At 43.3% G+C, this 143,406-nt stretch overlaps 6 protein-coding genes and 1 long non-coding RNA gene across 13 annotated transcripts; 2 read left to right on the forward strand and 5 right to left on the reverse strand.

Moving 5' to 3' along the window:
• Window positions 1-6,459: 6,459 nt before the first annotated feature.
• On the reverse strand, window positions 6,460-8,912 carry LORICRIN (loricrin cornified envelope precursor protein). Its single transcript, XM_070607537.1, has 2 exons — window positions 8,794-8,912; window positions 6,460-7,561 (listed from the first exon to the last, which is right to left on the reverse strand). Exon 2 carries the CDS (start codon window positions 7,536-7,538, stop codon window positions 6,699-6,701), a length of 840 nt encoding a protein of 279 aa, XP_070463638.1. The 5' UTR covers window positions 7,539-7,561; window positions 8,794-8,912; the 3' UTR covers window positions 6,460-6,698.
• Window positions 8,913-9,611: 699 nt separating this feature from the next.
• LOC103563996 (small proline-rich protein 2E) lies at window positions 9,612-104,637 on the forward strand. 6 transcript variants are annotated; one of them, XR_011536637.1, is made up of 4 exons: window positions 20,341-20,590; window positions 22,714-22,816; window positions 26,065-26,171; window positions 27,469-27,575. XR_011536637.1 is itself a non-coding variant. In XM_070607541.1 (2 exons), the coding sequence occupies exon 2, from the start codon at window positions 104,271-104,273 to the stop codon at window positions 104,484-104,486; it is 216 nt and encodes a 71-aa protein (XP_070463642.1). In that variant the 5' UTR covers window positions 9,636-9,750; window positions 104,252-104,270; the 3' UTR covers window positions 104,487-104,637. The 6 variants fall into 6 exon arrangements, 2 of the variants coding, with proteins under 2 accessions (XP_070463642.1, XP_008537721.2); XR_011536638.1 differs by lacking the exons at window positions 20,341-20,590; window positions 22,714-22,816 and adding an exon at window positions 9,637-9,750; XR_011536639.1 differs by lacking the exons at window positions 22,714-22,816; window positions 26,065-26,171; window positions 27,469-27,575 and adding an exon at window positions 9,612-9,750 and having other exon boundaries at window positions 20,341-20,478.
• Window positions 43,287-45,032, reverse strand: PRR9 (proline rich 9). The gene is made up of 2 exons (XM_008539502.2): window positions 44,906-45,032; window positions 43,287-44,444 (listed from the first exon to the last, which is right to left on the reverse strand). The coding sequence occupies exon 2, from the start codon at window positions 44,422-44,424 to the stop codon at window positions 44,074-44,076; it is 351 nt and encodes a 116-aa protein (XP_008537724.2). The 5' UTR covers window positions 44,425-44,444; window positions 44,906-45,032; the 3' UTR covers window positions 43,287-44,073.
• LELP1 (late cornified envelope like proline rich 1) lies at window positions 49,669-57,541 on the reverse strand. 2 transcript variants are annotated; one of them, XR_011536635.1, is made up of 3 exons: window positions 57,195-57,541; window positions 55,345-55,987; window positions 49,669-52,788 (listed from the first exon to the last, which is right to left on the reverse strand). XR_011536635.1 is itself a non-coding variant. In XM_008539501.2 (2 exons), exon 2 carries the CDS (start codon window positions 55,964-55,966, stop codon window positions 55,646-55,648), a length of 321 nt encoding a protein of 106 aa, XP_008537723.1. In that variant the 5' UTR covers window positions 55,967-55,987; window positions 57,195-57,332; the 3' UTR covers window positions 55,533-55,645. The 2 variants fall into 2 exon arrangements, 1 of the variants encoding a protein (XP_008537723.1); XM_008539501.2 differs by lacking the exon at window positions 49,669-52,788 and having other exon boundaries at window positions 55,533-55,987; window positions 57,195-57,332.
• LOC139081474 (small proline-rich protein 2E-like) lies at window positions 67,436-67,633 on the reverse strand. Its single transcript, XM_070607340.1, has one exon. It carries the CDS (start codon window positions 67,631-67,633, stop codon window positions 67,436-67,438), a length of 198 nt encoding a protein of 65 aa, XP_070463441.1.
• On the reverse strand, window positions 83,961-86,340 carry LOC103563998 (small proline-rich protein 2A-like). The gene is made up of 2 exons (XM_008539500.2): window positions 86,254-86,340; window positions 83,961-84,848 (listed from the first exon to the last, which is right to left on the reverse strand). Exon 2 carries the CDS (start codon window positions 84,825-84,827, stop codon window positions 84,636-84,638), a length of 192 nt encoding a protein of 63 aa, XP_008537722.1. The 5' UTR covers window positions 84,828-84,848; window positions 86,254-86,340; the 3' UTR covers window positions 83,961-84,635.
• Window positions 104,638-130,168: 25,531 nt separating the features above from the next.
• Window positions 130,169-132,204, forward strand: LOC139081493 (uncharacterized). Its single transcript, XR_011536640.1, has 2 exons — window positions 130,169-130,799; window positions 131,503-132,204. It is a non-coding gene; the product is annotated as an uncharacterized lncRNA (long non-coding RNA).
• Window positions 132,205-143,406: the final 11,202 nt, after the last annotated feature.

A 143,406-nucleotide genomic window follows, 5' to 3' on the forward strand; every position in this document is an offset into this window, starting at 1 on the left:
AGTCAGTTAAAGAAAGGGGACACATTACCTTCAGGGGAACAATCATAAGCAGAGATTCTCAGACTGGATTAAAAAACATGACCCTCCTATATGATATTTATAAGGGATGCATTTTAAATATAAAGATGCAGAGAGGATGAAAGTAATAATATGAAGAAAGATATACTTTGCAAAGAGAAAGCATAAGAAAACTGGAGTTTTCTTATCAAATAAAGTAGACTTCAAGACAAGAAATTATGATAGAGAAAGGGAAATATTTCATGATGTTTCATCTGGAAGCTATAACAATTTTAAATGAATGTGTAGTTAAAATCATGGTAGGTGATTGCAACATCCTTCTCTCAGTAATTGATAGAACCAGCAGCAAAAATCAGTAGATTCAGAAAAATTAAACAACACTATTAACCATAATCAACTTGACTTAAACACCCAACAACTATAAGTTCTTTTAAAAGAATTTTTAAATGCACATGAAACATTCTTCAAGATAGATCATAGTCTGGGCCACAAAACATCTCCGTGTATAAATTTTTTTTTTAAAGATTTTATTATTTTTTTCCTTTTTCTCCCCAAAGCCCCCCGGTACATAGTTGTATATTCTTCGTTGTGGGTCCTTCTAGTTGTGGCATGTGGGACGCTGCCTCAGTGTGGTTTGATGAGCAGTGCCATGTCCGCGCCCAGGATTCGAACCAACGAAACACTGGGCCACCTGTAGCGGAGTGCGCAAACTTAACCACTTGGCCACGGGGCCAGCCCCTCCGTGTATAAATTTTTAAGAATTGAAATCATACAGAATGTGTTCTCTGACCACAATGAAATTAAATTGGAAATTAATAATATTAGCATATCTACAAAATCCCCAAATATTTAGAGATTAGGTAATACATGCCTAATAATTCATGGGTTAAGGAAAAAAATCACAAAAAATATTAAAATATTTTGTAATGAATGATAATGAGAACATAACATTTTAAGATTTGATTTGGGGAAAGCTAACTATAGATCACTGACTCTGAGAGTCTCAAGGCTGTAACAAAAGGAGACAAAACCAAGTGTTGGTGAGATGCAAACCATCACCATCGGGAATTCTGATGCAGCACTTTGGAAAACTGACAATATCCATAAAGCTGAACATGTACAAATATTGTGATAGCAGAAAACTGGAAACAATCCAAATGTCAATCAACAGCAGAAAAGACAAAGTATGATATATTCATACACTGGTAAACTATATGACTACGAAAAATAAAAAGCTCAAAGCAAACACATGAGTGAATTTCACAAACATAATACTGAGCAAAAGAAGCCAGACACACACCAAAATATATACCACATGATTACATTTATGTAGACTTCAAAAATCAGTAAAATTAATCCATGATAACAGAAGTCAGAATAATGTTACCTTCCAGGAGCTAGTGACTGAGAGGGGTGTAAGGAAGGTTTCTGAGGTTTAGTGATTGGGATGAGCTTACTTGGTAAAAATTAACTGGGCTTTTGCTTGTATTTTGTGCACTTGTATGCTGTACTACGATAAAAATTTACTTTCTCTTTTTTTAGAATTTTCTTTTATCTATAGTGTTTTTAAGTATATCTCTTGTATAGTTTTTTTTTAGTGGTTGCTGTAGATATGGTATAATATATACACACCTTACCACAGTGTATTGGTATTGAAATTTTATCTCTGAGTGAAATGTAGATCTTACCTCCATTTAGGTCCTTTACTCTCCCCATTTAGAATATAATAGTCTTAAACATTTCCTTTACCTACACTGAGAACTACATCAATGTTATGGTTGTTGCTTTAACTGTCAAACATAATTTTAAAAAACTTGAGAGAAGAAAGATACTGTCTTATATAGACCCGTAATTTTATACTTTATATTGTTCCTTATTCCTCATGTTTTACAATGTCTTCTTTCATCATTTCCTTTTGTTCGAAGAACTTCCATTAGCCATTCTTTTAGGATAGATCTGCTGGCAACAGATTTTCTTAGTTGTCTTTCATCTGAGACTGTCTTTATTTCATCTGCATTCCTGAAGAATATTTTCGCTGGATATAGAATTCTGCGTTGACAGTTCTTTTCTTTCAGCACTTGAAAGATTCTGTGCCACTTCTTTCTGAACTTCACGGTTTCTGATGAGAAATCTGCTGTCATTCAGGTTGCAGTTTCCCTATAGATGACGTGCCATTTCTCACCACTTGCTTTCATGATCTTTTTCTTTGTATTTAGTTTTCAGAAGTTTGATTACGATGTTTCTTGGTGTGGATTTCTTTTCTTTTCTTATGATGTGCAACTCTCCTTAACATCTTTATTATATGTTTTTTCCCCGGCTTTATTGAGATATAATTGACACATAATGGTAAGGTGTACAATGTGTTGATTTGATACATTTATAAATTGCAAAATGATTACCACCATGATATTAACTACTACCTCCATCCTGTCAAATAGTTACCATTTCTTTTTTGTGATGAGAACATTTAAGATTTACTCTCTTAGCAACATTCAAGTATATGATACAGTATTATTAGCTATCATCACCATGCTGTACATTAGATTCCCCAAACTTGTTAATCTTATAACTGCAAGTTGTACCCTTTGACCAATATCTTCCCATTTCCCCCACCCTCCAACCCCTGGTAACCACCACTCTACTCTCTGTGTCTGTGAGTTTGTCTTTTTTAGATTTTACATATAAGTAATAGCATACAGTATTTGTCTTTCTCTGTCTGACTTATTTCACTTAGCATAACGCCCTCGAGGTCCATGCAAGTTGTCGCAAGTAGCAGGATTTCCTTCTTTCTCACTGCTGAATAGTATTCCATTGTGTGTGTGTGTGTGTGTGTGTGTGTGTTATGTGTGTGTGTGTATATATATATATATACCTCATCTTCTTTATACATTCATCTGTTGATGAACACTTAGGTTACTTTCATATCTTGGCTATTATTAGTAATGCTGCAATCAACATGGGAGTTCAGATATCTCTGGCAGATCCTGATGCCAATTCCTTTGGATGTATACTCAGAAGTGGGATTTGCAGATCAGATAGTAGTTATTTATTTATTTATTTTTCATTGAGGTATAATTGGCATACTATACTATATTAGTTTCAGGTGTACAATATAGTGATTAGATATTTGTATATATTGCAGAATGATCACCACAATAAGACTAGTTAACATCTGTCACCATATATAGTAACAAATTTTTTTTCTTGTGCGGCATCTTTGAAGATTTACTCTTTTAGCAACTTTCAAATACGCAACACAGTGTTGTTAATTATAATCGCCATGTTGTACATTATATCCCCATAACTTATTTATTCTATAATTGGAAGTTTGTACCTTTCGACTCCCTTCACTCATTTCATCTCCTCCCTGCCACAACCACCAATCTCTTCTCTGTATTTATGAGCTTGTTTTGTTCTTTTTCAGATTTCATGTATAAGTGAGATCATCTGCTATTTGTCTTTCTCTGTCTGACTTATTTCACTTAGGATAATGCCCTCAAGGTCCATCCATGTTGTCATAAATCAAAGGATTTTATTCTTTTTTAGTGCTGAATAATATTCCATCATATATATATATATGATATGCACTACATTTTATTTATCATTAATCCATCCATGGACATTTCAGTTATTTCTATATCTTTGCTATTGCAAATTATGCTGCAAAGAACATGGGAGTGCATGTATCTTTTCAAGTTAGTGTTTTCATTTTCTTCAGATAAATACCCAGAAGTGGAATTGCTGGATCATATGCAGTTCTATTTTTAATTTTTTGAGGAATCTCCATATGGTTTTCCAAAATGTCTGTACCAACTGACACTGCCAGGAACAGTGCACAAAGGTTTCCTTTTCTCCACACCCTCCCCAGCACATGTTATCTCTTGTCTTTCAGATGAAAATGATTCTAACAGGTGTGAGGTGATATCTCATTGTGGTTTTGATTTACACTTCCCTGATGATGAGCAATGTTGAGCACCTTTTCATGTACTTGTTGGTTATGTATATCTTCTTTGGAAAACTGTCTATTCAGTTCCTCTGCCCCTTTTAAAATCAGATTATCAGTTTTTTTGCTATTGAGTTGAATGAGTTTTTTATAGGTTTTGGATATTAACCCCTTACCAGTTAGATAGTTTGCAAATATTTTTTCCCATGCTGTAGGTTGCTTTTTCATTTTGTTGATTGTTTCCTATGTTGTGCAGAGGCTTTTCAGTTTGATGTAGTCCCACTTGTCTATTTTTGGTTTAGCTGCTTGTGCTTTTGCTGTTATATCCAGGAAACTGCTTCTGAAACCAATGTCAAAGGGCTTTTACCCCATGTTTTCTTCTTCTCCTAGTTTCAGGTCTTAAGTTTTAAGCATTTTTAATCTATTTAGAGTTCATTTTTGTGAGTGATATATTGGAGTGGATTTCTCTGGGTTTATCCTGTTTGAGATTAATATATCTTGAATCTGTAGGTTTATGCCTTTCACCAAATTTGGGTAATTTTGAGTGATTATTTCTTCTAATATTTTTCAGTCCCACACTCTCCTCTCCTTCTGGGACTCCAATTATATGAGCACTAGTTCTTTTGTTGTCCCACCGATTCTTGAGGCTCTGTTCTTTTTTTTTCACCCTATTTTCTCTCTTTTGTTGAGATTGGATAATTTTTATTAATCTATTTTTGAGTTCACTGATTCTTTACTCCGTGATCTCCATTCTGCTGTTGAGCCCACTCAGCTAGTTTTATATTTTTCAATTCTAAAATTCAGTTCTACAATTGGTTATTATATTTTTTAGTTCTAAACTTTCCACTTGATTCTTATCTCTTCTATTTCTTTGCCAAGACTTTCTGTTTTTTCATTTGTTTCAAGTGTGTTTATAATTTCTTGTGGAAGCATATTTATAATGTTTTCTTTAAAATCCCTATCAGATAATCCCAAAATCTGTATCATTTCAGCGTTAGTATATAGAGTGTGTTTTTTCTCATTCAGGTCGAGATTTTCCTGGTTCTTAGTCTGATGAGTGACTTTTAATTGTGTTGGACACTTTTAGTGTTATGTTACGACACCCCGGATCTTACTTAAATTTTTTACTATAGCAAGCCTCTGCTAATACTGCACCAGTGAAGTGTGTGTGGGGGCTATTACCTCTTCCCGGGTGACAGCTGGAAGTCCAATATTCCCAATCATTTCTCCCCCAAGATGTCTGGCTAAAGTAGGGTGGATAGTGTCAGAAAAGATTTCTGCCTTGCTTGGTCACCTTTTTCCCTAAGATTTTCTTGGGGCTATTTTTTGTCTGCACTTTTTGGCATTTCTTGGTTGCAGACTTTCTAGTGCCCAATCTGGGCTATTTAGGAGGCAAAAAGAAAACCCAGGGAACTCACCACTGTGTCAGTCCTCACGTTCTGAAGACTCCAACTACTCCGCCTTCTTCTCTCCACTTTTCAGACTCTTCCATGTTTGTTTTATATATGATGTCCAAATATTTTACTTATACTTAGCAGGAGCAACAGGGAAAAATGCATCTACTCTCTGGTACAGAATTAAAAATTCTACTTTCATTTAAACAAAACATATAAAAATAATGCAGTAGTTGGACATTGGATCTTTAAGGCTGCTACCTGTTTTGATCTCCATAAGCTACCATTGAAAAATTATGAAGGCGGTGCTGACCCTGTAAATGGAAGAGTTGAGGGGGGGGGGGTGAATAACTTGTCTTTTTGTCTCCAGCAGTGACTGGGTAGGGAGAATTCCTTGACTTTTTGATGTAGCAGGTGTTTTATTTTGAGTAAATCAATAAATTGGCATTCAGTTAGGGCTGGTAGAATCAGGATATGAAACGGAGCCTGGAGAATTCCTGTTCAGACTGATGTTCTACATCCCTTTTGACGTTCTATGTCATGCAATTAACAGAGCAACTGAGCTTCCTCCTTGTTAACTGGAAAGCTTCCTGTGTTTCCCCTGATCGCTGTGGTACTGGTATTGAACATTTCATACACTTCTGCTGTATTTTCCTAAGTTGGGTGAAACTCCTTCAAGAGAGCAGGAAATAGCTCCTCTACTTCCTCTTGTCCCTATAGCTGCCTAGTAAAGGGTCTTACACACTGTAGAGGCTCATAAATATCGGATATAGGTATCCTTTCTCCTGAGAGTCTGGGTAGCACAAGCTGGTGCTCCTAATGTGCAGCCACCCTGCTTTCAGACCTTGCAGAGCAGGCTCTGGACTATGAAAGACAGCATCTTCCCAGGGTAGCCCTGTCTTAAGAAAGCATTGAGCTCAATGAGGAGACCCACGGTGGCTACTCAACCCCTAAGCCCGTGACTCCTATCTGCCGATCCAACCTCTCCCCAACAGAATAAATATATTCGTTGAATGAATGTACCTGTGGATGAGGAAATGGAGGAAAGGACAGGAATGGAATGAATGAACTTGGAAGCTACAAAGACTCCTGGAAACCCAAATATTCTCATGAATTGCAAATTTATTGACTGAGGAGGCACTGGGATTGGGAGGCAGTTGTACAGAAACCAAGGAGAAAAACTGCAGAACAAGATGCAGCCTGAGAGCTCAATGGCTTCTTCCAGGTGAGTTAAGACATAAAGAAAACGGAAACTTCAGGGCAATATCATGAGAGCGCTAAGCCCATCGGCGCCCACGGAGAACACCTCCATCTCCTTCGCCTCCTTGGCGTCCAAGGGGGCCTTATTTGCTTGGCCAGGTGGGTGCCTGCTTCTGCTGGGTCTGGTGGTAGACCGGGACGCCCTTGCCACTCCCGGAGCCACCCCCGGAGGAGCCGCTGGCCCCGGAGGAGCCCCCACCGCTGGAGAAGCAGCCGCCGCCGCCCCCGGAGGAGCCCCCACCGCTGGAGAAGCAGCCGCTGCCACCTCCGGAGGAGCCGCCGCCGCAGCCGGAGCCCCCGCCGCCCCCGCCGCTGGAAAAGCAGCCGCTGCCGCCCCCGGAGGAGCCGCTGCAGCCAGACGACCCTCCTCCGTAGCTCGGCTGGGGCGCGCAGGAGGTCTGGGTGGATTGCTGCGACGAGAAATAGCCGGGGCCGCCGCCAGAGGAGCCCCCGCCGCAGCTGGAGCCGCCGCCGCCGGAGTAACCGCCCCCGCAGCTGGAGCCGCCACCGGAGGAGCCGCCGCCGCAGCTGGAGTCGCCCCCGGAGGAACCGCCGCTAGAAATGCCTCCGTAGCTCTGGCACTGCACCTGCTGGCCCGAGCTGCCGCCGCCGCCGCCGCCGGAGTAGAAGCCACTGCTGCCCCCGGAGGAGCCGCCGCCGCAGCTGGAGTCGCCGCCGCTGGAGGAGCCGCCGCCGCAGCTGGAGGAGCCGCCGCCGGAGTACTTGATGTTCCCTCCGGAACTGCCGCCACTGCCGCCGCCGCAGCCGCCAGAGCCACCGCCTCCGCCGCCGCCGCCGCTATAGAAACCGCAGCCGCCAGAGCCGCCTCCGCTGCCGCCGCCGCCGCCACCGCCGCCACCGCCGGAGATCTTCCCGCAGCCCACTGGGGGCTGGGGAGTGGGTTGCTTTTTCTGGTGAGACATCTTGTCTAAGGAGGGAGGGAAGCCTGGAAAGAAAGCAGAGAGCATCACTGGACCAGCGGCAGGAGGATGCGGGGAGGAGGCAGTTGCACCAGGTAACACCCATCATCTGGAGCAGCACTGCCTGGGCCAGGCTTGAAGTTCTCTCTGCTCAGATCCGGGAGAGCTCTCCGCTGGGACTCCTAGGATTGTACTTTTAGAAAAGAGTTGCACTCCCTCGCCGAAAGTCTTTACCAAGCTTTACATCGCCAGCTTAGTGGTGCCCATTTCTCTCGCCTAGCTCTGCGTCTGGCCTCTGCTGTGTGATTTTGGGGGCAGATATCCCATCCTGCGGCCTGTTTCCTCACTTCTGTAAAATGCGAGGGTTCGTGCGCTTCATCTCTCAGATCTCCAACGCTGATTCTCTGAGCGCAAACAGAAAATTACACAAACCTCCACCTAGGGTGGGAGATTTGACTCATCCCTGACACAACAGAGGGAGGTTTGTCGGAATGTTGGAGGGTTGGGTTGCACCCCTTTCTCTGCAAAAGTCCTTAGTTCAGACTCTTGGTCTATCCCACTGAGCTCAGCCTGATCCCAGTCCAGTTATCAGAAAAGGCAGGCTCTCCCATGGTCCTGTCTGGACTCTAACGACCCTTTGGACCAGCATCTCTGGCCAGAAGACATCAGCCATCGCCCTTTCTATTTGCTAAAGTCCAAGCTTGGTTAAGGGGACTATAAATAGTAGGAACCCGTGTCTCAGCATCTCACAAGTCATTTTCCTCTCAGAACATCTCTCTGTAAAACAGGCATTGGGTTCCCTTGGATCCTAAAATTTCTCCCACCTGCAGCAATCTCTGAATCATTCTCCTTCTCCCCACTCTCTAGAGTAGGCTCAACCTCTCCTCCCCACAGGACCTCCTGAGGTCCTTTTAGCCCCTTCACAGGCTGCATGGGACAGTCTCTGCAGAGTGCCCCTCTGCCCAGCACTGGGGGCCTGCCACTCCAGGGGTGCTGGAGAGACAGGAGATAGTCTTCTCTTTGTGGAGTTTACATTCTAGCCAGAAGACCAGAAACACCATCTGCACAGCAGCAGCTCAGCCCTTGTCTCTTTCCTGCCTGAATTCCCTCTCAACATGAATGCAGTTGGGAAGCAGAGGTCCAGTAGCTCCTGAAGGGGTAAGGGCCTTGCCTGTCCATTGTCCCCTGGTCTGCCTAGTCTCTGCAGGCCTGGGCAAGATCACCTGGGAAGATGAGAGCCAGGAGAACCCACACTTACCCAAAGCACCAGGAAGGGTGAGTGAAGAGAGAAGATGCTGGCTATGTGAGGAGCACTGGAGCTCCCGAGGTTTTATACATTGAGCCCTGACTCATCTATTGATTCCGGCCAGCCTCTCACATTTGGCCTCAGTTACGTGACCCATGGCTGTTGCCCCACCTGCCTGTGATTGCAGGCACAGGGTGGCCCATTCATGAAGATTTTGGCATTCTTGAGATGGGCAGCCTCATGTGTGACTGGCCCCTTCTCTGATGCAACTGTGTGACAGTCTGGCCAGCAGGGACAGCCAGCCAGAGTGGATGGCAGACATTGTTTCCAAAGCCTCTGGCATGGGATGCGTGCCATAACCAGAGGGCTGGGCTTGAGGAATAGGTTCCATATTCTGAAGGTGGCCTAGAGGGTCATGCTGGACATCTCAGTCCTTGGCCCAAGGAGTAGGACCTTTCAAATCTCACTGTTTGGCTTCTGATCCCATTGCTTGGAAACCCTCGGAACTTTAGAGAGAGCCTGTCTCTCTTTTGGCAAAAGTTTCTCCCCCAAGATTTCATGTGTGCTTTGCTGGGGTATTTCTGTCTTGCCCTTGCATTTGAGAGAGTGCGAGAGCCCCCGGCACCCAGTTCTGGGCCGCATACCATGGATGCTGCTATAACTAATGGAACTCCGTAGCTCCTTTGATTTGTTCTTGGAGACAGCAAGTGTCTGAGAAAATTGTACATTGGTCCTGACTTTCCCTGCAGAGGAGCAACCTAAAGAGATTGACCATGTGGTCTTTCCTTTGGCTCTGGGGTCTGTGGTCTTCTGCATCAAGACTGACCCCAGCCTAAGAGGCAGCTGTGGAATGGAATAGACTTGAGGTTAGGTGACTGGTTTTGGGTGCTCCCTTTTCTACTTGCCAACAGTGTCACCTTGGGCAGAGTCACAGCACCTTACTCAGTGGCCGCATATAGAAGCCCCTCGGTAAGTGTTTATTGACTGTTGAATGAACAAACTTTCTGATGCTCAGTTACTTGTCTATCAAATAGCAATAGTAATGTTTCATAGGCCTGTAAAGAGAGAACTGTTATGTAAAGTGTAGAAAGTGATGCTGTCCTTTTTATTGTTTTCTCCCATAACAGCATATTCTTATCTCCAGTTTGGCCTGCCCTTGGACACCCAAGGCCAGAAGGGAGTCCATGAATGGCTTGAGGCAAGCTCTTATCTAGAAAATTAACTCAAAAATACCCTGTTGACCCTAGGCCTGTAGCATCACCTCTGTGTATGAAGAACAGCATGCTCCCTCCTTCTCTCATCACTGGAACTCAACTGTGGTTGTTTAAGACACTACGTTTGAACTTTGTTCCACCCAGCTGTGTGTTGAAATGACAATTCCAATATTAAATTGACTGTTAATTATGGTGAAGTTTTAATGATCCAGATGATCCCCATTAGACTGTGTCCTTCAGAAACTGGTGGCACTAGTTTTAGTTTAGATGGCATGAACCCAGGAGCTCCCCCCTCAGAGAATAGCCAGGAGGCAGGCTCCAGGATCTGTTGGAATAGGAGGGGTTCTCAGCTTGAAGCTGAGGCCCCATGGAGGTTTTGGAGGGAAGCAGGCTCCAACTAGGTGATTGCCACAGGTATAACAAAGAACAGTGTTATTTAGCTGGGCCGCACTGGGGAAGGGGAGAAGGTGTGCACCATGGTTCCAGCACTGCTCTGTGGGCCCAAGTTGGCTCATTACTGTTTTCTCTAGTTCTTAGGAAAACGTAAGTGAAAGGACATCAGCAGTGCATTCTTGAGAAGGAAAGTCTTTAATTCTGAAATCATGGCCTATGTTTTTTAAGGTGATGGTGACAGAGGTTGTAGTTGTTTCTTTCATGTTCTTACTTGTAAAAATGAAAATTTGGCAATCATATAATAGTTATCACTTTTCTTTGACGGACATCTTACTTCTCTGTGAAATTCCCAAGTTTGGGAAGCTCAAGTGCGGGTGACCCCAAAGAGCTAATAATCTTCAGATTGTCCATGTTGGTTTGGAGGGTCATGTTTTTGTAAGAAAAGTATGACATTTTCTTTCTTTCTATCAGGTTGAAGATTCTAATGCCTTATTCATTGATCCAGCCAACACTCGGGTACTGGCACAAGGTGAAGCATCAGGGAAGAGCCAGGAACCTTTCTGAAGCTGTGCACAGCTCTCCTTGGTAGATTTGGGGGAGGGGTACTCCATGCCTGCCTCTGCCACCTGCTAGAGCATTTAGTAAGGAAAACCTCCTAACTAGTACATCTACTTTATTAACATATGGAAGAGGCTGGTGCAACATAGTATTGACAGCAGTGCTAGATCTCGTGGCTCTAAGTGAACCTTGCTTGAGGTGCGAATATCTGAACTTCGTTCTTTATTTTATCCCTCTAGACAAGAAGTAGTGGGGTATCTGTACAAATAGCTATTGATGACCACATTTTATCATACCAATGAGGAAATGATGGGAGTTTGTAGAATTATTAAACTATTTGGAGTTGTGTAAGACTTGGTATATCAGATTTTTTAAGATTTATATCTTTTAGACACTTAACCCTGAATGTGTCCCTGCTAGTATGTCTGAATTCTGCAGCCTCACATATTACATCGTGGTTCCTGCCTATCCTGTACCCTTAGAGGGGATGGGCCATAAAGCAAATGTTTCATAGTGTCCAGGATGGTGCTAGGCATCATGAGGTGCTCAGTAAATCCTGGTGGAATTGGAGGGAGTTCTTGAGACTCATTGACTAACATTGACTAGCAACAGTGTGGACAGACACATTGGTTCATGGACCACTGTTGCATACATGTCTTGTTCATTTCTTACAATGGTACTGTGTGCTCAGTGATGTCTTATTCTCATTTCCCACATGAGGAAGCAACTTACAAAAACTAATGTAATTGCTTAAATTCCCGCAGCCTCTAAGTGGCACACCCAGGATTCAGACTCAGTTCTTTTGATTCTAAATCTTACATTTTTTCCAAGCACTACATACCTCTTCTTTTTGGATCAATATAGGCAGGATGAAGGGCGGCCCCTAGTCAGGCTCTGGTCCTAGCCTGTGGATGTTCCCAATTCCTCAGGGACAATTCTATGCACTGATAGAGGTAAATGAAGAACCCAAGGCCCAGAGGGGCTAAACCACTTCCCTAGGCCACACAGCAGGGCCAAGACTAGAATCTGGATCTCTGGCCTCAATACTCCTGCTACTGTAGATTCAGATTGTGGTTTTCTGCTTTCTCCTGATAAGAGTATCTCCAGGTGATGGCATTGAGACCAGAAAGTAGTTAAAATGATAGTAAAAGAGTTTTATAGCTGAGCAGACATGCTCAAGGAAGCTGCTAGGCCTGGGCATCTAGCCCTTGGTCCTGGAAGAAATGTGCTAATATCACAAGGCCCTTTCATAGAGGGGCTGCTGCTACGTAGATTGTGGGCTCGGGGCCTGCCTCCTGAGCTTGTATGCAAACTTTATGAGCAGGGAGGAGCAGTGAGCAGCATTTGTGGGCCCCAGTCCTGCTCTGAGATAGTCAATGTTGCATCAGGACTTTTGTGCATGGTGGTGGGTGGTGGTCCAAGAACGTAGGCTCCTTGACTAGCCCGACCACTGATATCCAAGGGTGGATAATCTATGTTGTTTTAACTGAAGCCCAATCAAATGGAATCTGGAAATCAATATGACCCAAAGAAAAACTACAAGCATTTTAAACATATGGCCTTTTAGGTTTTTTGGTCCAAAACTTTAACCCAAGCTTTTCAGGCCATGTGCTGCTTTAGATGATTGGCAATGTGCTTCTCCTTTATGGAGGACATTGAAAAGGAAGGCAAAGTAAGTGTTATTTCCATTTTGGTTTCAAATCCACTTTTGATAGTAAGTGCTACTTTCAGAAATTCCCTGGGGCTGGCTACACTAGGCTTTGGGTGTGACTTGTCTCTCACCCACCCAATAGTGATAAGATTTCCCACTGAAGACCAGAATCTGGATCCAGTCTCCTTCTTGACCAGTAAACTTTGTTCCTCAGACTTGCTGGTTATCCTTAATTGTTGCTCATTTTTCAGACTATACTCTGTATTTCAATAGCTGAAGCTGTTAAAATTATTGGATAACTTGGGACAAGCCTTCCCATTACTTAAAAAAGTGGAAATGATCACACTTTTGTTGGTGGGTTTCTAGTGACTTCTTCATTTGGCTCCAACCACGTCTTCAGAGAATCCCAAGGTGAGGGACTATGGAACCATTGTCCACATCTGGTATAGGTTCCTAGGGCCTTCCCTCCTGGGCTGGGAGCACCAGCCAGGCAAGATCGGATCCCCCTAAATCTCCATATCCCCATATAACTCAGGGCTGGGCCTCAGAGTGAAGATCTGATAACTATTTGTTGATTAGCCAAAGAGATGATGAGAATTAGTCTCATATCCCAAGGCAAACACAATCTGATTTAGTTTTCCGTGGAAAGTAGCTTAAATATATTGGCCACAGCAAACTGCTCTCCCCTGCCATTGTCCACCTTCATCCAAGGTGCCTGATTCCCCCATTGCCTCCTGCTGTTTGTTTTTCAGAATATCCTTTGGATCATGCCTCCCTGAGACCCTGACCACCTATGGTGTGCAGTGGTCAGCTTTCTGGTCAGGCCTGAAACAGCACCAGGGGAACTTCTAGTCTCTGGTCTGTTCTGAAAGGTAGAGATCAGAATCTTTCCTCTTCTGAGGTCTTTGGGTCTTGGGGGGGCTTATACTCTAAATCTGGTTCAAGCACAATGACCCGTGAGCTTGGGCAAGGCACTCTTCCCTAGACCTCAGTTCTTCTACCTATAGAGTCATTCTGACTTCCTCCTATCTTGATTTCCTTTTGGCCCCTCCTTCCCATGGCCCCTTTCTGGACAGAGAGGAGGGAGAGACGAGCAGGGTCAGAGGCATTGACAGGGAAGAAACCAGATGGAATGGCCTTTGGGAAAAAAGCATGGAAACTCTCATACCTCCCTGAGTGTCGTCCTTGGGCTCAAATCAGAGACGGTTGGGAAACTTTTCCCCCCCGACAGTGTTTCCTCACCTGAGCTGACTATGGAGGAGGAGGAGGAGCGGGGCACAGCAGGAGGGCCTGGGGAGGAAAGTCGGCCTGTGTTATGAGTAACTTTTGCAGAGTATCATTACCCAGGGTGGATATAATTGCACAGGATTAAGAAAGGCATGTGGGCAGGTTGCCTTGCCTTAGATCCTCCTGCAAATTAGCATATGTCACTTGGGGTGCCAGAGAAGGATTAATTTGGCTCCTGAATGCTTCTTGGCAGTGAATCCCCTGATGGTGGAACCGGCCCCCTTACCCTCTGGTAAGTCATTCTGCTGTAAAAATGCAAAGAAAAAAAAGTAGCCTCACTACAAATAGTTTGAAAAGCAAAGCAAAAAAGGCACCTGTAACTCCAGTATCCAAATACAACTGATGTTAAAGCTTTGATATTTGTGTATTGCTCTTTTTCCTTTTCATTTATACTTCCTGTTTATATAAACTCTTAGTTTTGGGCTCTGATTTTCCATGTGACATTGTTATCACACACATATCCCCAGGTCCTTCTGAGGCTTCTGTAACCGTTCGTTCTGATGGCTGTGCTCCATTGTCCACTCCTGCTGTTACTGCTTAGACTTCCCCACTGTCTTGTAACCACTGTACCCTCAAGAACTCAGCGCTGAATTTCGTTGGGTCTCGCTTGTCTTCCAGACGGACTGCTGGCAGGAACTGTATCTCCCCTTACCTGCAGTGTGGCCGCATAGTAGGTGAGGAGCAAGGTTTGTTGTGTGAGGACCCCCTGCCTCAACCCTTTGCTTCTTGTCTCCCCTGACTCTCCTTCTGCGGAATCTAGTGATGCACTTCCCCTAGACGCTAACTCCACAGAATCCTTGTTGTCCCCCGATGTCGTTTCCCTCCTGTCTCCTTAAATGTGGTCTTCTCTTCACAGGCTTCTGGGCCTGGATTCCTTTGGGAATGTGTGGCCTGAAGCAGCCCCGTTTAGTGTGTGAGAGAGTATGGGGAGAGGGCAGAGAATGAGTCCACAGTTCAGTGGGGCATTTGGTAAAGGAGTCACTTAGGATGCTTGAGTGCAATGCTAACTGAGTGCCCAAGGGACACGGGGAAGCAGAGAAAAGAAGCAACTGGAAAAACCGTCCTGGAAGAGGTGAGTTTTGAGTTAGGATTGGAAAACAGTAAAAATTGCGAATAAGTTTCTCCAGATCTGGGTTTTGGCTATCATATTACCTTCATGTGTAGGTATATATGTGTGCACACGTGATGTGTGTGTGTGTGTGTGTGTGTGTGAGTTGTGTCTCCTCTCCTCAGAAGCTCTGCCTTCCACAGACTTCAATAACCTCATGTCCGACTCTTTCTCACAGAACCTGTTCCCTCTCTCCTGGGAGGGGTTACAGTTGCTCCTCTTGGGCCCCAGGATTGCTCTCTCACCCTCACTCGGGTGAGACACCCCTTGGTGTCCACAGCAACTGCATCGTGTGTGGGACTGACCCATGTCATTCTCCATGACCTGTGTCTCTAGCCATGGCAGTGGATTTGTCTTGATTGCCATTCTTCTGCTGAAACTCTCAGTGTCCCCACATCAGGACGAAGCCCAGATTTCTCAGTCCAAAGGGCCTTTTGTGGTTCATCTTTGACTGTTTCCCTATAGAAGCATTTTGCTCCAGACAAACTCAACAAACTACCACCCCCAATGAGCCAGGCTGTATTTGTTGCTTTCATATTTTTACCTCTGCTTTTCCCTGCATCTGTGAATGCCTCCTTTCCTTAATTTGTCTAACTTCTCTTTTCCTTTCAATACTGTATCAGACATCACTCCTCCCAGGAAACCTTCCCCAACACCCTAGTCTGATGGGGAGAGCACTTTATCTTGCAGTGCAGCGATCCTGTCTTCCACCAGACCGAGGTCTCCTTGGAGAGGGAGCTGAGTCTTGTCCCTTGTCCTATATCTCAAGCATCCAGCACAATGCCTGGCGTAGCCCACGGTGAATGCTGGAAGAAAGGATGGATGAGTGAATGAACTGCTCCACATCTGCCCATTTCTGGGATTGTCAGTGGCCTGAGAGGGGAGGATATTAATTCTCTGTCCTATTTTCACCTCCCAACAAGATTGCTTGCTCCTGGAGGGCAGGGACGGCATTGCAGCTCTAGGTAAATCTGGAGCCCATGGACACACTAGGTACTAAGTCAGTGTTTGTTGAAGGAAAGGAAAAAAAGAAAGAATGGAGGAAAGAGTGGAGGGAGGGGGAGAGAAAAGGAAGGTAGGAAGGACAGAAGAATTGTTTCAGGGTTTGTAAAAATGATGGTTTAAGTCTAGTCAGAATAATGACTTTGCTTCCCCAACTCTGGGTTCTCTGATCTAATTCTGGTAACTCCAAGAAATTACGAAGCCTGTTTGGCCCCCAAAGGGGTAGATAATCGAGATTACATCATTTTAGAAGTTTTTAAGCAGATGTCAGGACAGGTTTCTGAATTATTGCCTATGATTTAATTATCAATATGATTGTGACAACTATATCTGATTAAATTATTCATGGTATTTAATTACTCTCCAGGATTAATTAGGACATTTTACTCCTCATAATCCCTGCTGGATCCTGTGTGGATTACAGAAGAGTTACATAAAGTGAGGCGTGCTTGCCACTGGTGAATCACAAACCTTCCTTATTTTAAAGCTATGCATGCTTTTTTCCCCCTTAGGAAAATATTGAAGTTTGTGCTAGCCTGTGTATTTGGAGCCTGAGTTCTTTCCTTACTAGTCTTGGAATTTGAGTCAAGTCATTTGACCATACCTTAAAACAGGGTATAAAAGAATTTCAATCTCATAATTCTTGGGTTAGTATATGAGAGAATCAAGTTCCAACCCTGGACCATGGAGTGAACATTTCTAATTAGAGGAAAAGACTAGGAAATGGAATCTGGGAATATAAACCACTCATCTGAGCATCTGAGAATGAAGAGAAAAAGCAAAGAGGTTCCCCCCACCCCCCGCAACCTTTTCTCTCCTTTTGAAGGAGAGAATGACTTGTTCATGTTTGAGGACTGTGGCTAGAGGTAGAAAACATTTACTATACACATGTAAATGTAGGACTGGATGATAATTTGCAATGGGAATGAATAAAATGCTATTACAATGTTACTTTTGACCTTCGAAAAACTTAATGGGTTTAATATTTTCATTCATTTGCCAATTTGAATAGATTGTCAAAATTAAATTTTATTTTAATCATCTCTTCATGCCATGAATAGAATACAAAGGCAATATTTTTATAAAATTTGATATATTTTCTGGAATTGTTTATCTATAGTTATGTTCTATTTTTAATGTGTTTTAGAACAAGCACTTCAGATTTAAGATTTTTATGGATATTATTGCTTAGGATGAGGTGAAAGAAAGTAATACTGTGGTAATACACCTTTTAGAATAAATTTGGCTAAGTAAAAATAGTGAACTGATCTAGGGAAATGTATTAAATAAATAATAATACAGGTGGTGCATGGATTAGGGCAGAACTATGAAGGAGGTATGTGAATTATTGAGTTTTCAGAAACCCTACATTACAACATAGGCCCTGCTGTTTCCCTTTGGAGGGTTCCGAACTTCCTCCTGGGAAATACAGATGGTGGCGTAGGGGTCCTGCCTGCATGCTCAGATAAGGGTAGGGGAGGGTTCAGAAGAGTCAGCACAGATCCATCTCTCTCCATGCTGAAGCAGATCACTGGACCTGAGGGCGCTGACCCAGAGCATCTGTGTTTGGAGGCAGGCCAGAGGCACGCTGTGAAGTAGGTAATGTGTCCTCTGAGCCCCTAGTCCTATGGTTAGCCCTCCAGCCTCTTGCATTCTGCCTCCAACTCATTATCGAAAATGATCCCTAGGTTGTGGTGAGCCTTTGGTGACTGAATTGGTCTCAGGAGACCTGAGTTGGAATCCTGGTTATCTCACTTGCCAGCTGTGGGACCACACAGATGTTACTTAACCTTTTTGAACCTGTGTCTTTATGTGTAAAATGGTTGGATTTGCGGAATTTCTGAGGATGTTGTGAGGATTAAACAAGATCTGAGATTTGAGAAAGCTGTTGGAAAATAGTAGGTGTTTGATTAAGTGTTCACGGAACTCAAGGAAAGATCGTACAGTTCATTTACATTAGAGTGTGGACATCTGATCGTAGTTCAAAGTCAGTCTTCATCCAGGAGGCACACAGTTGTAAGGGTTGGAATTATAGTCAAAAGGGTGTACCTCTTATGGCAAAATGTCAGGTGTTAATGAAGGGAGTGGAGACGTGATCAGGGGAAATCTTTCAGAGGCAGATTTCTCCAGTGGGTTTGCCTTCTCTGTGGTTGATGTTGGATTAGGGGTCTGGCTAGTCTTGTCCCTTTTGTCCAGTTTGTCCCCATGTTCTTCTCTGAGTTACTCATTGCCTGCTTAATACTGTTATTCCTGATGATGACAGATGCCACTTGCTGAGCACATACTTATGTGACAAGCACTGTGTTTAATGCTCTGGTGTTACTGCGTTTAAACCTCACCACACCCTGTGAGACTATGATCTACATATTATAGATGACAAAATTGAGGTCTGAGGAGCATGAAGAATTTGTGCAAGGTCACACACTCAAAAGAAACTGAGCCAGGATTACAGGCAGGTCTGTTTGATTCCAAAGCCCATGCTTTTTAAACTCTGCTATCCTGTGTGATTCAATTCTGTATCAATGTTGGCATCAGTGAATATTTTCTGAGAGCTGTCCTGTTGTCACACATTGCCCTAGACAGGGACAAAACACATACTCAAAAATCCCTTGCCCTGTGGAACACACATTCTAGCACAACAGGACAAGGACTGGGCTTGATGCAGTGCTGGGCAGCTCGTTCCCTGCTATCTGACCAGAGTTCCCTCATCTATATGATGAGTAGACTGGGATGGCTGATCTCCAAAGTTCCTTGATAAGACTATAAACTTCACGAGGGAAGGGCTAGATGCTTCTCATCTCTCGTAGTTCCTTGCACAAAAATGCTGGCAACCTCATTTGCCCCTTTGCTGATGGATGTTCTCCCATCAAGGGCACTGGCACTGGGTTGAGGGAGCATGTGGAGAATTCAACCAAAGAAACTTCAGGCCTGAAGATCACTTTGTTGGTGTGGTCCTACATCACTGGGGATCTTCCTGGCTGAGATCTCTGAGGAACCCAGAAAAGTAAGGACCTTTAGAAGCTGGAATTACAGCTGATTTATTAAGCTTCCATGATAGAATGAGGGACACTGTTGTGGCTCCCTTCAGCAAGGGATGACAGGCTTTGAGACCCCAAGTCAACTTTGCGTTGGGATGAATGGTAAGAAGGTTCTCAGCCAAGCTAGATCTACCCATTCCAAGAGGTTATGTGCCCCCTTTTGGAGCCCCTACAATCCTTCTCGACTTCTTCTTCTTGTTATTTTTAAAAAGTCACTTGCCACATTGTGTTTACCTTATGTGTTAGTGTTTGTCTCACTTGCTGGACTAAGAACTCCTTGAGGGTAGGACTAAAACTAACTGAACCTTGAACCTCCAGTAGTTAGCCCAGTGTCTGTCTTGTAGTGGTGCCCTATAAATGTGGTTAACCAAACTAAGGGGAAACATCATAATCAAGGTGACTGTACTCAGTAGGGAGCAGGTAACCAGACTTTTGAGAGAATAAGAGGAAGAAGAAGAGAAAAGAGTAATAATTTTAGGAGATGCTTGGCATTTGTGGACCTAGGAGGATATTATTTCTTTGGAAGATGAGCTTGCCCTGGTAAGTAGGTCATCCAGTCCTGCTTGGGAGCCTTAGTGGCACCACTACCATCACCATCATTATCGTCAACACTTAAGACTTGGCTGCAGACAGGACATATGGAAGCCCCACTTAACCCTGAGACCTGCTTAGTGTAGTGTCAGATCTGGGAAACCCAATAAAATCCAGAGGAAGGCACCAGGAAGAGTTGAGAACGGGGTGACATTAATTGCTACTCATTGTGCCTAATCCCCTAGTGAATCAAATGTGAGACAATGGAGGTGCTTTGGCCAAACTTTTGGCTGATGGGGATGGAATTGGCCTGGTTGAAGTCCAAAGTACTTGTTATCTTTGCTGGAATGAGTTTCGGAAATGCCACTGAGTTCCAGAGATGCCATGCTGTTATGGTTACTCTGTTTGAACAGGCTGTTGTAGGCACTGCAGTATTTTTTTTTTTTTTTAAATAAATTGTTTTCTGATTCCTGAACCTAATTGCTCACCTTGCTATCTGTGGCAGAACAGGCCAAGTGTCCCTCAGCAGGACTCAGTGTCTGTGGGAGTGTTGGGTCAGGTGTGGCTGATGGGGCCTTGCCACCACTGTTGGAATGTGGCCTCATACTCCTACTTCTTGACCTCTCTACATGGGCAATGGCAACTAGTAGGGCTGGACTCTGACAGGTCTGGCCAAGGCTTGCCTGGGGTGGGCTAAAAGAGACTAAGAGCTTACTTTTGTGGACTTACTTTACTCTCTACTTTCTTCCCATTTTTCCTTCTCTCAAATGCACATAGGAAATTGCCATCATGGACAAATCCAAAATGAAGTAGACGTGGAAGGCTGAGATTTGGAACAAACTGCTATGGCTGGGAAGTAGCAAGTAGAGTCCTATAGACCACCCAGCCTGGGAAGTATCATCCTATTTGCTGCTGTCATTCCAGGCCACGTATCCTTCCAAGTACCCTTCCACGTGACCTTCCCTCTGCTTGTCTTGCCAAATGGCAGTAGCAAAAATGGAGGAGGGGCTTTGGTCTCAGCAGCCAGGTAATCAGCCCTAGATCTAGAATTGCTTTTTGCTGTGTGCTTAGCTTGAATTCAACACCTCTGTTTTCATCATCTCCAACACTATTGCCACCATGGCTATATTGCTGTTACTTTCAGTACTCATCAAATGCCAAATACTGTGTTATCATCTGCTACAACAGCATCATCATTACCACTGTCCCCACTACTACCACTACAACCTCTGCTCAATCTCACCATTGCTATTACCACCTCCACCAGCTCCATCACCTTCACCACTACCACCAGCACCACCACAATTACAAGTACTACCACTACTACCTCCACTAATTCTCACCATCACTGCTACCACTGTCAATTCCACAACCACCACCTTTAACATCCTTATTGTCACCACCACTGCTACCAGCACCATCGTATCCTCTGCCTTTGGCACTACTACAACTGTCATCACCACCATCACCTCCACCATCTCTACCACTACCACTATCACCACCATCATAACCATAACTACTGTACTTAACTACTGTACTGCCTCTTCTACTCATTCTCACCATCACTAATACCACCACCACTGCCACCACCACCACTATCATTATCACCACTACTGTTACCATGATTCATTCTCACTATTACCACCAGTGCCATCACCACCATCATCACTATTGCTACTCATTCTCACCACCACAACTAGTGTGGAGAGAAGACTTAGGAGTTGATGAATAGCCATCTTCAAATGACTAAAAGGCTGTAGAAGAATAATTGAAGTTACTTAGCATGGATAAAGAAGTTAGAGTTAGAAAAATGGACAGAAATTTTAAGGGATTATAATTATATTTGGGTAAATGTAAGCAATGCTTTTCATGGACCTACAAGAGACAAGAGGGGTAAGAAGTTTGACTATAAAAGATGATGAGTAATTTGGAAGATGTTGAGTTTATTTGTCTAAGGTGACAACCAGATAGGGTGCTCCAGTAGATGGTTTTCCAGTCCAGTCACTCGCTGACGCTTGGATCTACTCTCCAGAATCCCTGAAGAGTGACAATCTAAGCTACATATTTCTTTTAGTATTGGAAAACACATCTAATCCTGAAGTAGTTGGTTCCTTCTGGTTATTTTCATTTTATAAGTTTCAAATCATTCTGCAATACAGAAATACATTCTCTTTTAAAAATTTAAAACATTTTAGGTCAGGGTGAAGTTCTTCCTGGTCACCCAATCCATCTTCCTAAATCCCTGTTGCCTTCACACGGGCAACTAGTGTTATAATTTGGTGTGATTTTTTTTTGTAGATCATTTTCTTGCCTTTATGTACATATTTAGAAACAATATAGTTTTGTATTGCGTGTATATTTTACACAAATAGCATACTTTGTGTCTTTTTGCCCTTTGCTTTTTTTTTTTCAGTCAACAATAAATTAGCAGAATGATTAAGAGAATGGTCTCTGGAGCCAGACCGTCTGTATTCAAATCACAGCTTTGTCACTTGTTAGTTGCATGATCTAAATTATTAAACCTCCCTCAGTTTCCTTCCTTGAGAATTGTAATTATAGTATCCCTATTCTATAAGGTTCTTGTGAGAATCAAATGAGTTAATTTGTGTAAGCACTTGGAACAATGCCTCGCAAGCCTGCTGACAGGTGTAAAGTCACATTCGTGCTTGCAACTATTCCTTAGTAATTTATAGGTTGGATCTGCTACAGTCTATGTAGCCATTTCTAAATGTCTTATGGACATATAGATTTCTCTGATTTTCACTATTCCAAACAAGTCTTCCACGTAGCATTTTATATATGCCTCCTTATGTTTGATGTCATGATATCATAATATCATAGTCCTTATGTTTATGTTATGATAGTTTCTCCAAGGTAGAGAAGAAGTAGAATTGCTGCATTTATCACTTTAAAGGCTTTATTAGAAAAACATGATGATAATGACTAGCTATCTGCCTTCTTTCCTCCCACCTGCTGGCTTTGGTTCTACTCCCTTGGGCAGCCTGGGCCACATAGCAGCTCTGAGGTATTAGACCCCAATGATTAGGACCAATAACCTCAGGTTCAGATTAACTTTGGGGATGGGGCCAGATTCTGGGGAGGCTTACTAAGCATTTGTATATAATAACTCATTTAATCACTATGTTGTAGGTACCATGACGAGTCCCATTTTACTCCTGAAGAAATGGAGGCAAAAAGAAGTAACATACTTACTCAGGGTCGCACAACTCTAAGTGGCAGATCCTTTATAAAGGTATGGATGTTAAGTCAGTCAGTCCCTGTAAACTTCTCAGTATTCTGCTCAACACATAGAAAACATTCAATAAACGTTAGCATTATTCTAGTGGTGACAGGTGATTATTAGGCCCATGGAATTACTGTTGTCCCTATTACCCTCACTACCCTCAGATTGTGAGGGAGCTCATCTCTGGGGTCACTTCATTTATCTTAACAAAACGATAATGAAACTGTGGTTTCAAGCCTCAGTTGACCCATCTACCTTTTCTCTTCTATAGCCACAGACCACATTCTTAATCTTTGAGGGGACCTGCTGAGAAAGTTGCCATAATTAGCATCCCTGTGTTTGCCCACAGATAAGATAAATGTAAATATAGTTGAATGCAAATGTGGATGCATATCATTTCTCACTTGTGCTGGAGCAGGAACTGGTGAATGAGGAGTTGAGTTATGTTGGATGCCCAGGAAAGAGATTAATGTGGGAACCCTGTACCTGGGACTTGAGGAGAACAGATCAGCTGGTTTGAGATGTTGGGGTGTTGGAGGCAGACTGGAAAAGGAATTTCCTTCTGACTCAGAAAATGTGCTGGAGTAAAAAGAAAATGGCATTCACTCACTCACTGAACATTCACTCTGCGATAGAAGCTGGAGATATAAAGTTGAAGAAGACGCAACCGCTCTAGGAGGTGATGTTGTGGTCCGGAGGACAGACGTGGACAAATGATTGCACTGTGGGGTGATGCACAGGGACACACTCTAGAGGTGCATACGGTGTGGTGGAGCTTTCCTGGAGTTAGAATCCTTCAGAACAAGTCAGAGGGACAAAAAGGACGGGGGAAGAATTTGAGGTGGAGGGAAAAGCATGTGCAAAGGTGTGGGTGTAACACAGCAGGGCACGGGCAGCCATTGCAGGGGTTTAGAAGGATGGCGTGCATGGTTTATGTGAGGAGTGGAGGGGTGCGGTGTCACGGGGTCGCATCATGGAGGGGGCTGAAAGCCCTGTTAAGGAGTTTCGACTTTTACCTTAAGGGATATTGAGAGCCACCACAGGTTTTTTTTAGAAAGGAAAGAGGCATGATTATATCTTAGCTTTACAAGCCAAGTTTTTTCTTCAAATATTGGCCAAGGAAAAGCTGAGCTCCCTTGAGGTGGGAGTGGGTTTGTGGGAGAGCGAGCACAGTGGGAATGGGTTCCAGGCAGCAGCTGCCAGTGGCCCTGGAAAATGCTAGGGGGTGGATCTTGTGATGATGACCGGGTTTGACTGGCTCCATTGGCTTGTCTGACGATGTCGTGTGGAACAAACAAATCATTGAATACCTTTGCCCTGACCAGTAATCACAGAATTGTTTCATTTAATCTTTACAATAACTTGCAGTTTTGGCATTGGTGTGACTCCCTTCATGCAGCTGAGTAAATGAAGGCTCAGGGAGGTTGAGGAAGTTGTTTCAAACCACGTAGTATGTGAGTGCTGGAGTACGCAACCCAGGGCTCCTTTGCTGGAGAGCCATCCTCAGTGGCCAGGAGAAGTGAGTTGACTGTGCTGAGTTCCCAAATGGAGCATCACTTTGTGCAGCTGCAGAAAGCAGCTGTGCCCTGAGACGACTCATTCTGTGCAAAGCAGCCCCATGGGGCCTCATCTGGTGTCTGAGGCGATGACCAGATGTCCTGCTGAGGAAGAGGGATGTGGGGAGACCCAGAGAGCTGGCGTGTTCTCTGGGGGTTTCTCTGTCCCCCAGGATGGAGGCAGCAGGTGAGGCAGCAGGGTTCCGGGGGAATGAGGGGGCTGTGGCTTTCATCACAAAGGAAAGGCTAGATCAGCACAAATCGATCATCCTTCCTGAAAGAACTGCTTGCAGGACACTCCTGACTCTGCCAACAAAGCTCAGCAGGGCCTGTTGACCACCTGGCCCCTCAGGTGCTGCCTTTCTTCTGCAAAGCTTTGGTGACCAAAAAAAAAGGGATTTCTTAACTGCTCAGTGGTAAGAATAAATCAGTGGAGGGGGCTGTGGTGAAATGGAGTGCAATTGCGCCGCACCCTGCAAGGCTTCCTGCCACATCAGGAGCTGGGTCTCTCCCAGAAACTCTGTAGGAGCCATGCCACTGAATTCAGGAAAGTGGGATGCCTTCTGCACTTCAATTCTTTGTTTTTTCAGTTACTTTCATTTACCCCATACAACAGGCTGGCCACCTTGACAAGGGTTTTACAATCAGGACCTGATTTTATCTCTACAATAACCCTGAGAAGTAGGTACTGATCTCTCCATTTAACAGGTGAGAATATAGGATGCACACTACCATTAACATCCATCTGATGCCGTGTCCATTGCCATTCATTGCACACAGACAGGTGCTGTTCTGGATGCTGGGGAGACAGCAGAGAACTTGGCAACAAGGACCTGGTTACAGCAGTGCTGAGCAGGTTGCTCCCAGGATGGTTGAGATAATGGGCATGAATGTGTTTGATAGACTATAAAGTACCACATGCCTCTAGGGACATCCTTTCAGGAATACAGGCTCAGTGCAGTGTGAAAGTTGGATAACACTGCCCCATGTGGACCGGAAAGCTTAGGAGCTCTGTCACTTGTAACTGCCCCACCACAGCACCTCAACCGAGAGGCTGGTGGTCCTGGCCTTCAAGGTTTGTAGGCCTTATAGGTTGGATCTGCCACAGTCTATTAGCCATTTCTCAATGTCTTATGGACATACAGATTTCTCTGATTTTCACTATTCCAAACAAGGCTTCCATGTAGCTTTTTATATATGACTCCTTATGCTTGATATCATGACATCATAATATCATAATCCTTATGTTTATGTTATGATAGTTTCTCCAAGGTAGAGAAAAAGCATTTAACTTTCTGTTATAAAAGCAATGCATGCTTGCTTAGAACATGTGTAAAATATAGAAAACATTAATAATGAAATAAAAATAATCTATAGGCCTAAATTACGTTGGGATTAGAGTATATAATTCCATATTTATTATTTTAAAGCCTATGTGTTTTACTTAATAATATGTCATTTTTCTACAGGATGTTTTAAAGACTGAGTAATAAGTATCCCAATGTATGGATTTACCTCAATTTATTTAATTAGTTCTCTCCTGCTGATAATTCACATTATTGCCTCTGCTGCATTTATAAAATTGTTGCAATAAACATCCTTATACATCTAAGTTTACAAACATTGGGATTGTTTTCTTAGGGTAAGTTTCTAGAAGCAGGATCCCTGGATCAGAGCACATCCATCATGTTTTCTGTACAGGCACGACACAGGCTCTGGAGTCAGACCACATAGGATTGATTCCCCGCTCTGCCACCTGCCAGTTGAAGGGCCCTGGAGGATCTTGCAGGACTGCAGTTTCCTCCCTGGTGAGTGTGGTTAGTAACAGTACTTCCTTTACTGAGTTGCTATGAGACACATGTGGCTTTAATACAGGGCAATCCCTTAGATCGTGGCCTGGCCCAGCAAGCACGGCACTCTCGGCTGTTCTCGTTAATATTATTGTTGTTAGCGTGGCCAACTTGTCCTGAAGAGAGTCCAAATTTTAACTCCCACAAGCATTGTATGAGAGTGTTCATTTCCACACACCCTCATCAACACTGGGTATTGTCATTCCTCTTATTATCTCATTGCTTGCCAACCTCATAGGCAAACCTGTTGCTTTAATTTTACTTTGATTACGAGTGATGAGCATTCTTTGACGTCTTATTAGTATTTATTAATTCATTAGTGAATTTCTTGTTCATGATTTTTTTCCTGTGTTGGGTAGATCGCTCATCTTTTTCTTACAGATTTCTGTTAACATATTAAGGATATTAATCTTTTGCTGGTCATGGATATTGTAAATATATTTTATCCAGTTTTTCCTGTGCTGTTTAGTTTTGTTTCTGTTTGTGGACACAGAAAGTATTGTATTTTACCTTGTTGTTCTTGCCTACACTTATACACTGAAAAGTCCACCATAAGTTATCTTTTTCCAGTTTTTAATTTTTTAATAATTTTTTACTCTTACCTTTTGAATTCAAATGAATTTGGAAATTTAATAGTTAATTTCCCCACTTTTTGTTTAATTATTTATTGATGAATTATTATAGACTAAATTACATATACTTGGTTTGTTTCTTGGCTGTCTCTTCTGTTCCATTAATCTCTACGTCTTTTCCTATGCTTGTATTTTAATTTTTTTGTAGCTTTCCAAAATACTTTAGTATCTATTGATACAAGCCCTCTTTTGGTAATTTTTTTGAAAATACTTTCTTGGCTATTATCATCTGATTATTTCTATAAATAAACTCTGGAATAATTTTGTCACTTCTGAGAATACTGATTTTGGTTAGGATTGCATTCATTTTACAAATTACTTTGGGGAGAATTGATATTTTTACTGCTTTCCTACCTGGAAACATGAAAGTTATTTCTTATTTAATCAAGATATTTTAAAATAAACTTTTAATTTTAGAATAGTTTTAGATTTATAGAAAAATTGTTCTTGTATTCCCTACTCCCAGTTTTTCCTGCTGTTAACGTCTTACATTATCATAGCACATTTGTCACAACTAATGAACCCATATTGATATAGCTTATTATTAACTAACCTCTGTACTTTATTTGAATTTCATGAGTTTTCTCCTAATGTGCTTTTTTCTGTCCCACCATCCCACTCAGGATACCATGAGTCTCCATGTCTCCTTAGGCTACACTACACTGTGACAGTTTCTCAGACTTTCCTTCTTTTTGATGATCTCGACTGTTTTGAGGAGTGCTGGTCAGGTATTTTGTGGAACCTTCCTCAATTTGGGTTTGTTTGGTGATTCGACATTGTTTTTTAGGTCATGGTAGCTAGGGCAAAAAGGAGATCAGAGTAAGTTACCGAGCTCTCGTCTTCCTCAGGGGAAACCCTTCTTTTTAAAGAAATGTCTACCTGTGGGACCTTACAGAAGAGGCATTGGGTGACATGGAGCACCCAGTCCCCATCAAGAGTGTGGTAACATATACAGAAATAGTTTCTTGTGGCCTTCTTTTATTTAGACCTGCATAAAATCCCAGGTCAGCACATTAAGTTTCAGACCAAGGAGGGTTATTTTTTGAGCAGCTAGGTTAATGCATTTGACAATTTAGTCCTGTGCTTGCCTCACTTGTCTCCCAGATGGGGCTTAGAGGAGAGGAGTGCTTAGATAGCAACCTCCTAGACTACCTTTCCAGGGTTTAGGAGTAAAGGTTTAAAGGCAAACTGCCTGGCTTCCAGTGCTGGCTCCACCAGGTCTCTGACTTGGACGTCTCTAAATGGTAGAGTCCTATCTCAGATGGAGGAAGTGATAGCCCCTGCTGTAGAGAGGTGTGGTGTGGATCAGATGAGACGGCACGTGGCAAATGAATGACATTGTTAGTTATGGTCACCATTATTATTTTCTCAGTTGAGCCTTCTGATGGGTTCTAGACCCCTGAGATTAGAAAGTACACTCTCAGACGCACATCTCAAGTCCTGGTGACTGTATTTGCACAGAATTTGGAAATCAGATGAGTAGGGAGCAGGCTTGATAATCTATGACAACAATTGGGAAGTCAAACCAGTGCTCGAACCTACATGGAAGGCTGCTTGCCTCTGTATGGAGCCAGGCTTTGGGGCCACCTGCAGATAAGGCTGGGTTTTCCCCAGGAAACCACTTAGGCTCAGCTCTAACTCTTACAGAGGTCCTTGGCTGAGTCCCCAGTCTTCTGTCCCAGAGCACAAGCAGAATTAATTTGTCTTGAAAACAAAAAGTTTGATTACAGAAATATCTTAGCAATGCTCCCCTGGTGCTGAGTGGCCTGGCTTCTCTCAGGACCCCTTGGTTTTGAATTAGCATCAAAATTGTCTCCCATCACCATCCCCTCCCTATTGCTCCTCTTTCTAGGAGAATGTACAAGTTTGCCTCGTGGAATTATTGAGTCAACTGAATTCTGGAAAAAATTTGCCAAAAATGAGCATTTTCAGTAATGATCAGTTAATATTGATCATGCTCTCTGGCAGTAATTAGATTCTAGAATCTAGTCCCTTGAGGCCTTACTTGAATCAGGTTGTTATAATACATCATTCCTCTTTCAATGTATGGCCTGAAGGCATAAATTCATTATGGTGCATCCACAAGTGTTATTACATTAATAGTATAATTATGAAGGGGATGCTAAAACATTGCATAGGTACGAACACTTGGAAATGTCCTGCACCTAAAATGTTGTGGTTATATTGAGATTTGAATGTTGCCAAATGTTAAGGATTGAACACACCTTAAACTTCTTTGGTGCCTGAGCTCATGGCTGATTTTGACCCGTAGACTGAATCATATTTGTGTTTTCGGCTCTGTGCCTGGGCTCGGAGTCAATGCATTGATTCACTGATGTTCGGAACTTTATGACCTGGACAAAAGCTTTGTGGGCATATCCTTTAGCACATGCCTTCCTCTCATAAACCAGGACACTGAGAGTGTAAGTAACTTCCACATAGTCACAAGTACCAGGAATTCGAGGTCAAGTGCAAGCTAGGGTCCCAGGTCCAATTGTTTTTTAAGTCACAGCTCAACTATCCCTACTTTTGTGAATTCATTTCCTCACCCATCTGGGCAGAGTTGCTCACTCCTTCCCGTGGCCACCTTTTAAGCTAGACATTTTTCTTCCATCATATTTCTTTCATCATGGTGCAATTTTTTTCTGTTTCTGTGTTTGCCTCTCCTAGTAGACTTTGAATCCCTAGAAGGCAGCAACTTTGTCTTATTTTTTCTGAATTCCTAGGGCCAGGCACAGAAGGCTCTCCCATTAGCTGCGTATTGAATGAATGAACAGATGAATGGGTGTGCCATGTGGGTTTCATGTGTAATCTTTGCCTTCCTATTTAACTGCCAAGCATTCTTTATGCCAGGCATTTGCCACTAGTCTGCAGTGTGGAACTGGAGAGTGGGCCTTCCTCTCTCAGGACCTTGTACCTGGGTGCTTTGACTGGGTTTCCCTATTGTTTCATATATGTATGGGTGATTTCCCACTCCAGGGTCCTTCCTGCCTCCTACTTATAGCCTCTGACGTCAAAAGTAGAAGGGACCTTGTAGGGCTTCTTGTGCAATCCCCTCTTTTCTCAGTTAAGGGGCTGAATTGGCTTTATGTCCCAGCTTTCATACCTACCTACCTTGAGCTGGAACCCGAGGGCAGGCAGGTGGGATTGCTGATTTGGTTTCAGATAAAGCTGAAGCGCAGTGATCCTTATACTCTTTGAGGCCGTGGGTGGAATAGCCAATGAGACCCACCTACTTTTGGCTTTAGCAACATCTGGGGCTCTGGGCACCAAGGTAAGTTTGTCACCTGGAGATTCTAGCAGAAGCAATGATAATTATCAGCTGGTCCTCCTTCTTGCTCACGTCTGGCCCCTCTTCACAGTCTGTCAAAATACACCTTGCACAACTGTCCTCTTCTTTCAGATGCACTTGGGCCAACTCATTCTATGAGTCAGCTTCACTGAGCAGTGTCAACACTCAAGTGGATGTGGCCTTAGCAGTGTCACCGGGGTCTGGAGAGCTGGGGGTGGGGGCAGGGAACTGGAGTATGGTGGTCCTGGTGAGGGCTTTATCAGGGGTGTGTGAGCTCAGGACAGGCCCACATTCTGGGCCCCATCCCCAATTCTTGACTCCCCCTCTACCTCTGACACAAAAATTCTTGCGTTTAAAATTGGGTCAAAGTAAACATGAGATGGTGTTGGTGGTAGTTAGATTGCACTGCAACGATATAAGGTCGGGGAGTGTCAGAACCAGTGTTTCAATCCCAGCCTGGGTTAGACCTCAGCTGACTATTTAATATATGGGTGGAAAAACACCTACCGTATTTTGGACAGGGCTCTTGAATAAGAAGTTAGTCAGGGTTTTTGTTTTGTTTTGTCTCGAATTTCGTTTTTTATACCATGTCTTCATAAAGACCAAAGTTTGGACAGGGTGAGGACGAGGATGAGGGTGTGTGAGATGGGTACTCTCAAACTTTATAGAGACATTAGCATGCCAGTGTCTTCTGAGGCCAAGCACTTTTCCTTGCCCCTGGCTGTGGCCTTAAGGCAGGGACCATGTCACTCCACTCACTCTGGAGGCTCTGTAGGGCGGGGATGGGGTCTCCCTGAGGTTAGCTGTGTCCCTTCTTCAAACTGAGGTTCCTGATGGGAAGGGCTGGACCATCAGATGGAATGATTCCTCCAACACCAGATGAAATCTGTGGACACTCAGCCTTAGACTAAGGACCCTGTGATGGACAAAACGGTAGAGGTTCATTGCCAAAAGGCAGAACGGTCCCTTTCCTTCTGCCTCTGTGGCCAACATGGCCTGTGCTTAGGCTCAGGCAGTAGGCAAAGGACAAGGGAGCAGGCATGGTCCCAGCACCCAGAGTCATCTGCACTGGCTCTGGGGGAGGGCCAGTTGTGTGTATGTGCGTGTGTGTGTTTTGTATACGTATGGATGTGTGTGTGCTTTGTACATATGTGTGTGTGTGTGTGTACCCATGGAGGGTGTGTGTCTGTGTGTGTTTGTGTGTGTGGCATACGGTGTGAGGGGATGCAGTGTGTAGACCTCATGTCTATGTGAGGCTCTTCCAGGAGGACATAGTGGGGGTGGAGAGGTGGGTTTGGGCCAGGTGAACTCTGTGGTGCAGCCCCATGTGGAATCTGACTACGGCCTGAAGCACAGTTGCTATTTAGGCCTGATTCAGCCTCTCAGTTTAGAAGGCTCAGGCAGGGCTGCATTTGTAACCGGGGCACAGCGGTCATGCAAGTTCCAGGTCCACCCATGGAAGCCCTATAAATGAGAGCCCAGGCTTTAGTGTTGGCCTCTTCCCTAGCTTTGAGGAGCGGCTGCTCAGCCATGCTTTTCTGCTCAGTAGCCTGCCTACGCCTGACCCCGGCAGCCAGACATCTTTCATTAAGGCCTCTTATGTCCCAGGATAGCTCTGGTCTGGGGTTTTCTTTGAATGGCAAACTAATCCAATCCAATCTGGAGACCCTGTATTTAACACCGCTATGTGCCAGGCCCGTGCAGACCTTTGGGATGGAGGGGAGAAAATGACAGGCTCTGCTCTCCAGGGGCTCACAGCCCAGTTGGGAGACTGCCATGCCAACAAAAACACATTGCATCCAGTGGGGTGACCTCCAAGAAATGGAGTGTGTTTGAACAGGTGCAATGGGGACACAGAGAGGATGAGCAGAGCTCAGGCTGTCAGGAGAAGTGGTCCTGTTGGGAGATCCCCACAGAGGATGTGACATTCTTGCCAAGACTCAAATGTATTTGCCTGGCGGACAAGTAGGGAAAAGACCATTCCTAGCAGAGGGAAGAATATATGCAAAGTGTAATATATTCTAAAAACTTCCAGTAGTTTAGAATAGTTAGGGCCATTGGTCACTGCTTATTGGATGAGTCTTTCATACCTTCTCTCTCCTCAACTCCTGCACTCCCTGCCCCTACTCTCAGCCCATGACTTTGGACCCCAATGGTGCTTCATTAAGAACATAGAAGCTTTGGGGCTGGCCTGGTGGTGCAGTGGTTAAGTTCACACATTCCACTTTGGTGGCCTGTGGTTCGTGGGTTCAGATCCTGGGTGTGGACCTACACACCGCTCATCAAGCCATGTGGTGGCAGCATCCCACATGCAAAAAATAGAGGAAGATTGGCAGAGATGTTAACTCAGGGACAATCTTCCTCACCAAAAAGAAAAAAAAAGAAAACAGAAGTTTTTAGCTGAGAATTCCCTTGTCTCCCCACCGCCAAATCAACCAGCCCATCTACCTTTTCGCTTGTCTTCCTCATCCTCCCTCCAGTTACGACCCAGCAGGTGCCCCTTCTCCTCCTCCAGGCCTGTCCCTCCACATGGGCACTTCCATTCACGCACAGCCACTCCTCTGATGGTGGGGATATAGTCATGAGCAAGGTCAAGAAATTCATGCCCTCTTGGAGATCATATTCTAGTGGGAAAAGTCAGACAATAAACACGCAAACAAAAAATATTGTTTCAGATAAGTGCTAAGAAGAAAATAAATTCAATACATAGAAGACAGAATCACAATGATAAGGGTGATGATGATGATGGGGGTGGGGTGTGTGCGTGTGTGTGAGTGTGTGTATGTGTAGTTGGGAGGCCATGGAAGACATTTCTGAAGAATTATCATGTGAACTGAGACCTAAACAGTGAGGCTTCCAGGTCTCTTTTCTCAGTACACCACTCCGCAGTTTCCCCCTCCCTCTCTATCCTTAATCTTCCCCTCTCTACTGGATCATTTCTTAGTGTCACTTATCCTAAGAAAAAACAAGCAATGAAAGTTTCCTTGACTACTGTTTTCCCTCTGGCTATCACTCCATTTCTCTGCTCCTGTTCACAGTCAAGCATCTTGAAAGAACAGCCCACATGGACCATCCTTGCCTCAGCACCTCCCTTTTGTTTCTCAGACCCCTACCCACATTCTGTTCTGGCTTTTGTGCCATCACTCAGACTACTCTTGCCAAGGGTGCCAGCCACTTCTGTGTTTCTTGACCTACTAGTGTTGTTTGACCCAAATGACTCTCCTTCTTTCTTGCACTCCTCTCTTCTCCTGTCTCTTCAAACCCCTACAACCCCTTCACTGGATGCTCCTTATCAGCTGGCCCTATGGGCTCTTCCTTCGCTGTCCAACCTTGAGATCTTGCAGTGTCCCCTGTTCATTGGGGCCCGCTTCTCTTCTCCTTGGCTGATCTCAGCCACTCCCACATCTATAAACACCTTTTATGTGATGACGATTCTCAAATTTATGTTTCTGGTCCACACGTCTCTGAACTCCAGGCATATATCCAAATACCTTCTAGTCTTCACCTTTCGGTGAATGCTTCACCATCCACCCAAGCCAGAAACCTGAGAGTATTTCTGTATTTTTTCTTCTCCTTTGCTCCACACATCAAATCCACCTGTTAATCCTGTTAATTTTCCTATAAAACGCTTCTCAGACTCATCCTCTTCTCTCTGTCTCCATGGCTGCCATCTGTCATCTTTATCCATAACTACAGCAGCACATCCTTTCATGCTTGCTCTATCATTCATCCTTTATCCACTTTGCAGATGGAGTCATCTTTTAAAGCCTTGAATCAAATCACATGTTTCTTCTCTGCTTAAAACCCTCATGGTCTTTCCATTGTACTTTGAATAAAACCCTAACATCATTGGGTTGAGGTCTTGTTGTTTGAGGTCTGGTGGGATATGTGGTCAGGTAGGTGCATATTTATTCATATAAACAAGCATATACATATGCGTGCACATACTCTCCCTAGCCATGATGTCCCCATGCCAAGATAACCTTATTGTTAGGGGTTTGGGACCCATTGTGTCTGGCATACCCAGTACCCAGTATAGTGCCTGGCACGTAATTGGTATTCAGAAGTATTTGTTGAAGAGTAGATTAGTGAAGGAAGTTTATTTGATATCAGACTGAGCTTTACTGAATGGGAAGAGATTATGAATGTTAGCATCAGTGTTGGAAGGTAATATGGAGAACATCTATTTTAAGTATAATACAGACTCTCCAGCCACAGTCTGGATTTGAAGCTCAGCTTTCTCAATTATTATCTGTGAGATCCTGAGTCAGTTACTTAACTTCTCTGAGCCTCACTTCCCTGTCAATAAAGTAGTGATAATAAATGACTTTCTTCTTTTGGTTGTTATAAGGATTATAATAGTAAATATACATTAAATTTTTAGAAAGTATCTGCCAAATGGTATTTGTCATTATTGTTATTAATCGTTACTACCTCTACTCTCTATGTGGTGCAAGAATGACTCTGCAATGATTCCTTGCAGGTAGTTCTGCAATTCTACTGATGGGAAATGCTCCCTCTGAAATCTTGAGCTGCTTCTAACAGAATTCAAAGCTATTTGTTTTAGGATTGGCCCCCTTCATTATGTTAATAGTGACTCTACGCTAATAGCAATTAAAGAGTGATTCTGGGACCCAGTTCCAATGGGGGGTGGTGGTTCTCCCACATTAACAAGCAATTCTCAGACACCAGCTGGGTGTCCTAACAATTCAACTCAGTTCTGACACTATCTATCTGGAGATAGCATCAGGTTCCACAGTTTAAGGGCTCAGTCTTACAAGACTGCCTCCCACTTCCACTTCAGATGCCAGTCACGAGTCCAGGTTGTTACCTGTACTTCTGACCAACTGACTATAAGACAGAGGTTCTGAGGAGCCCCTCCTAGGGTTTGATCAATTTGCTAGAGCAGCTTGTAGAATTCAGAGAAACATTTCACTTACTAGATTACCAGTTTATTATGAAAGGATGTGATGCCGACCCTGATATCATTTCCCCTACATTAAACCCAGCATATATGGGGTTAAAACCAAAGCACTCTTTCCCTGCTTACTCCCTGGCTCCCTGGCTCCGGAATCCACTATCTGCCATAGAGACAGACAGCCAAGGACAGCCACCTGGATTTCTTATCATGCTCCCTGTGAGCATCCTCTCAAGGTCATGCACAGGCTGGTAGGAAAAGCCCCAGGTCACAGGCTCCCCCAATCCCTACAAACAGAAACATTCCTGGCAACCGTTCAAACTCCTCACCTCTCATCTTTTGGGGAGACAAGGTGAAACAAGACAAATTTGAGGGCACACTCTCGTCTCCCGGCTATCACCCAAAATAAAAACACTTTCCTTGCCGTAAGCCTGCCATTCCAGTCTTTATTTGGCCCCACTTGTGTGGTGGATAGGGAACCTATGTAGGGTCTGTAGGTGCTAACAGATATACTGAGGAACAGGCAGATGGAAGAGAAGCACAGGGCAAGTTATGGGGAAAGGGCATGGAGCTTCCATGCTGTCTCACATCAAGTCACTCTCTCCTTATCTCCATGTGTTCACCAACTTGGAAGCTCTCTGAATTCTGTTCTTTTTGATTTTTATGGAGACCTCATTACATGGGCGTGATTGATCAAATCATTGACCACTGATTCAACCTTTAGCCTCTCTTCTCTCCTCAGGGAGTCAGGTGGATACCACTAAAAGTTCCAACCCTTTAATCACAAAGTTGGTTTCCTTGGGAACCAGCCTCCACCCTCAGGTGTGGTCTAAAAGTCACCTCATTGACATAACAAAAAAGCCTTTAATGCTTTCATTACTTAGGAAATTCCAAGGGTTTTAAGAGCTTTGTGCCAGAAATGAGGATGAAGACCAAATATATATTTATTATAAATCACAATATCACAGTAGTAATCTTAATAATCCCTCATAGTTTACCAGTTACAACTAGCTTTCACAAGTATCTCATTTGATCCTGAGGATAGCCACCAGAGGTATGGGTGGGTGATCATTTCAATTTTACAGATGAGGAAACTGAGGCTGGGAGATTTGCCCAAGGTCATGCAGCCACCCAGTAACCCAGGACTCCATTATAAAAAATTTCCAGGGGTAACCACTTGTCCACTGAGGGTGCTTAAAACCATCCACCTAGACCAGGAAAAAAATATTTGAATTTTTTTCTGTATTTATTTTTATCTCATCCTTTAACATTGTCTACATTTTGTATTTGTTTTCTCACTGACAAGAGATTTTCACATATTGAGGTATATGGGGTAACTATTTGGGTTCAAAACTGATTTGGCTGGAACTAAAGAAGCCTGATTTATGGCTTGTCAAACATACATTGTACATCTGCTTTAACCATTAAAGTAAAGAATGCGCTCTCTTAAGGTAATGTTGGCGAAAATAATCCATAACCAATCTATAAATGAAAATTTGGGACAGTTTATTCTGAGCTGAAATCTGAGGACCATGGCCCGGGGCCTTTCTTCCCGAAGGAAGAAAGGGCACCAAGTAGGTGAGGTATACAGAGTGGTTATATACCCCCAAACAGGACGATTCACATATGATTGAAATGTCCCTCCCACAATAGTCACAAGATTGCCCTGTCGGCACAGCGCTTGATGGACACAGCAGGTAGTGGGTCTGCTATCTCGGTGGGCGTAGCAGGAGGCAATTCTATTGTCTCGACCTGGGCGGTCGCAGGTGAGCGCAGCAATCAGTTCCCAGCCTAAGGAAAGATGCTTAATCCTTAAGGAAATGCCAACATTGGGAGGGGGAGGGAAGTTGCACCTTTATCTCAAGGGCCTTTGTTCTTACCATAGGGAATATCTAAAGCAGATATACAATGCATGCTCAATGGCTGAGGTCAGGCCCTTTTGGAAAGACAAGGTCAGGCCGAATTAGGTTTACACCAAATGGCTTCCTCATATTCTCCAATATATCCTATTGCTTGCCATTTTTATTTGTCAGTAAGAATCCTTACTTCCCCTCCTATGCCCGTTGGTAAGGTCCATATTAGTCCCTTTCGAAAATCAGGGTCATGTTGACGTGCTAATTTGCAACTAAACACCTCTTCGAAACTTTGAAGTATCCTGGGTTTGTTTAATGTATGTTCTTTGTTCTGAAAAGGTGACTGTCCTGAAAACCATGCTTCTCTGGAACGCTTTCTAAGGCCTTCCCGGGTTATAATCCTCACTCTGGCTCAAGTAAAACTCACCTTATTTCTCTCACCTATAGAATGGTTATTGGTTATGAAGCCAGGCACCTGAAGGGTACTATAGATATTAAGTCAATTTGCTGTTTTTCCTGTTTAACTGGAGGGTGACTCAGGGGTCTTGAGGATTTGTGAGCTTGTTTTGCAGGTGAAAGAGAATGCCTTTGGGGAGATTGTGATCACTGGATGGAGATGGCTGTCCCTCAGCAGCTGTTGAAGCCCAGAAGTCAGATTGCCCTGAGGCTTACTGGGAGTGACCCCTTTGTTTCCCTGAAGCCCCTCCTGACAACCTCTATAAAACTCCCCTGCTTTCTGTTCTTGGGGAGGTGGATTTGAGCGAACCCAGGCTCCCACCTACTCTTTTTGGACAATTGGAATAAATCTTTCTCCATCTCCCAGCACGGAGGTCTCAGTGTTTGGCTTGCTGCACATCCGGCACACGAACTTGAGATTAAGGGGTTCAGTATCAGTTATTTTGTGTCAATATCACTTACATGATGTTGCATAATAATATATAATGAATTGTATGATGAGCGCAAACAAAACTTTAAACTTTTCATTAAAGTATACATTCAGAAAAGTGTAAATATCATAAGTGCACACTTCAATAAATTTTCACAAACTGAGCACATCATGGCAAGCAGCCCCTAGATCAAGAAACAGAATATTACCAGGGACACAAGACTCCCTCCTGCTCACTTCCAGTTACTACCATCCTGCCCCCAACTCAAGTGTAACAGCTATCCTCACCTCCACAACAGAGACTTGCTTTGTCAGTTTTTGGATGTTATATAAAGGATATAAATAGAACCATGCAGTATGTTTTATGTTGAACCATATGCAATTGTCAATATTCAACTTTTTGACTTCCATAAAGGCAACTTCATATAATTCATCCTAATACTTTTTGTGTATGTCTGTGTCCCCTCCCCCCAACTTAATTTATATTTGTGAGATTCATCCGAACCGTTGTATGTATCATTCATACACATTGCTGTGTGGTAGTCCATTGCATGAATATACCACAATTTATATGTTGATGGTCACTTTCTGATATTTGGCTATCATGAATAATTCTGAAGTGAGCATTCTAATATCTGACTTTTTGCAGGGTATATGCCTAGGAGATGACCTGCTCAGTCATTGGCTCACATATTCATATATTTGGCTTCAAATTGCTGCCAAAGAGTTTTCCAAAGTGGTTGTACCAATTTGTACTCCCACAAGCTCACCAACACTGTGTATTCTGTCTTTTCAGTTTTTATCACTTCAGTGGGTCTGTTGTGGTGTCCCATTGAGGTTTTAATTTGTATTTCTCTGATGAATAATGAGACTGAACATCTTTTTTATATGTTTATTGGTCATGCCAAAATATTTTTTACTATCAGGAAGTGCAACATAAAGAGTTCCAACACTTGGGAAGAGTAGGATATTTTCTCTAACAGCTTAGACTACTTTTTTCTCAGGAAAACCACTCTAGAGGAGGAGGTTCCTGCCTTCTGCGCTGTGACAGGGGAAAGGGAGTGGGGAGAAGACCGAGAGGGGAGATGAGGACTTCCCTTCTTTGCCTGGGTCTGCCCTGGGTTTGAGAAGTGTGGTCTGTATCCAATGCCCAGTTTTCTGCCCCAGTGTGGTGTCTTCCTGGTCCTGGGGCCCTGGGACAGTTGACCTTTCAGTGGCTGGCTGGCAAAGGCTGTTTTCACTACACTCAGAGCAACCTGTAAGTAATTCAAGTGCAAAAGTAGGAGGGACTTAAAAGATTAAAAGAAAAGAAATCTAGCCCAAACTTCCTATAACCTTTTTTTTTAAATTTTTTTTTTGAGGAAGATTATCCCTCAGCTAACATCTGCCACCAATCCTCCTCTTGTTGCTGAGGAAGAGTGGCCCTGAGCTAACATCCGTGCCCATCTTCCTCTACTTTCTATGTGGGATGCCTATCACAGCATGGCTTGACAAGCGGTGCCATGTCCATACACCAGATCCAAACCGGTGCACCCCGGGCCGCTGAAGGGGGACATGCGAACTTAACCACTGTGCTACGGGGCCGGCCCCTCCTATAACCTTCTTGTTTAGTCATTTGGCCTCTGCTTGCATACTTTCAATCATGGTGAACTCATTATTGCACGAGCAACCTATTCCCTTGCTGGGCCATTTTATTCCTGATGTGAGCAGCAATCTGCCTTCCTGTACCTGGACCTCAGTGATCCATGCTCTTCCCTCTGGGATCACCTTTGAAAGGCCTGAAGACAGCCGTCGTGTGCCCCCACAGTCTTCTCATCTCCGATGAAATGCCCCATCTTTCAGTCACAGCTCACATGACAAGGTGCCCAGGGAACTCTCTTTTCTGCTCCTATTCATTTGGATGGACTAAGCATCGGTCAGTGTCCACCTTCAAAAGCTGTGTCTGGAATCAGACCCCAGGGGCCATTGGCCTGCAGAGCTCCTTGCAGTTGCTGACCCAGCTGTGCTAACTCTCGGCCGCTTCCTCCACAGGGCTAGCTCCTTCAGATCCTTCATGTTTCCACTGAGACTCACCTGCTCAGACTGGCTTTTCCAGCCCACCCGACTAGAGAGCACCTCTTGTCAGCCTGTTTCAGTTTCTACATTTTCTTACTTAGGCATTTGCTTTGTTATTTTTTGTCTGTCTTCCCCTTCCTGTAAGCTCTGGGAGGCAGGAACTCTATGTGTCTAGTTCACCACTGTATCTCCAGTGCTTGGAACAGTGCTTGAAACATACAGAGCTCTCAGTAATGTTTTTAAAGGAAAGAATAGAAGCGATAGAGTCTAGATTTGAATCCTGGCAGCTTGATTCCTGAGCCTACGTCCTGAACTCCTATGCACGTTGTCCCTATCCCGTTATTTACGTTATTTAACTTTGTGTTGCGTATTTAGCCTACCTCCCATTCTGTTAGAAGCTACACCATTGCTTTTGCCTCCACCAGCACCTAGCATTGGCCGGGCCTCAGTGTCTGATTCAGGCCCGCCTGGGTATGGCCCACTGAAGGCCCAGTGCCTCTATGGCCAGTAGATGGTGCTGTTGAGTTCACACTGGTTATCACCCCCACTTGCCTACCTCCAGTTCACGGGAATGTGACATGTCCAAAGGCAGCTCCTGTCACCAGCAAACAGATCTCATCATAAGGAAGTTCTTAAACTGAACCCAAGTCCTTAACTTCTGTCCGTTGGTTCCAACTTTGTCCTTTGGAACCTCATGGAAATCTAATCCGTCCTTCACAAAAGCACTTAAAATACTTGGGAACAGCTATTCTGCTCCCTCGGGTATTTCCTTCTCTAGACCAAACGTATTTCAATAGTTTCTAATCTGGAAGTCTTCAAGCTCCTGCTCTACCGCACGTCCCCTGCCACCAGGTCTCTGGAGCCTGGCGCGCTGTCTTGCTCACAGCAAGTTTTCCATAAACAACGACGGAATGAGCAGGTGACCCCACACCATCGTCCTTTCAACTCCCGTCAGTTTGCATCTTTTCTTCTTGGTGCATGGAGCCCATAGGTCCACTCTTGTCGCACAGTGACTTAGCTGTGTCGAAAATTAAAATTAAATCCAGATAGAGAAAATTTGAAAGTTTGTTGTGCATATAAAGGAACAGTTTGTGAAACTGGAAGACATCAAGCTAAAGTGGCAAGAAGCTCAGAAAAGGAAGGTTATAGCTCCTTTTATATAAATAAGGAGGTCGGTTGATCTTGATTATAAGTGGCTGCTAGAAGCCTACATTCCTTTTTGGGTAACAGTGCTGCATAGCTTACTTGTTTGTAGCTGATTGACTGGGAAGCTATGAGATCGTGCTGATGTGAGGGAAGCTTAAGTTCCGTTGTGGTCAGAGACAACATTTTGGGGAAATCAGGATCGTTTTAAGTTTTGGTAATGTGGCTATGGGTGTTTGGTCTAGGAGTATATTAAAACCATGGCCTCTATTTTTGTTTTTTCTTTAACACTTCTCAACCCAAACTTCTACCAGCTGGGACTTTCCTTGGTAAAGCCCCTCCCCCTCTTTCCGAAAGCCTGCAGCACAGGTATAAACAGTTGGGGGAGTCTGGTTGCCATGTGCTTGGTCCTTGCTGTTCCCAGGTCTGTGTCAGTAGGGCCCTGGGCACGGCAGCAGCGGTGCAGCCAGGGCCTACGTCGGAGCTCTGATCACGAGAAAGGTGTGCGGTTCCCATGACAGAGCTTGATGGAGGCCTGTGGCTCCTTGACGTCTGTTCCCCTATCTATGATCTGCATGTTTGTCTCCTTTCCATCTGCTGAGGGCTCCTCTGTAATCAGCGGGTTGTCCTTTCTCTGATGTGGCTGGACTCTCCTTGCTCGTCAGCCCTGTGCTTCCTCTCTGTCTCCGAGCGTCTGATCTTGGATACCAATCTACGCACACCTTTACTGCTGAGAATAAAGACATTTCTTGGACTTGAGCCAGGCTGGAGAAGTGTGCTTGAGTCTCCCTCAGCCCAGGCAGAAGCTTCACTGTGAGGAAGGCTCTGTGGGGCCTCTGTGCAGGCTGGGGCACTAGGGAGCAGCTACTTATTCCAAATCTGGAAAATGGAAGAGAAAACTTACTCTACTCAGGTAGGGAGGCAGGAGAACTGTGCTTCAGGCACCTGGAGATGTTCAGGGAATCCAGAGCTTTTGGAAAGGCTCCCTTGGCATGCATGGCCTGTGGAAAGAAGCTCTCTAGCTCTGCGCAGGGACACTGCCTGCCTGGGTCACTGCTGTCTCTCCAGCACCTGGCATAGTGCCTGGCACTTGGTAGGTGATCAGTGAGCACTTGTTAGTGGGTGAACGAATGAATGAGAAGAAGACAGCTTCCGGAAATCTGGAAATCTGTTCTGTGTACCCCGGGCACTTCCTCATGCAAGTGAGAGCTCTGCTCTGGAGTCAAGAGGGACTCTGCTTAGAATCCTGACTTCACCACTTACTCGCTTTGTGAGGCCAGATCAGTTCCTTAACAAAGGGGCAACATATGAACTGTGTGAGGCTACTGTCAGGATTCTCTTAGAGAATGTGTGTAGAGCTCAGGGCCTGGTGCTTGTCATCTACAGACTCAGTGAGTGCCTGAGGGCTCCCTGTTGAAATCTTCCCAAGTCATCCCCTAGTTCTCTCTGCCTTAGAAAAGCTCTAAGATTGAGAGACTAGGGGGATCCGAGTGGCAGGAGGCCCTGAGTTCAGCCAAACAACCCTCTAATGGGGCACACACATATGACTGAGTAGGAAGGGGTCCCAGGGGAATGAATGAGGACCCCCTCTACCCCTCAGGAGGCTGGGCCTTTGGGCCCAGGTCAGAGCTCAGGGCATGGCTGAGGAAGCCACTATTGGTCCTCTTGTGTGAAGCTTGCTCCTCCTTGGCCCTTTCACACAACCCCAGAGTCCACAGCCTTGTGTTTCCTCCACAGATGGAGGGGCAACAGAGTGCAGGGAGGGAAAGCATGCTGCCAGGCTGTCCTGAAATCTGACCAGATGGCAAGGCAGACAATTACGGTCCTTGAGTCTGTGTTCATCTCAGAAGCACGCTTAGTTCTTCCTTCTAACAGGGATGCTATGCTCACAGGTGTCACGGATTGATTGAGGACCCCTTCTTTCACACAACTCTCCTGCTCCTCATTTTAGCCCCTTTCTCTGGAAAGCAAGGATCAGAGAGGAAAGATGCTATAGTGGAAGGAATCCTGGACCTGAAGCTTTGCATGTAGGCAGGTCCCAGGTACTGCTGGATTTTCTCAGGTGTAAAGTGTGTGCATAGGTGAGCCTATGCTACATTGGGGTTGGGGGTGGGGTGGTCCAGGTGACGCTTAAGGAGACTTCTTCCAGGATTGCTGTTTTATGCATCTGTGAAGTATATTTTTTATTCCTACTCTGGATTCTCCAAAAAAAAAAAAAAAAGGAAAACATAATCGTGACAAGGATAGCAGATAATTGGGTACCGGAGAGGAAAGAGCACACGTCAAGTCAGACATCAGCTTTAGGATCAGCTTTATTCTGTATTTTACCTTCACCAGGGAGAAGAAGGCAAGGAAGCTGGAGAGCAGACCAGCCTGCACCACACATACACAAATCGCATCTCTAAAGAATGTACACGGCAGAAATGAAGGGTCCAAAGCAAACCAGCTGTGAAGCACAAAGACCAACCAGGACCCCAAACATTCCATCTCATCCTTCCTGATTGACTGTTGGGATTCAATCATTTACATAATTTGTTTCATTTTTTTTTTTTAAAGCACAACCCATCCAATCATTTGCTGTTCTTTTTTAGGAAGCAGAGACAAAATTACCCAATTTTTGATTTTTGCAACACCACCCACCTCTTCCCCACACCCATGGTGGGAGTCAGTGATCAGTGCAAAGTCCATTGAAATTCAGTTTGTTTTGAGGCTCGATTGAGAGGCTGACTCTCTGAAAGATGAATGGAGGCATCCTTGGCTGTTACACACCCAGGGATGGGTGAATTTTTGTCCCAAGGGAGCTGAACTAGGCTTCTGTGGTCTCCTCTGACAACCATAATCTTCCTACAGTTGAGACTTTCTACTAGACTGCTGAGAACAATACTTATTCACAGAGGTCCATGAAATACAGAAAGAACTGTCTTCAGAGACACAGAGCAAGTCCTGAAACACTGAGGAAGTCTGGAGGCAAGAACAGGGTGCACACAGAGGTACCCACAGGAGAAGGTCACCATTGCATGGGCTGGGGATGGGTTTTCATCTCTTGGCCATCTTCTTGACCCCAGATGGCATTATAAGCAGCTACTTTCCCTTGCCAGGGGGTAAGCACTTCTCCTGGACTTTCTGTGGGCAAACCTCCACACATTTTGTCTGAGATAGCTCCTGGCATGGCTCCACACACTGAGGTGGGCATTGGTCTTGGCATGGAGGTAGGCATGGATCTTGGCCTTGCTGTGGGCAGTTTTCTTGGTTTAACTCCTGGCACTGAGGAAGACACGCCTGCTGAGATTGCACTGGGCACTTTTCTTGGCAGGGGTCTTGGCGTGGGGGGAGGCACACCTCCTCAGTCTTTGCCTGGCACTGCTCTTGGATCTTCTGAAGACACGGAGGAGGCGTGCATGGCTGCTTGCACTGCTGCTCATTAAAAGACATCCTAGGGTGATTTGCAGAACCTGAAACAAACACAGATTTGAATGATCTGCATTAAACAGTATCAGGCTGGGAACTGGGGAATGAAGTGTTGATAGAGGGGAATGGGGAGTGAATGATTAGCAACTCTAAGAACTTAGTTCTCTGCTGCAGTTTACCCTTCTTCTTTTCTATCCCTACTTCAGCTTCCTCTGACACTCATCTCTTACGTGGAGATGCTCTCAGAGCTTTTGTCTGGATATCCATAGCCTCAAACCCCAGTCCTACCACAGGTCTTTTCCTTCTCTTCTATTTGTCTAATCTCTTTGAAAATCAGGTGCAAGAGACTAGATAGAATACACAAGATGGTTTGAGAGGCCCAAGAAATGGCAAATGACTTCAAAAATCAGTAGAAACTACAGTCCAGTGGAGGAAGAGAACAACAGTAAACTCTCCTGGAGACATAGCAGCCAGGGAGAGAGAGGGTGCAGGCATCCCCACTTACCTGATCTTCAGTAAGACTCAACAATGATGTGGACTGTGGAGCCCAGCCAGGTAGGGACTTTTATATAGTGCTTGGTTCAGCCTCCCACAGGACTGACTGACCACGTGGGCTGAGGTCCTAATTGTGGGGTCACTATAATGAGCTTCCTCTGAAATTGCCCATAGTTTGAGTCACTGCTTGGGATGCCTATTAATCAGGCTCCATTTTGGCCTCTGGGTCCTCACCAGACCTCAGCAGGGAGGGGCTCCTCTCAGATCTCTCTCATTAGAGGCAGCAGCAAAGGAATGTTCATAGAACGTTATCTCAGTCTGTTAAACTAGGATTGGGTTCCTTGTGTGCCCAAACTGGTTCAGGATATGGTGAGAGATAAGATCCGCCTTGCTCATCTCATCTTCACCCATGGGAAGACTTTGTGCCTAAGGCCTGGGGTCTGTCTGGGTCAAGGGCACACATGGCCTCTTTTAGACATTTCCACTGGATGCTTCTTCATTGAACCTGGAAAGTCGCACTTCCAGACCCAAGGAAGAGGGATTGTCCTGTGGTCTCAAGCAAACAAAGGACCCATAGGCTCCTGGAGAAAGTGATTTTCTTGCACAGGGGTCTTGAGTGAAATTAGAGTCGTTTGTTACTCTTGGGTTATGAAGTAGGATGGAGAAGAAGAGAGAGGAGGGAGAAGGCAGGTAATCGTCATCTTCTCAACATTGACTTATGACACTTCTAAAAGCGGAGTTACTCACAGAGTTTTCATAGTAACCAAGAAAACATGATGGAACAAGTTTGGTCTGTCTCTTTGCCTTCTGGAAAACTTTTTCTTAACACTCAGGTCAATAAAAGCCAAGGAGATGAAAGGAAAAGTTTCAAAGCAAACACACCCAGTTTTCTCTACTTCTAAGTCTCTGCTTGGGCTGTCACTTCTATCTTGTGTGCCTTCCCTCTCTGTGCTTGCTGTAGTCCTAAGCATTTGTCAAAGCTCCACTCAAGTCTGTCACCTTCTAAGAGCTTTTTCTTTTTCTTTTTTTAAGGAAGATTAGCCCTGAGCTAACTGCTGCCAATCCTCCTCTTTTTTTTGCTGAGGAAGACTGGCCCTGAGCTAACATCCACTCCCATCTTCCTCTACTTTATATGTGGGACGCCTACCACAGCATGACCTGCCAGCTGGTGCCCCGTCCGCACCCGGGATCCGAACTGGTGAACCCCCGGCCGCCAAAGCGGAATGTGAGAACTTAACCGCTGTGCCACCGGGCCAGCCCCTAAGAGCCTTTTCTGATTACTCTAAACCAGAAATGAATTCACCTCTTTCTGGACTTTCATAGCATCTATTGCTTGGGTTATTTCTATGACATTTACTATTGTTATTAGTAATTCTAGTTATTTATGTTCAAGATCTTATTACTATTCTGGGTTGTAGGTTCCTAGAGGGTTAGGACTGTGCCATAGATGGAGCAAGTGGAAGATAAAAGATTATTGATGGAGTAAATGCATTAATTAAGGAATGAAGAAGGTTAATGTGGGAGACAACTGGGAGTAGAGGAGGATCTCGTGTAATGGAAAATGGGAAAAGATTCGTTAATGAAAAGAGCCCCCAGACAGTAAAGTGGTGGCCTTGTGCTTGTTTGCTAAAGTTGACTAAATTCCAGGGACTTTAAAGATGATGATGGCCCTTTTAACTTGAAGAGGTACATTTAGGTCATTTTCTAAGAGAGATATTTGGCTAAAATCAGAAATTCCTTCAAAGGTTTACACAGCTTTTGGATGCTTGATTCCTAAAAAGTTTAAAAAGTGAGCTGGGGGAGACTAGGTGACATTTTGGCCTTTAGGACAGGTGCATGGATGATTGATGTGGCACCTTGTACATGGCCCCTTCAGTGTCCTAGTAAGAGACAGATGCCTGGGCGGGGAGGGGTCAGAGGCTGGCCCAGGGGAGTTGTGCTGATGTTCCTGTGAGGCACATGATCTTCTGGAGGCTGGGGTGGGAGTGGGGCTGTGTGGGATGATGGAGAGGAATGGAAGACACATGGGTGTATCTGAAGAGAAAAAGTCATTTGGGAAATCTGGGAACTGGGGGATCAGGTATAGGATGGGAGACTCTCCTCCTCCTTTTCCTTTTCCTTCTTTTTCATCTCCTCCTTCCGTTTCTCCTCTCCCCCTTCATCTCCTCCATCTTTTCTGTGGAATGTTGCCTAAGAGACAGAGCAACTCTCTGGAGTCCTGGGAAGCAAGGAATCCTCCTTCACTGTGTTTATTCATTCATTCTTTGGCTTGCTTTCAAGGGGTTACCAGACGCATTGAGAAGATGGGCAGAGGTAAGCCCTCGCTTTCCAGAAGGAGGCCCCTTCATTAGTTTTGAGTGGAAGATCCTGGAAGGTTCCTGGGGGAGGAGATTTCTGTGTTCCACTGGACACAAGGAATTACATAGGCAAGGAGGGTGGACAAGGGCATTCCAGGCAGCCTGGAAGAAAGAATCCTTCTTAAGAGCCTGTTGAGAAGAGAGGAGAGCCTGAGGCTGACTCAGGAAAGCGACGGGTGAGAGACTGGGGAAAGAGTCCCGCTTGGTTGAGATTTCCAGAGGTTTTCTACAACAGGGTGCATGAGATGACCTTGTTCATGCCGCATGCATTTCTGTGTCTTTGGCTGAGCCTAAGGAGAAAGAGACCAAACAGGGATGTGCAGAACAATGGAGAAGCCAGGTCGTGTTCTCATAGAGGTGGGTGAATGCGGTTAGGAAGATCCCAGAATTCAACACCTCTCAAAGGACTCTCTGATTAACATTGAGTTGATTACATTGAAGGGGCTCAAAGTGATTACAAGGGTCCTTCAGTATGGAAGAGGGGGCAGGAGAATCAGTGTCAGAGTGATGTGACGTGAGAAAGACCTGACTGGCTATTGGTGGTTTTGAAGATGGGAGGAGACCCTGAGCCAGGAATGCGGACAATGTCTAGAAGCTGGAAAAGGCAAGGAAACAGATTCTCCCCTAGAGCCTCCAGAAAGAAATGTAACTCTGTCGGCATCTTGATTGTAGGCCAGAGAGACTTGTGTCTGACTTCCAAAGCTGTAAGATAATTCGTTTCTGTTGTTTTGAGCCACTAAAGTTATGGCAACTTGTGACAGCAGCAATAGAAGATTAACACATCTTCCCAATATCTGAAACTCTTGGCAACTCTGGAGGAGAGAAGGCTCAAATGAAGAAGTAAAATCCCAGCTTAGCACTCTCTCATTTAAGGATATACCTACTCGTCATTTCAGCCCCTCAATCAAAGACTAGGTTTTGGTAGCGTATGGAAAAAGAACTGGACGCAGGATCCCACTGAGCTAGGGCTGACTCCACTACATAGAGTATGTGTAATATTGGATAAGCTGCTTAGTGTTTCAGAGCCTCAATTTCCTCTTGTTGAGATACTGTGATACTTTTTCACAGATTTCTTATGAAGAATAAATTAGAGAACATATGCACCAACACTTAGGGCCATCAAGCTCCTTAGAAAACGTTGGTGCAATCTGAATCTGTTCAGGACACAGCTCCTTCACCAAGCCTTCCTGATACACCCCATTCTCCTTGTTCCAGCTCCTCTACCCTGTCCTCCAGCATGCAGTCTTTGACTTATACTTTTTTACGCACTGTGCCCGGAAGACCTGGCTCTGTCCCTAATAAGATATGTGCCCTCAGGCAAGTCCCTGACTCTGACCTCAGTTTCATCATCTTTAAAATAGGAAAGTTAGACTGGGAATCAATCAGGTCCATGCCAGCTTTGTGATATATGAATGTGATCATGAATGATTACCCTGGGTGTCTATATGACCTTGTCAGTATGTGGGTGCATGTGTGTGTGGGAGCTCTTCCTCCTTGATTAGGTAATCCACCCACAAGTAGATTCAGTCTTCTGTCTTCTGCACATGGCAGTGTCCCAGCTGGGTGGGTGAACGAATGACCTTAGGTGACCTATTATTTCCTAGGTGCAAAGAGGGAGTATTTGGGATCTGAGCCCTCAAAAATCAACCTTAGTGGCCCAGTATCTGGGACTGTGGCTTGAATGGCTTTGGGGAGATTGTCCCACCTCACATCTTAAGATAAAGTGACTAAATAGTTTCTCTAACCATCCCCAGCCCTCAAGCAAGATTGGGGCTAATCTGATTTAATGCTATCTGAAATTTCAGATTTTAGATTTCTGCAGCTGTCATTATTGGGAGCCAGGGTGTAATTACACAGGGTCAGCAGAAGAGAGTCAGGTGTGTGCAGGACATCGCTTTTTTTTTTTTTTTTCCCCGTTCCCATTAAATAACTATCTCCTTTGTTCAGATCATGAAAGTTTCCAGACTTCTTTGATTCACTCTGCTGGCTCCATCTGCATATTACAGGGCAATGACTATGATAAAGCTGAATGGTGCAGAATGTGGCCCATCCTGTTTCCTGGGGAACAGGTGCCTCTGGAGAGCTTACTGAGCTTGTGGGTTCCTGGGCGAGAGTCCACCACTCCTTTCACTTCTCTTCCTCCTGTGTCACCAGCACAGGGAGTCTGAATTAGAGTTTGTGGGAGGGGTTGTGGATCACAGGCCACTGAGCCCAGAGAGGACATGAGAGGCCACCTGATTCCACCTCTTTGTTTTAACCCAGCATGTGCTTTAAACAGGAGGCATGACATTTATATACTGCATTTTTTTAGATGAGGAAACTGAAGTGCAAAAATGTTGTCGGCCTTGTTCGAGGTCACGTGGTGAGCTTGTGTCTGGACTTGGCACTGGTCCATGTAAAAACATTTAGGAGACCACTGTGTTAGGGATTCTTTATAAACTTCAAGGACGCAACAAAGATGCAGACCAGTTGGTAGTTCTTAACAGTTTTGGAGTGAGGAGGAAATATACATATGTACATGCCTTCACCTTCAGGGGGTTCATGGCCCCCAGGTTAAAGACCACTGACACAGAAAATAGAGACAAAGGATGTTCCCAAATTGTTTAGTTTTGATGTTGGTCTTCAATCTTCTTCCCCTTTGAATCTGAGTCCTGGCTCATCTTTGCCCAAATTGAGGTTAGAAATCCTAGACTTTTCCAACAAGCAACTCACTGTGACTTTGGTTAAGATTCTTCCCTCTCCGGAGCTTAGTTTCCTTCCTAGACACTGAGGGTCTATTAAATGCCCTATAGGCTCTCATATTCAGTGATGCAAAGGCCCCTGCTGGCTCCTAATGTAATTCATGGTCTCCAGGGTCTCAGCTTAGGAATGGGATGGAAGGGATGGACCCCTAACTCTACCTGCTTTCAAAGATACTTGCTTTCCCTTCCTGGAACTCTCTCTTCCTCCCTCAAAGCCATTGCCTCACACAGCAGATGGCAAGAAGCTCTTGCTACAATGGGTGATGAGTGATGACTCCAAGTGTTGATCAAGGTTCTCGAGTGCTGCTTCATCTGGGCTTTCTAAGCTCAGTTTCCCATGCTGGGCCTTTGCATATATCCTCTTACCTAGTCACTTTTCTCCAAACCTTGGTGAGACTTTTCTTCCCATTCTTCAGGTGAAGAAGCTGAGACTCCTTCTCCCACTGAGGTGGAATAACTTGTCCCAGCTACACAGCTGGGAGTGTAGAGCTCACTTCAAATCCACATCTGTGTGGTGACAAGCCCTTTCACTTTACCATGCTGCTTTCCAAGGTGAGAAGCTCACTTGGAGGCAGGCAGTACCTCCCAGGTGAGGCCAGGGGGAGGGCTAGCAGGATCTGCAACTTGTGGTCTAAGGGGAATGAGACCAAGGCCAGGGATGCTTTTCTCTCAGCCCCAGGCCACCCATATTCTGCCCATTCTCCCTCTCCCCACATGTGAATTCTGGGATTGACACCATGTGGTGAGTGTAGGAAACGCAATGGAGAGGGGCTCAGCCCAGAATAATCCCCTCCTCTTTGAAAAAGTGCCTCTAATGGCACTGAGCCTTCACTCATGTATTATTATTGAATATCTGCTATGCATGCCAGGCAGTCTCTTTTCTCAAATAGCTTACAGTCCAGTATAAACAGATGACCAGAATATGGCATGGTAAACATTACAGGAGAGAAAGGCATGGATTCTCTGAGACTCCAGAAAGGGGCATCTAACCAGCCTGTGGGTGGAAGGTTGGGGAAGTTTCTTTGAGCAGGTGACCCTTGAGTTGGGTTCAGAGACGAGGACTCGCCCAAGTGGATCATTCAGAGGAGGATTCAGTGGAAGAAGGAAGAATGACAGAGGGAAGAAAGTGCAAAGTTGTGAAGGCCAGATGCTTTCTGCTGTGTGCCAAGAATTGCTAACAGTTACCTGTTGCTGGGCTGCAAAGTTCTAGAAGAAGATGGAGAAGTGGCGAGATAAAGCTAGAGAAGGAGGCAGGGCCAGATCCTGAAAGGTTTGTGTGACAGGTTAAGTCATTTGAGTTGTTCTCTAGGCAAAGAGAAGCCTTTTAAGGGTTTTAAACAAGAGATTGACATGTCCAGATTTGAGTTTTAACAAGACTGTCTTGGCTGCCTTCCATCGGTGGGAGGATTAGAGGGAGGTGAGCCTGGAGCTTCAGAACCAGTTAGGAGGTTCTGAGTGGTTTAGGTGAGAGATGAGGGCATTTCTGGTGGAAAAAGCCATGAGCCATCAGTCTGAACAGAATTTCTGCTGAGCCTAGGAGAGAGCGCAGAGCTCTGGAGGTGAGACATCTGAGGTTTCATGTACCTGGAAGACAGGTGCTGCTGAAAATACCCTGGTATGCATTTTACAATCTGTTTGTCTTAGAATCTTTATGTGTTTGGCAAATGACTTAATGTGTTCACTGGTCTCTTTATTTGCTGAGCATCAGCAGCTGTGGCATAGAATCAGTTATGGCTTGTCATCGTCAATACAGCCTCCAAGGATGTGCCTGTTCTCAAGTCCCTGGGTAGAATATTTGGTCATATGGAAGGAGGACAGGAAAAATAGGACAAGTTTGGTAACTGGTTACTTCCTGCCATCTCTTCCATTGCTGTTTCCATGTGGAGGTGGGAGATGCATGAAAATGATCTCTAAGTTTCCTTCCAGCTCCAGAGCTTCAAAGCAAGACACTCAAATGATTCTTTGCCAGCCCTTCCCTAGCACTGGTCCACCGCATGGCCGGTTGCCCTAGCTGGCCTGGGTTGGAAGGACTTAGAAGTCCTGTTTCAAGGCTGGCTGTATGCAGCCTGATTCTTGAGAAAGCTTGAAGCAAGGGGCCTGTGGAAGAGTCTTCTCTTGTTGTCATCCTAATGGACTCTCAGAACTGCCTTTCCATGAAAGGAGAGGGCCTAGTCCTGCCCCATCCCACTGTCTGTGGGCCGTCAAGCCTGGCACCCCACAGATTCTTGTAGTGGCAATCTTCAGTGTTGCTTATTTATTTATACAACCCTCTGCCATTTGGGGCAAGGCCCCTGTGACTGCCACTGGGGCTGGGAGTAATTATGGTATTCTGCAGGGAGGTGGCACACTCATCACATTCTAGCATCTTCCCTGGAATTGCCTTTGATCCAGGTTTCTGCTGGGAAAGTAGCCATTAAGAGATGTCTATCTTTGGTTTCATTTACATGGGAGAAAAGAGTACTAAATTGTCAAATAGATGGTTTCACGTTCTCCCAGTTGGCCTCCATCCAGTCTGTGTCCAGAGTCCTCAGAGCCACCTGGGAGAGCACCAGCTCCTGACCCACACTGCCATGGAGCCACTTGGAGACCTGGGACTGAGATGCCACATTTTGAAGGAAGGCACCAAAGGTGGAGGGCTTCTACACGGCGCGTGCTCATGGTGCGTGCTCATGGTGCGTGCTCATGGTGCGTGCTCAGGTGTAGGAAAATGTTCTTCCTGCTTTTCCTTTTTTGCTCATTAAGCAAATAAAAGAACTCTGGGATTCTCTGAAATATTCATGATTATATCTTTTTTTCTGTTACAAAAGAAATAAAAGCCTATTAATGAAAACCCAGAAACTAGTGAAAATAGAAATACTCTACTGGTTACCCATAATCCCCTTGTCCTAAAATAACTAGGATGTCAACAAATTTTCTTCTATTATTATTATCATCATCAATACTATTCATAGAAATTTTTGGTTAAACATAGTTGCTTTACGCCATATGTTCGATTGGGGCCTTACTTTTTTCCCTTTAATACATTTTAATGGTTGCGTAATGTTCCATCCAGTAATAGGTTCAAATTTATTTAATCAAATCCCTGTTAGACATTTAAACCGTTTCTAAGTCACACTGTGATAATCAGCTTTATACAGCCTTTTTTTCCGTTTTGGGATTATTTTTCTTTGCATAGATTCCAAGAGGTGGAACAATTGGATCAAAGGGTTCATCTGCTTTATGCTTTTGATACATGTTTCCATAGTCCTCAAGTTATTTCTAAAATGATTTTTGTCTATTTCCACTCTCACTAACAGTGGCACACTCTTTAGCACTGGGATTCTGAGATTTATTATTTAACAGTGATCATTAGATGAAAGAGGATGTCCCATTATTGGTCTATTTCCTCTCCGTCTCTCTCCCCTCCTCCATCTTTCCTCCCTCCCCCTCTCCCTCCCTTCATTCCTTTCTTCTTTCCTTCCTTCTTCCCTCTTCCCTTCCCTCCCTCTCTCCCTCCCTTCATTCCTTTCTTCTTTCCTTCCTTCCTTCCTCCTTATTCCTTTCCCTCCCCCTCTCACTCCCTTCATTCCTTTCTTCTTTCCTTTCTTCCTCCCTCTTCCCTTCCCTCCCTCTCTCCCTCCCTTCCTTCTTTTTGATTTCTAGTGACATGGAAGAGTTTTCCACTTGTTATCAATAGTTGACCACAGGTCCCCTAATGCCCTAACCTGGGATTCCAGAGGTTGCCAGCATCCAGGAGGCTGCTCTCTGCAGGGCTCTAGAATGTGGGAACCTTGGTGCCAGGCTCCCATTCCTGCCGGGAGACCCTGAGACCCCAAGGCCTCCTCATGTCAGAGAAGTAACTACTGGTTTTTACATCTGGAAAATGAGGGGGTTGTGCCCTAAAGGCCTTGTCTTAGCTCTTGTGTCCTAAAAATCTGCTTCTGTAACTACGTGATTGTGGACCTTGGTCTGGCGGGGATCCCAGGTGTCTTTGCTTGGGCACATTTTGGACTATCTGTACTTACTACACCCTTTGTTGTCCTGAACCATCTTCCAGACTCAGAAGGATGGGAAGCTGTTTATTTGCCATGATTCCATAGTGAGCACCCCTGATTTGGCCTCTTTTATGACCTTACTGTGATAGCAGAAAATCCTAAACCTACTTCCACCTGAATGTTCTGGGCTGGAATGACCTGGTTTTATCTGTGGGGCAAGGCTCTCTATCCACTTGGTCGCAGGGGTGGGCTTATGCCCTCCTAGGCAATCAAGTTCTTTTCCTGGAAATGAGGAGTGCCTCATTGCCAACCTGTCAAAAGCTGGATCTTCAGTGGCCAAGGACCTTACCACATGGAGGGGGCCTTAGAAGAGGAGGAGACCCACCCTGAAGAGGAGTGGAGTCTGGTGGAGATGAGAAAGATTGAAATGGTAGCACTGAGTCCAGGCTCCCAGGTCCTGAAGTCCTGCTTCCTATAGTTCTGTGCCCCTGTCCCAACCCTAATATTCCTCCCAGCAATATGAACTATAAGCTTCCTTTGTTGAATTAAGCCAGTTTGACGTGAACTCTCCCTAGCTGCCTGTAAATAATTCCGACTAACATATCAGCTGTGAATGCTTTTCCTATTCCCCATTCCTAATTGAAGTCCTTCCAGATTTATCCTTTTCTGTTCTTTTTTGTACTTAAGTTTTTCTTGGGAATTTTATAGCTTCATGGAAGGTTTCAAAAATAGAGATCCCATGTGCCGTTCCCTGGAATTCTCTCAATGGTTACGTTACATAACTATAGCTCAGTGTCAAAGCCAGCCAACTGACATGGGTGGAATCCACGACTCCTTTTTTATTTGTTAAAAGAATGCTTAGCTGTCCTTACAGGGAGGAGTTGGAACCCCATTATTGCACTCAGGAGTCTTAGAGCCCGAGGAGGAGGAGATGCACAGGGAAATTAAGTTGGGGTGTGATGTGTGACACCTGGGCAGGTGCAACATGTTCCCCTCACCGAACACTTGCTGTGTCCAAGCAAACCAGGCACTTGGTGTTATCTCCTTAAGCCACCAGTACTGTTAGCCTCATCTTTCCTTTTACAGAGAGAATGAAACTAAAGCAACTTAAGGTCACAAAGTCATTAGGGAACAGAGATAGAGTAAACCCGTGAAGCCTATTTTCAGAGTGTTCTTCCTAAGCATTATGCAATGAAATTAATAGCAAAGGGTAGAATTCTTTTCCTGAGCCTCCTTGGATCTTTCCTCAATGTCCCATTTCTCTTTCCCCCTCACGCTCTCTTCCTTTCTGACGCCCACTTGGGTTCCTGGGGTTAGCCACTCTAACAGCCCTATTTCTGGCTCTCTCAGCCTGGGCTCTAATAGGGGCATTGTTACCTGGGTGCACCCCTCAGAAGGTATCCAATCCCTCCACACAGCAGGCAGGGTCAGAGGGGAGGCTGTCTTCAAAGACATTGAAGGGCTGGGGTCCTAGCCTCACTCCCCAGGGATCGCTTCTTGGTGGTTTAGCACTTTGAAAAAACCAAATAAACCAAAAACTGCCAGGAAACTAAGAGAAGAAAGTCTTGCACAGCAGAGGAACACGTTTACTTGTCAGTTCATGGCTTCAGCTCTCAGCCCCAGGTGATGAACATGGTGGAGACGATGGAGGTAGTGGGCTGCTGATGCTCTTGGTGCCTCATTCTGGGGGCGGGCAGGGCGGTGGGCATTTAGGAGGACAGGGCTTGACACAGGGCTTGGGAGGGCAGGGAGCTGGGCATGGTGGAGGGCACGTTGGAGGGCACGGTGGAGGGCACGGTGGTGGGCATGGTGGGGGGCACAGTGAGCACTTCGGTGGTGCTGGGCACCTTTCCCGTGGGCACTTTTCAGAGCACCGTTGCAGCAGCTTCTTTAAACAGCTAGGCTGGCATTTGTTCTCACACTTTTGTTCACACCTCGGTTCACAGTTCTTGGGCTCATTCTTGGATTCGCTAGATTTATTTTTATCATCACTCGACATTCTTTCTTGATTTTCTGGGCCCTGCAAAGAAATATGGGACAGGTTGTATGTGGGAGACTATACTGCAAAGGGAGAGAGGACCAATACCTCCTCACTCACATCTGCTGCCCATCTTTGTTCTTAAGAAAGCCTGTCCCAGGATGTGTTCAGGCCCTAGACCAAATTCTCGTTTAAGGACTGTCCTCTTGTCCTTGTAGTGGATTGATGATGACATTTCTTGATCTTTCCTACCTTGCTCTGCCTTCTTTTCACTTACTCTTGTTTCCTTTCCATAGCATCTAGCAGGAGTTCTTAACCTAGGGTCCTGGCCCCGCCCGCCCCCCCCCCCGCCCCAACAATAAGAACTGTATTTAACGATGTATTTATCACTATATTTGGTATCTTCTGCAACCCCATGTATTTTATTTAATTCATTTAAAAACATTTTTCTGAACAGTCCATAAGTTTGATCAGACTGCTAAAGACATCCATGGCACAATAAACATTTTAAAGACCTGTAAGACCACTGCCCTATCCTTCTGGAAAAGGAGATGGAAAGAGGGTATCTTAGTGGACTTAGGGACCCAGGACACTCTCTAAATCCTATGTCCTGCCTAAGCCCTCAAAACCCTGAGAATTGCTCTCTTCACTGAGGACTGGGGATGGGAAGATAGCTGAATCCCTACCACAGCTGGGCTCCTGTGAACCACTCTAGGAACTCCTTCCCTCCAGGGGATGAGGGTAAGGGAGGAAGTCAGGAAAGGAGGCGATGAACTGGGAAATTCTAATTCCTCTGAAAATATGAATGTTAGAGCCACAAAAGATAATTTTAAGGAGGAATTCCTTTTCCCCTTTGTTGAGTTTTGTCTTGAGCTGGGTCTTCCTCTATGGAAAGTTTGACTTCTAGATGCAGACAGGGCTTTTGAGTTCTGACAATACTTGCAAGTTGCATCTAATTGGCACACCTTTGATTTCCTTTAACAATATAGAAGTAAAATTTTATCTAATTTAGTTTTAAAGTCAGTATGGCTCTCTGGAGAGGTAGATCATTAACTAGTACTCCAAAATTGTTAAGAATCTCTCTTTCAGATGAATTGTTCTCCAGTTCTTGCTACTGAAAATGAGAGGAAACTTTCACCCAAACATAGCCATCATCTCAACTCTGTTCAATGCCTGGGGTGCTGTAGGTCACCCAAGGAAAAGAAGAGGTAAAAGAGGGGGCATTTCCAGTTGTCCAAATGCAACTCACCCCTTTGTGTTGGTAGTGAACTTGACAAGTAGTCGAGTGAGGTGGATGGTATGGCTGTGCTTGGGAAGGTGGATTTTCCCTCTAGTTCCTCTGCCCAGCTCTGAGGAAGCCAGGGGCTGGGGGAAAGGGGAGTCCCACTTGTGACCTCATCACTGCATCATCAAGTAGCGATTGTTGTGTGACTCCAGAGCTCCCAGTTCAACTTAAGCCCTTGAACATGAGAATAGACTATGATTAATCACACCCTTGATCATCTCGTTCCCTTCCTGGGTCCCTCAAAATTCCTGCTGATGAAATCAGGCTATGGTGAAGACTACAGAACCCTAAGCATAGGGAGGTTCATTGTTGCTAGGAGCAGAAAAGCTCTGTTTACACATGGTCTCTCTTTCCTCCCCCAGCCTCCCAAATTTAGCTGCTTTGAACTTGCTCCTTCTCCACCTTTCTAGGAGAGCTTCTCTGGATTGGTCACAGCCATTTTAACTCTCCTCTCCTTCCTATTTTTGTAATATGAGGTTCTGAAAGCTCTTCTTACTACCTGACACTCCATGGCTCAAGTCCAAGGATTATTTTAGCTCTTTTTTTCAAGGTCTGTCTATAATTCACTGTTTGTTTGGTTCTGTGATTGTTTTTTTCAATCAGGGAGTGGCCACCCTTGATATCCAAGGCAAATGCAGCCTATTAAGAGAAATTGAGTTTGATGTTCCTGACCAGTCCTGACCTCTTGGGTTAAGCTCAGATCCTGTCTTAGAGTAGAAAGGTTTGCCTCTGAGAAAGTTCCTTCCTTGACTTTTCAAAGACCTGGCCAGTGGGTCTTGGTGGCTGGAATAGGGGTGTGTCTGGGGTGGTAATAGGAGTTTGGTGTGGGAAAGGCAACTGAGGCTTAGACACATAGTGCCCTAAACTCAGATCCAGAAAGTTCATCTTGGCAGTCATTCACTGACGAATCACAGTGACTTTTGGTTAAAATTGTGATATGATCATGTCTAAGGTGTTGGAAGATATTTCTAACAGCAAAGGGTGGGATGGATTGGGGGATGGAATGGTGGAGTGAAAGTAGAACTGGGGACTTTTGAAGAAATTATGAAAATATCCAAGTCTGAAGGAAGTCAGTGGTGGTGATGGAAAGAGGGTGGCAATGAGAGAATGAGAGAAACATCATCAGAGATGCAAATTTATGGGATTTGGTTAATGGAAAATTAAAAAGAAAATTTAAAAAGTTGACTCCCAGGTGTTATTGTTAATGGGCACTGAGGAAACAGAACAGGTTTGTGTTAGAAGAAGATGGGTTTGAGTCTGAGAATGTTGAATGTGATTGCAGTGCAGCATCTTGAATGGTTATTGGAAATACGGCTCTGGCCCTTGTACCACTGGGCAGACCTGAGAACTTGAGTTCATTTCAGTCCAACTTTTGATTACTGAGTGGTTGAGAAAGAGCTGGTCCAGAGAGAGGATTGAGGGAGAGAAGAGAAATGTACTGGGGAGAATGAAGAATCCCAATACAGGGTTTATTTGCTATTCACAGTGGATAAAGAATGTCATATACAATTGAAACACAAGTGAACCTAAATGAAAGGGGAGGGTGGGTCAGAATTTAATTCCATGCCACTGGGATAACTAGTGTTAGACCCATTGTCTTAGTGCAGCCCACTTCTCTCAACTCATTTTCCTTCCTCCATAATTTTGTTCATAAGATTTATCTCATCAAAGCTGTTGAGCAGCAGTTCCCACACCCATCTCAGGAGACTCAGCCCCAGCTGCTGTTTAGTTCTGGACCAAAGCTAGCAATCTGGATATGGAGAAGGCAGTCATTTGTGACAGTGATGTCAAAAGATGTAGTTATTTCCACTGGCCATTGTTGGCTGTTGTATCTTTTTCTCTCTCCTTTCTTCCCTCTCTTATTTCTTATTCAAGAAATTCCCACTGAAAGAAAGAGTATCATTCATTGGACTTCCACCAGGAAATTTGCCTATTATCTTCGGTCTTTAAAACCCTCCTTTAAAGCTCAGGACTCCTGGCAATGTTACATTTGGTATCCCAGTTACCAGCCTCTCCTTTGGTTTAGGGTTTGGTTGGCAGCTGGCTGGCATCAAGGCACTACCGAGATGAAACACAGAACAGTCTTCTTGAGTGGCTGGGTCTCAGAAGGAGAGAGACTGGAAGGGGGAGATGCATAGGTATCAAAGCCCCCAGTTTAAGAGTGAGGACCTGGAAATTAGATTCCTGGGTTCAAATCCTACCTTCATCCTTTACTTACAAAATGACCCCTCGTACTTTACTTAACCTTTGTGAATCTCAATTCCCTCATCTATAAAATGTGATAGAAGCACCTATCTTAGGATAATATGTAACATATATTGAGTGCTTATAACAGGCCAGGCACACTTCCAAGTGAAAAGCCTACACTCTCATCCATCATACTGCCTCACTGTTCTCATAGGTTGTTGTAAAGACTAAATGAGATTCTACGTATGAAGAGGAGCCCCTGATAAATGTTCGCTATACATATGAGTTAGTGTTTTTGTCACTGCTTTCCTGGCTTCGTCGTCCCGTGGCTTGCTGGATCTCTCCCTTAATCTCTCTCTGTCTCATTTTCTGATCTTGGTCTTTAAATCCCACTTCTCCGTATCATTTTTTTCCACCTTCCAGCCAAATCTCCTGGTGGTATTCACAGGAAGATTAGATATTTCAGTATTAACTGTTAATGGATGATTTCAGTTTTGAGTAAGGAGAGTTAACATAAGTGTTAGAATAAAAGACAGTAATTTAAATATTCACTAAGGCCAAAAAAGTCAGCAGACCATTCAGTGGTATCTCCTTGTGAGCTTGTAGGCCCTGTATATTGTGTCAGGGAATTCTGTGGCAGCCATTTTAACTTCACTTGGATTCCCCTCTCTGTTTTGTAGGTGAAGTCTTTCTTTTTTTCTGTCTTTTTCTATTTCTCTGCGTAGTTCTTATTGAATAGGCAGGACTCACAAGATAAAGTCAGAAAATAACTTTATTCCTCCCCTTGGTTCTTCTTAAAAATCTTCTGTGGGGCTGGCTTTTCCCTTCCTCCTGGGATGAAATCTCTAACAGATGCTGTTGACTTTTTTTTTTTTTAAAGATTTTATTTTTTTCCTTTTTCTCCCCAAAGCCCCCTGGTACATAGTTGTATATTCTTCATTGTGGGTCCTTCTAGTTGTGGCATGTGGGACGCTGCCTTAGCGTGGTTTGATGAGCAGTGCCATGTCCGCGCCCAGGATTCGAACCAACGAAACACTGGGCCACCTGCAGCGGAGCGCGCGAACTTAACCACTCGGCCACGGGGCCAGCCCCTGGATGCTGTTGACTTTTAGGATCATGCTGGGACAATAAGAAGTTCTCGGGTCACTTCTATTTACATAAACACTCTTATTTCAGTAATAGGAAGGTGTATTTCCTGAATGTTGGATTTCTTTCCCTTTCCCTCTTGGGACCAGAAAGGAGAGCCTCTTCTCTATTTGTTATTTGGCATTTGTCCTCTTCCTTCACTCACTCAGCTGGCCCTGGTTTTGGGATAGGAGCGGCAGAGGGAGGAGAGAGAAGGAGCAGGAAAGTTCTGACCTGATTGATACTGTTTGGATCTCCTGATACCTAGGAGCTTTCTGGGCTTGGCAGGTGGTAAAAGCTGATGTTGTCTTTCACAAGGTTTGGGGAACTTGAATGTGTTCTTCAGCGCCCCCACCCTCCGCTGGGGTTTTGATGGTAGTTCTTCAACATTGGTCTACTCTTCTCGCTGGCTGTGAATGGCTCCCGCAGTGCCCAGGCGTTAGCAGCCCTCCTCCAGCCTCTCTCTGCTGGGATTACCTCACTTCCAGGTGTCCCTCTTGAATGTGGTTTTACGCAGCCCAGAGAGCCAGCTCTCCCTCTCCTGGGGGCTGTATCTGGCCCAAGGGGAAAACTCACAATTTTCCCCTTTCATAGTTCATCAGTTACTGTTGGTGATGTTTTCCTGATGTTTATGTATTTCTGTTCATTCTTTATGTATTAGGCAAGGGAAGTTCTATGATAGCTTCATGAACATGGTTCGGTATTTATCCAATTTGTCTTTACCATAGTATTTGGCACTGTTGTGTCCTCTTTTTTACCCCTTTCTCCTTGGCTTCCTCTACTGCCTGAATAGTGTCTCTTTCTTTCTCTGGCCTCATCTACTCTCCTCCATGATCTCTTCCTCCTTTGCTGAATCCTTTCGACTTCACCTGGCTCCTTTCAGTTTACACACTTGCTGCCGATCTCTTTCTCCGCTGTTGCTCTAACTACCAACTCTATGCCAAAGAATCCCAAGCCCACACTCTGCCTCTTCTTTAGGTCCAGATATTAACATCCATCACATGTACTCTGGTACCTCAAACTGATTTCAGAAAATCAGAATTCATCCCTTTCCACATCTTTTCTAACGTGCCCCTCTTGTGTACTCCAGCTCTGTCAGTAGGGTCCCCATTCACCAAGACCTCTCAGCCAGAAACCCAGGAACCTCCAAACCTCCTGCCCCCCACTCACCCCCACACAAAATGTGCTCCTAGGATCTTCCAGTTCTATTTCCTAAACCACAGGCTCCCCACCCAGGCTGGTGTTTGGATGTCTCTCTCGAGTCAGTCGAGTCAATTGCCCATCACCCTCACAGCCACCGCTGTTGTCATTGTCACAGGTCTCCCACAGTGCCCAGCTCTACCTCATACTCCACAGCACCGTGACAGTGAATTTTATAAGACAAAAGTCTAATTTGGGGCCCGCTGGTGGCATAGTGGTTAAGTTTGCATGCTCTGCTTTGTTGGTCCCGGGTTCATGGGTTCAGATTCCAGACAAGGACCTACACACTGTTCACCAAGCCATGCTGTGGTGGTGTCCCACATACAAAATAGAGGCAGATTGGTACAGATGTTGGCTCAGTGACAATCTTCCTCAAGCAAAAAGAGGATGATTGGCAACAGATGTTAGCTTAGGACCAATGTTCCTCACACACACACACACACTCACACACACACACGCAAAGCCTAATTTACCATTGAATTTAAGATGAGGCCCAAGGTTGTTAGTTGGGTCTACAAGATTCTTTTAGCTCAGTCTTCTCTCTTTACCATAGATTCTGGGGCTAAACTACTTGTGGTTGTCAAAATGTGCTGGGATTTTTCATGTGCTTTTTTCTCTGCCAGTCATCTCCTCCTTCTTCCTTCCTCCAACCTTGAACTCATAGGGAGTTTGCCCTGGGCATGATTTGTCTGACCATCCCAGGCTGTTAGTTGCCTGAGCCAAGCTCGTTCTGAGATTTTATCCTCATATTTTGTAGTTATTTATTTCCCAATTTTTCTTCCTCATGTGATGGGCTAGTCTAGAAGGTCAGGAACCACTTATTTTTATCTCTGTACCTCTAGTGCCCAGGACATGGCCCAGCACGTCTTAGTCACTCAATAATTAATGCTTATTGTCAAGGAAGAGATGCAATAATATTATCTCAATCACTTTGACATTGCTTTTCTGTCAAACTGGAATGTCTTCCCCCTTGTCTGATTGATATTTATTTGTTTCCACCTTCTAAACTCATCTTGAGAACCCTGCCTTCCATGCAGACCTCCCTGGTCCCCACCCTGCTGTGGTCAAAATATGCCATCTCTGAACATCTCCCATGTATTCCCTACAGCTGGATGCCATCACCTGTTCTGCTGGCAGGTGATGGCCCTGTCCATTCCATCTCCTGCCTCACACAGGGGCCAGCTCCAGGGAGGGGCCTTCTTATTCTTCTTTGCATCTTTAGGGCTGGCCCAGGGTCTGATATGTAACAGATGCTCCATGAATGTTTGGGGAATAAACAAATAGATATACAAGAAAAATCTAGCAGGGGAGTTAAGAATAAAATGAACTATCTGTCAGAGGAGGGAGATCTGACTTCGTGCAGGTGGAGGTTACAATGAGGAGGTCTGTCTTCAGGGGTCAGCTTCCATCATCAATATATCTGTATCAGTCCAGAGACTCCAGGAGGCAGGCACCTTTGGGTGTTATGCACTGGAAGTCCCAGACCACTCAATTTGTCCAGGATGCAGCTCCCATCTGGGTCGGGTGCCAAGCAGAGATGGGCTCACACATCAGGCTCCAGCCTTGAGTCTCCATCTCCCCTTCCCTGGAGCTAGTGTCTCCCTTGCCCTGAACTGCCCCTGGCCCCCAGTACACACTCAAATTTCCTGCCTGGTGAGGACTTCTTCAGAAGTAACGGGAAGACAGGGGATGGGGTGGGCTCGGAAGGGCGGCAGCTGGGTGTGGGGTCTGTGAGGCAGTGGGTAGATGGGAGTCATTCTCTTGAGTGAAGCCCCCGGTTCCCTCCTCTGTGACCTATACTCTCCTCAGGGCATTTCCTAAGGCTTTTCCCAACCAGCTTCTCTTTCCTGCCTGCTCCTGTGGCTCTGTCACCTTCTCAGCTCCCTGCAAGAGGGCATAAACTGGGATCAGACCGGGACAGATGTTTTAATGGAGAGAGCAGAGTTGAAGAGAAACCCCCTCAGAGTGTTGGAAGTACCTTCTGCAGGCTCAGAGTGCAGAGGGAGAAATCCGTGCACCTAGTCAAAGACTCAGGACCAATTTCCTTTGTGGAATGTGGTACTGCAAAGTCAGGAAATTCTGGGGGAATTTTCAGGTGATTTAAGACAGTGCTTTTTAGTTTCTGAACCAACTGTGCTTTACAGCGTCTTCATAGTTTTTGATAAAATGGGAGGAGGCAGAGAACTCTGTTTTCCTAATGATCCTCTTCTGCCATGAGGAGGCAGCACGGGACAGCAGAGGCTGGAAGAACCAGCCCTGTCTGATGTAGCAGAGGAAAGGGGAATGGGAAGGACGGGCACATCCGGCTCCAGGGACAATCCTGAGAGAATTTGTGTCTAATCTCTGCTGTTTTCTGGGAAGAATCTAGGAAGAGTCACTTAACCACCGGTGGAAATTCACCAGTGGGCTGTGAATATTTTATCCTTGGAGTTCATGAGAGTTGGGATTTTGTGGTGTTACGGGGTGCTCAGGGTTGGGGTAGGGGAAGGAGGTGCATGTGGTGAGCCTCAAGTCTGGATTTGGGTGCTGGTGGCTTCAGAGGCTGTCATGTCTGCTTTGGTGGGCATTCCTGCTGGTGTGATGGGCATTGCACGCAGAGTGTCCATGCTGGCTGGGAAGGGTGGGCAGTGCTCAGAGACCTGGGGAGGAGGCTGGTAGGGGACTTTCCTTTCTTGCTGACTTGTCCTTTGTGATAAGACCTCTCTCTCAGCTCTATGGGAACTCTGCAAGAAACAGGAGTCTTTCATTTGTAGGCCAAGATCTCACAATTTAACAACATCCATGAGGGAGAGTAAACCCAAGCATGGGGGGCGGGGAAGGGCAGGGAGTGGCACACTGTCCCTTCACCCTCTGTGATTATGATCTTTCCATTGGATTTCACCACAGTCACAGGAGACACCATGGCCACAGCTGCCCCAAATCCAGTTCAGAATGTGGGTCCTGTGTTCACTTCCTAGAGACATTTATCATTGTGTTTGTCCTGTCAGGTCCACTTATTTTGCAAAACTCCTTAGAGTAAGAGGAATATTGTCATTCTGGAATGACTCAAGATGACAGAGATGAAGAAGCAGGAAATCAGGCCATGTAAAAAACACTTAAAAAAAAGAAGGATTGGGATGGTTAACCTGGGGAAGACAATGTTTGGGAGGGCAAGAAACTTTATAGAAGCTGATTAGTTTTCTATTGCTGCATAACAAATCATACAACTCAGCAGCTTAAACACACACATTTATTATCTCCTGGTTTCCACAGGTCTGGGGTCTGGGCACAGCTTAGCTGGACCCTCTGCTCGGGGTCTCTGGAGGCTGCAATCAAGGTGTTGGCTCCTGTGTTCCTTTCTGGAGCCAGGGTCCTCTTCCAAGCTGACTTGGTCACTGGCAGGATCCAGTTCCTTGCAGTTGTAGGATTGAAGTCCTCAGCCCCGAGAAGCCACCCACAGTCCCCTGCCACCTGGCCCTCTCCATAGGTGGTTCACACAGTGGTATTGCTGAATTCATCAGCCCCCCAGTCTGGGTCTAACCAATAGTGTCTGGTAAACCTGCTGGGGGAGGGGTGGGAAAGCCCTGGTGTGTATGGAACATTTGCTGCTTTTCTGAGTATAAATCCTCCAACCATGGAGAATTTCAAGCTACTAATGATTGAACAACTGGCTTCCAAAATTCTGGATATTGAGCAGTCAGCTCTCATGGGTGTCATCTCCACCACGCCACTGGGCTTAGACCGAGGGCTCGAAGGCTGACAAACTAAGTGTCTTTTATGCCCCCTCCCCCTGCCAGTCCTCCCATCTGTGTCTCCTTCAGGAACATTAAGCAGAAGGAATGAAGTGTCTTTAAGTTTTCTATTAATTATAACAAATTACCATAAACTTGGTTTAAAACAACACAGTTTTATTCTCTTACAGTTTTAGAGGTCAGAAGTCTAAAATCAAGGTATTGGCAAGGCTGTGTTCCTTCTGGACCCTTCAAGGGAGAATCTGTTTCCTTGCCTTTTCTAGCTTTTAGAGGCTGCCTGCATTCCTCGGCCTATGGCGCCTTGTTCATATTGCTCCATCCTCTTTCTTCCATCATCACCTGTACTACCACTCAAGCTGATCCTCCTGCCTCTCTTATAAGAACCCTTGTGAGTACATTGGGCCCTAGATAATCCAGGACACTCTCCCCATCTCACAATCCTTAACTTAATCCCATCTACAAAGTCACTTTTACCAGGTATGGTAACATATTCACAAATCTGGGGATTAGGATGTGGACATCTTTGGGGGCCGTTGTTTATCCTACCACAAGGTTATAGCCATCACAAATATACATGACTTAGAGTTCTGATGGCTCTTATATTTGCTGGTCTCCTCTACAAAGTTTTGTGCCTTATATTAGCATCTCCATAAAAATTTAGTAAGAAACAGAACTTACATAAGTATCACTCATTGAGGGTGCCCACCCCTCAGTGCTTCAGGAGCAGTTTTGAAATTATTTTGTTTCTTTTCTTTTAGCTATTCCTTGCGTTAGAAGTCCCATTCCTTGTATCAGAATGAACCTTAGAATATCCAATGTAGGAGTGGGGTTTGGTCTTTGAGTTAGAAATACATACCTTATAACTGTACACAATAGAGGTCTAAGATTGCTTTGAATCTCTTCTTTTCATTTGGCATTGTAGCTGAAGTGTGATATAATAATCTAAAAATAATTCACAGGAAGTATTTACTCTCCCCTCCCCTCAGTGTCCTGCAGACCCAGCGTCTATCTCTTCACGGACCTTCAGTAACTCCCTCACCAACGAGCTTGCCTTCTCTCCCTGGTGTGTCTTTCCTCTGGAAAGGAGGCTGAGGAGCTGAGGGTAGAGCTTGTTTTGGGGGCTAGTTGGCTGGGTTTGGAGACTAGGGAAGGGGGCCCCAGAGGGAAGGAGTTTCAATTCATTTACCCATGCCCTGTTTCCTTGGCTAAGCCAATACTCTCTTTCCTATAACTCCTGCCATTCCCCAGCCCCCCAAACCCAGCCCTTTACATCCACAATGGTCTGGGCATTAACTGAATGAAAGTCCAGTTTCCCTAGTAGTAATATTTTTAATGAGTCAAACAGAGAGGCTGCAGCATGATGCCAGCAGGATTGGGGGAGGGGCTCAGAGCCAGTGTCAGTCCTGGGAAGGGTCCAACTAGCAGTAAGAAATGGCGGGCTGCGGGGAGCTCAAGGGGTAAGGAAGGCAACTGGCTTCAAAACTTCTCTGAGGCATGGAGGAGAGGAGAATGGCTTCTCAAATAAATTTTAAGATCATTTTGGAGAATTCCATTTTTCTTTGTGAAATATGAGGAAAAACTAATGTTTTCTTTCCTTTATGGGATTCTTCTTCAGGCTCCAGAGGTAGAAGTTGTCAGAGAGAGACCAACAGTGTTGTGGGTAGAGGTGCAGTGGTGGAAGAATGACCTTGTTTTGACCACTTCAGGTGATGGTAGCTAGAAGAGAACACACCTGTCCAGGCTCCAAGGAGCTCCCTGAGCACATGTCACAGCCGGCCAACCTCTGCTGTCTGTTGGGTGTAGATCGCAGAGGTTGGGGATTAACTGTGGAGGCTTCATGATTCACCATGAGTTTGGGGAAATAGTCTTTTCTGGGGCTAAATGTGGTTCATGTTATTGGATGAAGAGAGAAGAGAATCCAGTTACCTCGTGAGCAGGTTGGGGAGGGTGGCTTCAGAAGGATCACTTCTGCTTTGGCAGATACTCCTGCTGGCATGGGGGATGCTGCACAGGGGGGCATTTTTGCTGGCTGAGGGGTGGAGAGCAAGGCTCAGGTCCCTTGGGAGGGCAGGGCACAGGGACCTGGGGAGGGCGGGGCACAGGGATCTGGGGAGGGGGCTGGCAGGGGACTTTGCATTGTTGCTGTTGCTGATAAGACATCTTTCTTGGTTGAAGAGATTCTGTAAGAAATAGGAGATACTTTTTATTTTGTTGTTGGTACTTCTCAACTAAACCATCGCAGCCCTACCATCACCCTCAGGGGTGACCTTCCATCAGACTTTCTGGCACATCTGCCATGTCACAGGACTCAGCACTAGCAGCTGCCAAATAAGGAAACAATTTGGGGCTTTAGGAGGGTTTTTCTGTGGCCAGCTCCTCTATGTGGCCTGAGGTGACCACTCCTGGGATGTATGGCACACCTCAGGCTCTGACATCTAGGTGGTGCCCTGTTCAGGGGAGGGGGACCAGCAGGTCCAGCATTGGCATAGCCAAGTGTAGAGATGAGGAACAAGAGGACTTAGGTCAGAGAGACTTGGCTGTTGGCCCCTGTATCGTCACCTACTTGCTGTGTGAAGAGGAGCAAACCAACTCCCTTCACTTTTCCTCAGCCTCCCCCTTGAAATGGGGCTAATACTGACCACATCCTAAGACTGTTGTAGGAATTAGAGAGATAAATTTGATAGAGAGGCAGGTACTCTGTGAGTGCTCTGCTGCTAGTTCAAGAGAAGAAGACAAGGAGAAAAACCCCAGAAATCATATCATGGTGTTTGTGGGGAATAAAGGGTCATGCTCATCCTGGGGTAGAGAGGAGTGGAGGACACGAGGGACAAGAGAGCTTCCTGTCAATACCTGAAAGGCCACCCCACTGAGGGGTGTGGGTGTAGAACTTTCCAGCAGAGATAGCAGAGCAATTCACATTAGACATGATCAGAAACGTCCTCGATGGGTTGATGACAGAGGAAGGCTCCCCTAGCCTGATTTGCCCTCCTCAGATACTTTTGGAGGTCCACACGTCCTTCATCTAGATGCTTTCAGCCTCACTCTGCCGAGGACGGAGGCTGCACTCTCTCTCTCCAGGGCTTCTCCCCAGCAGGTAGTCTCTGACCGTGGACAAGATGAAGGATCTGGTCCTTCCTGCCTCAGGATGGCCATCCCTCCTGCTCACATGCCTGCCCTGTGGCCAGTCTCTAACCTTTCCTCTCTTTCCTGTTACCCCATTTCTTAGCTCACTCAGTAACAATTTATGAGGGGGGTATTATAAACCCTCCCCCTGACTTCAGTGTCCAAATCAAGCAAGCTGTAAGCAAGAAAGCAAGGGCCATCTTACCTCTAAACATCCCAAATTCTAGAATATAAGAATATTAGAACACTATCTTAGTTTTTTTTCTTTTTAACTTAATGGTCCTACCCAAGCCCACTTTCTTGTCTAGCCTGTGACTGCATGCAAACTAAGGAAAATGAAGGAGACCTGGAGTAAAAATGGGGTCATCTGTTGTCTAGTTTGTCCTGAGTTTCCACGTATTCCCTTTGGAACTTTGGATAAGCCACTTAATATTTCTAGCATGCATTTTGTTTCACCTGAAACTTGTTACAATATAATGAACAATCTCCAAATTTCTTAAAGAAAATTATTCTATAAGTTCCATTCATGAGATGCCTGCAAGTCTATCCATTAACTCACCCATCTTTATCAATACCAACCTTTCCAGTTCCCATCAAACACAATGAAAAACCAGAGTCAAGGTCCACGTTCAGCATCCCCTGTCTGCAGCCCCAGAGCAGCCTGGGCTCCCCAGCAGCTCTCCCTAACTGGCTGAGCCATTTCACTCACCTGCCTCTCCAAGTGTGCCTGTCTTGGGAGGATGGACCCAAGTGAGCTGAGGAGGCTCCGACCCTCGCCCTTTTATTGTGGATTCAGCCTGAGCTGAGGGAACACCTGGGATTCCCTCCTGACTTCCTGGTTCCAGATGTAGCTCTCCAGTTCCTGAAAACACTTGCCAAACTCCTTCTCTGAAGAGGAAACCCTACTTTGGTATTACCCAGTGAGTAATGGCATTTCCTTCTCTGCAGGAAGGATAGCCCAAGATGAGATGGATGTTTCATGTGTGTATCAGCCCATGGTCATCTCCTCAGGTTTCAAGAGGGCAGTTCACTTGAGTGTGGAAAGCCAAGGTGAAGGGTCTTCATGGGGCTGGATTCTTGGAGGCTGGGCCATATCATCCAATTTCACTCAATCCTCCACTCTCCATGCTTCTTCTTTTGTGCCATGATCAAGATTCCTTTTAAATCCCTTGCTGAACACCTGCCTCTCCACCTTGCATTTCGAGAAGGTCTATTAATCAGGAGTCTCCAGAGAAAAAGAACCAATATGATGTGCATATGTATTTTTTAAGGAATTGGCCCATGTGATTGTGAAGGCTTAGCAAATCCAAAATCTGCAGAGTAGGCAGGCAGGCTGGAGACCTAGGGATAGCTGCAGTTCAAAGTCCAAAGGCAGTCTGCTCATAGAATTTGGTCGGTCTTTTTTCTATTACAATGTTTACCTAACAGGATGAGGCACACCCACATTACGGGGCATGATCTGTTTTACTCAAACACCACTGATTTATATATTAATCTCACCTAAAAAATACCTTCTCAGAAATATCTAGAATAATGTTTGACTAAATATCTGGGTATTGTGGTCCAGCTAAGTTGACACGAAAATTAAGCGTCACAGCAGGTGAAATCAGGCAATCCTCAATCCCACTAGTGACTTGAGAAACACATACACTCACACACACATTCATACACACATGCGCACTCCCACCCACACACACACTATAAATTCCAGGGCAAAGCCTAGTGTGATAGAAGGTGGAAGTTGAAGACCCTTGAATAAAATTCATAATTTTCGAAAGTGATTCAGTGTTCTGCCCTGTACTTCTTGCTTTCCCTCAAGACACTGCCCAAGCATCAGCATTCGGGGCCTCTTAGGTCCAGGAATGGCTCTGATCTTTGGTTTCATGATCTGACAACACAGACAAATACAGAAATAAGCTGCTATTACTTCTCTCTCTCTCTTTATCACGCTTATCATTAATCCCAGATTTTGACCTTCCATTGCAAAGTAATGGTTTAGATTTTCCTTTGAATATTCAATGGTTAAGAGTTACTTATGGAGCTTGGGAGTCCAGAGTTTCTGATGCACTTTTGGCTCAAGATATTGCTCGGGGCAGGCACGAACTGTCCTCTTAACCCTTCTTCTGCATGCCTGTGATGTCTTCACAGCTCAGTAAGATGCTCTGAGCCGGCAACTGTGAACTAGTGGTCCCCAGGCTCAGACCCCTGTACTGTTCTGAGAAAAGGAGCGCAAGAGAGGAACTGCCCCCCAGCACACAAGAAAGAAGTTGTAAGGCCTTATAAGGCACAGGGGAAAGGGGGGGGAAAGGGTTGGTCTTGTGTTTTTCTCCATGCCCTTGCAGACATGAGAGGAGTCATCCCAGCTCCTTGGACTGACCCAGAGAGACTTGCAGAAAGAGGGGTCAAAGGGGCAAGTCAGCTTGAGGATGCCCATGGAGAAGGTGAGAGACATGTGGAGCTCTGGGAAGGGGAGTGGCTGGTTCTGGAGCACAGGCCAGCTTTGCAGGGGATTATTCCACTGAGGGGAAAGCACAGGTAGTGGCAGTGTCACATCGGGAGGCCATGCCTGCTGTCTCAGCCTGTTCAGGCTTTCCTCCCAGCCTCAGGGCAAATCTGCCCCAGGAGTAGCCCCTTGCCTCAAATTGGGCTCTGTGCTTCCACGGCGCCCTGAGCGTAATTTCGCTGTTCACATATATCTCATCTCATTGTCTATTTATACGTGTCCTCTCTCCTGGACTGTGAGTTCTAGGGCAGAGATGTGTTTCTGGCACAGCCCTGTCCTTGCTCGTGGTTCACAGCCTGGCACATTGTAGGCACATCATGACTGCGTCTAAAGTGGCCCGCAGGAGCACCTGATACCTACTGTCAGAGTCGTGGGCGCAGTGATTCATGTCTCTGCGACCTCTTTCTTTCTGCTTAAAACCCTTGGAGAAGAGAGTAGGGGAAGAGAAAGAGTCTTAGTCCCAGCCCAGGAAGCCCAGACTCTCAGGAGACCCCACTCTTTTTGTCTCTTCACACCTGTCCAACTGCCCTGAAGGCCTGAGGCGTGCTACAGAAAGACCTTCCAAGGGAAATGCAAATGTTGCCATTGGGGATGTCAGATTTGGTGTTTTGGAGCATAGCCAGATTTTGTCAGTGTTTTCAGGTATTGGAGGTGAATATTCCACAACCAGGAAGTAGTAAGAAACCTCTTAACATTACATTGTTCATTCTTTACATATTACATGTCTATGTCCTTCCTTCTGCTTTGGAATATAAATGTCTTGAGGACAGGGACTCTGTGTGTTCCAGTGCCTGGAGCAGTAACTGGCACACCATGGAGACTTAATCAGTATTTGCAGACTGACTGCTGACTTCCTCTTGCTAAAACAGAAAACTGGTGAAAACAAGCATTGGTCCTCTCTTCATGAGATCTAAAATCTCTGAGGCCTGGAATAGCCTGGAGATATAAGGAGGGAGATGGTACTCTACCCATGGTTGGACATGGCTGAGGAGGGTTCCTGATTATCCAACATGAGAATGATGAATCAAGAAGGACAGGGAGAGAGAGGGAGGGAGGAGACAGGAGAGGATAGGGAGAAACGGGTGGTGGTGTGACCATAACCAGAGACTAACAGAAATGGAGAAAGAACAACAGTGACAGGGTGTAAAGGTGAGAGAGACCGAATGAGCCAAACAGACAGTGTGTGGACTGAGGCAGACACTTGAGAGCCTCTATTTAATGGGAGCAAAGTTAGTTTCTGAAACTGAATCCCCAGGTCACCAAGTGGTTTCTGGCACTTGAGTCAAACTAAGTGGTTTCCCAAAGGGAGGAGTGAGCCTACACCTGTCTCTTCAAGCACTGACCTGACCTTCTCCTGGAGCTGCTCCTGACAGAGCTGCTCCCCTCTAGCAGGTGTGTGCACACAGGGCCGTTTGCTGCCCACCGGGCTCCTCACCAGCACGTGTGCCTCTGGCAGCCAGAGAAGTTCGTTAAAAAGAGACCTCATTCCCTAGCTCTCGGCTTTCTATATTATAGACCTGAGGAGCAAACTGACTGTGGAATTAAAGCATAGAGCTTTCCTTAGTTACATAAAAACTCTTCAGGGTTTTCATACTGCCCACTAAGAAAATCTTCATCGCTGGTCCACAGTTCTCCTGCTTAACATCTTCCAGCATCACCTCCCCACCAGTGAGAAGGCAAGTTCCTCCCTCTGTCCCTGAGCCAGTTCAGGACAAACTCAGCCACATGTGGAGCTGTCATTCCTACTGGCTTCCTCGAAACCAAAACCCAAATTGAGACCTAAGAGACCCAGATTGCAGCTTAGAAGGGGGGTACGTCACCATGTCACTTTAAGAGTGAATGAGAATGGGAACACGTGGAGACCAGGGGAGAGGTCTTTGGGAGGAACCAGAGGAGGACATGGAGTCACAGGGTAATCTGTGTGGGGATTGCCCAACAGCACCGTTCCCTTTTCCCCTTAATAAATATTTGAAGAATTAATGAATATTTGTGGACTGTCTCTTGACATATTCCTGACTGAAACTGGGAAAAATGAAGATCGTTCCTCTCTTCATGACTTAAAATCTCTGAGGCTTGGAACATCCTGGAGAGATAGGGAGGGACATGGCAGTCTGCCACAGGCCCCGGGAGGGTTCCTGATCCTCCAGGATGAGAATGAGGAGAGAGAGAGAAATGGGTGATGATAAAAATAGTGTAAAACCCAGCCCCAAGACGTTTAAAGATGGCCTGTTCCCCGGGGAGCGGGATCCAGGAGTCTTGTCCTTCTCTCTCTCACAGCCTCCCCCCGAAGGCTGACGATCTGAGTCCAATGCTCTCGCACTCTAGAGGAAATCCTTCTAGAATGCTTGACAATGTGCATAATCATCAGGAAGCTGCCAAACTGGAGTTTTTAGAGCAATGTGGGAGTTTGACAACTGTTTTCAGGGACCTGAGAATAAGAAATCTGTTGGGAAATCCCGTTTCCTCCTTGTCCTGCTGCGCCCAGGATAAAAGGGTCCTGGTGTGGCCCTGTTGGTGCCACTTGGATCCCTGAGTCCTGGAGCAGTGGGAGGCAGGTGAGTGAGAGAGCTCTGCCCTCTGGGGTGAGGCCCTGCAGTGGCCTGTGGGTTGGCATTCTTTTTTGGTAACGAGGAGAATTTATTTATTTTATTTTTTCCTTGTTAAAGATATTTTAATTAATCAGTTAATTGATTAGGATTTGCTGCAAGAGTGAATTTATTTTTCTAATTTTATTGAGATTGACATGCAACACTGTGTGAATTTATAGATACAGAGTGTTAGACAGAGAGAGAGGGAGAGGGAGAGAGAGAGAAGAGAAAACCCAGAGAACCATCAGGAAAACAGTTGCAGAAAGAAAGAGAATTGCTAAATGGGAGGGGGGGGGGCGGTGAGCAAACCACGGCGAGGGATGGAATGTGAGGTCCTGGTTTTCAATGTGATGAAAGTTCTAGATGAGTAGAGTTATGTCCTGCGTCATACCAGTGGTTTGTGGTGAGACTGGCCCTGGAACTTCTCTTTTTTTCTTTGCTGGGAAAAAGCTGCCCTAAGCTAACATCTATTGCCAATCTCGCTCTCTTTTTCTTTCCTCCCCAAAGCCTCAGTACATAGTTGTATATTCTAGTTCTAGGTCCTTCTGGTTCTTCTATGTGAGCCACCACCATAGCATGGCTACTGACAGAAAAGTGTTGTGGTTTCTGCACCCAGGAACCAAACCTGGGCCACTCAAGTGGAACACGCTAAACTTTAACCACTAGGCTACCAGGGTTGCCTCCGGAACTTCTCTTTCATAGCTCCCTTTCCATCATTATTTTTCTTGATCACCATGATTATTTCTTTGGGTAGAGCTTCTTGCCCCTATCCCAAGTATGACATGCCATCAGACGCATGACTGAGCTGAAGGACTGAACCATATTCTGGTTCTTGGATAAACAGTGGCTGAGATTTTCCATGGATAACTACCTTTGATTTTGTTTCTGACTCTTTATTTGGACCATGAACATGGGTCCTCCCCCGCCAGGAGTCACCATGATTCAGTCTGGAGAGTATGGTGGGGAGACGAGATAGAGCAGAAGAAGAGAGAAATGCCTCCATCAATTACAGGTGTACACCCAATGGCAGGAGAATTTCATGGCATGTTGCAAGCCCCACTGAATCAGAATCTCTGCATCAACAGGGCTTCGGGAACCCTGCACAGGTGTTCCAGCCTTGGGCCAGTCCAGAGTGAGAGGGAACTCTTTCCCGACCCCTCACTCCATGCTGTTATGCCCACTGCAGACCCGCAGATGGGTCTTGTTTCCCATGAGGGGCAGCTCTTGGGGTAAATGCAGGCTGCATTGTTGCCTCTCAAACCAATTTTTTTTTTCCAGGATGAACAACCCCAGCTTCTTTATGTTTTCTTTCGTGGCACAATATTTTGGTTCTAGGCCATTCCTACTGGCCTTTCCATGACTTGATCCACTGTGAGCATGTCCTTCTTGAGGACTGAGCCTGAGGTGGACCTCTATCCTCTGCAACAAGCTCACTTTGGGCAGCCGCAGGGTGAATATTTTGTAGTCAGCGTGATCAGTGGAGAGGCCCCTGGGACTGACTATCATGGCAGTAAGCAAGGTGGGAAGGCCTGGGTCTGAGAGTTACACAGGAGTAGGGAGAGATAGAGGTCATCCCTGGGAGAACTTGCATAGTTTTCTGCCAGCTAAAAGTGCTCATCTCCTGTTTATTGCAGGCTTTCATCAATCCAGAAAGGATGTCCTATCAGCAGCAGCAACAATGCAAAGTGCCCTGCCAGCCACCTCCCCAGGTCCCTGTGCCCTGGCCTCCACAAGTCTCTGTGCCCTGCCCTCCCAGGGTGCCTGAGCCTTGCCCTCCCAAGGGACCTGAGCCCTGCCCTCCACCCCCAAGCCAGCAGAAATGCCCCCCTGTGCAGCATCCCTCTTGCCAGCAGGAATGCATGTCAAAGCAGAAGTGACACCTCTTAAACCACCACACCTTAACTTTGGGCACGGAGCTGCTGTATCCTTTCTCTGCCCACCTCAGACTCCTTCGTTCCAGCAACTATAGGAAACACCACACAGCCCCAGGAGAATCTACCTCTCAACTGACTCAAAGGAGAATGACAGCTGCGTTCACAGGTTTTCGAGTGATTGTTCAACTGATTCCTCTCAGCGTCAACATCCAGAAACCAGCAGGGATTGGACCGGAGTTACAAAGGCCTTCCCTGGAACCATATGTTTATATCTGCTGTGGCCAGGGCAGGCCAGTTCCTTTAGCTGCTGCCTCTGTGCCTCTGCTGCCTCTGTTGGCCTGAGATCATCAGAATGATGGAAGTGTCCTCCTTTGCCACTGCCTCCTGCCTTTTTCCAAAGTTTTTGAGGTTTTGAGAAGCTGATATCTTTTAAGTAACTGATTTAAGTAAATGGAAAATTACCCCTAGTTCCCTCTCTTCCTACACTCTTCAGTTATGGCGATGAGGTCTTCTGTTTCCTATCACCTCCCTGCTTACTTCTTCATCTCCAAAGACAGCTGACTCTTGCTCTGTCCCTGAGCCTGGACATTCCCAACCCTGTGATGCTGTGACTTCCTTCTTCCCACTTCCTTCAATAAATTCAGTTGTTTCTGGCTGGGTCTGACTCTGCGCACTGGCTGGTGCTGGGAAGGGAAGGGGAGAAGGTCACTGGTGGAAGAGGAGCATCCTGGGCTTGGAAGCAGAGCCAGGGAGTGTGTGGGTGCTTGGAAAGGCCACCAGGGGGCAACCAGGAGGCCACAGGAAGGAGATACAGGGGTTTCCTGGAACTGGGGCATCCAGACCCCCATCTGCACTCTGTCTGGGTCCGCACTGCTTGGCAGCTGGCCGCAGGTCCACTAATAGCCCCAGAGACCTTCCTCCTTTCCTCAGGGCAGGTGCACCAGGCAGGAAAGATGGGGAGTATTGGTGTTGTAGGTGGCAGTGTCAGGGTGCTACTGAACTGAGCAAGAAGTGGAGTTTTCAGGGTTCATGGAAGTCTGGTTTTGGGGCTAGATTCATAATTGTGAGCCTGACCCTCTCTGTCCAAGGAGGCATCATGGACCCCGGTCTCTGAGGTCTCTGTGCTGGGAACAGACTCCATCATGCCAGGAGTCCACAGCCCTGAGATTTTCAATAAGAAATATGAGGACTGTGTCATATTACTTCATAGATGGGCTTGTCATATTACTTCATAGATGGGCTTCATAGATGGGCATTATATGTGGATCTATTTCTATTCTTCTCTAAAATTTCTGGGTAATCAGTAACCATCTACTGAGCACCTGCTATGTTCTGGGCCCCAGACCTCACCATGAAGACACAAAGAAGGGCAGGCCAGCTTGTTCAGTGTGGCCCACAGATCTGCAAGGAGGGCAGATAAGCATATGGGTGTACAGAGCCGTTAGTCAGGGCTTTGTGTCAGGGAGCAGAGAGTGGGAGAAGGCACATAGGGGAAGGTGCTGCTGATTCCCAGGGAAGAGCCAGGACTGTCTTCCCAGAACCTGGTCCTGACTGTACAGGTTGCCAGATAAACACATCCATGGTTTACTTTGTTTAACCACTGTTCCATTCTATTAACTCACTCTTCTTTGATCTTCAAGACACTAACAATTGTTATGACATGGATTGTTGCAACTTTAGGACTTTAGTCCTTGTCCTAAGGAATTTGTCTGGCCAACAGCAGACAATAGGGGAGGTAAAGATGGTGGAATAGGTGGAGGAAAGTCCAGCCCCAGACTGTCTGTACAGCCCTGGGGGGCCACCCCTTGCAGGGAGCCGGACTGTTTTGTACAGTTCCTGGGGCAGAATTTGGTGAGTGTGGGAAAGAAGACCCATAATTACCTAAAGAGACTGTTTACTGTGACCACCATTGCCAGGATCCCTACCTAAAGTTGAACATCCTGGCCCAGGAAGTGTTCAGACAGCAGTTTGTGACAGATTAAAGCCTTGTTGAAGAGATTCTAATCTGGTGACACATTAGATCCCATTGTCTCTGGGCTCTTCAACCCATCCTTTCATGTCTGTGACCCCAGTTCAGAGCTGAGACATAACTTCAGCTTCTCCAGCAATTTTGCGCCTCTTCTCTAATCCACCTGTAGCTGACCAGGCTACTCTCCAACATGCTATCCCAGGATCTAGGGCTGTGTTGATTTGCCCCAGCAAAGAGGCCACAGTGGGGACAGTGGGTTCAAGATAATTTGCTATCAGTCTCCAAGAGCTACACATTTGGCCTGGCCTAGCCTGGGGATTCAATGGAGACATAACAGGGATGGCTATCCCTGTGCCTTTCAAGCATTTTAAGGCTGGCCAATCTCTGCAGTCTCTCCAGGCATGAAATTTTGGTTTTGGCTTATAATTTTGATGGGGAGGTTGAGTTCCAGGGACTTCCTTTGTCTTTTTTTTCCATAATAGCCCTTACCCAAAGTGAAGGATCCAATTTGCAAATTCTTCCAATTGTTGAGGTTCTCTGTTCCAACAAGTCATTCAGGACGTGGGGGAATAAACCTAGGATTGATTTCAGTACCACTGGATAAGCACAGGTCAAAATTCCAATTATCGCTTGACTCTGGTATTGGTTTGGCTGGGCATCTGGCTGCTGTACTGAAGCATTCAAGCTGTCAGCTCCCTCCTTTTCTTGTCACCTCACATCCAATTTCACAGTGATGCTCAGTATCCAGTTCTGAGAACAGAGTCAGGAAAAACTTGGCCTTTAGTTGATACTTATTGGATGAAGTCATAGGATCAATTCTGAATGAATGTAGGAAATGATGATTGATTTAGTTTTCATGGGTTGTTTCCTCTGCATGGAATGCCCTTCCATCCTTCTCTGACCATCAACATTTGGTTCACCCTGCAGAATCCTTTTTAGTATCTCACTGGTCCTGGCTCCTCCACAAAATCTACACTGCCCCCATCAGTCTCATCACACTTGTCACCCTCATTTCACTCTCTGGACTGACTGCCCTGTAATAGCCAGTGCAGGATTATTCCCTTGACCTAAAAGATTAGTGACTTTTTTTATGTGATGCTCGTCTATTTTTCTCTACACTCCCAGCACCCGGCTCAGGATGAGCATAGTAGATGTTCAATAAATTGCTGTCATTTGAGTGGACCAGACACAACTTAACAGTGAAATCAAAAGACAAAAATAGTGAAATGCCCGGAAGATACAAGTGTTAATTTATGAAATCAGAGGAGCCTCATTAATGAGCCTGTTCTCTGAAATCTCCCTGCAGAATTGGACTTCCTGGATTCTATGCCTTTCTTAGGTTTGGACAGCCTAGAAACGTAGCTGAAGGGATTGCTCAGTTGACAGTCTCCTCCAGGGTAGGTTCCAGGCAGGATCAGTTCACACTTCAGGGTCTTGGCTCAGACCTGTAGCTCCCACCCACTGAGTCTGCAAAGCCTTCCTCTTGCCCAGCATCCCTACAGCCCTGGGGTTAGTAGTTCCAATGTCAGCACTTCCCACTGTCCCTGCCTGCCAGGTCCTTCCTCAGGAAATGGGGACTTGGGAGGGAGGCAGCTGGTCCTCTTGTGGGATATTGAAGGGAGTCTCTGTTGGCCAATGGGGTGTTCCTAATTTAGCTGCATCTCTACTTCACTCTTCAGTGGCCCATGACCGTCTCTAGAGTCTTTTAAGGACCTCCCTTAAGGATCTGTTGCCTGCCCAGGTCACTCCTTCCTGGAAGGAAACATTCTTCCCTGGGCCCAGCAAGAGAGGAGAGTCAGGTTTGTTCAGAGATGTTGCTTTCATTGAAGGGAGCATGAACGGGGGGACGTAAAGGTCCAGAACGGCCTCAGGGGCAGAGTGAGGAGTCAGCTGTCTTAGCAGAGGAGGAGGTGATTAATAGGAAATATAACACTGTCTTGATTGAGGGTGAAGAATTGGAACGTAAAGAAATTCTGAAGAATTTTCCATTGTTTAAGGTAGTTTTACTTAAAAAAAATTTTAATCTTGTTATTCAAGATTCCCCAAAATGGTGAAACCCAGGTGTGCAGAGAGCTAAGGAAGCACTATTCTGTACCTTGAAGTGTCCTCATGAGCCAGCAGGGGGCAACAGAGAGGGTGGAAGCAGCAGCTAGAAGAACTAACTGGTCCTGACCACAGCAGGGTCAAAATAGAGAATGGAGAACAGGTCTTGCGTCCAGGAAAGACACCTAAAACGTGGCCCCCTTGTCCAATCCTCACTGTTTCCTAGAAAGTTGCTGGGGGGAGCTGTTGATGAAATGCAGTCAAATTAGTGATCTGTGAAGAACTTTCTCTTCAAGTAGATGAGAAGTAACTTCTGGGCTGTGTGGCATTCTCTCTTGGTGCTGGAAGAAAGGGACTGGAGAGGGGCGGGGGAGCAACAAATTCCAAGCTATTTGAAGATGGGGTACTGTGGAAGAGCCATTTCCACTTTGGTGGTCTTCCTGTTAGCATGGGGAGGGGGTGCACTTCTGCCAACTGGGGGTGGGGAGCAGGGCTCTGGGCCCTGGGAGGGAGCTGCAGGCGATTGTGTGCTGTTGTTGCTGCTGCAGGACAGCGTTCCTGGGTTGATGAGAACCTGCAAGAAACAGGAGATAAACTTCTAATCTGCAGCAACAACAGTGGAAGAACTTAATCCTGAGTATTCACATGGGAGAAGCTCCCTTTCCTCCACCCGCTTCCTCATTCTCTGGGACGAAGATCGTCTCATCTTTCCCACTCACTCCCAGCCCACTGTAGCCTCCAAGGAGCAGGTTCTCAACCAAGGGGAGTCCTCTGGGGCTGCACTAAGATGCCCCATGTCTGCCCACAGCTACCCCAGCCCTCGAGGGTTCTGCCCTGTAAGAGGATCATGCTCGCATCGCAATGACTCAGAGAAAAAGCAAAACTTTTGGGGGACACCGAAACGTAGTGCCTGTTAAGAAACGGGAAAAAATGAGTGGGGGGTTTTTAGTCTGAGGAAGCAAAGGTTTGAGGGGTTAAGACTGCGCATAGTTCACAGCTATTCCTCATAGAGACATGCTCCCGAATGTTCCAGAGAGTGGGAACAGGATGAGTGGAGGGAAGTGCTAGGAGGTAAAGATGAAGTCCCTGCCACCCTATTCTTACCCAAATTTAGCAGCACTTCCTAAGTTAGTGAGTTCTCTGGCCCAAAACTGTTTAATTAAGTTCAATTAAGAATATTTAGTTTGGTGGGATGCGGGACTGATGGTTTTAGTCTGTCATGCAAATTTTCCTGTCTTTTGATCTGTGCCAGTTATGAAGATATTTTGTCTTTCCCCCTAGACTTATTGGCTATTTCTCTTCTCCATCTATGCTATCCCTGGTTACTTTAACACCTGACCTCTGTTTCTTCAGTGAAGTTAATACAAGCCAATTTGAATTGGCCAATTAAAAGTCAAAATTGAACATCAGAAAAAACAGTCAGTAAAACCACAGGCTTTTGTTACATTAGCCTGAGCACAAGCTGAAGATGATTGCAGAAGGAGGAGAAAAATACAGTCTCCAAGGAAATTAAGTTCTAGTCCAGGTCTACCAGAACACTGTCTGTGGTCTGGGGCCCTGGTTCCCTTATCTACAGCTGCCAGTGTGAGCATGGTGCCCACGTGGTGTGACAGGAGGCTCTGTTGTCTGTGCAGTGCTCACAGCCCTGCAGAGATATTGTTGCTCTAAGCCCCAGGGGGACCCCTACTTGGCAGCTTCACTGAGGCATTCAGGAGATCCTGGCGTCTGCAAGGAGATGAGCAGAAAGGACTCGCTGAGCTCCACATCCCCAGGAAACAGGCATTCTGCAGGGATCCCAGGGCTGGGACTCAGCATCTTTCCTAACCCCCAGTACAATCCCACTATCTCTTTCAGATTCTTGAAATGAAATTACTATCAACATCAACAATACCACCTCCAGCTCCGAGCTTTAGGATCAAATGGAGTTTAAATAGTTTAGTTAAACAGTCCTTGAGCTCCAACCAGAGACCAGGCCCTCATGTGTGCATGTGTGTGTCAGGGGGCAGTGTCGGGGTGTGAAGATGCAGAGAGCCCTGGAGGACCTCACAGTCTGTGTGGGGCAGGGTGAGTGTGTTACAGATGTTTAGACAGAGTGAAAGTACAGAAGCATGACAGAAGTCTCATCACCATGCTGTGGAAGCCCAGTAGGAGGAAGTTGGTTGATCACAGAAACCTTCCTGGGGAGGTGTCACCTCGGGGGATGATGTCTCATTCCAGAACTTTCCTATCCATTGACCTTCCATTGGCAGTTTATCCAGTCTTCCATTCTTCAGCTATCTTCATGGATGGATACTGCACGCTTTGCTTTCTTCACCAGGAAGAGACGGATTCCTGGACTGGTCAGCGGGCCAGGAGAAGGTTTGTCATGCTTAATCTCTCAAAATAAAGAAATGGAAACCTCATCCTGCTCAGTCTGCTCCCCACAAAGGCACTCACCTTGTGCTCCGTACCTGGGCACAGCCCAGGAGTCTCTGGTCTTTCCATACTGCCAGTTCCCAGCTGCTGAAACACCTTAGGGGTTTGGGCAGGCCAGTGGATGAATGGACATCCTTACTTACCCAGGTAATAGTTTTAGCCTAAAGTTATTTAAGAAATTCTTCCTGTTGATCTTTAAAAAGGACTCCAAGCTTTGAAAACTGTGGAGAAAATGCATTCTATACACCTACAAAGCAGAGCCGGCATGAGAACAATTTAGGGCCAGTGGAAGAGATCAGTAACAAGACTTAGAACCAGAACCAGAGCTTCTTCTGGTCTCTCTCTGTTTCAGAATCTGAAATTAACCACCACGGATATTCCTGGGCACAATGAATGGACCCAGGAACCTGCAATCAACTGGGAGGAAGGGGAATGGGTGGAGTTTGGGGGAAAGACTCACAACTCTTCTCAGTCCTACTGTAGGTAAAATTAGTCCTTAGCCTCTCTCTTCTACACTTTCTCTCAATTGTTCTTGAAATTTCTTACTTTGCACATATATTTTTCAATTGACTGTGACCTAATTTTACCTCCATGGAAGTAAGAGAGAGGCTACTATGAGGCTGGTGGGAGGAGAATTGGGGAAAACATGGAATGTGATTAAACTCAAACTTCCATCATCACTGGATATGATTAGCTCTCAAGAAAGGTCTTGCCTGTGGCACTTAAGAGCCCAAGGGAGAAGTCCAGGCAAGAAACCAAGGAGTCATCATCTGCTCTTCCTTCTTCTTCACCTTCCATATTCCACACATCACCCCAGCACACCCTCTGCCCTTGTCAGATATGATCTAATGGTCCACGAGGCATGTATCAGTCCCCACCATCTCAGCAGACCACTGAGGAGGCTTCTCTAGAGAGTCTCATTATCTTCTTTTCTTTATCTCTGGGTTTTATCAGTTCCAGACATTTCATTGGTGCTAATCAATGATTGTTGAGTTAGAGTACAGAACTTGATTTATCAGAGTAAAGGACAGACATAAATAACCCTACCTGTAAGCTGAGGCTGAAATGCAAGCAGGACTTCCTTAGTCCTTCCACACCTGTCTCAGGCTCAGGCTCAGGGACACTGGAGGCCCACCCCACAGTGACTGTCTAAGCCAGCAGTCCTCAAAGTGTGGTGTGAACACCCTGGGGGTTCTCAAGGTGCTTTCAGTGAGGTCCGTGGGTTAAAACTATTTTCATAATGATGTTCAGATGTTGTTTGACTTTTTCACTCTCTTTTATCTATAAGTCTACGGTAGAAATGACAGAAGAGACAACATGACATGTGGTGATATTATCACTCTGACAGCTAGTGCAATGCCTACTTGTGTATAGTGTGTTTTAAAATATTCTCAGTTTTAATTTCCAATAAGAGAAATATCAATTGATAAAATTCACAATAACTAAAGTGCTAAATTATTCTTCAATAATTTTAAGAGTGTAAATCTTTCCCAAGGACCAAGCAGCTTAAGAACCGCTGCAGTAGGTAACACTCTCTGGGGTCCATCCCCTCCAGGACAGTCTCCACACAGGGCCTGGTTGGCAATTCTTGTCCCAAGTACTGGTCCCATGGACCTCCCTGGACCTTGCAGAGCCCATCTCATGCTCAGCCCATCCTGCAGCCCTGACCTGATTGGTGGCTCCATTGTCAACCCTCTCCACTTCCCCTGCATGGTAAGTCCTTCTGTGGAAAAGATAGGTGCTGGGTGTAGAGGTGGGCTTGGGAGACATGTGGCCCTTTGGGGCACTGAGAATGGGTGACCAGAAAGGAAAAGGAGACCTGCTGTCTTGCGCAGGGTGCCCATCTCCTTCTCTTGTGGCCCCTGATCTCCTCCAAGGATTTCCCACTTAGTCTTTGCTTCCTTTCGTGGGCCCTGATTTCTCCTTCTGTGGCTTACGCCCAATCCCAGCAAGAGAGCAGAGACTTGGCCAATCAGGGATGAATATTTTTTATTGAGAAGCAGGGAGGAAGGAGCATCATAGAGCATGGAGTCATTTTAATGGAGTCAGAGTCCAGAGGGAGGGGTGAGCTTTCTTAGGGGTTGTGGGAAATAACAAACAGAAGACCTCGTTCTCTTCGCTAAAGAGTGTGCAGTTGTGCTGTGAAGAACTCTAGGAAACTTTCAATTGATTTAAACAGTTCCCTTGTTTTAATTTTTCAATCATGTTTGCTCCTAGAAACTTTCATGGAGTTGAAACCCACGGAGGCAGATTGCTGAGCAAGGAAATCTGTGTCCTTGTAGTGAGCTTGTACAACCAGCAGAAGGCAACGTGGTAGAGGAGATGGCAGCTGGAAAGTCTGGCCTGGTCCCGACCAGGACAGTGGATGGAGAAGGGCAAGAACACATATGGCCTCTAGGGAAGGGTCTGAGAACATGGCACTTCTGTCTAAATCATGTGGCTTCCTGGGAGAGGAGCTGGGAGGAGTCGTTGATTGGAGGAGGAAAATCCAGTAGACTATGACAATATCTTTCTTCTTGAGTCTCAAGAGAGGCAGCATCTTCTAGGTTGTGTGTGCTCCCTGTTGTTGCTGGAAGTGATGGGGCAGGAGTGAGCAAGGGGGTGCTTCATGACCAGGTCGGAGAGGGTGGCTTCAGAGGTGTCACTTCTACTTCGGCGGGTATTTTTGCTGGCCAGGGGGGCACTTAACAGGGGGATACTCCTGCTGGCCAGGAGGTGGGGGACACGGCTCAGGCACCTTGGGAGGGCAAGGCACAGGCACCTTGGGAGGGCAGGGCTCAGGGACCTGGGGAGGGGGCTGGCAGGGAACTTTGCATTGTTGCTGCTGCTGATAGGACATTTTCTTTAGATTGTAGATCAACTGAAAGAAAGAAGAAAAGCACTTTAGAATGAGACAAGATCAGTGGGGGAGATTATTTCCAAAGGAGCACAAGGGGGAAGCCTTCTCTCCTATAACTTCTTTCTTTCATGTCGGTGCTATGACCATCCTATTTTACTCTCTCCCGAGACCACCCAACCCACAGAAGCCTCCAGGGATCACAGTGGTCAACAAAGAGGATTTTCTTGGGGCCCGCCCTGCCGATGCTCAGTGTCTGCTCTGTCTGTCCCACCCGGAGAGTTGGTGCCCAGACTGTGCTCTGTCCTTTAAAGAGAGCATGCTCACTCTACAGGGAGACAGGAGAAAGAGAAGATTTGGAAAGCATCTGGGAAATGTCCCTGAAAATTAAAGGTAAAATGTCTTTAGAATCATCACCTTGAAGAAAAGAGGACTGGGAGGCAAGAGAGCACCTGCTAAATTCTGTAGGACCTGTTGATGCAGGGTCCAATTTGGAGAGATTGGACTATATTTCTTCCAGATACCATGAAATATTTCCTTCCTCTAGGACTGTGCCCTCTTCACTGCTGAGGCATTTCTTCCTCTTTGCCCTCTTAGGCAACTTCTCTGGTCCTCTGTGTCATTCCTGACTACTTTAAACCTAGTCACTACTTCTTCAAGGATAATGAATGTCCCTTCGTGATGGCTGTCTTAAGAGTTGGAACCAGGAGCAGAGTCAGAGTCAGCAGGAAACCCCAGCCAGGCATCCGGCTCAGAGCCCCACTGGATGGCTCATCATGCCCTAACCCAGGGTCAGAAGCCTGACCATGAAAAGAGAGAGATATTTGAGGAGGAGCACAGGAAAGAACAAAGATGGAGGTTATGAAAGCTAAATTCTGGCCTCAGCTTTACCAATATCCATTTGGCTGACCTGGAGCTTTATCATCTCTACCTTTAATCACATGAATCTCAAATTACCTTCTATTTTAGAACAGAGGTAGGTAAACCTTTTCTGTAAAGGGCCAGATAGTAAATATTTTAGACTTTTCAGGCCAACCAGTCTCTGTCACAACTATTCAACTCTGCCATTGCTGTGTAAAAAAGGCATAGACAGTATGTAAACAGATGGGCATGACTGTTATTTATAAGAATGGTGGTGGGCTGGACTCGGCCTGTGGACCTTAGTGTACCGTTACCTGCTTTAGACCCCCGACTTTCTGCATCACACTCATCTCACTTCTCCCTGCTTGCTGTCTTTCCCTCCTGGTCTTTGTTTTCTGGTCTGTTTTGCTTGTCTGTTCCTATTGCTGTTTCTGGGCATCCGTCTTTCCTTTTCTGCATCCCACCCTAGCCCATAACTCTACACAATCTCCTCATTCCCTTTAGTGGGAACCTACTGATGGCCCCTTAGAGGGCTTCCTCTCCCACAGAACAGAGCCTCCCCACTCACCTGCCTTTCCAGGCTGTTCCAGGCTTCAGGGATTCAAGTGTGTGGAGAAGCCCAGAACAGGGTCCTTTTATCCTGGGCTCAGCCTGCGCAGGAGGAAACTAAAGGAGTTTCCCCACTATTTCCTGGTGTCCCGATGTCTCATTCAGTTCTTGAAAACACTTGCTAAACTCCTTCTATGCATGAAAAACTCCAGTTTGGCAGCTTTTGCATGAATAATAGCATTTGCATTTCTTCTGGGAGGATTTAGTATGGTGTGTAATGGGTGCGGCAGAGGGATATAGGGATACATGCATTTTCTTCAAGTGTACCTGGGTCCTTCAGTGGAGTTGGGATGGATATGAGGAGACAGGAGGAAAAAAGTCTCTGGGCTGAAATGTGCAGAGAGAGAGTCTTTTCCAGGAATGCCAGGGCTGGATCTTAACGCACTTCATATTCCATCCTAGTGTCTCCTCCCCACATTTTATATAGAGTGAATGACATTACCATCCACACCACATATACTCCACCATTAGCACTGATGTTTGGGGTCAAATAAAATTAAGATCATTTACCCAAAGACCATTGAGTACCTACTAGGGGCCAGGTCTGTGAGTAGGGGAGGAAAGAATAATGAATAAGACCCCACCCAGGCCCAAGAAATGTTCATAGTCTAGTAGGAGACAGATGTGAATATGCAGAGTGAAGGGACAGTGCAATATGGCAGACAGTTGATCAGCGTACTACAGGTCTGCCAACTGGGACTTTATGTGGAAGGGGACTCTCCTATACCAGGCATTCTTTCTCCTTCTAGAGATTGTCCTGAACTCTGGAGGTTGACTTAACCCTCCTCTACCAGCTTCATATCATCCTGCTCCCAACTATCATCCACTCTCTTCTCCCCTTCTTTAGAACCAATTGATATACAAGGACCTTATATTGTATCCTCTATTTCCAAGGAATAAAATGTGAACCTCCCCCTTGGTCACTGACCCTCCTTATTTGTCCTTTCATCCTTGGGGCTCCTTTTCTGCATACAGGCCAATGCGCTCAGAGTCCTGGGCACCTCTTCTTCCCAGCTGGTAGCTCAGGATTTCTTACGGTACTGAGAAAGTCTTGATGGTGTGGGTAGAACAAAGGGTCTAAATCCCCAAGTAATTTGGCATATCCTATATCCCAAATTTTAGAAGGGATTCCTTGTTAATGGAAAATGTAATGAAAGAATGGTATATTCCCACAAAGAAAGACTATACTGCAAAGAGACAAACTACAGCTACATGCTAGAAAAGGAATGAATCTCACAAACACAATTTTGGGGGAAAAAAATCCAGGCAACAAAGAATTCCTACTGTATAATTCCCTTTATATAAATTTCAAGAACAAGAAAAGCAAACCTATGGTGTTAGATGTCAGGATAATGGTGATGTTTGAGGGCCTGTCCACTAGGTGGACTACTGGGATGCTGGTAACATGCTCTTTCTTCATCTGTGTATTGGTTACATGGTTGTTAAGCTAGTGAAACTTTATTGAGCTGTATTCAGTTGTGTTCTCAATTTATACTTCAAATTTAGTTCAATTGAAAGGTTACTTTAAAGAAAAGAATGCTAGTTTTCCTGCAATAGAGTGAACAAAGAGACCTATGATCAGGTCAGCAAAATAGTACCATCACAGGAATGTTTTGTAGGACAGTAAAGACTTTGGATTTTATTCTAGTTGCAATGGGAAGATATTCAATAATTTCAATAAAGACAAGGTACAATGTTATTTATGTTTTTATATTATTGCTGCAGTTGCTCTGATAAGGGATTGTTGTGGTACAAAATTGGAAGAGGAAACAAGACAGGAGACTTTTGCAGTGGTTCGGACAAAGGATAACAGTGGCTCTAATTGGGGTCAGAACATTGGAGATGAGAAGGTGAGAAGTGGTTCTATTCTTAAGACAGAACTTTAGGACTTTGGGAGAAATTTTATGTATGAGGTAAGAAAAAGAGGAATCAGAGATAAATCCTAGGCTTTTAAAGTTATTATTACTTTAAAATTGTTATTACTTTAAAATTATTATCCTTATTACTTTAAAATTATTATTATTATTGTTTGTGGCTTGAGCACATTTACACACAAGGCGACATTGTTGTGTATATTAAAAGTGGATAGAAAGTATTATTGACAATAGTCAAGATATGGAAACAACCTAAGTGTCCATCAATGGATGAATGGATAAAGAAGATGTGGTATATTATTCAGCCATAAAAAAGAAGGAAATCCCCCCATTTGTGACAACATGGATGAACTTTGAGGGCATTATGCTAAGGGAAATAAGTCAGGCAGAGAAAAACAAATACCACGTGATTTCACTTATATGTGGAATCTGAAAAACAAAACAAAAAACCTGAGCTCATAAACACAGAGAACATATTGGTTGCCAGAGATGAGGGGTGCGGAATGAGTGAAATGGGTGAAGGGGTTCCAAAGGTACAAACTTCCAGTTATAAAATAAATAAGTCATGAGGATATAATGTACAGCATGGTGACTACAGTTAATAATACTGTACTGCATATTTGAAAATGCTGCATATTTGAAAGTTGCTAAGATCTATATCTTAAAAGTTCTCATCACAAGAAAAAAAATGTTTTGTAAGTATGTATGGTGACAGATGTTAACTAGACTTACTGTGGTGGTCATTTTGCAATATATACTGAATCATTATATTGTACACTTGAAACTAATATAATGTTATATGTCAGTTATATCTCAATTAAAAAAGAAGTAGAGAGAAAATATTCCACAAAAGGTAGACATGACATTATTACATAAAAAGGATAATGAGCACATATTATGAATAACTTCATAACAATAAATCTACAACTTAGATGAAAAAGACAAATTCCTTGAAAATACAACTAACAAAAAGTAACATGTAAAAGAAAACTTAGATAGCCCTGTGATGAACTTTTGATGTGTCAGCTTGCCTAGGCCACACTCCCTAGCTATTCAAACCTAGTCTAGGTGCTGCTGTGAAGGTAGATCTGATTAAAGTCCATAGTCAGTTGGCTTTAAGTAAGAGAGAATATCATAGAAAACCTGAGTTGGTCTGATTCAATCAGTTGGAAGGCCTTAAGAGCAGAGCAGACGCTTCACTGAAGAAGAAATTCTTTGTATATACAGTAGCTTCAGCCCATGCCAGAGGGTTTCAGCCTGCCCTTCCTGATGTCCTGCCTTACAGATTTTGGACTTGTCTACCCAGCCTCATAATCATGTAAGCCAAGTTCTTGCAATAAATCTCTTAGTGTATATCTCCTACTGATGCTGTTCCTCTGGTTGAGCCCTGAATGAAACAACCTTTATAATTGTTACAGAAATTTAACTCATAATTTAAAGTCTTCCCATATAGAAATCTCCAGGCCCAAATGGCTTAACTCGTGAGTTATATCAAATACTTAAGGAAGAAAAAATATTAATCATACATAATCTCTTTCAGAAAACAAAGAAAGAGGGAATACTCATCAAATCTTTTTGAAGGTAGCATAGCTCTGATTTCGAAACTTGACGAGGACATTACACAAGGGAAAATTACAGACCAGTATCCCTCATGAACATAGAAGCAAAAATCCTTAACAAAATATTAGTAAACTGAGTCCTGCAATATATCACGAGGATTTATCACAAGAATACAAGATTTATTTAATATTCTAAAATAAGTCAATGTAATTCACCAACATTAATTGAACAAAGGAGAAAAATTATATTATCATCTCAATAGATGTAGAGAAAGCATTTGACAAAATTCATTATTCACTTAAGGTAAAATTCTGAAAACTAGGAATAGAGTGGAATTTTTCTCTCTCCAATGAAGGTCATCTATGAAAAACCTACAACTAATGTTATATTAACTGTGAAATATTTTCCCCCTAATGTCTGGAACAAGGCAAATATATCCCAACTCACTACTTCTATTCAACATTTACTGGAAGTTCCAGTCACTGCAATAAGGCAAGAAAAAGAAATAAAGGCATGAATTGGAAAAGAGGAAGCACAGATGTCTTTATTCACAGATGATATAATTGCCTATGTAGAAATTCCTGAGGAATCTGCAAAAATATACGCTGGAACTAAGTGACTTCAGCAATGCCTCAGAATACAAGGTCACTATGTAGAAATCAATTACATTTCTGTATACCATCACTAAACAATTGGAAATGAAATAAAAATAAAATCATAACAGCGTAAAAATAATAAAGTATTAGCAGCATAATTAACAAAAATGTGCAAGACTTTTATGCTGGAAACTATAAAACAATCTAGAGAAAAACAAAAGAAGATATAAATAAATGAAGAGATATACAGTGTTCACATATTAGAAAACACGTTATTTAAAAGATATCAGTCCTCTTATATTGATCTATTGATTCCTTGAAATCTCAATAAAAATCCCAGCTGGCTTTTTTGGAGAAATTAACAGCCCAAATTTAAAATTTTTACATAAATGTAAAGAATTTAGAGTAGTCCAAACAATCTTGGAAAAGAACAAAGCTGTGGGCCTCACATTATCTGATTTAAGATGTACTATGAAGGTTCATCAATCAAGAATGTGTGGTTTGCCAAACAAATACATAGATAAAGAGAACAGATTGGTGTTTGAGAGAGAGAAGGGGGTGGAGAGACGGGTAAAGGGGCACATGTGTATGGTGACAGATAAAACTAGACTATTGGTGGTGAACATGATGCAGTCTATACAGAAACTGAAATATAATAATGCACACCTGAAATTTATACAATGTTGTAAGCCAATAGGATCTCAATAAAACAGTTAAACTACACATAATCTGAAAAAAAATGTGTGGTTTTGTTATATGGATATACACATAGATCAATGGAACAGTATAAAGAATTCAGAAATAGATCCCACATTTATGGTCAAGTAAAATGTATAAATGACTGAAAAGTATATGAAAAAATACTAAACAATATTACAACTCAGGAAAATGAAGTTAAGAAGCCCCATGAGATACCATTTCAGATCTGCAAAAATGGCTAAGATGATAATAAATGACTCAAGAAGTGTGACAAGGATGTAGAACGTTTGGAACTCTCACACAATGCTGGTGGGAGTGCAAAATGGCATAACCAATTTAGAAAACAATTTGGCAGTTTCTTATACAGTTAAACATACATCTGTGCTGTGACCAAGAAGCTCTACTCATATATTTATTTAAGAGAAATAAAACATATGTTTACAAAACACTCATGCATAAATATTCATTGTAACAATGTTCAGGTAGCCCCAAATTGAAACACCCCAGATGTCCATCAACACAGAAAGGATGAACAAATTGTGGATAATTCACACACTGGAATAGCAATAAAAAACCTAAACAAGCTACTGACAAAAGCAATAACATGATGAATATCAAAAATTTATTTAGCCAAAGAAGTTAAACACAGCAGAGTATGTTCTGCATGATTCCATTTGTGTGAAGTTCTAGAATAAGCAAAACTAACATGGTTTTAGGAATCTGAAAAGTGGATACCTTTGATAGGTGATTTACTAGAAAGGGATACTGGAAATCTTTTATATCCTCCTGTGCTCGGATGTTACAGGGGCTACCTGTTATGTTAAGATCATGGTGTCTATCCATTTCTCTTGTTCTCTAAGTTCTTTGTTGAGGTAAAGTTATTCTACCAGAAGTCTGCATACTTGAATCATATTATCTGCATGAACTTTAATGAAATGATGTACTATTACTTTACTTTTTCATTTTTACTCACCGCAGCTACAAGAACTGCTACATAAAATCTAAGTCTGCTTTCTTCTTGTCCCTCAATAAATACCTTCTCTGAAAGCTCCAGAGGTGCTAGAAAAAGTAATCTTTCTCATACCCATACAGACATCTTTCTCCTCTGTGGCTATTCTTCCAGGTGAGAGAAAAATGTTAGTACCTGTATATTTGCCATAGTGGAGTTTTCTTTGAAAGGCAGGAGTTAGTTTTCAGGAACTGATGTGAATCAGAATTGTTGGGGAAAGACTTGATACTTGCTCCAGACCAGTTGAGTCTAGGATAAAAGGTCCCAAGCCCATCCTCTTCTTGCCATTGGGATCTTCTGAGGACAGCTTGGACAGAACGACAGATGGGGTGATTCTAGGGGCAAGGTGTGGGGCTGGAGGTAACTGAGACTGACAAGAAGACATGGATGGAGGGGTAAACGTATGTGTGGGTGATAAGCCAATAGAGTACAGAGGGAGTTCAAGCAAGATTTTAAGTTTGTATGTTCTGTGTTCCAATGGCTGAATCAAGGTCTAGAAATGTAAAATAATGTGTCTAGGGTCACACAGTGAATATTGGGACCCAGTAACCTGGTTGAGAGTGCCCTGTTCTTTCTGTGGCACTATCAGCTCTCTTGTCATGCATGGCCAAACCTTGGTTTCCAGAGGAAAGAGAAGTTGACCAGATTGTAAGAGTCATTCCACAAATATTTATTGAGTTCCTCCTATGTCCCGGGAACGGTTAGGTGCTGGGCATACAACAGTGAGTAATACATGGAACTTAAATCCAGCAAGGACAACAGAGATAAAGCAAGTGGTTACATCAATAATTATTTAATTACCATGATTATGTGTGGTATGAAGGAGTGATTCAAGTTAAAAAGAGCATAAAACAGGAAGAAGTAACCTCATCGGGAAGAAGCAATGAGAGTTAGCCTGAACCCTGGACAAGGCATGAAAGTCAGCCAGGGAAAGATAGCTGCTGGCTGAGAGACCAGCGTGTGTGGAGGATCAGAGGGAAGGAAGCTGGCACTCACAAGGCACAGAGAGGCTGGTGTGACTAGAAGCCAGGGGAGAGGAGTCTGCATGGGGCTGGATACATTGGGACAGCCTAACAATCCAAGTCTTACAGGCCAATGCTGAGGAGGTCAGGTATTTCTCTCAGAACAGCGGGAGGCCTTGGAAAGATATCAAGCAGAGAAATAACACAATCCCACTTGCATTTTGAAAGAGCCTTCTGGCTGAGGCATGATGAATGGCTTATGGGGCCTCAGATGTTGAAGAAGCCCAGTTAAGAGGCTCTTACAATTAGGCCAGGTGAGAACTGGTGGTACTTGGGTGAAGGTAGCATGAGTGAGATGGAGAAAGGTAAATGGGAGAAATAGAGGCAATAATTAGGTGGAACTGTTAAGCTCACAGTATTAGCTCTGAGCAATCTAATAATTCCCTGGGTCTGGTACCCATAATAACATCCCCGCAGTCAAAATTATAGCACAACTAATAAATTCAGTTAGGTCTACCTTACTCAGTTGCAGCCTGCCTGAGAAATTCAGTGTTCCACTGAAAAAAAAAAAAAAGGAACATTCAGGCAATTTCCAGCTAGCAAAACTGGACCCCCTGACAGATGTTTCATGTATTTGACTGACATTGCCAGATGTTATCTCAGCTTGCCTGGACGTAAATCCAATTCTAATTTGTGCTGTGGCAAATATAGGTAATCTTTTTCCTTAAGTTCCAATACGCTTTTAACACCTTCACTATGTATGGGCTATTATAGACTTATGCGTGCCTTCTGCCCAAAGTAGAGCCCAGAAAATAAGTCTCAGAGTCTCCTTTGCAGCCGGGGCACAACCATGTGACCTGGGCTCTATCAATTAGAACTTGCTCCAGAAGAGAGCATTCTTTGTAGAATACATTTTACTGGCAAGGGTGGTGGCTCTCTTTTCCATTGGCCAAGAATGCAAGGGTGTGTTCCTGGCACAGATGTTGCATTGGTGGCGTGGCAGTGGCAGCACCTTCTTCACCAGGCCAGTTCTGTGGTGTGGTTTTGGGCATTGTTCCTCGATACTTAGTCTCAAGCCTGGTTCTTCAGCCCTCCCAGCAGTTCTGTAATCCACCCAACAGCTTTTCAATAAGCTTTTTTTCTGCTTAGTCAGCCAAAGTGGGCTTCTGTTGCTTGTAGTTAATATCCCCAGCTGATATAAAACAGTACTTTATTAATTACACAGTATTAAGCTGATCTTTAAATTTCATTAAAATGACATCATGAAACTGGGATCCTTGGAAGTATGGCTGAATAGGAAAAGTAGGTCTGATCAAAGCTTCTGTTCGTACTTGGCCTACCTAGGGGTTATGACAAACATTTATCAACAAATAAGAGAAATGTATATCTCTATAATATTCCAAAGAAACTATTTCACTAGATTATCACATAGAATTTCTGAGCTCATCTGCAAAAATCCAAAAACAGCAAAATAAAAAGTGTGCATGCCTCTGAACTACTGAGTGAATCTTTCCTGCCTCATATTTTCGAGGTGAGGAAAGATCTCTGAAATTTCCTGAGAAAGTCGTGAACACATAGGAGAGAGGCCCTGGTGGGGAAGATCCAAGGTAGAAATAATTCTGGAAGGGGCTGGCCCCGTGGCCGAGTGGTTAAGTTCGCGCGCTCCGCTGCAGGCGGCCCAGTGTTTCGTTGGTTCGAATCCTGGGCGCGGACATGGCACTGCTCATCAGACCACGCTGAGGCAGCGTCCCACGTGCCACAACTGGAAGGACCCACAACGAAGAATATACAACTATGTACTGGGGGACTTTGGGGAGAAAAAGGAAAAAAATAAAAAAATCTTTAAAAAAAAAAAAAAAAGAAAGAAATAATTCTGGAAGCTAAGGGGAGACTTCAGTCCAGCCACCTCCACCCCAGGCAAGGAGCCCACTGGAGAGTCCCAGACTCAGGACTGGTAGCTCTGCTACAACATCTCTAAGGAGGTAACTGCTTTTCAAGAAAGCCACCCCAATGGGAGAAGATCTGCTTATAGGAAATGCCTGTCTTATACCAAGGTGGAATCTGCCTCCTATAACTTGTGCTTGCTGTCCCTCCATCTACCACTGGTAGCTCGTAAATAAAGAACTTGTGCATACTCCTGCAGGACCTATAGGCATCGATCTCTGCTCTCTTTCCCATCAAAATCTTCTCTTCTCCAGGTTAAGCAATTCTGTTGCCTCTGTATTTCCACATATGACCCAATCTGTTGGCCTTTCTCCTCTCCTACACAGACAGTAGACAGGGTTGGAATCAGACAGACTAACCTGAGGCAAGTTACCTAATCTCAGAGATAATCGCATTTATTAGAAAGGCAATATGCTCCCAGTAAAGTAATCTAATTCATATCTTGAGTCTATCTTTTCTAAATGTACAGTTTGTCTCATATTACTTAATACTGAGCCATAAATAATTTAAAAGGTCAGTCATGGGTGATCGTGAGGATTCAATTATCTAACACAAGTAAAGATGTGGCTCACAGGAAGTGCTCAAAAAATGATAGTTATTTTATTGGTGTTATTCCCAGCTTGTGATAGCTCTTAGTGGCTGATGGTGGTGATAGAAGTTTTGGTCCCTGAGGCTGAAAAAGGAGATGAGAGGATGAAGTGCCCTTACATTCAAGCTTAAACGAGAAAAGTACTAACTGAAAAAAAAGAGGCTCTCCCATTTCTGGCAGGTTTCTTAATCCTGGGGAAGGCCGCTTCAGTTGGAGCAGCAGCAGTACAGAGTCCCCACATCCTGGAATCTGTCCACTCAAAACGTGAGTCCTGCTGCATCTCGCAGTCAGCAGAAGTGCTGCCATCAAGGTCTCCACTCTATCTCCACATCTCCTCCTCCTCCTCCTCCTTCTTCTGCTCCTTCTCCTTTTTTTTTTAACAGTCTGGGTCTCCAGAGTCTCCTATGGTCTTCCCTCTGTCACTTCTTCACCTCTCTTCCTTCTCTGGGCACTCCCTCCTCTTTCCATTAGGGTCTCCCCTTCCTAGTCTTAAATTCCACTCTCCCACAAGAGAATGTGCTGAGAATGGATGCCAAGTGAACAGGAGGCTGGGCCTCTCAGGGAACCATGTTTTATTGGAGAAAGCAGAGAGGAGCCAGCTCTGGGGTCTCTGGACAGCTGGTTGAGGTGATGGGGAGTATGCAAAGGATAGATTTAGCTCTCTATGAAGGTGGGGAAGGGACCTAATATGCACAGCCTTTTATTGAGTTGTCCATATCTTGGGGCACTTTTGTTCAAATGGGATGAGATCTAAAGGAAAGAATTAAACCTCTCTCCTGAAGATTTTCCCCATCCAGCAGCTAGAAGAACTGACTGTGTTGACCACAGAAGATGATGAGATAAAGGCAGCTGTGTCTGGCCATCAGGGAAGATCTTGAAAGTATGTTATTTTTATTTCTTATGGGAGATACTCCCAAGAAAAATTATAAACTATGATTTGGTTTGCTTTGTAATTAATTCTGAGGATATCACTTCTGCTAAGATAGGTAGTCCTCCTGATATGGGGTGTACGTCACCTGGCTATGAGATCGGGGCAGAGTTTAGGGCCCTTGGGTCTACCAGGCTCAGGGATCTGGGGAAATGACTGAAAGGGGACCTTGTTTTGTCACTGCTGTTGAAAGGATGTCTTTCTTGGATCTAAGTAAACCTGTGAAATACAAGAGGTAAAAATATTCAGAAATCACATCTCCCCAATTTTGAAATAAACTTCCTTTTTTTATAGGTGAGAATCCCTGGTCCTGTCAGTCTTGAAGTTCCCCAGGCCAAGTCAGCCAGGAGAGCTATTGCAGTCTCCCTGAGGATCTGTTTGTCTGGAGAAAAGGTATCCCTAAAGTCTAGATAGTTCTAAGCTCATCAAAAAAAGACCCTTTGTCAACCCTCCTTAGTTTGTTCCTCGAGAACTGGAGCTTTTGCAAAATAGAGAAGACGAAAACTTCTGTCCTCCTTGGTAACCTTCTCCAGCTTTTAGAGGGAGAAATTTGTAGAAGTGGCGAGGAAGAGGAGATGGTGGTCGAGGTGGCAGTGGAGGACCTAGGCTTATTCTTTCCTGAGCAGATGATAGCAGCAGCAGGACAGGCGTGTCTGGTCTTAAACGGGTCACTTCTGTCCAATCCCTCCTGTCTTCTGGGAGATGACCTGAGGGCTCCACTCAGATTTGAATATTGTATTTCCTTATGTTTGATAAGCAGTGGCCCCTTCTGGGGCCCCGTGGCGTTGACGGAAGCAGTGTCTGTTGGGAACTGGGGAGAGAATCTCTATTCAGGTTGAGAAAAGAGGTCGGTGCCAGAGGCTGTCACAGAGGAATACAGAGGTATTCCTGCTGACATGGGGGCACTCAACATAGGCAGTACTTCCGCTGGCCATGGTAAGAGCAGGGCTCAGGGCTCACTGCCTTGGGGTGGGGCTTAGCACTGTTGCTGCTGCAGAGAGGACATCCTTCCCAGGTTTAAGGAAACACTGGATAAACAGGAGAGAAATATTTTCAGATTTGGCATCCATAAAGTTTAAAATAGTAGAGCAATTGCCATAAAGAATTCTAACCTCTAGAGTAGAGAGAATCCCTTTTACCTATAGCTTCCATCATCCTATTCTATGACTCAGATTTTCCTAGTTTCATTTAATGATAAAAAAATAATTTCTAACATTTAGTGAGTGTTTATATAGCTAGTGCTATGCTAAGTATGTCAACGATTTTCTTTGTTAATCCTTATCACAATCCTATGAGATGGAACAATTATTGCCTCCATTTTATACGTAGAGAAGGTGCAGAAAGGTTAGATGACTTACCTAAAGTGTAAAAACTAGTAACTGGGGGAACCAGGTTTATACTCCCTGACCCCAGAGCCAGTGCCCTTAACTATTACCCATCGACCAGGTTTCTCTGGCAGATGATAACCCCCAGCACCTCGGGAATCACCTGTGGGGCTATCTGGAGAAAGGATGTTCTTTAAGCTGCTCAGTTGTGGTTCCTTGTGTAGCTTTGAGTTGGAAGTGTTCCCTTTTTCTGACTATGTCAGATCCATCAGAATACTGGTGCTCTGATCTGTCTCCTCACTCTCATGAGAACATTGATCCCCAGGCCAAGAGTTGTCCTTGGGACTAGAAGGGAAAAGGTCTAGGAATTGTGCTGCTTTTTCAGCCAACACTGACTAGAGCTTCCAGTGTGTGTGTGCTACTCCTAGGATTGAGAGAGCAAAAAGAGGATGCTTAACTTGGGGAACAAAAAATTTGAGCCGATATGAGAATTATTTGTAAACAACAGAGAGAAAGTAGAATTATTCTGCATTCCAGAGCAGAAGTCTCATTAAGGAACAGAAGTTATTGGGAAGCACATTTTAGTCCAATAAAGGAGATCATTTTTGAGTAATTCCATTTTACTAAGACTGGTTGCCTACAATGTACTGCACCTCCTATTGCTGGCATAGTTCAAGAAAAGGAGGGAAGGTGATTCCTCAGGAAGTATTTTAGAGCAGATGTTTGTTCAAAACATACTTCTGATTCCGGATTCCTATTCTTATCTTAGACTTCTTATTTTTTGTTTCTGGCTTCCTTTTACGGTATCCATCTTCTTCTATTAATTTCTCCCTCTCTGCAGGACAACCTCCATCTACTCACTCTCAGGATGTTTTATAAAGTTCTCTCTCCCATCTCATTGTCCACACCACTGGCCCTGAAGGGGAGCCAGGTGGTAATAGAATATCATAAGTCTGGGGTTTCCAGAAGTGTTACTCACACTTTGTCCCAAGGCTTAGCTCAAATTCTTGGATCTGTGACCTTACTTGAAGACTGTTCGTTGTTGTTTCTGGACAGCTGGGCTTTGGCCTCAAATCCAAGTGAAACAAAGTCTCTTGGTATTGCAGAAGGAACATGAGATGGAAACGAGGAGATCTGGTTGTTAGCTTTATTCTGACCTTAACCAGCTCTACGATCTTTGTCAAATCACTCAATATCTCCATGACCTAATTTCTTCATTTCTTATATGAAAGATTTTTGATTTGATGATTTCCAAAGTTAATCCTAGAATTAACATGATGTCTATCTACATCTATGTCTATGTACCTAGCTATCCTATTTCTCTGAAACTCCACCTAGAAGGAAACTGCACTATAGGTGCAGCCACGTGACGATCTTCCAGTTCAGGCGGAGGCTATCCCAAACCTTAAGGGAATTCTTCCATCTTTTCAGAGATATCTCAATCACCTATCTCTCCAGGCTGCTTCCCCCTTCAGAGGATCCAAGTGGCATAAAGAAGGCCTCAATCTTGCACTTTTGATTCCAAGCTCAGTCAGACCTAAATAAAGCAAAGGGATTTTTCCCAGTTTCCTCTTCCTTGGGCGTCTCACTCCAGGTTCTAAGATGACTTGTGTAACTGCTTCTTTGTATAGAGATCTCCAGTTTGGCTGGTACTGAGTGACTAACAAGGTTTTCATCTCCTTGGGAAGGGCACCCTGGGAGGAATGGAACACAGGGGCCATTTCCCACAGTGCCTCTGGGGCTCTCAGTGAGTGGTGGGCAGCCATGGGGTGGTGTAATGAATGGACCGTGGGACGCAAGGCCTTTGAGTGGTAGGTAAATAGCCGAAGACTTGAATTTATCATGTTTTAATGCTATAGAAAGTGTAAACCCCATGAGTCCAGACCACGTATCGTGGTAGGCACTGCCAGGAAAGAATTGTGTGGATTTGATGGATAAAAAGGCTATTAGAAAAAGCTAAATGAGACCATTTGGTGAAGTAGACCATGACTTTCACAGTTATGATTTTAAAAATGTTTTGTCAGTCAGGGAGTCTTAACAGACCCTGGAAAGTGGGAAGTAAAGTTCAGTGAGAACCAATTCCCAGTTTTCTCTCATGGAGCATTGTTTGGCTGTCAATCATTCAATGGATTCAGGATTCAGGAGGATGTTGGAGTATAGTATGTCACTTGAAGCTGTAGGACATAGTCAAGGGACAGAGGTAGATACTGATAGTTGGAGTATAGGGTGGAGAGTCAGGGGACCTGTCAGGGGAGGGAAGAAGGCACTGGGTACAGCTAGAGAGGACAATGGTGGTCCTTCGGTGTTGCTGAGACAACCACTACACACTGGGTGATGTGTTTGCCTTGCTGTGTTGCCTGGTAGGAAAAGCTGTACTTATAGGCCTGTAAACAGGTGGAAAGAAAGAAATGTTTCAGTGTATGTGCCAGGGAAATGGGACTACCATCTATTGGCAACTGGGAAGTTGAGAGGTGGTTCACTAGAGATCAAGGGTTTCCAGTTAATTTCCAGCATTTTGGTGCATGATACCTGAGCCTGAGCCAGTAGAAAAAGTAAGCCATTACCTATTGAAGGAACACCCAGAGTGGCAGTAGGCTTGGTGGGGTGGGAGTGGCAAGCAGGAGGAAAGTTGCATGTGCAGTGGAGTTTCAGGTGCTGAACAGATGTGTAGCATGATCACAAAAGTCAGTTTGCCCCAAGTTTTTCAATGTCAGCTTGAGGAATGGGCACAGCAGAGTGATCACGGGGAGGTGAATGGGTTCTAAAGGCTCTTGCAGTCCAGGAGTCTTCAATGTTCTCATGCATTCTATCAACTCCATAGCAGCTCTAGCTGTTATTTACTTTTTTCTGGAGTTTAGTGTTTGTGTATGGTAAGATTCGTGTGTATTTCAGGTAGTCCCAGGACTGCTGAGTAAAGGGTGGGGAAGAGTGTTTACTTGCTAATATTCTGGGGAACTAATTGCCTGGGGAAATTAAGGTTAAAATGTAGATGGAGGAGCTTCAACACTTCAGTCATGCTGGCATTTAAGGCAGGTGTGACCAAGTAGCCTCTGACAACATGAGTAGCCTTGCCTGGGAGGGTGTCTTCCTTGAAGAGAAATATCAGAGGGAACCACACAGATGTGGTTCAATAAACAGATTTTGAATAAATGCTTCTGACTTTGGTGCACTTCTTTCCATTTTCTTAAAGTGGTGACTAAGAGCACATGTTTTAAGCATAAAAGAGCTCAAGTGTACATCTTTGAGGGCAGCAAGGAGGAAAAGTGCTGAGGAGACTGGATCCCACTCTGAAATCTGTCCTGGGAGAGAGGTGCCTTTAGGAACGGGGTGGAGAAGACAGCTTCAAAGAAGCAGGGAATATAGGTCAAATTTGTGGTTCTATGGGAGGAAAGAAAGAGGAGGAGGAGAGAATTTCAGGCTTGAACAGAGTCAAGATAAGGCCCAATGCCATTAGCCCCCACCCCAAGAGGCAGGTATTATTTGCCCCTATGTGTAGGGAAAGATTCAAAGCCAGACAGGAGAAGTGACCTGCCCATAGTCACATGGCTTGTCAAAGATAGAAATGGGACCAGACATACTCCGTTCTTTTTCAGGTCTCTCCTTCTGTATTAGTCAGGGTTCTCCAGAGAAACAAAACATACAGGAGATAGGAGATATATATATATACATATGTTGTTAGTGTCATTGAGTGGATTTTTTTTTTATTAATGTTATGATAGATTACAACCTTGTGAGATTTCAGTTGTACATTTTTGTTAGTCATTGAGTGGATTTTGACTCCTAGTGAACCTGTCTACAGCAGAGCACAATCCTGCCTGGTCTTTTGGCACCATCCTCTCATCTTCTGGCATTGTATCAGACAATGTTCACTGCTATTCATAGGATTTTCATGGCCAATTTTTTGGAAGTAGGTGACCAGGTCTTTCTTCCTACTCTGTGTAGTCTGGAAGCTCCGCTGAAAGCTGTCCTTCATGAGTGAACCTGCTGGTATTTGAAATGCCGGTGGCTTAGCTTTCAGCATCATAGCAACATGCAGCTGCCACAGTGTGACAGCCAACAAATGAGTGGTGTGATTCTGTGACCAGGAAACTAACCTGGGCTACAGTGATGAGAGTGTTGAATCTTAAGCACTATACCACCAGGGCTGAGAGAGAGAGAGAGAGAAGGAGGGAGGGTGGGAGGGATGGAGAGAGAGATTTATATAAGAATTAGCTCACATGATTATGAAGGCTGGCAAGTCCAAAATCTGCAGAGCCAATGTTCCAGTTTGAATACTATCAAGGAAGGGAATTATCTCTTGCTCTGGGGAGGGCCAGCCTTTTGTTCAATTCAGGTCTTCAAATGATTGGATGAGGCTCACCTACTTTATAGAGGATAATCTTCTTTACTCAGTCTACTGACTTAAATATTAATCTCACCCAAAACACTCTCACAAAACACTCAGAATAATGTTCGACCAAATACCTGGGCACCCTATGGCCAGTCAAGTTGACACATAAATTAACCATCACATCTTCCTTCTACTACACTGACAAATTATACGAAAAAAGCAGAGATGGCAATAGATTTCTGTGATCAATGTGGAAAATCCTAAAAATAAGTAAAAATTATAATGAAATTACTGTTAATGATTAAGAAGTTGTAAATGACTGGCAATTAACTTCAGTGAGTGAATTATTAATAACGTGATTTAACTTTGTCTTGAACTTACCAATAGATTCTATGTCAAACAAAATGTATTTAAATAATAAATGTAAAATACACATAAAATTAGCTGTTTGAAAGGCATTGCTTATTGGATTGAATTTCCAGTGATTTCAAAGACATAGGAAGCAAGGAAATTTGAACAATCCCCCAACTTATCTTCAAAAGTTGAAGAAGTAGAAAGAGGTCAGTTGGGAGAAATTGTGCAGGAGCAGGTAGTATGTCATGTTGGTGAATTATGAGCAGAGTTTGCTTTCTGTTGTAGGTCCAGGGACAGAGCTACCAGAACATCTGAATTACAATAGGTGATGTTGTGGTCCTGTGGATTCCATGTGGCCCAGGTTCGTACAGATTTATAAAAGCCACCGGAATCAGCTTTATGTCCTCTATTTGAAGGACCAAAGCAGTGAAAATAGGACCCTAGAAGTCACCATTTTACTGAATATTTCTAAGTATTATCGTGGGAAGGCTATTAAGCTGATCTGCAGCCTTACATCAGTTCGTTTTAGAAGAAGAAAGGAGACTAGATTAGCAAGCCATGGATCCAGGGAAAATGCATTGTCAGAAGGACTTGGGCTAAAGAGAAAGGTGTCATCAGGTAGCCAGTCTCTTTTCAACCCAGCAAGTATAGCAAAATGGCAGTCAGCTAAAGTGGCACAGAGCAGGCAGTTTTATGATTCAAGGAAGGTGAAAGATAGGAAAGGGTCATCTTCACCAATCAAAGAAAGCCTTTGACCACCAGTTAGAGAATCTCCAAAGTCTCCCCGTCATAAGTCACTGACACTGAGAGCTAAGGTGGGACCTTCATGAGTCATGAGCACCTAATCCAGTGAGGAGATCCTGGAGCAGGATATTTCCTGTTTCCAGTATCCCTGTCAAGCCAGTTATGGATGGATTTGCATTTTGGTTGGGAAATTCTTGGATAGGCCAGTTTTTGGAAGCTGCACTTCCCCATGGGAGGGGGGAGCGCCAAGCCCTATAAAGAGGTGCTCTGCTGCACGACTGTCATCCTCCTGGTACTCGAGTCCCGACCTCCTTTGGAGAACGTGGTGAGTCTGATTTCTTCCATTCATCTGTTTTTTGGTGCTCTCAGATGTTGAATTTGGTCTGGAGACAGCAAGTTTGGTGGGTCCATAGATACTATGGTGGGTTTGATGCTGCTTAGGTGATGGAAGCTTAGCCTTGGGGCACTATGATATCTTGTTCTGACTTGTGTTTTGGTAGCTAGTTTGACGTCCTGTATGGACAAGAAATTCATAGGAAAGGTTTGATGTGAAGAAGAGGAAAGACCAAAGTACTTTTGTCTATCTTTTTGAGGTCCTTTTCCTTCTGCTGGGATTTCAAAAGCTTATGTCTTAGTAGGTGTGAGGCCTTGCATTCTTCCTGATGGCTGTTTGCTCTGTACCTAAGTCAGCCTACTGGGATCTCAGGAGAGATCATGATGATAACAATTGCTTGTGAGGTTGTTTCAGAATTCTTGATGGCCTTTCTTGAAGATGTTATTTTCATACAAATAACATGACTTGGTTCTTTCAAACAGATTTTTTTTAGAAAAGTGCTAGGAGAAAAGAGGGTTTTTTTCCCAATGCTGATGGAGCATTTTGCTAAAGAGGAAGGGAGAAGCCATAAATTTATTAAAAAGTGAGTTAAGAGATTAAAGCACAATCTTGGGAATGGGAGGGGGAACATCTCATGGTATTCTATAAGCCCTGGTTTCTCTCTCTGGAGGAGTCCCTTCTTGTGAACACTATCTCTAATTTCTTTCAGCTCCTAAGACTCCAGAAAGATGTCTTATCAACAGCAGCAGTGCAAGCAGCCCTGCCAGCCCCCTCCTGTGTGCCCACCTAAGTGCCCAGAGCCGTGCCCACCCCCAAAGTGCCCAGAGCCATGCCCACCCCCAAAATGCCCTGAGCCGTGCCCACCCCCACAGTGCCAGCAGAAATGCCCTCCTGTGCAACCTCCTCCACCATGCCAGCAGAAGTGCCCACCCAAGAGCAAGTAACAGCTTCAGCAGCATCAGGATCTGGAAAAGAGAAGGACCATTGGCTCGCCTGCTTCCACAGCTCCACCTTCACCTGCTCTTCTGAGCCTATCATGGATACAGAAGTGGCTTTTCCATCCTTCAGCCTGTAAAATGCCTGTGTGACTCCTGACAGCAAAAGCCTTCCTTCCTGAGGCTGTCACACTGCTCCTCTCCGGGAGGGAGCTGAGGAAGGGCATCCTCAGCTGTGCCAGCATCCCAGAGCTTCAGGAGGAAGAGCAGCAGCTCTCTTCCTGGGTGCCAGCAGGGGAGGCTCTTGATGTCTTCTGTGTCTGTCTGTCCCCTGGGCAGGGGTTTCTATCACCTGGGCAATTGTTTCTTTTCTTCCATTTCCTGAATAAAGTGACATTTTTTTTTGTGATGGGATATATGTTTTCTTCCTTTTAAAATCTGCTTGTTAGCAATATCATATCATCATTTTAGTTTATTTCTGTCCTTCTTTGATCCTGAGGCTCAGGCTCTCACAATCAGTGTTGTCTGAATTTTGGGCCATACTAAACACTATTTCTATATCATTTCAAATCCATGTTATTTTCCCTAATTACTTTTTGATATGAGGAACAAATTATTTAATTTGTCAGGATTTCAATCTTTCTATTACAACATGGGAAAAATCATATTTATGTTACCAAGTTGTCTTAGGCATAAAAATGAGTGAATATGTGTAATTTAGTTGCCTCAGTGCCTGACACAGCTTAGCACTCAGTAAGGCAGCAGATCACCCTTGTGTCCATCACGCTCAGTCATCACCCTCACCAACATCACGACCATGTTTGTTGCAGCAGGAAAGTGCCTCAGTAATAACTGGTATAGGAAACAAGAAGAGACCTTATCAAAATTTAAAAACTTTTGTATTTCAAAGGACACCATTAAGAGAATGAAAATATAACCCACAGAATGGGAGATTACTTATGAATCATGTATCTGATTAAGGACTTTTATCCAGAGTAGGTAAAGAACTCTTACAACTTAACAATAAAATGAAAAATAACCCAATTAACAATGCACAAAGGATTTGAATAAGCATTTCTCTATACAAATGGGCAATAAGCATGTGAAAAGATGTTTGCCATCAGTACTCACTCAGGAAATGTAAACAAAAACCATAATGAGATACCACTTTGCATCCACCAGGGTGGCTATAAGAAAAGACAGACAATAACAAGTCTCATTCAGTATGAGGAGAAATTAGAACCTTTGTACATCACTGGTTGGAATGTAAAATGGTGCAGCTACTTTGGAAAACATTTCTTTGTTTCCTCAAAAAGTGAAACATAGAGTTACCATAGGACACAACAGTTCCACTTCTAGCTATATACCCAAGAGAATTGAAATCAAATGTTCATGTCAAACTTGTATGAGAATGTTCCTAGAAGCATTATTCATAATAGCCAATATATGTAAACGACCCAAATGTGCATCAGCTGATGAATGTGGTATATCCATCTACTGCAATATTATTTGGCAATAAAAAGGAGTGAAATAGTAATATATGCGACAGCACAGATCAACATTTAAAACATTATACTAGGTTAAAGAATAAGGCACAAAAGGCCACATATTGTTTGATACCATTTATGTGCAGTGTCCAGATTAGGCAAATCCATAGACACAGAAAGTGGACTAATGTTTGCCAGAGCCTAGGGGAAGGGGGAATGGGGAGTGACAGCTCATCCATATGGAGCTCCTTTTCGAAGTCATTAAAGTATTCGGGAACTAGAAAGTGGTAATACTTATATATCTCTGTGATTGTACTAATAACTACCAAAATGCACATTTTAAAAGGGTGAACTTTTGGTATGTGAATTCTATCTCAATAAAGCTGTTAAAAAAATTGCCTCTTTTGCAGGCAGAAATGCAAGGGAACAGAGGGAAACCAGGAAGCTGGAGAACCGCAGGACTGAGAAACTTGGTTAACTTCTAGATAATAAATAGAAAAAGATAAAATCGAGAATGGTTTGGAAAGAATTCAGACTGAGGTTTTCAGTCAAGATTAAATTAAGGTCTAATGCCTTCCCGTGTAAGTTTATTTTTTCCAAAAAGTGTCAAAGAAGCTACAGTTGAGCAAGAAAGACCTTGAGAAAGTGAAGCAAATAAATAAGATAAACATAAGAATGTTTGCTGGGAAAGAAATCTGGGTATGGGTACTGGCATGTAGAACTGACTGGAAGCATGTAGAAGTCTATGACGTTTTTGAGGAATCATATCCCCAAGGTAACCACAGGCAAAACCCCAAACAAAACAAAACAAAACAAGACTCTTTCCAAGACCCTAAAACTACACTTGGTTAGAAAGTGAGTTGCAAAAGTTACCTTATCAAAGAGGGCACAATCTACGAAGGGAATAATACTACCAATGGCAGAATGATGAGTAACAAAGGAAAAAGGAGTTCTTTCCAGAAAGCTGAATCAAGACCTTAACACAGAACTTGTATCACTTCTGGATGTTGGAGTGGGGAAGAATATGACTTCATAGTGCTTGCCCAGCTGATCTCAGAAAACTAAGGCCTAGTGACTGCCATTTTTCGCCCATTATTTTCCCTTGCAGATGGTAGTTTCTATTAGTTTTCCTGCACCTGAGTGACCGTTGGATGCTGCGTAACAGGAAGAAATGGTCATATGTTTATCTCATAGTTTGCTGAACAAATAGGAGCCATAGGAAGACATGATAGAGAGAATTACATGTTACTTGGAGACCCTATATTTTGAGCTGGTTCAGACTATGGGATTTCTTCCTTGGGGGATTGTGTTCTGCTTACAAGACAAAAGGAGTAACTGGATGTTTGAGGATCAGAAGGGTAGACTGTGGCAGACGCTTGAAGGGCTCACTGGTAAACTACATTTCTTGACTTTGTAAGGTAGATAGGGCCATGTAACCAAGTTCTACTCAAGCCAAAAGAACAGAAGGCATGTAGGTCATCTTTGATTCCAGGTAGTGCAGGGGCGTCTTCTCTAAACTCAATTTGTTTCCCTGTTCTTGTACCTGAATTCAGAAGAGGACAAGGCACTCAAGGATGGTGAGACTATATGAGGGAAGGAATCTGGCTTCTTTTATGGCTGCGTGGAGCAAGGACCTTGTCAACCCACACAAGACTTGGATATGAGCAAGAAATAACTTCCACTGGGTTGAGACACAACAGTTTAGGGGGTGTTTGTTATAGTAGCTAGGCTATGTTGACTAATAAACACAGCATGAGTAGAATACATTTTTTTCTATTTGTTTGCTTGGTTAGTTGGTTTTGGTGTTAGGAGGCACTGTTTACATGGATATGACAGTAGACCTGTCTACCAATTAAACAAAAAGACATTTAGGATCATAAGACTTTTAGGGTAAAACATTTTTCAAATAGACTTTATAATTCTATGGAATGCAATCAGGTAAAAATGTTATGATCAAATGTATCAAAATTGCTGGAGTTATACCAAATGCTCATGGTTTTTTCATTATTTCGTTTCACAATTTAAGGAAAAGACATCTCTTTTTATACTGCTGCAGGAAAGTTTGCTTTGTCTCCCAGTAACGTAAAAAAGAAACATATTTTTTATATAAATATAAATATATGCACAAATATATGAATGTGCAGTTGACAACTCTATGATGTTTCATTTCATTATAACATTTTTATACTCCAGGAAGATGGGGTGGTGTGCTTTCCAGCCTTCACTTCCTGTAGTTCCTGCCATACTATGTGTGAAGCAAACAGTTTTTAACCTGGGAATGCAGTGGGTCAGCTTTCGTGTGTTACTCTGGGAGACTCCCCATCTATTGTGCATGGGTGTGTATGTGTGTTTGTATAAGGGGTGGGGTGGGGAATGAGGTACATCCCTCTAAAAGACTGTAAATGCCCCAAGCCAGGCACTGTGAATCCTCTCATCCCCTTCCTGGCACGGATTGGGCACTCAGTGAATGGAAGAGGATTGATTGAGACAATAAAAGTGGAGGGGGTGAGTCTTTGGGTGTGTTTGAGAATCCGAGTTACAGGTATCAGAAAGAATGAGTGAGGTGGAGCAGATTCGCATACGTAGGAACAACATCCCTTGAAATAATCAGGAACTGGATGAGTAAGTCAGCAATCTGGAAGCCAGATTTGGGGGTAGAGCACTCACATTTGGAGAGTCAGAGTCAACTTGGACAGGCACTAACTAGACTCCATGTGACTCACTGAGTTGCAAGAGGAGACCCTGTTCCAGCCTGGATGTCCAAAGCAACAGCCACTGGACAGCACTGCAGAGCCTCCCACTGCCAGCCCAGGAATGCTCAGTGGGCAACCGCCACCTACCTGGTACCTTGACCAGATGCTTGTGAATGAAGTCCTTCCTCATCAGATTCTAGAAACTTTAATAATTTTTTTCTTCAAGAGGGCCTTGGAGCAATGCTTGGCCCATTTACCAACTTGAGTTCATTAACCTTTCGTAAATACTTAAACTAGCTGCAAAGATGATACACCCAATTTTAAAGTACATTAACTCTCTGACAAATACATCCCAAACACATACTTGAAAAAATCTGTATATATTTTGATTCTCATGCTTTCTTAAATATTTCAATACCGTTTAGAAGCCTAGCTAAATTTTATTATACCTTGCAACTTAAAGTCACTTATAAATTAATCAGTTGCACTTTAATGTAAACTGTGACACTAATCTAACATGCCGAACTTCATAAATATTTGAAGTACCAAACACACACATAAACCCACACACAGAGATAGAGATGGAGAGATATGTATGTGTATGTGTACGTATCTATCCATCTAGAGGGAGAGATGGAAAGAGAAAGAGAGAATATAGTGACCAAGCCAACACGGATTGGCGCCCAAATGGAAGTTCTCATAACCTATGCCTTCCTGTTTCAAACTGCATATTAACCAAGAATTCTGTCTTACCAAAATCTGTATCTTCCTCCCCAGGTTCTATCTAAACTCCTTTCACTACTTATTCGGATTCTTCATTTCTCTGAGTCTTCTAGTATACTTTAATGTTGTCTTCCCCTGGCTCTAAGAACATATCAATGCCGTTCCACTGGATCATTCACACTCTTATGTAATCCCTTTAAAATCTTTTTGAAATGCAAGAAGTTTAGATGAGATAATATAAAGTAAAAGCAATTAGTACAGTCCCTAGCAGATACTAAGCTTTTAATATACCAATGATTAATTATATTACCAATTAACTGTTATGATTCTGCTATCATAAGAATTAAAATAATCAAAATCAGACTATTATAAATAGCAAAATATAGGTGCAGAATTGCATGGGAATGTGTGAGAAATTAATTCCCATTGTAGTGTTTTGTACATTAAGTCTCATTTAAGATGCGCCTTGAAAGATGGGGAGGCTGAAGAGTGGCCTGGACATTCCAGAGAAAGGAGCGTGTCTGGGCAGAGGCACTGCCAGGAAGCTTGTGGAGCCAGAAGAGTAATTACAGGGTGAACTGGAGAGGCAACTAATGGAAGTCCTGAATGCCAGACTCAGGACTCAGAAATGACACTGCAATTGTCACATATTTATGTGTTGGAGTGCCATGGAGAATTTCTGAGAACAGCAATGTGATTCATGTCTGGCAGTGAGGAGGATGAATGGGAGAGAAAAGAGGCCAGGATTTAATTCGTATTAACCATTTTATAGCCTGCCATCCACAAAGGGTGTAAAATACCCCACAATGAGACGTATACAATGCTATAACACAACGAAAACTGAGAATCAGTGTCTTGAAAAAGAAGAAAACAAATATTCTAGACAAAAGGGCTAACAACTTGTTTTGGTCAGGCTTTAAAATTGTCTCTCAACTGGGGCCTGCCTGGTGGTGTAGTGGGTTTGTGTGCTCCACTTTGGCGGCCTGGGGTTCGCAGGGCTGGATCCTGGGCATGTCCCACATGCCACTCAACAGCCATGCTGTGGCAGCATCTGACATATAAAGTAGAGGGAGCTTGGCAACAGATGTTAGCTCAGGGCCAATCATCCTCACCAAAAAAATAAATAAATAAATAAATAAATTTGTCTCTTAACTTCCTGTCAGTGAACCCCAAACAGAGGAGTGTAATTATTTAGATTTAAATTGATCATGTTGAATTTTCATGGATGTTATTAACAGCACTACTATAGCACACTCAGTGACAGTTTTCATATGATTATTTCTTATAGTAACTTTTGTTTAAAACAAAAGAAAACCAGAAGCATAACGTGAAAAAACAACATAGTGGAGATGGTTATCTGTGGAGTTAATGCTGCCTGAGCATGCAGGTTTCTTGTGGTATAACTTAAATCATGGATATTTATAGTATTTAGGAGAGTAAATTGATTGCATGTCCTAGTTTAGACAAATTTATCTTGCTACAACTTCTCTTACACATCTTCAAAAGGGACTAGAAATCAGACAGCTATCAGCCAATTTGAAACTGTAATCTGGAATTCTCTGTCTATATTTTTAAAGATTGGCACCTGAACTAATATCTGTTGCCAATCTTCTTTTTCTTTTCTTCTTCTTCTTCTTCTCCTCAAAGTCCCCCAATACATAGTTGTGTATTCTAGTTGCAGGTCCTTCTGGTTGTGCTATGTGGGAGGCTGCCTCAGCATGGCTTAATGAGTGGTGCTAGGTCCCCACCCAGGATCCGAACCCGGAAAACCCTGGGCCACCAAAGCAGAGCATGTGAACTTAACCACTTGGTCATGGGGCCGGCCCCATGGTATCCTATATTTTTAATGGAGGGTGAGTTTAAGTGAAATCAGGTGAGCCTCTGGCAGAGGTGGTCTTCTCCTGCAAAAATGGGGCACTTGTGTTTACATTCACATCTAGAAGGAGGGTTGACTTCCTCTGCTTGGAGGTGTGTCTCTAGGGTACCTGTAGGCAAAGCCTGCATTTCCTTGACAAATGGGTCCAGAACTATGTATTACCAGGTGCCAGTTGAGCCCAGAGGAGCTCGCTCTGTAAAGCACGGCAGACACGAGCTTGGACTGGGAAGTTTTCAAAGCAGACGCTATCCCTCAATTGCACAGCCAGGACAAGAAGCAGAACAATGCTTCTTTGGGTTATCTGATCCTAAGCAGGGCCTCTTCGTAATATTCTATGAGAAATTCGTAGCAAGATATTATAGTGAGGTTTTAAAAAAGTAGACTACTTTGGAGCGCTGAAAGGACTCCAGATCACTGCTAGGCACCGTCATATCCGGAGTAATTTAATCCAAGCCGAATGGACTCTAGAGAGTACGTGTCAAAGACATGTTTCTGAGTTAGTAGTGAGCCAGATACCACCTATTGGGACATCCCCTTGTGCCTGTTTGTAAAAACATGCCATTAGGGTATGGGCAAATATTTACATGGAGACATACATTCAGTTCATTTTCGAGTGATTTCAAATGTTTTAGATATAACTAAAAAAGGATTGGGAGGATTTTTTCTAAAGATGTCTTGCATTCACCACCCGTGAGTATTATTCTGTACTGCCAATTCTTGAGGAAGTGTCAAAGTGCAGATTTTCTAAGAGTCAAATAGCTAAGAGTCTTTATATGAGGCCAATACTCTTGTAATACACATTTGAGTATTGTAATACTCACTTGTAACACTCAAAAGAGTGTAATACAATGTTCTCGTAATACTCTTGTAATATGAGGCCAATACTCACACCTGATAACACAGACTGAAAGGCTAAATAGGAGCTGCTGGCAGTTTTGAATTGCTTGCTGCAGATTTTTCCATACTGTGATAGAGCGTGAAACAGTTATCAAGAACAGACAGATCTGAGGCTTGCTTACTAACCATGTGTAAAATTTTGGACTGATAGAACCACACCTTAAATTTATTAAAAAGAAAGTGAAATAGGCACTATCATGTATTATTGGTGGCATGTCATTTGATTAAGACATTTTGGAAATTAATGTTACGTATTTTAAATATACTTCTGTTTTTGACTCAAAAATACCATTTCACAATGTGAATATCATTTAAACAATCTGCAATGATAACAAGGGCTTAAAGAGGAATATTACAGGGGCTGGCCCCGTGGCCGAGTGGTTAAGTTCGCGCGCTCCGCTGCAGGTGGCCCAGTGTTTCGTCGGTTCGAATCCTGGGCGCGGACATGGCACTGCTCGTCAGACCACGCTGAGGCAGCGTCCCACATGCCACAACTAGAGGAACCCACAACGAAGAATACACAACTATGTACCGGGGGGCTTTGGGGAGAAAAAGGAAAAAATAAAATCTTTTTAAAAAAAAAAAAAAGAGGAATATTACAGAGTTGTATTAATTTCCTACTGCAGCTCTAACGAATGACTGTAAACTCAGTAGCTTGAAACAAAACAAATTTACTATCTTCCATTCTGGAGCTAAGAAGTCTGAAATGGGTCTCACAGGGCTAAAATCAAGATATCAGCAAACATGCATTCCTTCTGACGGCTCTAGGGAAGAATCCTAGATTTCTGTCTCCTCCAGCTTCCAGAGGCTGCCTACATTCCTTGGCTAATGGCCCCATTCCTCCATCATCAGAGACAGCAAGGTTGGGCCCAGTCCTTTTCATTATGTTATCTCCCTGCTCCTGTCTCTTCTGCTTCCCTCTACCACTTATAAGGACCCTTGTGATTACATAGGGCCCACTGGAATAGTCCAGGCCAATCTCCCCATCTCAAAGTCAACTGATTAGCAACTTAATTCCATCTGCAACCTTACTTCCCCTTTGCCATATTCATAGTTTCCAGAGATTAGGATGTGGACACCTTGAGAGGGGCCGGTATTCTGCCTACCACAAATGCTATCTAAATAATGAAGTACTCACATAAATATATGACAAGAGTTGAAGGATTGGATAAATTATGGTTCATTCTTTCAATTTAATATCATGTAGCGAATAGTAGTATCGATGACAATTATATGATGGCATGAAGAAATGGTTATGATACAATTTTATATAAAAATTAGGGTACAGAGGGGCATAGCAGTTGGGTTCATGCACTCTGCTTCAGTGATCCAGGGCTCACCGGTTTGGATCCTGGGCATGGACCTACGCACCGCTCATCAAGCCATGCTGTGGTAGGCATCCCACATATAAAATAGAGGAAGACGGGCATAGATGTTAGCTCAGGTCCAGTCTTCCTCAAAAAAAAAATTAGGGTACAGAATTTTATAAACAATATAATCTCAACTGTTTATCTTATATTTCTACTTGCTAGCTTTTCAGGTATCTCAAATCCAACTAGTCTAAAATTGAAACCTTAATTTCCCCCCAAAACATGCTTTTCCATCTCTCTCATCACCATATATAAAATTGTTTTGCCAAGTATGTGAAAGTCATTCTTGACTTCTTCCCTTCTATCAACTCATCCATCCCCTCAGTAAATGTTGTTGATGCTACCTCCAAAATATGCGTGAACTCTTCTTACTTTTTCACTCTCTTTATGGCCTCCACTCTAATCCAACTCACCGTCTTCTCTCACCTGAACTCCCTTCACAGTGTCACATAGCATCTCCCTGCTTCCTCTCTGGCCCCACCAACGCACCCTTTGCCACTCAGAGGGAGCTCCTCAAATGGTAAATTTCATCATGGTCTGTCCTTGCTTAAAATCCTTAATATGGTCTCAAATGTTGTGTTTGATATGGTATCTCCCCACCTATCAGTATCAGTGGCATTTCATAGCACTTTCTTATTTAATGGCATCAACAATCTTGCCAACTCAGCCAAGTTTTCTTTATCCTTTTGGTTCCCCATGATCTTTTTCAAACCTGGAGCTAGAAGCCAGATGATGAGGATGACAGTTGCCCAAACATAAAACAGAGAAGATCCGAGTCAGTTCATCCATACCTGATGCTATTAAAAAATAGCTAACATTGTTGAGGGTTTATGAGCTGGGTGCTGCACTAGGCACTCATTGATTTATTTCTCTTAACAATTTACTGCAGTAGGTAGCATTATTGTCCACATTTTATAGGTAAGGGAACTGAAGCTCAGAGAGGCTAAATAGCTTCCTTTAAAGACACTTAGCGAATGGTAACTCTGGGATTCCTACCCATGTCTTGCTGCAAAACTGAAGCTCTGTGCTGTACTAAGTTCCGCATGTTCTCCCACGTGATGTAAGATGAAGGGGCAGATCTGTCAAGACACAATGGGGTGGAGCTTTGCGAGAACCAGTCCCAGATTGCCTTTTGAAAATAGACAAAGCTAGACCAGTGTGGCCCAGGCACTGCGCTGAGCCCTTTGGCCTAAGAGGTCCTTCTGAGGAGCTGAGTGTTCCTGATAGTACTGACAGTGTCTGTTCAACAGGCTAGCATCCTGCTTCCCTAATTGGTGTCAGATAAAGATTTCTTCTCTCCTAATAATATTGTTTTTGAAATTTCAAAGTAAAACAGATTCTTTTTTTATTGAGGCACTACTCAGAGCTCCAAGATGGTGATCCAGAATGCAGAATTTCTCCTACTCATAGGATCATGGAACCATTTGTGCTCAGGTTTTAGTATTCTGTGGAAGGTGGGTTGGAAGATATTAGGCTAATGTATTAAAACAGTTGTCATAGCATCATTAGCAAACTTACAATTGGATAGGATGCAGTTTTTGTTGGATCTTATTAAAAAAATTACTATATTATTATAGTGCAGTGTACATATGGCTTTTGGCCCACATAATAATGCAATAAACAAGATCCGAAAAACGTTATTAAACTTTGATATCGTTTTATTTACTTGTAAGTTTATGTATTTTGGCTTATATCTTCCATGAGAATATCAGCTCTGAGGACAGGAATATTTCCTGGTTTATCCTCCATTGTATACCCAACATCCAACACAGTGTCTGGCACATAGTAAGCACCCCAAAACAATATGGTGAGTAGAAGATGCAATTCAGAAATTCTGTTCTCAACGCCAGCAAATTAAGGTACAATAAATTATACTATCAGCAGCACAGTAACATTAAGTTCCACCCTCCTAATCTCTAGTTGCAACACAATTGTAAAACCAAACTACATGGTACTGAGAGAGTAAACATATCAAAATAACTTACTGTAATTTACCCTACATAGTTTAGGGATTTTTTGTCTTTTGTAAAAGAACCTCTTATTTATCTCCTCACATCATTGGTTATAGCAAGACACGCCAAGGTTTTTAAGAGTCTATACATCTCATGCATTTTGAAAGGATTGTGGTGGTGTTAGTGGAATCAAAGTGGACTGTCTCAGAGTCCACTTTGATTATTTATGCCATGGTTGTGGAGTCCCACTTACATTGCATTTGTAGATTTCTGTCAATTCTCAAATGGATTTTTATGGTAGTTCTCTAACTGCTCTCACAATAGAGTCCAGCACTCCTGAACTTCCTATAGTGCTGAGCATATCAGGATATTTCCTGTCCCTTTGTGGATGGCATCAGTGTCCCAGGGGAGTTTGAGTAGGACTGTTCTTTTACAGATTCGAAGGCCATCTTTGTTCTTACAGATCTTGATACTATGGGCTAATATGGGAGTGACCGATGACTGAAATGACGGATCTGTTCTTGGGGGTCTTCAGCCCCATGAGGGAGATTGTGAGAAGGGAGACAGCAAATGTATCACTTCTAGTCTGTTGAGCTGTCCTGTGCTGTCCAGAGGACCAGTTTTGTTTATTTGAGGATGCAGTCAGGGCTTAGGTATCAAAGAAGGGGGCAGCATTTTTTTTTGTTGCTGCTGACGTTAGGAAGACTTCCTTGGGACTAAGAGAAAAACAGCAACAACAACAACAGAAAGGCTGTAGAAACAGGCTTTTCAAATATGGCTCTTTCTCAGTTAAACAACAAAAGCCTAGGTGCCTAACTTAAATACCCAAAGAGGAGAGGCTAACAAACACTCAATACCTTCTTCAGTGTCATTGACTAAAAACTTTCCATGTCCCTCTACCGTAACCAGGACTAAAACTACAGCATAGGAACCTCCATGTACCAGGAGAAACAGAAAGCCTGTTCTCCCTGAGGATGTCCATGGACAGTCTCTGCCTGCACACAGGTTAGGAATGGTTCGCTGGATCTGCCCTATCAATCTACTCAACATGCAAGTCCAAGGAGGGAGACCAGGCAGGGAAGGAGCTAGAAATTTTGTCATGTGAGGCCCTGGAGGTGCTTGACTGGGAAAGGGGTGACTCAGGTGAGTAAGGGCATTAGCAGCACCATCCAAACAGCTGAGCCTTGAACAGAGAGCAGAGATGTCACCCTCTGCAGCCCCAGGGAGAGAGGTTCCAGGAGATTGCAACACAGAACAAGAAAGACATTTCTGAGTCAGAGCTGCCCCCAAGGCTGGGACTGTCACTGGTGGAGACGTAAAGCCTCTGCCTCACACTCAAGAAGGGCTTTAAAGTTAGAATTGAGTTTTTAATCTCTAAACAAGGTTTTATATGCAGTCACAAAGATACTCAACAGGCCTGGAGGGTGTTACTCATCAGCTGTAGGACTCCGATTTACCTCCCAAACTATATTTCCAGGACTGTGTCATATAACATCTTGCCCTAGATTTGTCACTTGTTTCTGGTACTTGCCTGCCGTGGTACACGCTGCATTCTCAAGACTTTTTGTATATTATCCTTTTAATCCCTGGACCAAAGGAGCCCCAGAGAGGAGAAAACATAACACTAGGAATTTGTCCCAGCTGCATCCATGTGCAGTTTGGTGTTAGGATAATGGCCCCTGAATCTCTATTTGATGCTTCTGAGGAGCCAGGGACTTATATTGCAAGCTGGGCAAATGAGTCAGAAAATGCAGAAAAAGGAGCCAAGCTCTGGAACATGGGGAGTTCTGTCTTTTTCATAATCTAGGTGTGAGATAGTTGTTGTGAAGTCAGTTATCTGCTCTGGGCTTCAGTTTCATGCTGTGTAGTAGGCTCCCTCTGTGTTTGGACTAATGAATTTTGAAATTTCTTCCACTTAGAATATCTTACTTATACTATTATTTCAATATCTATCAATATTTAAGATCTACCCATATTTTCATCATCCATTTACCCATCCATCTATCCATCCATCCATCCATCCATCCATCCATCCTTTCATATTTTCCTTCTGAATCCTACCCTGGAAGCTGACTGGGTTAAAATGTACTGGATTTCCTTTTTAGGCTCAAGCGGAATCTATCAAAGATCTGTGGGATGAATGCTCCTCCTGCCGGGCAGAATCGTTTTATTCATTATTCTCTTCAAGTTGCTCATGTTCTCAGAGGACTCAAGTAACTTTTATCTTGGATCAACTTGATTGACGGAAACAAAAAGAATTTCCGAAAAGATTTGCATCAGGGAGCAATGAAGAGATATTGTGTAGAGGGAGTAAATCTTATCCTTCAACTTTCCTTCTCTAGCTTGAGGGGATCTTATAGATCCACTATTTGTACTTGGTGCTTAAGTCATGTTTAAACAACAGAGACACTCACTTTTTTCTCCCCTCCTCTCTTCAGACTTCTTTTCGGAGCCTCTGCCCACCCAGTAGCATTGGATTAGGACTTCTAGACTCATTGACTATTCTCAGGGATGTAGTTGCTGATTGGGCAAAACTTCCAGGAGTACTGCACCTAGCTCGTTCCCGCTCCCTTTCCTCATAGTCCAGCAGCCCATTGCTGGAGTCAGCCCGTCAGAAGGGACTTCTGCTTCTTCATCTCCAAGGGTGCTTAAATTATCTTTATCACCATCCTTTGGGTTGTGAATGATTTTGTTCATCAAACTTTGTTTATCAAACATTTTCCGTTATATTAAAATTATGTAAAAAGTAATTGCTATTTGAAAATGCAGTTGATAATGAAAATATTTCATAACCCAGAGTGTAGGATAAATTAAATAAGGAGAGATTGAACAAACTCTCTGAGTGAGATTAGAAGGTTTCCTTTCTAACAGTATTGATACTATTGATATTATTTTATATTAGTATGAAATGGTATTGACAGTATTTGTGAGGATTGAGAAATGTGGGGATATTTCAGATGACTCTAAAATTTAGACTCTTGGAGACAGAATAGACGATGTTGACACAGAGTTTTGGTCTCCCAGAAGAGGGCAGGGTTATGAGGGAGGGGGATGAATTTTTTGTGAATACACTGTGTTGAAGCGCATGAGAATCTAGGTGGAGATGTCAATTGAGTATTTAGAAATGTGACTTGGAGCTCTGATCCCTCCACAGGGTTGAGACACAAATCCAGGTCAGGGAAAGTGCACAGATGAGGTGAAGAAAGGAGGTGGACAATTAAAGGGACTAGGCGAGTACAAAAGACTGAGCTGAGGACAAACGCCAAGGTTCAGGGGATTTGAGGGCTTTATTTTAGGCTCTGAAGAGGCTGGGACACTCCTCTCCATGTGCTATTTGCTTTGGGATAGGTAAATACTGCTATCCAGGTAACATTTTGAGGACTTCCTTCCTATGTGGCTCCTCCAGCACTAACATTTTGGTATGGTCTTCTTCTCCCTCGTGTCCTGTGTATATAAGTCCACTGATATGAACTGAAGAATTCCTGCAATATCAGTGCCTTTCAAAAGTCTCCAGACAATTCCGTCCTTTATCCACGGGCAAGATACATGCTGTATACAAAATTATTCAGCAATCATATGCATTGGGAAAAATTGCCATGGAGTATCCACATATGTGAGCCTCAAAAAGAGTCAAGTCTCCATCCACTGTAATTTCAATAGCTATAGGTGGGTACTTTTTTGGGGAGGGCTAATGTAGTAGAAAGACGAGATGTCTGAAAAGCCATATGCCTTTGGCATAGGTGGCCTCCTTTTTGGGAAGTATAACACATTGCATTCTATTTTTTGGGAAAACAATCTCATCCATGAGACAGTTTGTCTGTTAATTCCTCCCTCAGTTACATTTTCATACATTACATGTGAACACAGCCATGCTTACCCCATGCATCATTCTTTTCATGCTTTCATTCTGATGCCAGTCCCCAAGTGCTTTGATCTTCCACAGGAAAGTCTGCTTTCCCACTAGACTGCACTTTTTTCAAGATCAGGGCTATGAAGATTTCATCTCGGCATCCTGGCCATTTTGTACTGTATTTTCCATATAGTACAATTATTGATTGAACGGATAATTAAAACCCAGTTCTGCCTCCCATCGTTATTATCGTTGAACCTACCAGTCATGAGGGAAGATTTTCTGTAGTCATTCAGACATTACAGCCAATGATTATTTACTTATTTGATCCTTATTTTGTACCAATCCCTGTGGTAGACATTGGAGGCCCAAGGCTGAGTAAAACACAATCCCTGTCCTAAGGGGCTCGCAGTGTTTTATGAAAAATATAAAGACACATAGAAAATTGAAATATAACATTGGCAAGTACAATGATAAAGATGCACAGTTCACCAATAAAGGCATTTAATCCAACACAGGTTGGCTGTGGTCAGGAGAGGATTCCTGGAAGACTTAATCTCTGATCTGAGTCAGAAGCCTGGGGTGGTCAGGCTGAGGAGTCTGAGGCTCCCATTCCACGAATGTGTCCTGTGGAAGACCCTGCAGTCCCTCACCTTCTCTATGGTCATCGAGCTACTCTAAGGCCAGGGCCTCGGGCTCGGACTATTTCAGTGCGCTGAGCTAACCACAATTCCATCTCCTCCCTTGTCCCTGGCGCAGGATCTCACCGGTTCATGGTAAGCCCTATAGCAGCAGCAGAGGGTCCAGAGTGTCCTGGCTCAGCTATAGCTGGAGGGCAAAGAGCTTGGATTTCTTTAGGCAGGTCCTCTCTCCATTCCACAAGGGACACTCATTCCTTAAGACTATTGATATCTGTCGACACTGGGTGAAATGCAATTTCCTATCCTCTAATGTCATGAGGGAGATTTTAGACCTTGTCTATATAGAAACGTCACTTAACACTGGGGCCCATTCTCCATTTTTTTTTTGCTCAGGAAGATTTGTCCTGAGCTAACATCTTTGCCAATCTTCCTCTATTTTGATGTGAGTCTCCATGACAGCATGGCTGCCGCACTGTGGTGCAGGTCCGTGCCCGGAAACCAAACCCAGGCCACTGAAGCAGAGCATGCCAAACTTAATCACTAGGCCATGAGGCCATACCCCACCCCATTCTCCTTTTGATGTGAGGATTTGCAAAGCCTGCATATTCCCTGAGGATATATTTCTACTTTTTGAGTAGTCTTTATAACTTCTGTCCATCTGATTTCTAAGAATATTCAGTTAGTGTATGGTCAGTCTCACTCCTTTGCTCCATAAGTCCAGCGGCCCAGCTAAAGGCAGCAGGGGCTTCTAGCTGAGTCCTGGGGTAATGACTTAATTCAAGATATACATGAAACTTGCACCTTAGGTTCTAAAAGCAGAGCAATAATTCATAAAATATACTTTGAATAAAGCTGAACAATCGTGTTCTGGCCTTAGCACAGGGTTGCCTTCAAAACAAATACCAAACTGAGTTCTAAAAACCAAAAAATTAAAAATCAGTTTAAATACATGCTGACATTTCTTTAAAAAATGGCAAACTGGAATTATGTTGCAACAAAATAGCTTAAAATCCTCTTTACCTATGTCCCCAAATTTGTATTCATCTCTGCATAGTAATTGCCCTTAACTTCCCTCTGACTTTTCCTCCTCTCCCCTCCTGACCTCTCCCCTGCCTTCCCATCCCTGCCCCTCCTCTCTCCTCTTCAATCCTCCTCTCCCTCCTCTTTCTGCCCCCACGCCCGCCTTCCCTTTTTCTTCTATTCTCTCTCTCCTCTATTTCTCCTCCCTCAATTGCTCCTTTAAACTTTTCAGAATGACTCACTGTTTGCTTTGTTTCTCTCTCCCTGCCCCATCCGTCAACATTTCCGGTTCAACTATTTCTTCTCCAAGTGGTTTTCTGTCCTTCTTAGTGTTAATCGACCTTGGATTTATGGTATTCTTTTAGTCATCTTCTTTATCCACTATCCATTTCAATAACACAAAAGAATTCAGTCAGCAGTGGGCAGCGAGTGGTGGGGTGTGGGAATGAGGAAGGATAGAGAAAGCAGTGCCTAGTTAAATGTTATTTTTTTCCTGTTACAGAGGTAATACAATTTTCTTGCTCACAAGATTGTTGTGAAGCTTATGTAAGATAATAAAATTTAGGAACCTAAAATAATGTATTTATTCAACAAATATTTAATCAGCATATAATATGTTCCAGGTCTGGGGTCATGTGCCCCAAAGATGAAGTGGTGAAGAGGCTGCCCCACTGTGCAAAGAGCTTGCGGACTTGAGGGAGAAGCAGGTGAGTGGAAAGTCCACCAAATGGAGATGGATTTAATAACTGAAGCTCAGAGTGTGTCAGGGAACTCTCAGGTGGGGCGCATGTCCTAGTGGAAGGGATCCAGAAAGGCTTCTCATTGAATTGACACCCTTGTTGAAAACTGCGTAGAAACTAGCCAGGTAAAAATAGTGAATAAATGCACCGAGGAGAGAAAACAATGGTGAGTGAGAAAAATTACAAGCAGTTTGATATTGCAACAGCATACAGTTCAAGGCATGCAACAATAAAGAATGAGGCTGAATGGGAGGGAAGGGCTGTGCATCAGACCTGGGGCTTACCCTTGTAAACTAAAGAGTTTTAAGCACGCAACTGGCATAGTCAGCCTTGATGTTTTAATGGATTGCTCTGACTGCAATGTGGGAGATAGGTTTGAGTCAGACAAGACTGGCAAGGGAGACATATTAGGAAGATGTGGTAATAATCAAACAAGAGATGAGAAGGCCGTGAACTAAGGCCATAGTGGTTAGCATGGAGGGATGTAAATGGATGCCAGAAATATTTAGGCTGTCAAATTTGGCATAACTTGGTGTTTGATTAGATGGGTAGTATATAGTAGAGGGAAAAAAAAGTCAAGATAACTCCAGTTACTAGGTGATGGGAAGCGTGAAGTGTATAAGATGGAAAATACTAGAGGTTCAAGATATTTGTGGGGATACGATCAGTTTGTTGATACTTGGAGGATATGTGGATTGAGATGTCCAGAGAGCAAGGGGATTTTTAATTTCAAAGTGAGTTCTGTAGATGTGTGAGTTAGCAGATTTGTGATTGTTGAATCCATAGGAGTCATTGGGATTATGACTGGAGAAGACAGAAACTAGTAAGATCCATGGGCCAGGGGCTCTATTTGACATTTACAGGAAGAGGTTCAGATCAAAGAGAAGAAAGACCAAGCACAGGGGTAGTGAAACAGTTAAATGGATGTCACAGAAATCAACAAGTAGAAAGTTTAAAGAAAGATGGAATGATTGATGTTGTGAAATGCAGAAAAGAAATCTAGAAAGATAAAAACTGGGAAATTGGGGCCGGCCAGGTGGCACAGTGGTTAAGTGCGCATGGCGGGATTCGCCAGTTTGGATCCCGGGTGCGGATGTAGGGGAGGAAGACATTTCCTCTACCGTCTCTGGGTTCGTCTGGCCAGAGAACAAATTAAACTCACATGAGATAGAATAGCAGGAGAAAATTAAACAAAAGTTTATAACATGTATACATGGGAGAGGCTCAGGCAACAACTGGGAAATAATTTATCTGACAGTTAGATGTTATAGATGTTAGAAAGAGTAATTTCAGTAGAAGGGTGGGGTGAAGCCAGATTGCCATGGGCAGAGGTGTAAACGACATGTGGAATAGACAAGGCAGCCAGCGTAGATGACACTTACACGAAGAGATGAGAGATATTGGATTGTAACCACATAGCATCTCAGGCCCAAGAGAGGGATTTTCGAGTGGGAGAGACTTTACGCTTGCTTACAGGATGATGGTGATGTGCCACCCAGAGAGGAAAAGTTGGGTAAATTCAGAGGGCTAAGAGAGAAAAGCTCTGGAGTGGTTGGAGATGAGGCTACTGGCACAGGTGGATGGGTCAGCCTGTGTGACGACGTTTGTGAGCGTGCTTGGGTGTTTGTGTTTAAAAGTGTTCATGGTTAAAAAATGAATCAAATGGTATAAAAGTGTTATAATGAAAAGTACCAGTTTCCCTCTTGTCCTCTCCCCATCCCACTTCCAGTCTTCAGCGGTAACTGAAGTAATTTCTTTGTGATTTGTAATTTTTTTGTTTTATCAAATTTATATAAAACCTATTTCCTCACTGCTATGAAAATGAAATTGAGCACTTGTTTCCCTTACCATATCTTCACTTTCCTTCTCCAAATTTTTGCAGTTACATTTTTAGTTCTTATATCATTTATCCTTATAGATTTAAATATTGCAGTGTATTTCTTGTTCTACAAAATTTAGACAGTTTATCTGATTTCCTACCATATGAGATGAGGATATTAGTGCTTCTGTTCTTTCCTCTACCATCTCCCAAATTTCAGCAACTATATTTTTACTCTTATGTTGTTAAGATTAATAACATTTGCCTTCTACTCTGTATCTATAATCAAATTCTATATAATTTATCCATATGTTGATTTAAAAATTTGGACACCTGTGAAAGGCAATTCCATTACTGATACCCACAGCAGTTTTTGAGATCCCCGATTCTGTTGCCAGCCTTGTTGAGTTCACTCCACGGTTCTGCTGTTTCATAACTGTGTGACTTTGGATAATTTACTTAACTTCTCTTTGTCTCGATTTCCTCGATTCCATGTTTGAAATGGGAATAATAATAGTACTTATAGTTCTCTTTTGAGCATTAAATTCATAAGTGCATATAAAGCATTTAGAATGGTGCCTGGCTCACAGAAAGTACAACGAATATCAGATATTATTGTAAGTACAGAAGCGCTGTTCCCTGTATAACTAAGCAGCTTGTTAGTATTATTACTTTTTTAAACTATGAAAAGAAAACCGTTAAAGGAAAAACATTTTTCCCATTAGGGTCGTGATAATCCCATAGTTTGCTTTGTAGTTAACCTATGCCTTTTCTGTATTAGATTTTTGTTTTGGCCCTCTTAAGTTGCCCCTACCTTCTCCTCCTCTTTTCCTCTTTCTTTTGGGAAATTAACATACCCTTTCCCTAAATCAAGTGGTGCACCCTTTCCAGCTCATGAGAGCCAATTGTTGGCAAATGCTACAGATTAGAACTTGATTTATTGTTTGGCTGATTGTCTGGACTTAAGAAAGTGACAAAGAAAATGTTAATAACTAAGAGTGAATTTAAAAGCTTATGGTGTCTGTAGCTCTTACGTTGTGAATAGCAGTGTTGATACATACAGTTTTTTTTTCCCCTAGAGAACTGGTTGGTAATCATTGACCAGCACACTACTGACTGCATCTTAAAATTAACTAGCCTCTTGCTTGTTCGTTCTCTCTTGTACGAGATCAGCTTTTTTTTTTTCCTGAGGAAGATTAGCGCTGAGTTAACATCCATGACAATCTTCCTCTATCTTCTTGTACATGGGATACCTCCATAGTGTGGCTGGCGAGTGGAGTAGGTCTGCACCCGGTATCTGAACCTAGGCCACTAAAGCGGAACGCACAGAACTTTAACCACTTGGCCATGGTGCTGGTCACTAGATCAGTTTTTAATTAGAAATATGCTTCATGGAGTCCTCAAAAAATGTGTTTCAGTAGAATCTGCTTGATCTGTAGGTCTCCCAAATGGTTGTAATCCTAGGGCTTTTATTGTCCTAATTACTCTCAATTATTCTATAGTTTTTTGCATTTCAGATCTTTCCCTTTTTTGATTTTTGCCTTTATTTTGTTGGAGCAAAACCTCAAGAAGCTACATCAGAAAAGAGAAAACTGGATCTTTGTATTTCTGGAAATTATATTATTTTTCATTCGTATTTGATTAATAGTTTGATTGCATGTAAAATTGTAGGTTCAAAAACATTTTCCCATTGAATTTTGAAAGCATTGCTCCCTGGTCTTCCAGCATACAGAGCTGCTGATGAGTTCTTTTTGACCCATGGCTTGTTTAGTCTTGAAGGGATATGTAAGTTATTTCCACCCCTAACTTTCTCATTCAGGAGTTGTATCAACAAAAATATTTGGCAATTGTATTTTGCTATTCTGGGCCCATTTTTGTCCATTCTTCCTGTTATTGCTTTTCTGCTAATTTTGTTTCTGGGTAAGCTAGTATAATATTTTAACATGCTGGGTTTCACTGAGGGGTGGTAAGAAAAATCTGACCAGGACTGTTTCAAGCAGAGTATTCACTCTGTACCCCAGGAAGCGCAATTGGCCTTGAACACTGGCTTGGATTTCCACCTCAACTTCACTTGAGTAAAGGTAGATTTAACCTCAGGTTCAGGTCATTTTCTTCAGCCATAATGTTAGTTCATTGCTGTATGTCCACCACCTGTTTCTGCTGAATATTCACAGTACAGCAAATGAGAACCACGTCAGAATGACAGAGTCTGAGAGGGAAACATGACCGTCCCCAGAGACGACATAGATGAGGATGAGGGTCACTGCAGTGTTAGGTGTGCAGGGGAGAGGGGGAGACATAGACTCAGGCTCTTCTTCAACAAATTTAAATCTCAGCCCAATCTGAAAACAAAGGACCAATCTGGATGTGTCTTAGAACTGTGCCATCAAATCCCTTTGTGGTACTTATGAGGAATATGACCCCCAGATGATAAGAATTTTATCCAAAATCACATTATTAGTGGAACAAGTGGGGCAAGGACTCAGACATATGTTCTCATAATCAGGGAAATAAGAATATTCTTGTCAGTGTCCCAGAGAAGGACCAATTTCTTAATGATTATCATTTAATTAAAAAAAGATAATAGAAAACAATCCAATGCACTTAGATTTGTAAGATCTGGCTCCTAGATGTGACTCTGTAGAACACTGGACTTCTCATTTTTTGGGCTCCACTTCCCTCATTAATAAAATAAGGCAGAGTTGGACTCTGTTATCTCTGAGGCTCTGCTCATTTTGAATTCTATTATTTTGTGATGCTATATTCTCTGGAACTTAAAGATGTATTTTTAGTACCAGCACGTTTTAATTTATTATTATTCAAAATGGAAATAGTTTTATTGGGAACATAAAGATCTAGGCTATAAATGTTCACTTGAATAGAATCAAAATGGCCCTTGGGAAATAGAACCATCTCTCTTTCCTCTTTTTCCTGCTCCCTTATCCTCCTCCCTCACGACCTTCCTTCCTTTCTTCGTTTCTCTGATTCCCATAAAATAACTCTGTTTAAATCTTTTGGCAAACTAGGAACTTAGGCATGAAGTCATTCAGCCTCCTGATTTCCAGCCTCCAACAACTGTTTTACTAGGCTTGTTATTTACTTATTTGTTTGCTTGTTTTCTTAAGTTTAATTTTATTTTTTTAGAACATTTTATTTATTTCTTAAGGTAACTTTGGCTTATCACACTATATAAAATTCAGGTGTACATCATTATATTTTGATTTCTGTGCCGATACATCATGTTCATCACCCAAAAACTAATTACCAGCCATCTCCATCACCGTACACATTTAGCCCCCTAGGTTTGTTATTTAAATGATCTTATTCGCACCTTACAAAAACCTCTGTCAGAGAGACACTGTTATTCCCATTTTCCCAATGAGGAGACTGAGAACCGTAGAAATGTTGAGAATATTGGTCAAAGTTACACACTTAATAAGACAAATAGCCTGGATTAACACTCACTCATTGCGTTTATACCATGCCAATTTACTAACACAGTATTTGCTCACGGATTTCTTTATATATTTTATTTGTCATTAATTAATTCTATATAATTATTGTTATATATTTTGTTTAAAGATGTTTAAATATTTAAACATTTTAAATAGGTAAAAAGTACACATGATATAAGAATTCAAAAGGTAAAGAAAAAAGTCATACAGTGAAAAGTTAGTCTCCCTCCCACTCGTATCCTCCAGATACTCAACTCCTCTCCTAGATAACCACTGTTACTAGCTTCTAAGTAAAATCTAGTAAACTCTCATGTAGATATTACATGATTTACAGAGATATAATTTTCACAGGATGCTTCAAGTACCCAATATTTGTGAGAAATTCTTTAGTCATTTTCTCTGTACGTCAAGAGATAATTATCTCTCTTTCTAAAGTTGACAAACCTCATTAAGCATTCTTTTCTTAAGAAAGCCTGATCCTCCTTCAGTTTAGCAAACATAAATGATAACCCAAATAACTTATTGGTAAAAATAACTTTGGAGCCAATTAGTAATTCACAAGGCAAAGAAAAGTAAGTGTAACATTTTGTCAGTAGAACTGCTCTAAGTCACGTGATCCTTGGATAATTCCTTTATACTGGCAGGCACCACTTCTAGTTCCTAGGATTTCAACCTGAATAGAATGTGGTGAAAGCACCTCACCCATCCCAAGAGCATCCCTCTTCCTTCTGGCATCCCTGAAAGATGTCAGTTTCCTCATAGTGATCTGGATGACTTCAGCGTTTAATCTCAGAGTGCAAGGAAGGAACAACCGGCCTGGTGTTGGTCCTCTGAGATGCTGAGAAAGAGATCAGGAGCAGGGCTCAAACCCAAGAAGTTCCCACTTCTTCAGTTCCCCAGGTTAGGCCACTGATTTATTTTCCGTACCATACCAGCCCAATCAAGTTTGAAAAATTGCAGATGCTGCTCAGCATTCTTCCAGGAAAGAGCATGGGCATGAAATCCTCCCTCAGGCAGTAAGGAGGGCCCTTCTCCTGAATAAGAAGGCTTGGACACTGAAGGTGCTATCAGACTGTCACCTTCTATTTAGCAGTGACATCAGCTGGAAGAAAGGGGAGCAGGGCAAGGATCTTAGCTAGATAGGCTTTACGCTACACAATCCCATTCTTTATTACATTTTTTTGACATGGTTGACATTATTAATTAGTTATTGATTAGTTATTCATTATTCTCAGTAGTTTTTCTATCTTTCAGAGCTCACATGTCTTTTCTTTTCTAAAAAATTTAATTGTGGTAAGAACACTTAGCATGAGATCTACCCCCTTCACAGATTTTTAAGTGTACAATACAGTATTGTTAACTATATGCATGATGTTGTACGGCAGATCTCTAGAACTTATTCATCTTGCATGACTGAAACTTTACACCTGTTGATTAGCAACTCTCTGTTTTCCTCTCCCTCCAGCCCCAAGCAGGAAGTTATATTCTTTACTTCCATGAGTTTGACTGTTTTAGATACCACACATAAGTGGAATCACGCAGTGTTTGTCCCTCTGTAACTGGCTTGTTTTTCTTGGCATAATGTCCTTCAGGATCCACGTTGCCACAAAAGGCAGATTTCCTTCTTTTTAAGGATTGAATAATATTCCATTCTATGTGCATACCACATTTTCTTTTTTTTTAATTTTTATTTTTTTCGGATGTACATCATATTTCGAATTCTGTATACATTACATCATGTTCACCACATGAACACTAATTATAGTGCACCCCCTCACACGTGAGCCTAATCACCCCTTTTGCCTTCCCCCCTCCCCCCTCCCCCCTTCCCCAATGGTAACCACCAGTCCAATCTCCAATGCTATGTGTTTTTTTACCACATTTTCTTTATCCATTCATCTGTGGATGGATATTTAGGTTATTTCCACATCTCGGTTGTTGTGAATAATGCTGCAATAAACATGGGGATGCAGATACCTCCTTGAGATCCTGATTTAAATTCTTTTGGGTAAATACCAAGATGTAGGATTGCTGGATCACATGGAAGTTCTATTTTTAATTTTTTGAGGAACCTTCATACTGTTTTCCACAGTGGCTATGCCTTTTTGCATTCCCACCAACAATATATAAGGGGTGTCTTTTCTCTACTACCTAACCAACACTTTTTGTTGTCTTTTGTTTTTTTGATAATAACCATCTTAACAGGTTAAAGTAACATCTCATTGTGGCTTTTGTATTTCCTTGATGATTATTGATGTTGAGCACCTTTTCATGTATCTGTTGGCCATTTGTATATCTTCTTTGAAGAAATTCTATTCAAGAACTTTGCCCATTTTAAAATTAAGGTTATTAGTTTTTTTTGCTATTGAGTTGTAGGAGTTCCTTATACATTTTGGAAATTAACCTTTTATTGGATGTATAGAGAGCTGATCTTTCTTGAAGACCTACCATGTAGTGTCCTTTATGTTATGCATTTCTTTGAGTTTTTTCAGCAAAATTTGAGGTAGGGATAGTTCTTATTTTTAATTTACAGATGTGTAAACTGATCTCGAGGGAAGGTAGGAAATATTTAATGTCATAAAATAGTGGTGCCCATAGATGTCTGCATAGCCAAGACACTCAAGTTTCCCCCTACTAGGCATAGTGAATCATACTAGCCGAAGTGTTACTGTGATTCAATAAATTGTACTAAGAAATTATCAATGGGTTCTGTGTCAGCCACATTTTATTTATTTAGGTAAAAATACCTATGAATTGAATGGTGGGGTAAATAGCTTATGGAACTTCATTCTTTGACTGCATTAAGAGAGACTGAAAATCCCACTAAGTGCCTTTAAAAGAGAGGGCCTGATAAGGAGTCAGTTGAATTAACATATGTAGGAGAAGGTAGCACACAATATTTGGGGAGTATGAGTGAGAAAGCTTCTAAATGGATGCAACCCAGACATTGAATCAGTTTTGAAGAAAATGAGAGCAGATGAATTTGGGTTTCTAGTAGACCACGAGTCACTCATCGTCACGAGGGACACAGAGACCAGGTCAGTGTGTAAATCTGCAAATGTGGAGCTTTAGGGAGGAGCCCCAACCTGTGACTCTTATGACTTAGAAAACTGAGGGATGATGCTGTCCTGTTTAAGCCCATTAATGGAGCCATGTGAAAACACACCCAGCATGGGACTGTCAGCACCTAGGAAACTAAGGTAAGACTCTGTGGCTCAGTTCAAGTCAATCAATTGTCAAGAAAAACCTAGAGACCAGTAGGATATGATCAAAGGGGAAGTTAGTAGTAAAGTAAAACTGTGGGTGAGGGTGAGATATGGCCAGGCTGCAGGGTTAGCACACCCTGGTCTCCATTATCAAAGGGAACAAAACTGAGCAGATGAAATTGAATGAGGAAATAAGTCTTACATACCGGATGCTTGGGAAGCTGAGGAGTAGAGAAAGCACCATTTCTGACTACGGAAAAGCATCACGGTTGTCAAAGAATTTCTTACACTCCTTAATTGCCACCTGACATGGCATGCGAAGTGTGAGCCAAGGTTCCAAGTGAATCACTGTGCACTTCCCCGGAGAGGGATGAGGTGGATCGTGGACAAGGAAGTTTCGTGCTATCAGCGTGAGTGTGGCAAGTCACTTTTGAAATTACATGCAGATGGTATTTTGGTTGGGAAATTAGTGCATCATTGCAGTTCTGGGCTGTTTCTCATGCGTGGGGCCACCTGGCCCTTATAAAAGGACTCTCCACCACACTGATGCCATCATCTTGACACTCAGTCCTAGACCTTCTTTGAAGGCTCAGGTGAGTACAAATCTTAGAGGCCTTTCTTGGCACTCGGACAGTGTTAAGATTTAACGGGGGGCAGAAATGACTATTTATTTTAACCAATTAATTCTCATGTAGGGAAAAGAAGATAATGAGGTTTTGGGGGTATTTAGCTGGTGTTTGGTAGACGAGCTTGAAGGCGATGAGAAAAATGGAGTCAGAGGTATAGTCTTAAACAGAAGGAATGTAAGAGAGATGAAATGTTGTCCTGCCACCTGCTCCATATGAGTTCCACATGTCTCCCTCTCAGAGTTCAATCCCCTTGAGTGCAGACTTTGAGCCTTTGCCGTCCTCCTCAAAAGTCCACAAAAGAGCCACAGTCAGGTCAGTTAGACCAGCAACCAGTACCTCAACAGAGACATGAGTAGAGGTTTGGTTTGGGATTGGCTAGAATTTTAGTATCTGAGTTTTTATTCTCCAGCTAATGTTCATATTCGCACAGCACCTGTGTTGGAAATTTTGTCTTTGGAGAGTGATAGAATAGAGATTAGCCAGAAAAGACTGAAGAGCTGAGGGCAAGAAGTGCTAAAAGGGAAGGATGAAGAAGCTACACAAAATCATAAAGACTGTATTAGGGATTACAGAGGGTCCTTGGAGACTGGAGGGTTGATGGCCCAGCTAATTATTCTACCAACAGGACTGTCTCTGCTTTGAACACTGTTGTCTGTTTATATTTCAGTTTCCTTGAGACCCAGGAAAGATGTCTTACCAGCAGCAGCAGTGCAAGCAGCCCTGCCAGCCACCTCCTGTGTTCACACCTAAGTGTCCTCAGCCTTGCCCACCACCAAAGTGCCCAGAGCCTTGCCCACCACCAAAGTGCCCAGAGCCTTGCCCACCACCAAAGTGCCCAGAACCACGCCCACCTCTGAAGTGTCTTAAGCCTTGCCCACCTCTGAAGTGTCCTGAGCCTTGTCCGCCTCCAAGGTGCCCAGAACCATGTCCACCTCCTCCATGCCCACCGGTGCAGTGTCCACCTCCACTATGCCAGCAGAAATGCCCTCCTGTGCAACCATACCCGCCCTGTCAGCAGAAGTGTCCACCCAAGAGGAAGTAACTGCACCAGAATTCATCAAGACCATGAAATGACAAGATTCAGGCTCTTCTTAGTCCCAGGATTCCATCGTCTTCTCTTTAGCCATGGTAGCAGACTGCATCTTCCCTAACCTCTCGCCCAGGTTGACAGCTGGCAGAGAAAAGGCTTGGTTCCTCAAAATGATACCACGTTGTTGGAAGACGAGCAGCAGGATCATCAGCTGATCTCGCTTTGCCGTCTGTCTGTCTGTGATCTGGGTGGTGATCTCTATCCTGTGAGCCCTTTGGTATGTCTATATGTCTATTCTTTTGCTTCTCCAATAAAGCATATGATTCATGGTCAAATCCACATTACTTTTGTTTGCATTGCATTTTTAATCTCCTCTGTCACCTACACCAGATGAATCTTCCTTTCCATTCCTATTGAAGTTATTAGAGTCAAGTTTTTGCATCGCAGAATTCGGTTTTGCTGGAAATGTGTCTTTGAGATTGGGTACATCAAATAATTCTCTTTTAGTGATTTTAAACTCATTTCTACCTCTTTCTATCTTGTATGACCCTGAAAAAAATTACTTAAACTCTCTTAGCTTCAATTTCATGGTGAAAACTAGGAAAGAATGTATTCAGCTCAGTGTACTCATAGATATTTATTCACAAGTGTTTCCTAGTTGTCTATCATATGCCAGGCAGACTTCTATGAGCTGGGGATATGAAATGGTGACCAAAGTCCTTTCCCCTGTAGAGCCTAAATTCTTGACGGGATTACACACACATACACACACACACATACGTAGGACAAATGATGGTGATATATGGGTATATTTTAGAGTAAATTGTTTAGAAAGACTCTTCCAGAGTGGCCTTTTGGGCAAAGACCTGAATAGAAGAGTGAGCCGTGAGTATATCTGGAGTAGATCATTCCAATGAGAGAAAATGGCGAGTACTAAGGCAGAGCACAGTAACAGCAAAGAGAACAGGGATCAAGGTCAGACTGTCCACAAGCAAGGTGAGAGATTGGGTCTCAAGGATGTGGTAATGCTTTTGATATTTATTCAAGGTTTGATAGCCATATTAGCGGATGGTCAAAAGCCTAACATCTTACATCCATGTACTTTTCAACGATCATACATGGTTTCTTTTGTGGAGAACTTCGACTAAAAGTACATATGGTCTTTCGAAGATATTTTCAAAAAAGGTTAAAAGAACCGAGGAATAAATTAAACTCTTGCAAAACGAGAACTTCTTTTGAGGGATAACCACACGAAAAGTAGGTCTATCAGTTTTCCCCTCTTAAAGGAAAATCTACTTCATTTATTTTTATCAAATTACAGCTAAAGAAATTCATAGGGAATTTTGTTCTTGCTATGCTCCAAACTCTAAAAAGAATGTTGGAGAATTGATTTTACACTCTTGAAAAGGGCTCTGGCTTAATACCGTTGTTGACAATGTTTTCCCTCTATTTTGTCTTCAAGAAAAACAAAAACCAAAAGCCCTTCATTTTTTTTTTTTTTGGAACATAATCAACTCATTGAGAAAGTTTATAAACTTTAGCTGTTCAGGGTGAGTAATTAAATTGAGGACTCATGTAACCAATTCCAAACTCAAGAAAAATAACAAGCCCAACTTCAGAGTTGTAAAGAAAATCCTATTCCAAACAATACACGGCATCAAACACTTCATCAGCAATATGGGCTGCTAACCAGAATGAGAATGGGAGAAGACAGGTCTCATTTGTGATGGAAGTGATAAGGCTAATACAAAAGCAATGTGGAACCTTACCCACAATTTTCTACAAAAGGATTTTAGAACTGGATTGTGTGTGTGTGTGTGTGTGTGTGTGTATGTGTGGGATGTCTAAGGAGAATTTTGTTAATATTCTCCAAAGGCAATATTAAAACTGTTACCCACCCCTCTGTCCACATGCCTACAACCTTTAGGAAGCTGGTCTGAATTCTTGATGTGGAAACTGAAGTTTGGAAAAGCAGGCCAATAATTCCCATTAACATTATTGATGTTAACATCTTGTCTCATCAACATATGCTGCCTTGAAGATTAAAATGTTTAACATTTACATTAACAGCTCTTATACTGCTTTGAAGCATATATAGCCTTTGTAGAAATTTTTGAAAATGAAGAATAATACAAACTGAAATTAAAATCATATCAGCCAGAGAAACCACTGTTAACAATTTGGTGTATTTACTCCTTGACATTTTTTCTTCAGTTTATTCTTTCTTTGCTTTAAGTTTTATATTTTGAGAAATTTAAGACATATATGGAAACACTAAATAGCTCTATCACTCAAAATGAATAACTGTTGATGTACTGTGATATGCGGCTAAAATTTTTCACAGGTCATAATTTTTTAAAATTATAAAATGTAGTTATATAGTTTCATTTAAAAGAGAAATATAACTGTAAAGAAAAAGCTAAAATAGTTTTGATTATTTCCAGTCACTTTCTTCCTTTTCCACCTCATTCCCAGAATCAAATAAAATCATGAGAGCCACATACAGTATCTCATTTTACTACTACATGCCATTTTTGTATATACATGCGCCCAGAGAAATAAATAATGTTGGTTTATATGTCCATTTCTGCTTTCATGGATGGTGTCTATCTATCTATCTATCTATCTATCTATCTATCTATCTATCTATCTGCCTACCCACACATACATATTATGGGTATATATACATAGATGTATTTTTTTTGGTGAGAAAAATTGGCCCTGAGCTAGCATCTGTTGCCAATCTTCCTCTTTTCTTTTCTCCCCAAAACCCCAGTATATAGTTGTATATCCTAGTTGTAGGTCATTCTAGTTCTTCTATGTGGGATGCCTCCACAGCATGGCTTGATGAGTGCTGTGTAGGTCCATGCTCAGGATCTGATTCGGTGAAATTCGGGCCACCCAAGTGGAGTGCATGAACTTAACCAGTTAGCCATGAGGCAGTTCCCCACAGATATGTATTTACCTATACCACTTCATTATTTTCACTTAACAGTAAGCTTTTCTGATTTAGTCATATTGGTACATTTGTAAGTAGATCAGAGTAGATCAGCCTTTTCCCCTAGTTTTTTATAATATTTTACAATGTGTGTGTGCCTGTGTGTGTTGCAGGTGGGTAAGAAGTCAGAGAAGGGGGAGAGAGCATAAGAAAAAGAAAAGCAAACTACGTGCTTCAAGATGGGAAAAAAATGCCAGTGGGAGTTCATTTGTATGTTAAATTATGTATAATAGATACATTTTATAAACTTCCATTAACTCCTGTAGGGGCTGATTTTTATGACTCCATCCAGTAATTTAAGACACATTGCAAAAATATTAAATTCATAAAACACAGGGCTCAGGAAGGTGAGAGCAGGATTTGAAGATAAGTCATTTAACAACAATAGAGACTTTTTTACAATAAAGTTCAGGAAACAAAACAGAGAAAGTGTTTAACGTATAAAACAGTCAATTTTACTTTCATCCTTCACCTCACTAGGATTAGTCAAAAAAAAAAAATAAAGCTCTTTCTTTAACTTACTGAGACATAAACATTCAACTTTCAGTTGCTTGTTATCAACGTAGAGAAAATCAATTCACAACAAGCACCTGAGTAAATGAAGAATTTTTATAAACAAGTAGTTACTCCATATTTCTGATTTCATATTTTATTTTTCAAAGAGGGTACTAATGTTATTCTTTGTTCAAACTATTAGAAACAATGTTGAAAAGACCATCTTCTACTTTTGAGCACAAGTGCGAAGGATTCTCTTGGAATAATACTCAGAAGAAGAGTGCTGGTCACAGGACGTTCTCATCATCAATTTTTTGTTGTTGTTGAAGAAGATTTTCCCTGAGCTAACATCCATACCAGTCTTCCTCTATTTTGTATGTGGGATGCCTCCACAGCACAGCTGATGAATGGAGGACGTCTGCGCCTGGGATCCAAAACCGCAAACCTGGATTGCCAAAACAGAGCATGCAGGACTTTAACCAGTGGCCATGGGGCTGGCCCCCTCGTCATCAATTTTGATAGAAACTTCCAGAGTGAATAACCCATTTGAATTGCCACCAGCAGTAAGTGGAAAGACCTGATTGCACATCCAAGTCAAAATGTGGTTGCCAGCATTTTTAATTATTGCTAATCTGATGGGTAAACAGAGTATTTCATTTTAATTTTAATTTGCATCCACACGATTTTTGGTGATGTTCAGCAACTTTTGAACTATTCTGTTTTTTTGGCATTTAGATTGTCTTAAATTTTTTTTGAAATAACTTGGATGTATGAAAGAGTTGATAGATAGTACAGAGTTCCTGTATACTCTTGGCCCAGATTCCCCTAATATTAACATCTTACATGATCAAGGTACATTTATCAAAACTGAGAAATTAACATTGGTACAATAATATTAAGTAAACTGCAGACTTTATTCAGATGTATTTGGATTTCTCTGCTTTTTTCATTAATGTCCTCTTTCTGTTCCAGGATCCAGTCCCGGATCCCACATTAAATTTAGTTGTCATGTCTCCTTAGTCTTTGCCAATCTGTGACAGTTTCTTGGTTTTCCCTTGTATTCCATGACCTTGAAACTTTTCAGATTTCCTTTTGAGAGGTGGTCTCTATTGCATGATCAGCCTCTGGGGCCACCTGCCGGGAGTAAGTCCCATTTCCTTCACTTACCTATTGGGGGAGCTTATCGCGTTACTACACCATCTTGTGCTTCGGTTCCTTCATCTGTAAAATAAGGGTAACCAGCCTCAATGGTTATTGTGGAGATTAAGTGAGTTTGATACAATAGAATACACAATATTGAGTGTAAAAAGATGACATGCTCAGAGTTTGAAAATACCACTCTCTAGTTAATTAAGCTCTACACTGCAGGAAGAAAAAAATGGCACATAGGTCAGTTAGCATGGCACCCACGCTCTGCAGTTTCTCAACACATTCAACTACAGGATTTTTTTAACACATGATACAGTCTAAGATGACATGTAAGAACTAAGGAATGTGCTGTGATAATCAGGGGAGTGGGGGAACTTGAAATGCTCAAGGCAGGGAAAATATTTTAAAGTTCAGCTAAATTCAAATGAATATCTGTAATGTTTGCAGGTAGCATTCATTTGAAAGAATTAAAAATATATGTCAAGTAAAACATAAAAGAAATAGTTTGCTGACAATATGATTGTTTTTCTCAGTTGGCATTTTGCTCAACATTTAACTGTAATGAGGTTAATTTCTTCAGTAATGGCACATAGTACTCACTCAAGATGTAACGAAGCCGGCTGGCCTGGTGGTGTAGTGGTTAGGTTTGTGCACTCTGCTTTGGTAGCCCAGGGTTTGCAGGTTCGGATCCCTGGTGTGGATCTAGTACTGCTTGTCAAACCACGCTGTGGCAGTATCCCACATAAAACAGAGGAAGATTGGCACAGATGTTAGCTCAGTGAAAATCTTCCTCAAGCAGAAAGAGGAAAGATTGGCAACAGATGTTAGCTCAGGGACAATCCTCACAAAAAATAAATAAATAAATAAAAAGAAAGAAAAAAAGAAGAAAAAAGAAAAAAAAAGATGTAATGCAGCTATTTTTATTATGGGATAAATTGCCTGGTCATAGCATTTACTTCTTTATTGATTTTTAAATTTATTGATTAATAAGAGATCTTTGTATATTTTACATAGTAATCCATTTTGGTTATATATAGCAAATATTTTATTCAGTTTTTCGTGTCCCTTTTATAATTATTTTTGGTGTTTTGTCATATGTGAATTTTAATCTCTGATGTAGCCGAATTCATACTTTTCTCCTCTATTGTTTGTATGAATTGTATTATGCTTAAGCAAATTTTCCCAATTTCAAGCTTAGACACTTGTCTAAGAGTTTGAAAGTTTTAGTTTACAATCCATCCGATGTGAGCTTTTTGCATATAATTGGTACAAAGTAAGTATAAATATTGGGAAAGCTATCTGTCCCCCAATGTTTACTGACTGTTCTGTCCCTTCTCTACTGATTTAGAGTGTCACAGCCATCGTATGTCAGTTCCCATCTTCATGATTTGGCTCCAGAAATCGCTATTCTGTACCACTAAAAATAAATAAATTGATTCCTACCATAACTTACTCTTTATTATTATAGCTTTAGATTTCTTCCTGATATCTGGAAGGGTATGATATTCCTCTTAGAACTTTTTCAATTTTGTGTTAGCTATTATTTGTAAATTTACCTTTACAAAAGCATTTTAGAAAATTCTTGGCTATTGTTATTTTGGATGTTTCTTTGGTCCCCTTCTCTTTCTTCCCCTTTTGGGGTTCTAATTGCACTTATGTTAGACCACAACTCTTGGATGCTATGCACTTCAAAATTTTTAAACTTTTAAATTTTTTTTTGTTTCATTTGAACAACTTCTATTCTCTATGTTTGGTTTCACTATTTCTTTCTTCAGCTGTGTCCAGTTTACATATAAATCTGTCAAAGAAATTCATCTATGATAATATGTTTTTAATAGTCTCCTTTTGATTCTTTTTAAAGTTTCTACTTTTCTACTGAAATTCCCCATCTGTTCATGCATGGTGTTCATTTTTTCAACTATACCCTTAATCATAATTATTTTAAAGCCTCATTTACTGGTTGCAACAACTGGCTCATCTGAGTCTGTTCTGTTGATTGCTTTATCTCTTGACAATGGGTCATCTTTTTTCTTGCTTTTCTGCATGTTTTGCAATTTCTGATTGAATGCTAAATATTGTGTGTAGAAAAACAGAAGAGCCCAAGGTAAAAAATATTTACACCAAGAAATGGGCACATCTTTTCTTCTGTCAGGTCAGTGGGGTTAGTTAGTATAGTTAGTAGTAGGGGAGCATAGTTGGTAGTTGAGCTGGATTTGTCTTTTTTTGTGTCTATCCCTGTCTTTGGCACATGAAAGTTTTCAAATTCTGCCAGCAGTGGGCTGCTGTTGCCTTGTGCTTAGCTTGGATTCTGGGATGCTAGAGGGTTTTTCTCAGTGTTCTGGACATCCCCTCAAACCCAGCTTTCAGAGAACCTTACATGCCTACAACACAAAGAGAATCTCTCTTCATGCTCTTGCTCCTGCCCTACCAGTAAACTGATGTTTCCTATTCTTTGATGCAATGCTCATGGTAGGGTGCAGCTCCTTATCAGTTCTTCTTGTCCAAACTTAGGCAGGGCCTGGGTGCCTGAACTTCTGGGTTGGACCTTCTCTGCATTCCTGCCCCTCCCTTGGTGGTGGCTAAACTCTGCTCATGTCTTGGGCAGGAGATTTTCCTGCTCCTCCTCCAGTGGTAGCAGAACTCTGCTTTACGTTAGTAGGTGATCCTGGCCGTCTCCTGTGGAAGATGACTTTTGCTTCCACCTCGCTACAAGAAACAGTAAATTTTTACCCCTTTACCGAAAACAGTGGATGTTTATTTAGGTCTTTGGGATGACAAGGTTTGCCGCTTCTCCTTCAGTGGCTTATGGCTGTTGCTTAGTGTGAGTGAAAGATCTGAGGAATAGGGTGGTGTTTTACACCTATCCCCTCACAGCAGCCAATCACCTCCTGCGTATCTGCCCCAATGAGCTCTCTCCAGTTTCCTGCCATGTCCCCAATCTCTTTCAGGAGCACCAAGTAGGGGATCATGGAGAAGAGCTGGTGAGCAAATATGAACTCTCCTTGTGTCAGGAGCTCCCACTTATTCTAAACTGATGTGGTAGGCAGTAGACCTTTTTCTCCCTAATATTTTAGCTAACTTCTTCTTATCCCATTCTATGGTGGAATCCCTATGAGTATCTCATGGAGATCCTTCTCCCTTCTGATAATAAATGTCTGCTGTTTGGTCTCATATGAAGCTCTCCTAGGTTGGGGAGCATGTATGTGATAAGAGTCTGTTTCTCTAAGTGATTTCCTGATGTTTGTGTGGTGCAAATACATGAGGCATCCTGCTCTATATTTTACCTCATAGACAGAGTGGGAAGATGTGAGCCAGAATCACAATTTTTGCAGTTCTTGAAACCTTCTGTTAGCTTCAATGCACTTGTAGCAGTAGTAATTACCCCCTATTTTACATTTCTGATTAAACAAACTCATGCTTTTACTAAACTACTCAATTTGAATCCTCTCTTTTTTTCTCGGTGAGTCTAGCTAAAGGTTTGTTTATCTTTTCAAAAAAAATACAGCTTTTAGTTTTGTTGATCTTTTCTATTGTCATTTTAGTCTCTATTTTGTTAATTTCACTCTGATTTTTGTTATTTCCTTCCTTATACTAACTTTGTCCTTACTTAGTTCTTCTTTTTCTAGTTCCTTGATGTGTAAAGCTAGGTTGTTTATTTGAGATCTTTCTTTTTTCTTAAGATAGGGGTTTACTGCTATAAACTTCCCTTCTAGAACTGCTTTTCCTGAATCCCATAAGTTTTGTTATGGTGTATTTCCATTCTCATTTGTCTCAAGGTATTTTTTGGTTTCTCTTGATTTTTTCTTTGACCTAATTTTTGTTCAACAGCATGTTGTTTAATCTCCACATATTTGTGCATTTCCACTTTTCTTTTTGTACTTGATTTCTAGTTCAATATCATTGTGGTCGGAAAAGATGCTTGATATGATTTTAGTCTTCTTACATTTATTAAGAATTGTTTTGTGGCCTAATATCTGATCTATCATGGATAATGTTTCATGTGTGCTTGAGAAGAATGTGTATTGTACTATTGTTGGATGGAATGTTCTATAAATGTCTGTTAAGTCCATCTGGGCTAATGTGTAGTTTAGGTCCAATGTTTCCTTATTGATTTTCTATATGGTGGATTATCCACTGTTGAAAGTGGGGTATTGAAGTCCTCTACTATTGTTGTATTGTTGTCTGTTTCTCTCTTCATATCTGTTATTATTAGCTTTATATATTTAGGTATGTCTATGTTGGGTGCATAAATATTTGCAAATGTTATATCCTCTTCTGGGATTGCCCCTTAATTGTTATATGATGACCTTCTTTGTCTTTGTTACAGTCTTTGACTTAAAGTCTATTTTGCCTAAGTATAGCTACTTCTGCTTTCTTTTGGTTTCCATTTGCGTGGAGTATCTTTTCCCATCTCTTCACTTCTAGTCTGTGTGTATCCTTACAGCTGAAGTGAGTCTCTTGTAGCCAGCATACATTTGAGTCTTAGTTTTTTATCCATATCAGCCACTCTATGTCTTTTGATTGGAGGATTGAGTTATTTATATTTAAGCAATTATTGCTAGCTGTGGACTTATTGTCGTCATTTTGTTAATTGTTTTCTGGCTGTTTTGTAATTCCTTTATTCCTTTCTTGCTCTCTTCCTTTTTGATTTGATGATTTTTTTTATTGAGTTATTGATAGGTTACAATCTTGTGAAATTTCAGTTGTACATTAATGTTTGTCAGTCATGTTGTAGGTGCACCACTTCACCCTTTGTGCCCACCCCCCACCCCACCTTTCCCCTGGTATCCATTAAACTGTTCTTAGTCCATAATTTTAAATTCCTCATATGAGTGGAGTCATACACAGATTATCCTTCTCTCGCTAGCTTATTTCACTTAACATAATTCTCTCAAGGTTCATCCATGTTATTGCAAATGGAATGATTTTGTTCTATTTTGCAGCTGAGTAGTATTCCATTGTATATATGTGCCACATCTTCTTTATCCATTCGTCTGTTGCTGGACACTTAGGTTGCTTCCACGTCTTGGCTATTGTAAACAGTGCTGCAATGAACATTGGGGTGCATAGGACTTTTGAGATTGCTGACTTCAAGCTCTTTGGATAAATACCCAGTAGTGGGATGGCTGGATCGTATGGTAGTTCTATTTTTAATCTTTTGAGGAATCTCCATACTGTTTTCCATAGTGGCTGCACCAGTTTGCATTCCCACCAGCAGTGTATGAGGGTTCCTTTTTCTCCGAAACCTCTCCAACATTTGTTGCTATTAGTTTTAGATATTTTTGTCATTCTAACGGGTGTAAGGTGATATCTTAGTGTAGTTTTGATTTGCATTTCCCTGATGATCAGCGATGATGAGCATCTTTTCATGTGCCTATTGGCCATCAGTATATCTTCTTTGGAGAAATGTCTGTTCATGTCTCAGCCCATTTTTTGATTGGGTTGTTTGATGTTTTGTTGTTGAGTTGCGAGAGTTCTTTATATATTATGGATATTAAGCCTTTGTCAGATATATGACTTGCAAAATTTTTTTCCCAGTTAGTGGGTTGTTTTTTTGTTTCAATCCTGTTTTCATTTGCCTTGAAGAAGCTCTTTAATCTGATGAAGTCCCATTTGTTTATTCTTTCTATTGTTTCCCTTCTCTGAGAAGGCATGGTGTCCAAAAAGATCCTTTTAATACTGATGTCAAAGAGTGTATTGCCTACGTTTTCTTCCAGAAGCCTTATGGTTTCAGGTCTCACCTTTATGTCTTTGATCCATTTTGAGTTTATTTTGGTGAATGGTGAAAAAGAATGGTCAATTTTCATTCTTTTACATGTGGCTTTCCAGTTTTCCCAGCACCATTTGTTGAAAAGACTTTCTTTTCTCCATTGTATGCCCTCAGCTCCTTTGTCAAAGATAAGCTGTCCATAGATGTGTGGTTTTATTTCTGGGCTTTCAATTCTGTTCCATTTGACCTGTTTTTGTACCAGTACCATGCTGTTTTGATTACTGTAGCTTTGTAGTATGTTTTGAAGTCAGGGATTGTGATGCCTCCCGTTTTGTTCTTTTTTCTCAGGATTGCTTTAGCAATTTGGGGTCTTTTGTTGCCCCATGTGAATTTTAGGATTCTTTGTTCTAATTCTGTAAAGAATGTCATTGGGATTCTGATTGGGATGGTGTTGAATCTGTAGATTGCTTTAGGTAGAATGGACATTTTAACTATGTTTGGTCTTCCAATCCACGTACGTGGAATGTCTTTCCATCTCCTTATGTCGTCATCCAATTCTCTCAGAAAGGCCTTGTAATTTTCATTATACAGGTCCTTCACTTCCTTAGTTAAATTTACCCCAAGGTATTTTATTCTTTTTGTTGCGATTGTGAATGGTATTGTATTCTTGAGTTCTTTTTCTGTTGGTTCATTACTGGAGTATAGAAATGCTACTGATTTATGCAAATTGATTTTATACCCTGCAACTTTGCTGTAGTTGTTGATTACTTCTAACAGTTTTCCAATGGATTCTTTGGGGTTTTCTATACATAAGATCATGTCGTCTGCAAACAGTGAGAGTTTCACTTCTTCCCTCCCTATTTGGATTCCATTTATTCCTTTTTCTTGCCTGGTTGCTCTGGCCAGGACCTCCAGTACTATGTTAAATAAGAGTGGTGATAGAGGGCATCCTTGTCTCGTTCCTGTTTTCAGGGGGATCACGTTCAGTTTTTGCCCATTGAGTATGATGTTGGCTATGGGTTTGTCATATATGGCCTTTATTATGTTGAGGTAGTTTCCTTCTATGCCCATTTTGTTCAGAGTTTTTATCATAAATGGCTGTTGGATCTTGTCAAATGCCTTCTCTGCATCTATTGAGATGATCATGTGGTTTTTATTCCTCAGTTTGTTGATGTGGTGTATCACATTG

This window comes from Equus przewalskii, unplaced genomic scaffold (genome assembly GCF_037783145.1).
Source record: "Equus przewalskii isolate Varuska unplaced genomic scaffold, EquPr2 ChrUn-10, whole genome shotgun sequence".
Taxonomy (NCBI): domain Eukaryota; kingdom Metazoa; phylum Chordata; class Mammalia; order Perissodactyla; family Equidae; genus Equus; species Equus przewalskii.

Coding starts and splice junctions, on each gene's coding strand:
- LOC103563998 (XM_008539500.2), bottom strand. CDS start 84,827: ATGTCCTATCAGCAGCAGCAACAATGCAAAGTTCCCTGCCAGCCCCCT.
- LOC139081474 (XM_070607340.1), bottom strand. CDS start 67,633: ATGTCTTATCAGCAACAGCAACAATGCAAAGTCCCCTGCCAGCCCCCT.
- LOC103563996 (XM_070607541.1), top strand. CDS start 104,271: ATGTCTTATCAACAGCAGCAGTGCAAGCAGCCCTGCCAGCCCCCTCCT.
- LORICRIN (XM_070607537.1), bottom strand. CDS start 7,538: ATGTCTCACCAGAAAAAGCAACCCACTCCCCAGCCCCCAGTGGGCTGC.
- PRR9 (XM_008539502.2), bottom strand. CDS start 44,424: ATGTCTTTTAATGAGCAGCAGTGCAAGCAGCCATGCACGCCTCCTCCG.
- LELP1 (XM_008539501.2), bottom strand. CDS start 55,966: ATGTCGAGTGATGATAAAAATAAATCTAGCGAATCCAAGAATGAGCCC.